At 40.7% G+C, this 144179-nt stretch overlaps 3 protein-coding genes and 1 long non-coding RNA gene across 8 annotated transcripts; 2 read left to right on the top strand and 2 right to left on the bottom strand.

Moving 5' to 3' along the window:
- Nucleotides 1-11920: 11920 nt before the first annotated feature.
- Nucleotides 11921-24552, bottom strand: TMEM64 (transmembrane protein 64). Its single transcript, XM_065830648.2, has 3 exons — nt 23534-24552; nt 17808-17963; nt 11921-14490 (listed from the first exon to the last, which is right to left on the bottom strand). The coding sequence occupies exons 1-3, from the start codon at nt 24296-24298 to the stop codon at nt 14296-14298; spliced, it is 1116 nt and encodes a 371-aa protein (XP_065686720.1). The 5' UTR covers nt 24299-24552; the 3' UTR covers nt 11921-14295.
- Nucleotides 24553-32692: 8140 nt separating this feature from the next.
- Nucleotides 32693-47660, top strand: LOC139827350 (uncharacterized). 2 transcript variants are annotated; one of them, XR_011737872.1, is made up of 4 exons: nt 32693-33103; nt 33624-33802; nt 43377-43561; nt 45514-47660. It is a non-coding gene; the product is annotated as an uncharacterized lncRNA (long non-coding RNA). The 2 variants fall into 2 exon arrangements; XR_011737871.1 differs by lacking the exon at nt 45514-47660 and having other exon boundaries at nt 43377-43726.
- A 7068-nt stretch (nt 47661-54728) lies between these two features.
- NECAB1 (N-terminal EF-hand calcium binding protein 1) lies at nt 54729-117393 on the top strand. The gene is made up of 13 exons (XM_065831938.2): nt 54729-54864; nt 59260-59284; nt 71577-71685; nt 84174-84199; nt 86538-86635; nt 94771-94907; nt 95141-95253; nt 98675-98751; nt 109371-109424; nt 110922-111034; nt 113090-113167; nt 114031-114122; nt 117018-117393. The coding sequence occupies exons 1-13, from the start codon at nt 54823-54825 to the stop codon at nt 117044-117046; spliced, it is 993 nt and encodes a 330-aa protein (XP_065688010.1). The 5' UTR covers nt 54729-54822; the 3' UTR covers nt 117047-117393.
- A 1080-nt stretch (nt 117394-118473) lies between these two features.
- C2H8orf88 (chromosome 2 C8orf88 homolog) lies at nt 118474-132984 on the bottom strand. Of its 4 annotated transcripts, XM_065832394.2 has the most exons (7): nt 132721-132984; nt 131585-131638; nt 129586-129678; nt 128739-128809; nt 124675-124759; nt 123244-123350; nt 118474-118754 (listed from the first exon to the last, which is right to left on the bottom strand). In XM_065832394.2, the coding sequence occupies exons 3-7, from the start codon at nt 129662-129664 to the stop codon at nt 118716-118718; spliced, it is 381 nt and encodes a 126-aa protein (XP_065688466.1). In that variant the 5' UTR covers nt 129665-129678; nt 131585-131638; nt 132721-132984; the 3' UTR covers nt 118474-118715. The 4 variants fall into 4 exon arrangements, with proteins under 4 accessions (XP_065688466.1, XP_065688465.1, XP_065688464.1 ...); XM_065832393.2 differs by lacking the exon at nt 131585-131638 and having other exon boundaries at nt 132787-132983; XM_065832392.2 differs by lacking the exon at nt 131585-131638 and having other exon boundaries at nt 132721-132982.
- Between the last annotated feature and the right edge of the window lie 11195 nt (nt 132985-144179).

Here is a 144179-nt window from a genome sequence, read left to right as displayed (position 1 = left end):
TTCAATTACCTTTACTCACCAGTCTTAGTCCCCAAGCCAGCTGACAGACATCAGCTGTCCATATGGTATCCTCATGTAGCACAAACCGTATTGAGTGTGAAATCAAATGAGACATTATTACAGCAACATTGCCAGCATGCCATTCAAACTCTCTGCAGTAGGAAGGCACGCTGAATATTTCATTTATAGCTAGCATCTCCTTCTGGAGGCAACACAAGGTATTTCTGCAGGATTTCAGTGCTGCATAGCTGTAGACAAGTGATGAAATACCATGTACAAACACATGGCCAAATCACAGTCACATTGGACTAAACATGGTTTTCCCCATCCTTTTACTTGAGTTCAACCTCCTGCTATTAAAAGCAATTTTGTCATATGATAACTTCTAACACCAATCCCTCCCTTACTCAGGAGCAGAGAAGGTTCCTTGCACACTGAAGGACCGAAACTTAAATACAATCCTTATTCCTCCAGGGAGAATTTTCTATATATTCTGAGGAACTGCAGATCCTCAAATCCCCATCATCTAGCGAGTTACATATACCTGGTTACTACTCTTTATAATTCTCAGTGTCTGGACTCCTGCAGCTACACCTACCCAAAGTGGGTCTGTAGTTGCTTGCACTACGAGCAAGCCCACACTGTCACAACCATGCAACAGAAGCACATAAGCAGCCAAAAACAATCTCTGTTTACAGATGAGGAACAAAAGCTGAGAGACGCTTTCCTCAAAGCACAGGAGAGGCAACCTCAAATTTCCTACTTTCAGTGCAGCATTATTACCATGGGTCTGCCCTTCTTTCCGCAGCAGGACAGGCTTCTTGTAAATAAACACATCTTAGTTTTGCCTAGAGCTGAATTTTTGAAGCCCACAAAGTCAGGAGACTCTTTGGGATATAAAGAGTTAGTCAGCAAGAGGAAAAGCATCCAAGTGTGGCTTTAATGTGAGAGTTACCATGAGGGTGGTGGTACGACTCGCGTGTGATTACGATGGTGATGCTGCAGCCCACAGCTGCTGCAGAAGGAAATTGTGCTTGTTTCTTGTCTAACACACTCTACCAGGCAGTGTATACACACCATAAGCTCTTTTGTAGGTGATTTGACCATGCTTCACTCCGGATTTGCCTTTTTTCAATGCATTTATCAAAGCATGCTCTTTGTCTGCAGAGGAAGTAGTCTGTATTCCAAAAGGACAACTGGGGGATCACGAATTGGCCAAAGGCTGGCATTGAGATGTTCAGCCTGAAGGGAGAAGGGACTGTAATACCCAGCAACAGAAAACTGGTAACTCTCCTGAGACTGGGAGAGTTTTCTCTCAATCTCTCCACAGCTGGAGAAGAATCTCCTTGCCAGTCAGATGTTTCCTCCATTTTGGATTCATCTGCCTCAGCTTGACTGAGGTCTGCAGGCTCATATGTGCCATGCACTAATGGAAACGGTCCTTCTAGGAGTACAACTTCACTCCCATAAAGCAAGCAATATACTGGTTTTCCAAATACAAAATTTAAGAAGTGACAGGGAGCGATCTCGAGCATTCACTCTCTCAGCTACGTTGCTGAATTACCATAGCAGTCCCCAGCAGGGTTCCTGGGTGAACCATTGCTCTACAAAGAAGCTTCCAAGCTGAGTTTGGGAGTTAGCACGGCTGGGGAATTCATCCAGTTTGGGCAACTCCACCCTGTTTAAGAGGACAAGAGGGTTTAGCTGTATGGACATGGACTGTTCCATGATGCTATGTCTCACTGACAGTGAACAGTCCCAAATACGATTTCTTAGTATAGTCACAGCTTAGCTCTCTCTTTATTATGGCTTGTCAGCCTACTTGTCAAACTGTACAGCTCCTCTTCAGATAGCTGCAGTGGAAATAAATCATTAGTGGAAGAGATCAAAGGGAAGAAAAGAAACTCCTGCAGTGATTCCCCTTGCCTCTTGCACACACCACAGACCACAAGGCTACCAAGATCAATACTAATTTGATTTCCTCCACAAAACCGTTTGGGAAGAGGTGCTCAGGAAGATTACAAACTGTGGACCAGAACTCCCCCTCCTGACCACACTAATCAGTCTCTCCCATTAATTAGCCAAACTTGGTTATCAACATGAGGAAGCTCCTAATAAAACCCAGAGGGTTAGTTTTAATTCTAAAGAGAAATAACTACTGATTTGCACACAAATAGGTCAAGATAGCAGAGAGAATATAAAGCAGTTTTCTATCCCAAAGCATGACTCGAAGAAAAATCATGGTCGGTCTTGCATCAATTTTTTTTTTTGGGGGATACATATGGTAGCTGACCTTTGCCCTTTCTTCTGCTGCAAGTGAAAAACCAGGCAGACAGCTTTACAAAGGCAAAATAAATTGTGAAAGGAGAAGCAGCTCCACTGAAGAGACGGGAATAAGACCTGCTACCATGGGAGTTTAGAAGATTCCTAATCCTCAGAAAAACTTCCTCCCTAAAAAAAAATAAAATTAAATAAATAAAATCTTTAACAGATATTGACCTGGTCAATACAAAGAATCCATTTTGAGAGTAGGAAATGGTGGAAGGGAGAAAGATGTTCAAAATGAGCACTGTACAAAAAGCTGCCTGTCTGCATTCATATAGCCTACTTACCTAAAAACTGCCTTATATTTTTAGTGAACAGTGGGGTTTTTTTAAATCGTTCTGACCTAGACTGCAACATACTGTTCTACAAGACGTACACAGTGAGACAAGCTTTCTGCAGCTCACAATGAAACAAACCTTTTCATTATTCCTCATGCATTTTTTGTCCACTGAATATTATTCTGATTATTAGAGGAATGGTATTTAGATTGTGAAATGATTAAAAATATTTCATTTAATGTAGTATTTAACACAATACTTCAGGGGATATTCCGATGCTTTACTAAGCCGTTGTTCTGCAAAGATGCATGGATTTACCTTACTGTACAGACCTCTCTGCTGGGATCGGACCTTAATTCTGATAAGTCCAAACTGACATTTTCCAGAAATGCTGCTTGGAACTTCATCCATATATTCGAAAGGGAGGAGGAATGAAGGGAGAGACAGCTTGTTCTTTTCTATTATTCTTTTTTAATTAATCATTGACTAAATATTTGTTGAATTTATTTATCTTCAAAGATGAATGTAGAAAGAACACTTTAATCAGTGTTCCTGTATCTTGTTAGATAAATAAGATCGAAAACCTTTGAACACATGAAGACACTTGGAAAATTAGGGCTTTTTTTTGGTTATGCAGAACAAGGGGAAGATATCAGATACAGAAGGGAGCTCTCTCTCATCCCTCCAGTTTTGAATATTTAGCATACTGCTATTTCATCGAAGCATCTTCTTAAGCCTTCAAAGTAGGAGCTAGAGATTCAATGCATTCATATGTGAAAGTACTGATAAAATAACCTTAAATTCATATAAGATTCAGTTATATTTAAACTATAAAATACAACTGGCTTTGCTTTTAACTGTTCCAGTTCCAGTCTCTTACAATGAGATAATCCAGCTAGCTCCAGAGTAGGCACCATCTGTATTTTAATTTATTATTAAATCCCCAAACTGTTAAGCATACATCAGAGGACACAAATCTAAATATATCACAGAGTTCTTGGAATCCATATGAAGTTAATATTGTAAGAATATTGGGAGAAGATAATAAAGCTTGCTTATTGCTTATTGCTATGACTTCAACAGCAAAATTTCCGCCTTTCCAAATAGCAGCTGAAGATCGACCATGCACGCTGCAGATTATTGAAAGAAATTATATCCAAATAGAACAAAACTTTATCCCAAGTCAATGTAGAAATCAGTCTTTTAACAACTAATGGTATCACCTTCAACAATGAGTGCTTCCCTTCACCTGCTGTGAATCAGAAACAGAAATACAAATGTGTTGGGGGTTAAAACCAGGATACTACTGAATGCAGTTGCAAGCCTGATTTGGCAGCATTTCTTCCTGATGTTCAGTTCATCCCTGCAAAGACAAATGCAGTTGTCACAGAATCACTTCCAGGGGCCACACTTTCAGGTTGATTTTGCAAGGACAGAAATTTGAGAAGAGATGTTTTACTTGCAGGCTGTGCGCACAGACATGGCATCCCACAGAACCCCTTGTGCAAAATTGTTTTACAGATTAAAATTGCTTTTGTCAGATCAACAAAAGATATGTTTTGAAGTCCAAAATGCCCATGTGCCTGAGATCACAAGGCTGTGAGCCTACTTAATCTGCAGTCTCATATATTCATATATATATGTGGATGTGTGTGTGTGTGAACAACTGATTTCCTCTTTGTTCCACATCTCCTCTCTCTTCCTGTACATAGCACAAAGAGTACAAGCAAAATGTGTCAGCACTACCTTCTTCAGGATCATCTCAGACATATGCTGAGAGATCTTTAGAGCAAAGCAAAACCATATATAGCAAGCAACCCTTTTGCTTTGCATTATGCTGCAGCGCCAGCTCACAATCCCCACGATTTGGGTTGTGCAATTTAAGATGCTAGTAGTGAGCAGGTCTGGTTCACTGTACAGTGTTTCGGTATAGTCACAGCCTTCACTTGTGATTTATGTTAAATTCAGTGTACTTCTGAGCTTGTTCTGCAGTCTGCATTTAAATGATGACATCTAGGTAGATTAAGGTTTGGCAAGATTTCAAGATAAGTATATCAAATTTTAATTCTTTTGTTCCAAACTAGAGGCAAGCATGCCTGAGGCAACTCAGGAAGAGACAGTCCCTCTCCAAGAGGCATGATGTCTTTATTGCAGCATCTTGATTCAACATGAATGAAGATTCCTGAGAGCTGCTGAGCTCAAAAATCAGTGGGAATCAGGATCAGAGAACTGCTGCTTTGCAGAAGATACCAGAGCACTCCCATTCTGATCCTTCTGTGCCTCACTGAATGCTGGGCAAGACAGAGTGATAGAGATGATGGCAGGTCCGAAGGCAAAGACACCAAACACCCCTCAGAAGCACTGGGAAACATCAGAAATGTTCAGTGCAATTGAGTAAACAAGCGCTTTGGTGACCCTTTGGCCTTCACACATCCTCTAGGCACCACGGTACTTTAGAAAAAACAGTTTCTGTATATCTAATACTTACTACACAAAACAGGACTTACAGTGTTGAGATGTTAAAAAAAATTATTTCCTTTTGTGTTGGTAGCATTACTGTTGTCCTGCTATGGTTAAAATACCCACTATCCTTAAACAATAGAAAAGATCATGCAGTTAGGAAATAATACAGGATGTAGATATTTCATTTAAGCAATTAAATACACTTCAAAAATTCAAGCTTTGGGGACATGTCAAAGTAGCTACTCCATAAAATGGTAAAAATGCATATTCAGCAGCAGGGTAAAAACAAAATTAATCTGAGATGTCACTTGGGATTTCATATTTTTCTTTGTTGTCTAGCTGTAACTTTGCCAGGTCAGTGTTTGGAGATGCCTTTCTCTTCATCCATGATCTTCTCGCACAAATAATTGGCTTGCAATGTAAATATGCAAAGATCACACATTTCATTATAACCGCAAAGGGGCAACAAATTCAAGGAACTGTGCATTTCTTTGACCCCCGGGGATGTGTGTATGAACATGACCTTTTGCACTTCTGCTGTCTGCCCAGCCAAGTTTCCCCATCGCCGTACCAGCCCCTCGGCACCAGCACCTTCTGCGTGTTCCAGCCGGGCTCTTGCAGGGCAGGGCACGGCAGGAGCAGAGTGGCAGAAGTGCCTCTGAAGGACCCGTGGCTCCCGGCTCCCATTCAGCTGCTGTCTTTGACCATCTGACAGAGCAGCAAGAGAAGACGGAGCCAGACTCTTCTCAGAGGTGCCGAGTGACAGGAGGAGAGGCAATGGACGCGAACAAGACATTCTGACCAAGTATGAGGAAGAGTTCTTTCACCATAAAGTTGGTCAAAGTCTTGACCAGGTCACCCAGGCTTGTGGATCCTCCACCCTTGAACATATTCAAGCTTCAACTAGACACAGCCCTCAGGCAACCTGATCTAACTGGAGGTGATCTGAGCAGGGGTTGGACTGGTTGACATCCCTTCCAGTCTTCATTACTCTATAATGCTATGACCTGGAGACAAATAGCTTTTCAGAAGAGGTTCAGCTGATCAATATGATCTTACCTGTTTGAGACACAAGCTCACAACTTGGATAAGACTATGCCTAAATATTAGGTGAAATAGTATTTTTAGTAGAAAACTCAGCTCTTACTTGGGCAAATGCAGTCACACATTATACCTGTACAGGGCTTCCATCAAAGATACCTGAAACAGTATAAATATCATCAAGGATAATGACATCCATTATCAGAAAATACAGGTGCATCTCCCAACTTCCCTTTATTCAAATTCCAAGCTGGTAAGAGGTGTTGATAAAATGGAGAGACTATTTGCTGAGGCTCATGCCATGTTATTGCACCTATATATACATTTGGCTGATTCTGAGACACAGAAGTGGCCCATACGCAGCCAGCATGGAGCACAGGAAGATGATACCAGGTACTTCTGCACTTCATGCAACTCCAAAAAAAAGAAACCTCAAGGACTTTTCCCCAAGAAAATACAATCCACATGATACAAATCTATCTATGCTTCACTGCATGCCTACCTTTCCTTTACTGTTTACCAGAGCAGATATAATGAAGAAAAGTACATTTGTACCAACATACCTGCCACTTATAAAAGCAAATTTCTGCCTTGCCTCAAGGTTAATATTCAGTATTCATTGAGTCTGCATTTTCTGCATTGTTAATACATTCTTCTGTGATTCCCTCTCCTTTTTCTACTTGGATTTTAACAAGTGAAAAGGATTTAAAGTTAATAAAAAAAAAAATACATTTAATCCATTCTCTAAGGAATGACTCATTGAAAAGGGGAGAATAAGCCTAATTATAGCTGTCAGGATTTTTACCTCCTGGTAAGTATACTAATACTCTTGCACTAATTGCTACTTTTCCCCTTCTCCTTTAAGTTTTCAGTTCCAGTTTCAAACTGCTTCTTTACAGAAACATTTTAAAAACTCTTTTCCCCAGTGCAGATGTCAGGGGCTCTGGGGAGTCCAGGGTTCTTCCTCCAGACCTCACAATTTTCCCACCTTAAAGCTTGTTTGAAAGAAACAGCAGCACTGTCTGAAGCACATTCATGTAAAGCAACATCATTTGCAAGGAGACAGAATGTCTTTAATCAGACTGACTGATGTAGCCGAAAAAAATACAGATTCCTCAGCCGAAAGGAGCCAGCCACAGAAAAAGACCTGTTCAGTGCTGGACCTGCACATGTGCATAGCAGAGTCTTCTGTTTGCAAATTAAACAATAACCATGCAACATCTGGTAAACCACTGGGGCTGACATGAGGGCAGGAGGTAAGAGACATGCTATATTCAGTAAAATACAGTTCAACTTGCTGTACTAAAATCCAACAAATAACTGTACTCTTGCCAAACCAGGACAAGACACATACTGCATTACAATCAGCACAGCCTTCCCACAAAATGCAAGAGACACCACACAAAATGCTTGTGTAGTACCAATTCATGTGACACTGGAGCTGCACACACCTGTGCAGTTATTGTTACCACAGTTGTGAAACCCTAAAATTCTGTGCAGCATTAAGACGACTGAAAAGCATTGATTCAGTACAGTGTAAGCTGCAAGGACAAAACCCTTCATGGCTACCACAGCACTGCACCCTCCAAGCTCAGCAGCTGGAGAACTTCAGCACAGGAGTCACTGAGTGCGGAAGAAATTACTACAGCTGGCTGAACAGAAAACATCATTTTCCATCTCAATTTGCATCTGCAGGAGAATAGGTAGGATATTAGTTTTAACGATACAAATGTTACTAATCCAGAAGGCTTTTTTGGGTGGTGGTGGTGGTGATTTTGTTGTTGTTGGGTAGGTTTTTGAGGGGTTGTTGTTGTTTGGTTTGGTTTTGTTTGTTTGCTTGGATTTTTGGTTTGTTTTGTGTGTTCGCTTTTGTTTTGTTTATTGTTTTTGTTGGTGGCGCTTTTTTTTTTTTGAGCATAGGGATAGGAAACTACTCAGAAATGGTCTTGAGAACAACAAATCATTGAGCAACCTCTGGCTTCAGCTCAGCAACCCCTGGCCCCTGTCTCCCTTGATGGTAGAAAAGCAAATGGCAAGTGCACAGCTCTTCCTCACCCAGCCACCACCAGAGCGAGGCAAAAATGAAGCCTTTCAGGCAGGCAAACCATCTGCCAGCTGCTTCTGCTGCATAAGATATCAAAAGGGCAGCAGCAAATGTTCCTCCTCTGATTACAGCTATCCACTGTTTCTGGTTTGGGCTTTGCTAGCCCAGACTATAGAAGCTAGCCCTAGAGGCAAGGTACATATTCAGCAGCCTTCCAGAAGCCAAGATGCTCCTACTTAGAGCTCTTATTCTGGCTGCTTCCAAGACCCTATTCCCTGTAGCTGTAAGAAAATCTGGAACAGTCATAATAAGTCAAGGTTCAAAAGAATCAGCATTAACTTCATACTGTTGCCATTTCAGCTTTATTTGCTTCCAATAGTACCACCCCCGCTCCCAAAAATCCAACAAAAAAACCCCACCCCTCTACCATCTGGGTGCTTCATCACATACTGAAGCAGAATTGTTACTCCCTCACAAAAATCAGTCAGAGAATTCATCCCTCACCACCTACCATTTCTCACATTATATGGAGAATATTTGTGATTTTAAGCAATGAGGTTTCTAAGGCAGAGAGTGAAAAATTGCTGTTAGAATAGTCCATCACCACAGGCCTTTCTTTCCTTCCTTCCTTCCTCCCTCCCACCCACAACCAACCTTTCAGGGAGCCAGTTATAGCTCACTGGGAACAGAGGGAAACACCTCATGTTCAGCTAATCCAGCTCACACACGTTGCCCTACAGAAGCTCATTCCTGGGTTGTGCCCTTGCACAACCACCCCTTGGGACATAAAGGTTTGCACCCCAGCTGATCTGGCCTGCAACTGGGATAAACCAAAATATTCTAACATGAGAAGCGTCAGCGAAATTTGTCAGAAGACTATTTCAGTATTCAAGAGGTCCAAAAGTCAAAGCATGCTAAAAATCTCTGGAAGAGAAAAAGCTGACCTACCTCTCAGTGAGGTTGCCCAGCTGCCCTCCTGCAGAAACATGCTGAAGCTGTCAGTTAAGAAAAGCAAGGCCCTTAGATATGTTCACAGCTCTGGCAACATTATGGTTAACTTAACCTCCTCAAACTGTGTTCACTATTGCTCAGGCAATTATTTCTTCCCCTTCAGCTTGAAAGACTTGTAGCTCCCTAGATTCTCCCTCCTGTGCGTGAGGAGGAGTGGGAAGCAACGCACTGGGCCAGCACAGCTTGCCATCAGTGGCTTCATAGATTATATGATTAAAAGAAGACTTGCCATGCTGACCAGAAGATACAGGTTTTACATCCTCTTCACCAAAGCAGGCACCTAATTACCTTGACTCACCTAAATTTACGTGCACTAAATCTTGGCAACATTCTCATCTCCCAAAAAGGATGACACCCAGTATTCAAGTGTCAGGCTCAGGACAGAACAAATCCTTTTTCTGCTATCTTGCTAGTAACTTTTTTCCTAAAACAAAAGAAACAAAAACCCCTGCATATAAATCTATTTTGCTAATTCCTCTCACAATGTATCTCAAATCCCAAATAATTAGAAGGAAAGTGAGAGGACTTAGCGCACTCACCACAGCAAATCTCGCCCAGCTAATTTTCCAAACAAATCAAGAATCCAGACTGAACCAACTACACATTAGTCACATTGGTAGCAAGTAGGGCTTAACTCACATTAATAGACACAAATCTTGATTAAAATGTAATTTTAAACTTAGCAATATAAGAGAATAATCTACCGAAAAAGGAAAGCGATGGAATTGAAAACAGAGTCAGTTATTTCTTGCTACTTGCCACTAACAGATTAATATAAATTAAAAATCAATACAGCAGGAGTGCAAGACAAATGTAAATGCCTGGGAAGGGAGGGTGTGCATTAGACTCATCATCCCTGTGCTGCCAGGCACATCACTGTAATTCCATGGGAGTGCGGAGGACAGAGATGAGCCACTTTACCCAACAGAGGCAGAATTTGCATCAGCTTCCCCTTTGCACTCGATTTCCTGTTCCCTCATGCCCAAACCATCACCTTCTTCTATAGAAAGGACTGGTACCAACTTTGAATTTATTATAGCAAGGAAGCCCGTCACAGAGCTACCCATTTACTTCTGTCATTAAGAATGACCACAGAGCGAATGGGAACACATTTATAGTATCTTGTCTCAAGCGTCATATCCTCGATTATTTACAAGGCCACTGATGACTCCAGTAATCTTGGTCGGTCAAAATTCAAACCATACCAGCCCGGGGTGGAAAGTTGAAAATGAATGTAAAGGATCTGGTGCACAACACTAACCAGACACCACATAAAAGCCATTTTTCCATTCTTCAAACTTGACCTCCGCAAAGCTCGTTTAAGTTATTGTGCAAAAATCAGTAAGAAAATAGTATAAAAAGGTTTTGGACAAAAAGCAGTTTTCCTCATAGGTGGTTAGTATAAAGTTAAATTTGGACAAATTTACTACATAGTTGCACTAACCACAAGAAGGAGGAAGGATAGCTGGTGCCCCACAGCTGAGATTCCTTTTTCTATATGACCTGCAATTTAGGTGTTTCATATACAAAAACCATAAGTTTCAACATCATAGCAACTCAGAAAATATTCATGAAGGTGACTTGCCACATATTATTTAAACTGGATTCATACCCTTTTGTTTTTAAATTGCACTAGGTAGGGAGACTATCTAAAAAAAAAAAACCAAACAAAAAATCACATCACTTTTACCACTTTTACATTCAAAAATATGAATCCTCTCTCAGTTCAGCAGCACATTTCTCACAAGTACATGTATGCTTATTCTTCTAACAAAAAGGCAGCTGCGAATATCTAGTCTTCAAAGCATTCGACAGAATTAAGCACATATATAAATTAAAAAATAAAGAAATCAAATGTCCTTCCCTCGTCAGTAAATCTCAACCCATGGAATTCATCCTTAAATCCTAACATGTTACTCCTTTAATGCAGACAACTATCTTCACAAGCATGTGGAAAGACGACACTCCAGTGCACCTTCTTTCGAACTACTTCGTAGCAACCTAAACACTTAATACTGTCCTGGTTTTGTTAAAAAACAAGTTTCTCTTTTAGTGAATTTGTCTGTCAGCTAAAGCTTCATATTAGCTGCATTTTCCTGGAGAGCCAGATACGTGTTTTGGTAAACCTAGCAATGGAATGCAAACTTATTGATAAGCATGGATGGACATCTCGTGAGAGGGGCAACGAGAAACCGGTGACCAAGAAACTGACCAACTGTGTATAACATTCCATTCACATGAATACTTCATATAAAAGTGGGAGATCATGAGGATCTCATCCCTTTTTTTCTGCTTATGGCCGACATTAGGAGAGGACCTTGCTGGTCGTCCCTGCGAACTGAGGCCTAGTGACAGACTGAATCCAGCTCCGGTTGGCTGCAGAGTCCAATCCAGGACTTTGGATGCCGGCTCTGCAGTTGCTGAGACTTTCCAGATTGGTTTTGTATAATTCGTATTATTTTCTCTATTCTTATTAGTGTTGTTTGTCCGTCTCAACCACAACATAGACTTTCCAGATTGGTTTTGTATATTTTGTATTATTTTCTCTATTCTTATTAGTAGCATTAGTAAAACATCTTTAACTTTTCCAACTCTCTTCTCTCTGTCCTTCTTTCCCTCCCGATCGCCTGTCCTGAGTGGGAAGGGGGGAGAGGGAGGGGCAAAACAGGGGAAGTGGGGGGGAAGAGGAGGTTAACAATACATCTGCCAGGGTTTGATTGTCACCCCACAATCTAAACCCTCGACAAATACATATTCCTTTAAAGAAACTTGAGTGAATTTATTGTATAAAATTATGATTGGCATGGTACAGAAAAGTTCCTTTTAATGCACATTTCCCATTAATTTGTACACAAATATTACAAGTATCAAGCAAAATGCAAAAGTCTTAAGAACTAATTCCATACTACAAAAGTGTTCACATAGTGAAGTTACTCTGGTTACAAAATGTTGTGGAAATAAAAGCACTTCAAAATACATATTTGGGAAATGTTCTCAAATAATCAACACAACTTTTAGTTAAAAAAAAAAATGCAAAGAAATACCCTCTTCAAAACACTTTTGTCAATTTGGCAAGATGGAACAAAGTTCAGGTAAGTTCATTTACTGAAGGATTGATCTTTCCAAGAAACAAAATACACAACAAACCTTTAGTTAAGAAAGGGCTCAATTATACTATGATGACAAATAACGCCATCAAAAACTTATCTGGCTCTCTTGTTGTCACACAGGAGCTGTCAGAGGCAGAGATGTGTAAATGAACACTTCCACGTATATACAGATTGCCTTTTCAAAAACAACGAACCAGCCAAAAATAAAATAAAACCCCAAAACAGCAAGAAGGAGACAATCTGAACTTCGTTGTTTCATCTAACTAGTTCAGCTCCTTATGTCACAAGGCCCAAGAACAGCAGTTTGCAAAGGATAGGTTTTTAAAGAACAAAATTGAACTTGCACTACCAAGGAGCATGTAGATGTCAAGTTACATGAGTCCTGTACATCCTCTCAGTAAGACTGCTGGAGGCTCCCAAATTTCTGCTTCCCAATGACCTTGAAGACCCGCTATTCTAAGCAAGACAACAATGCTTGAACCCAACAAACAGCCTTACAAAAAGGAGGCACAGGCATACTGTTAGAAAATAACACAAACTCTTGAAGACTGAAAGCATCCTTAAAAACTTACAGAAAATAACTAGAAATTAAGCAATACATGACATTATTTTTGTATCGGATGAGGTGCACGGGTTTAAGCAATTGAATACTGGTGCATATATCTACATGAAACTCACACATACAGGACATCAGGTTCAGGTATTATTGTTGTTTTCCTTTGACACACACACGAGTTACTATGGGTTACTCCATCTATTCAAGCGCAGTGAAAAACAGCCCACACCACATGTAAGAGGAGCATTTTCCAATACAGTGTTGCCTTGCAAAAATGGAGTCAGAATTCCTGAGTCTCAGAGACACTACTGTCCTCCTACATTACTGGATTATTTACTTTTCCAAGGAGAACCTCTAGTTTTCATTTCTTCACTCTGACGAAATTTATAATAGATTGCGTCTTTTAAAAAATGTAAAACTTTTAGAAAAAACATGCCAACCAATGTGTATTTTTAAAGCTTTTTAAAGGGAGAGAGTATTCACTTACAAAATAAAGGCCACCTTCATGTAAGACTGGTACTGCCAGTATCCCATCGTTTTGTTTAAAGGAGAGATCTAGTTCCCTGTTCTGGAAACCTTACTACATGCTGTCATCTGAGTTGAAAAACTCCAACCTTTTAACAATTAAAAATATTATAAATAGGACCAACATGGAAAAGCCCTTTGTTACAATCACCAAGGTGGTAAAATCAATGCAAAGGTGAAGTCATGAAGTCTGTTTCGAATAGTCACTGCAATCTATTATAACTTCTGTATTTTCTCTTTTACTTTGCATATTACACAGTGTAACTTAAAATGTTATTTAAGAGCACTTCAGTCCCACAATGTAGGATTTAAGCTTGTATGAGTACATACACATGGCTCTGCAACATTTTTAATGACTTAAAAAAATACATTCAACCAAAACTTTATATAGGGTTCTCTTTTTTTAAAATAAAAAATGAAGGAAAAGCCAAATGGTCCCATCATTAGCTAAATAATACACTCCAAGTTCTGGAAGCAATTCCAAAGCAAAAGCACATTCAAGAATAACATACATTGAATTGCATACTTTCTCATTCATCTTTATCAGTAATAAAATTCTACTGCATATAATTATTCAGCCTTATAAATAACACTAAGCAGAAAAATATTTACCTCTGTGCTACTTTTCTCAGTTTATAGAAGCATTTCTCAGTTTTTTAGGAGCAAAGGAAAAAAATCTAAAGTGCAGACTACAGGCCATGACAGGCATAATAAATGACCAAAGGTGCAGCCAAATTTGCATTTACCTCTTCAGTTACTTCACCATCTTTCTTTTCTTGCTAGGAGTCACTCCACATGCAATTGCAGAGCTGGTCAGTTGATCTGTGCCACAGTACAACCTGTAACCACTTGTGATTTTTTTTAAAAAACTAGTTGAATTGTCCATAGATATTTCTAGCAATACTTTAGGTTCACAAAACCTTACTTTATTAAGACTTGAAATCACACTATATTGACACCTCCTCCAGAGAACGCTACTGTCCTTTTGTTGCAGTATGTGGCTGAACCACTGATGCTTGGCTGACTGTCTTTCACAAGCGACGTCTTCATTTCCATTTCACACGCTACAATAGCTGCATTCAGTTCCACTTGAGCTCGGTGAACGACATAAAACATGAGTCCTATGCTTATGACAATCTGCAAATGAAACAACAGAGGGCTTTAGGCTATATAAACTGTAAGCAGGAATACAAAGAAACTGTTCTGAATAAAACAAAAAGTCATCGATGCAAAGATTCTTGAAGGCATCTGTTGACTCAATGCTTCACAGGCAAGACACTAGAAGGGAGACGAACTTAACCAATGAGTGGCTCTAAGCCTCAGTACACCAACAAAGTAACGGGAGTATCAGAACACAGATGTTACATAGAACTTAAATATTATATGAACTGAAAATATATTTTCTTTCTTTCCATAGCCACCTACATACCTGTTAGAAAGCAAACCATTCCCTTCCTCTCTTAGCAAAAAAAGCGTTTCCCCAAAGGAACGATCTGGTGTATTTCTGTAAGTCTAAATGGGTGTTCTCCCTGTACCAAGTGAGTAATAGGCTGAAATTGTGCTGGGCATCTGCAACTTGCAAAACAGCAGAGACAGAGGATGATGCAGAGTAAAAGAAATAAAACTTCTTGTCCTTGCCCCTCTGGTGTGGAAGACAGCAGAACGCAGCAGTGTCACCGTGTTTCATGGATATCAGGACTAAACAGGACAGAATCAGAGTTTCTGTGCGACTTAGAGTAGGTCCATGTGGGAAGAACTTGGTTTCTGGAGGCTTGGCGAGGGGATAGGATGTTGGTGGTGTGCGGGTTTTTTGTTTTAAGGGGGAAATATTGTAAAACACTAGGGGTTTAGTTCAGGTTCTGGCTCTGAATTCTGTTGCTAAGAATTTTTACACTTTCACCACAAAAATTATTAGGAATAAACCTGGACAGCTTTTGCCTGGAAATTACTCATTCAATGACACTGGTGTGCACTGCACCCCCCAGAGGTGCCCCTTGGTTTCAGTAAAACACCGGTTAAGTTTTCAGCTGAGATCCTCCTTAACAAAAAATAAATCTTCAAATAAAAATCAAGTTGTCTCACAGAGAGTCCTTTTGAAGTCAGTAAATTATTCTGCCTTTTTTAAGAATGTTTTATGAAATTAGCTGGAATCTGAAGCTTCCTTTAAAAAAAAGTCAAAAAGGTTATATTGTTTACAACAGAATCTAAAGTTTTGAGTCCAAAATCTGAACTTCATTATTAATTGGTAGGGCTATGTTTTCTTTAAGGATTACCACTTACACTATCTGTCAGCATGGCCCAAAAGATGATAGAATATTGCCTAGTAAGATGATTCACAAGTATGGTCACAGGATAATTGCAGCTGGAAGGCATCCTGGTGCTCTCTATCCCAAGCTGCTGCCCAGAGCAGGGTTGGCTGCAAGATCAGACCAGGTTGCTCAGGACTTTTGTCCAGCCAGGTCTTGAAAACTTCCAGGGATAGAGATTTCACTGCCTCTCTGGGCAACCTGCTCCACTGCTTGACTATCCTTGTGCTGAAAAAGATGTTCCTCACTAATTCAAGTTATACATTTCAAAAGCTGTACAACGTGAAAGTCAGAAAGAGACTAAGGACAGCAAGTTCAGAATATATAGGAAAAATCCTGTTCTAAAAGCTTACCCAAATATTTAAATTTGACCAGTTTTAGAAATATTACTATCAGCAGCCTAATTCCATAGATGAGTACTTTTATAAAGTATACATGTACAGACAACCATGAAATGTGAAGGATTTTTAGAGCTATTTACTAAATCAAAGCCCAGCGAGGCAAAATGCTTGAGACAAAGTGAGAGAACATAAGTAATTCTTCCAATAACAGGCTCCCCTTGACTTAGTCAAGTCTCAAGGACTGCTCTCAAGGAGGTGAGCGCTCCTATTCAAATATTCAGCCTCTCCAGGTAGTGCTTACCTCAGTGACAGTTACGTTACAACACACATAACCCGCAAAGTAGAGTCAATGTAATTAAAAAAAAAAAAAAAAAAAGTGGAGGAAAAAAAGCAAAAGACCACTAAGAACTGCTACCCTGGAAGTAACATTTCACAAAGAAAATGAAAGCTGATCAAGTAACCATTTATCTTCTCTCTGGTCTATTTACTCCACATTTACAAAGACACTTTTAATACTCATAAACCTGTTCTCTGAAGCCTATAAATTATATGTTCCATTTAAAAACAGACAATTTGGAAGGGGGGTTAAAATGGTCCTAGACTTAGTTTTGTATCTTACCATTGTTAAACAGCAGCTTTACAATTGTAAAAACTGAGGAAGATAAATGACTGCAGCATCAACTGAAAGTCTGCAACCACAGTAACTGCTGTTCAAACACAGCCTGAAGTAAAGGTACTGTCAGAGGAGGTTTTACTATATAATCTGATTCTGAAAAAGTCATGACTTCTATGCTTGTAATGGTCTCAGACTTTAGGCTATTCCCAAGTTTTTCTGACACATCATTTCATCGCCTAAGCTCATGTAAAGGTATTATATATTTCTCATTAATTTACTTACTTGCGAGATTAGAATATTCTGATCTAGGCATTAGAAAAATGGTATTTTTACAGCACCTTTCATCCTGAATACCTATGTAAAATTGGTAGCATTCAATGCCAATAGTGAAGACCACACAGGTGCTGGGTCTAAGCAGCCTAAGCACACTACTTAGAGCTGGTGGCACAAGGGCTTTTGTGTGGGGGCGGTTTGTCAAGACAAATTCATCAGGAGATTACCACAGAGGGCAAGAGAAGAAAACTTGACAAAACCGTGGCAGAAAAAGAAAACACTGAGTAATTTCTGCTTTGGGTCACGTGAGGCAAGAGAGGATTAAACATTTTTGAAAGAAGAAAGCAAAAAAAGAAAACAGTACACTGGAAACCCATTTCTCTGGGTACCAGCAGTCAATAAGCCTGCAATAAAAAAAAAAAAAAAAAATCATCAGCTCAGTTTTACACAATCTCTACTAAAAATACCACTTCTAAAACCTGCTACTTTTCAATACTACATGCCATACTTTCTTGGCTCTCACTCTGTAAGAGGTCAGCTGCTTCAGACTAGGGAGCTGTTACAACAACAGAGAGCAGCCCTTAACTCTTGAGACACGTGTCACCTCAAAACTCTTTTCACACTGGAGGCAGTGGAGTCTGAAATAGAAATCAGCAACGCTTAATCTCTCTGCATATCATACGGGTCCCTATGGGTATGCAGTTTCCAAAGCGAAGATTCCGTGACTTGAATAGACAAAGTTACAGAAAGGAAACTTGCCTACTGGTACAGTAGATGAGCAAGAAATTAGGGGGATAAAGATATAAAACTCAAGCACAAGAATGTAAGAGTTTTCAAGAGTAATTGCTTACCCAAGCAGTCATAAGGAGACTGACGTTGCTGTTACCAAAGTCTATGAAAGCAATCGTTTCAACTCACCTGTAAACTGAATATAAAATAGCCACTAATACTTTGTTCTGCAATCACATCCTCCATGGTGCGCAAGGTAGTGCCCAGGTAGGAGTTCAGGAGCTGAGTAGGCAGCAGCCCAACTGAAGAGGCCATCAGGTAGTTGGGTAGCGACAAATCTGTAATCTGAGTAAAAGACAGCATAAGAAATGGAGCACAGTTCCAACACAATTTATGTGCACAACCAACCAGATTGCCACAAACCTTCATGCAAAATAATGAAAGAATTTCATACATTCCTTCACTGAAACTTTCCACTGTGCGTGAAGCTAAGATAACACAATAAAACAGTATGTGGCTAGTTTTCATCTGACCTTTTTAAAGTTAGTAGGTTTTATTTAATTCCACCTTAAACTGCATAACATCTCTGTGCAAAAGTCATTAAGTAAGGATGTAATTACACTGTTCATCGTAGAAGTTTATTTCTTCATGGAGAATGGAGCCCTATAATTTATGAGATTTTGCTCATAGGAAGAAATTACTTTATCAAATGTGAAGGTCTGAAGCAAAAAATCTATTTACTTTGCTTTTTACATGTATGGTGACTAATAAAAAGAGGTAACTGTCCAAAATGTCACTGTATTAAACATTATCTAGGTAAACAGAATGGCAGATACAACTTGCCTCTGCAAGGGAAGTTATATACTTGTTAAGAGACATATATCTAGCAGTGATCCCTAGCAGCGATATCTATCTGTATCTATCAGTGACATACACAGATATCATTTAGATTCTCTACAAAAGATATCACACTTTATTAGTGAAAAAGAACAGTACAGGCAGCTATAGCTGTTGTCAGTTCCTCTGGGAAAAAAATAATAATACTTGAAGATATTTCCCTCTCTTCACTGGGAAACTTCTGTTCTGAGTAAGTATGTGGACAGTTTACATGGGAACAAAGTACACAGTACTAGCTAAATTAGTATCAGAAACCACTGGGAAATACTAAATTCAAGAGCCAAGAGGCCAAAAAATACTTACATAAGAAAAACAAAAACAGGAGGAAGCCATGGGTTAAAAATTAGTATGAAAAGTGTGATTTTGAAACAGGCAGTCTAAGAAATTTTCCATACAATTCAGTTGATCGCACAGTAATAAAACAAGTTCTAATTAAGAACAGCCCCTAACACTTGGAGTCTACATGGAAATTATTGACCTTGACAGTTTTGTACAATGTCGAAGACAAGGGAATAGCAGCAAAGTCACTCATTTCATCATGCTATTCTTAAAATAAACTTTGGTTACTATGAAAGTCACAGTGCTGAATTCTTGGAGCTCTAAGCACCATCAGTGGAAAGTTTCTGGGCAGAAGGAAGGGCAATGGAGGAAGAGAATGCAATGAAGCATAAAGGTTAAGAATAATTCATTGGAACAAGATCCAATAAGCCAATTCCGAACTTCACACTGCAAATTATACTTCCCACAGACCGAAATACATACCAGCAACACAAATAATACATTTCCCTCTACACAAGATTAATTTAGATTTATAATGAAAAAGTACTACATAATTATGTCAGAACCTCACATCTGATGGATGCTTTGAAAATACTTTTTTTTTAAAACGTTAGAACAATTTGGGCCATGTAATAAGAATGCACAACTGAAACTTTCCATATTGCCAAGGGAATGAAGGAGCTGCTATTAGAAGTCTCTGAAAAACTAACACTGAGGCAAGATTTGCTAAGTAGGACACTGTCATTAAATCTAATGGAGCTGGGAAACTTCCCAAAGATTGTTTTAACACTCCTGGGCACCTCTTTCATTTCTGTATACATATTAAGGACACTTTGGTTGCAAAGCAACACATCTGCATGGCTGGATCTGTCATGAACCAACTGGACCTCCTCGGTCATGAGGGCAACTGTTTCCAAATAAAGGGGAGGCTGTCAGTGGACATGATGGACTGAGACATATGCTTCCCACTAAAATGGAAGTTAATGAGAGGAGGGGAAAAAAATTGCAGGTGCCCTTTTAACTCCTGGTTTGCAGAGTTTAGACCTACAGTAGCAGCTCTTCCCCTAAAATGCATAGGAAGTGGACAGCATCCCTGCGAAATTTAGCTGTGTCTTCCCTTATGTGAGACTTCACCTGCCAGACTGGGGTCTGCGGGGCCAAGCTGCCAAACAGTGGCTACCAGGACTTTCTAGGGAAAGCTCAAGCCAGCAAAAATTAACAGTGAAATCCCAATGCAAGCATGGATGCAATTGTTATAGCCCATATCAATGTCATAGCCCATACAAAATTAAGAACTACCTAAGCACTCTGCTAACAGGAGTGCTGGCTAGAAATTCTCCCACTAAACCTTGAACAGGCTTTGTCCAGTAAAACTTTTGTGTACTCTCTGCAGCCGGCACCTTTGGTTCAGTCCTGTCAGAGAACAAACGCTTGTGTCAGCACTTTGTTGGGGGCTCCCATGCCTTCGGGGATTGCAGCAGACTTCTTTCCGCTCAACTTACAAAACCCCATGTTTCAGATCAGTAGGCTTAGCAACTGAGAGCAAAGGACAATTCTGATGCTCTTTATTTACTCAAAACAAACAAAACACACACAAACAACAAAATCCACAAACAAACAAAAAACACACACCAAAAAAACCCACAACAAACATCAAACAATGTAGGGAATAAAAACCAAACCAAGACAAAAAAGAGCTAGCAACTTTCCAACAAGCAGAACAAGCAGCCTACATGTTCCTGCAAAGCCGGTATCATTTCCTGAACTCCCGAACTCTGATTTCACTGTGTGCATTTCTGGAACCAAAGATGCACCCTTGGTTACATAATTTCTTCTATACAGTATTCCTCTCGGAGGAGAGAGAGGATAAATTAATTCTGATCTAAGCTACACCTAGCACTACAAATGAGTTTGCACAAATCTAGGACCACGTACCCAGTAGTGGGAAGGAGGTGATAACCTACATACCAGGCCTCCTTACAGGTCTGCCTTCAAAACACTCAAGATCTGCCAGGGGAGAGGGCTGTGTGTGGGCAAACACTTCCATAAGAGCCATCAGGCCACCCCAGCAGCACAGAAGCAGCAATTAAGCAAAACCCACTCAAAGAGAAATACAAACATGCTTTCAGTTGATTAGTTTCTAGGTCTTCCAGAAAGACAAGTAAATACATCATCCACCGCTCCTACTATCATTGCTGTCCCCAAGAGCAACAGAATGACCTTCAGAAGCAAGATGTTCATGACTGTCTGGTGAGAAACTACAAAATTCGTGTTCATTTTCTTCTTGTGCTGTTTCAAATAATAGGACCCCATCGCTAATCAAACGCTAGGAAGCTTCTCCTTCCTTCTCTACACTCTCCTGCAATTCAGCCTCCCCAAAACCCTCAGCAGATGGTACCTGCCACTCACTGAACCAGTGCTTTAGAAACCCATTAATCCCAGCCCTGCAGATGACCCTTCTCATCTCAGGGTTATGTCTTGCTCTGGATCTCATCTGTCACTTCCTCCCCTCATTTAAATATTTTCAGTACCTCCACTTTACTTATAAATATGCACATAGAAAACACACATAAACCAGACTGTTGGAAAATTAAAGATGTGCAGGTTTTCTTAACTTCCCTGTTCTTTCCCCTACAATGAAGAGTGATCCTTTTCAAATTCATTGCTGAAATTTCTAGTACAGGGAATGGATAGATGCTTAGGGCACCTCAAATGTCCTCCTCACATTTTAAATGTAAGCAGAGCATTAAATTTTCAAATAAGTTTGATTTCAAGGAAAAGACAGCTCAGCCTGTGTAGGTAGAATGGTGTGTTCCACACATAGCTCAAACTGGACTCACAGTGAGAAACTGCCTTGAATTCCCAGGTTAGCATGAAACATTTTTATTTTTCAGTAATCTAGGCGTTTGTACTAAACATTCCTGGTTAAAAGCTGAACACACCGTGCTTTATTTGACTATGCTGCAAAGTAATAAATCCAAAGTAATAAATGCAACCCAAACTAATTTTAACAGGCAACATCCAAGTTATGTCACATACTCAAGAACCTGATTCCATCTCATTTCCTATCTGTTATTTTAACATTGAAATCTTCCAGTTGGAAAGAAAACTACGTAGTTTGCAGTACTTAAAGAATACAAAACGGTGATTTACAGCACTATTTAAATATTGCACTGGCCTGAGTACTCTGCTGAATCATGTTTACAACAGAACAGTGATGCCAGGAAGGAAATAATTTTAATTCGCTAATTCTCTGGTCAGTTCTTCAGCTCCAATATTATTCCATAACATCTGCTGGCTACTCCAAGCAACACCTAGAAGTTGTGAGCAACTGAATCAGAGTAACTCTCCCCACTTTGGGAGGGTCACACTGTGGCAGAAGCTTCATCTGCTGCACCAGGACCTTGTGGTCCAGAGGGACTTTGCTCCCCCCCTGCATGGGTCTAAGCTTCTCAGTCCTGCAGCAATACAGATAAATAAATAAAACAGCTGAGGTTCTTTCATTGGTAACAAGGAAATTGTTAAGGGATCTAATTAAAAAGAAATTACAAGTTGCTACAGCTCATACGGACAGAGTTTGCAGCTCTTGAGATGAATGCCCTAGCACACAGTTTTATATACAGCAATTTTACATACTTGATGTGGGTGCTCACCCCTAAAAATTGTGTGGATTAATTTTTTCTTAAATAACAAATCTGGTATTCAGTGACCAACTCATTTCAACCAGATGATTCTGTCAAAATTAAGCAAGCACTTCAGAAGAGTTACAGGATCAGGACTGCAGATGGGTAAGGAAAGTGTGCTGTAAGGAAGTGGCAGATCAAAACACCTGTTTAGATGGTCTCTAACATTAAAGAACATATGAGTTACTGTTAAACAGTTAAAATATTTCACAATCTGGTTTGCTTTGTTTTGATTTCATGGAGCTAGCAGATACAACTGAGGCAAAACACACAGCCAAAGCCAGACCCTTCAGATAAAGCACTCAGGAAGATATGAGGGTCTGAAATTGTCATCATCAGCATGATGGTACTCAAAAAAGATACCTTTATTTAAATAATTATTCTTAAAGAATGTACCAATCTCCATCTAAACGTAGAAAGAAAAGCAAGAATCACCCTTTTCTAAACTCAAGTTCAAAAGAACTCCCAGTACCGCACTGGTGTACAAGTACCTTTTCAGGTCTGAGCCTACATCTAACTGTGCTCTGGCCAAAATACATGACCTCTCTCATGTGCATGGACTTAACACCCTGTCTGGATTTGCCAGATATACACTACAAACATCAACCAAACTGAGCAAGAATTTGAATCCGTCCACTTCTTTCTTTCCAATATGATTATTTATATTAAGTAGTTAAGGGAGATCTGTTTAGACTGCTTAAAAAATACTTTTCCTCCCACTTGAATCACTTTAAAAACACAGGCACTTTAAAAGTGCTGAGTTCTCTGCAGATTTTTGTACACACCACCTCAGTACTTCTTTCCTAACAGCAGAATAGACTTGAACACAATGCCACCAAACAAGGTGCCTTGAAAACCTGCCTGCTCTCTCTCCGCAAGCACAGAAGAACCACGAGCAAAAGCAGGCAAGGGGGTTGTTTTTACTGGTGAGAAAGAAACAGAAGTTCCTTCCCGGGAAAGGGGGCAACCTCCACCAGTGACACTGGCCACCATGCTGCCAGCCACCCTTCCAGCCACAGCTTCCTCCATGGCCACGCAGCCCGGGCTGGGACTCACCGCAAAGACGGCGTTCTGCAGCCCGAAGGGGATCGGCGTCAGCCGCGCCAGAGCTACCACCTTGAGGCCGCTGCCGCCTTCCACGACACGGACGACGGCGCTGAGGGTCTCGCTGCCCTGGATCCTGGCCCTCGCCCAGCGCGCCAGCAGCCGCTTGCAGGCCACGTGCGCTATAAAGGTGCCGACGAGGACGCCGAGCACCATCAGCCCCATGCCCAGCAAGAAGCCGTAGAGGTAGCCAGCAGCCACGTTGAGCAGGATGTAGCCCCAGCTGCAGGGGAAGGACACGACGATGAAGCCCACGGTGAAGAGCAGCACGCCGGCCAGGCTGTCCAGGCTTTCAGCCCAGAGCAGCAGGTCCCGCAAGTATTGGCGCACCAGGGCCAAGGAGGCGAAGCAGAGCGCTGCCAGGACGCACACGCTGAGGCAGCTCTTGCACCAGCAGGTGCCCAGGAGACAGCAGGAGCAGCGCCAGCCCCGGGCCTCGGCCAGCCCGGGCCCGCCGCCGCCCGCCTCGGGCAGCTGGCAGAGCAGAAGCTCCGCCGGCGGCAGCCCGCCCTGCTCCGCGTAGGGCCCCAGCAGCAGCCCGCCCGCCCCCGCCGCCTCCGCCGGAACGAAGCCGACGAGGTTCCCGCCGCCACCTCCCGCCGCCGACCCGGCAGCTCGGGACAGCCAGCGGCCCACGTCCTGCCGGACCCGCTGCGCCGCCGCCTGCTTCACGGCCCGGGAGAGGTGCTGTAGCGCCGCCGCCCCCGCGCCCCACATCCCCCCGCCCCGCCGCCCAGCTCTAGCGCCGCCGAGCCGCACAGCCCCGTCGCTCCCCGCCTCCCCACGCAGCCTGCGGGCAGGGGCGGCCGCTCCCTCATCGCCCCGCCATGCCCCGGCTGCCGGCGGCGAAGCCCAGCCGAGAGCCGGGCGGGGGCGGGGAAGCGGCAGCGGGGAGGGCGGGGAGCTGGGGCCGCGCTTCGCCGCCGCCGGCGCGGGGCCGACGGGCGGAGGGGCCGCGGGGGCCTCCGCGCTGCCTCCCTCCTCGGCCGCGCCGCCGGGGCTGCGGCGTTAGGCGGCGGCGCCGCACTCTCCGTCCCGGCAGTGGCAGCAGCAGCGGCGGCCCTGGCGAAGTGCGAGTCCCGGGGGGCGGCAGCGGCGGCGGCAGCAGAAACCGCGGCAGCGGGGCTCCATTTCCCGGCGCGCTGGGCTCCCGCTCGCCTCCGGGAAGCTGCTTCTCGGAGCGGCGGTGCCGATGTGGCAACCCAAGCGCCGCTCGCAGCGGAGGGGAAGGAGGCGCGGCTCCGGCGACACCAGCGCCTGCCCCGCTGCGGGGCTCGGCGGCAGCGCCCCGGCCGAGCCCGCCCCCCGCTCTGCCCCGCCCCGGAGCGCCGCGCCGGGCGGGCTGTGCCCCAGCGGGGCCGCGGGCCTCCTGCCCTGCCTGCGCCTCGGGCTGCCGGTGCCTGGGGCCGGCGCTCACGCCTCCGTCCGCAGTCGCCCACGGCCGCTTTCCTGCCAATTACTCAGAAGCCTCATTGGAGGCAGACCCGTAAGCGCTGGTATTCGGAAGGACCGTGCTGAAAAACTGGTTATTTTCTGACAGAGGAGCTCGTGGTTGAGGCGTCTCTGACTAAAGAGTTGTTCTCGGGCTCCCGTGATACGTCGGCTGCTCTCCCTTCCGTACATGGAGGATTTGTTTCACAACCACCCTGGTTTTCTGTGCACAAAGCAGACAAACCTCTCCCAGCCTCTCCTCTTCGGGTCGAGGGGCAACAACCAAGGTCCCCGGTCCCGGGGGTGCTGCGTGGTGCCTGCAGCATCTCCGCACCAGGACAGCTCAGCTCAGCTAACTCCACAGCCCATCTGCCTGTCAACTGGACATGCTTTCAGTTGGCTTGAGCTCAGATTTTGAGCCATTGCTAAAATGAAACAGCCCGAAGGAAAGAAACAGCCTGAATACACAGCGAGGGCAAGTTTCAGAGAGGTGTTTACTCAGGAGCCTTGCTGAGGCCCATAGTCTTTGTAGGCTGCTGTTCCTCTGGCATTGCTAGTGACGGCAGCAGTATGGTGCTGGTTTTGTTTTCTTTACAACACTTAAATGTACCTGCTCCAGTGGAGTTATATTCCTCTGCTGGGGAATTTGCAAGTGTATATAAAATGAGAACGTGTGTGGGAGTTGTAAAGGTTAAAGAGTGATTGGGAAAAAAAACCCTAGGTCTCAAAATGAAGAACCTGTCTTGAAGAATGTACTGCAGACATGTTCACTTGCAAAATGTGCTGTCAGAAACGATATAAACTGGGCAATCCAACAAATCAGTCTGAGAAAGTGGCATATGTCTCTGAGATCCACAGCAGAATAAAACAATCCTGGGAATAGAACTCTGGAGTATAACAGGGAAATTGCAAATAAACGTCTCCAGCATAATCTGCTTTCTTGCTGTTACCTGTATCTAAATTTGAGCATTTGATTTTGTGTGTGCTCTTTATTTGCGATGCAAACACAAGCAGGGCATACATCCATAATAAGAATAATAACGGCAAGAAAGCGCTGTGTTATGGCTTGTAAAGGATGATGGGCGTACTTGTACATTCAGTAAGCCATTTCAGCAAACTGGGGAAGGCAAAATATTAATTTCTGTTTTTATACTAAGAGCACATACATCTTTGATATGGATTGAGCTTGTGTATATTTTTGTTCAGTACAGTTGTTTTTGTAGAATATGAAAAAGCCTGAGTGGAAATGTTGATCAGAGTTACACGCTTTACAGTGCCCCTACATTTCTGCATTTAAAGTGCATAACCTTGTGCTCAAGGCTGGAATGAATCTCCTGCTGCTGCTCCTAAAAGCTACAGGGTTCTGCATTTATAATCACAGAAAACATACTTGAGAAGGGACCACAAAAGGGTCTGAGGAACATAATGGTCTATCCAAGTGACAGTCCTGACATTACACTCCAACCTATAAAAATATTTTAACTAGTTATTTAGGAAAGATGCTTCTCCAGTCCCTACAGAATATAAAGGCTAAAACTCCTTGACCTCATCCATCACCTGCCTCCTTAAAATAGCTAATCCTGGCATTGTACAGATCCTTGGAGTAGTGGCTCAGGAAGAAAAAACAACACGCAATCAGATTTTGAGTGACACAGAGCATAGTCACGGAGCAGGAGCTGAAGCATCTTTGGATAAACATCCAAGCCAGGCTGCAGGAATTCGGCAGGGCACCACCGGAGTGGGGAACCTCTCCCGCACGCAGAGCGGACACAGCTACAGAGCTGAGTGGCAGCTTCAGCCGGCTCCTGCCAGTCTTCCCAGCCCGCTCTTACCATCCAAAGGGGAAACAAAACCTCACACACCCTTGCAAATTTGCCAACTGCCGGACAAAATGTTCTGCTTTCCAGACTTACTAGTCAGTGAACCAAGATACTCCAGTTCTGTGAATGATACAGTTGCAATGGTCCAATGATACAGGCAAGGCAAGATAGGTAAGGAAAGGCAGTTATCTTTTAATAGACCAATCACTACATTTAGTAAAACAGGTGAGCTCTTGAACACACACCTCCTGGACAAATACTTTGTGCTCCAAAAGATAAAGCTTTATTTTTTTTTTCTCCCAAGTTAGTTGAGTTAGTGAGTAATTTCCAACAAATGTTGTCTAACCTGTTCCTTAAATAAGCACTGCTGGCCTGGGTAGCTTCAGAAATTATTTGAAGTAATAGGAATAAAAATGACAGGTTTAGTGCATATGGGTTTAAATGATTGCATCAACTAAAACTGGTCCTACACTTCCTCAGGCTAAGTTATTTAGATTTTCGTTAAACTCATCTATCATTTGATCTGACTTCTTACCTGTCTTTATATTTTATTTTGGTGTTTGTCAGCAAATCAATTTAAAACTGAGAGGCACAGAGGAACAGCCAGAGGACTGTTCTGCTTCAGTAAAAGACATTTCTATAGAAAGATGCTGTCATGATGATATAGATTGTACTGGCTATTGAAGAATTTTTGCCATGCGGGTGTTTTGTTTTCCAGGCTGGTGTTGTAGGTCCAGGATATTTTCTTGATATGACGCAAGCAACTGAGAAATGCTATTTTGCATTTTGCAACTCTGCTTCTCCTGTCTGATTTTTTATCTCAAGGAATATTAGCATGCAAACACACCCAACTCAATGTGTGAGTCATCTTATTGCAATGAAAGACATGACTCATTTAGGCCCGTGCGACTGGTCCACACTGAACAGGAGTCCTGAAGCTGAAGAGTAGGATACATTCAGCCATGAATCAGGAACCAAAATTATTCTGAGTTGCAAGCTCCTGAAAACTTGCCATAGTTATTTCTGAATTGTTCTTTGGGAGGGAGAAGCACAACGTTTTGGAGAACATGATATTAAGGACCATTACTCCAGTGTACTTCTAAATGCCTATGCTGTTTAATTCTGTCAGCATTAATTTGAAGGCCCTTTGGTGGGGATTGCAGTGTCGACTACTTTATGTCAGGATCAACCATTCTTTGGCCACAGCAGGCTGATTTTGTCACCAGAAATGCCTCCATCTTATTAGCAGTTCTCCTTGTCCTACGTTCCTTCACATCCACATGAAGTAGGATGCATACACTTTGGTCATGCAGGGAAATAGGCTTTCTAAATAAGAGATACAGCCATAAAATTAAATGCCTATAAAATTCAATAAATGTATCAATAAAGAGTACTACTTTTTAAGTCTTAGGATGGAAATCCAGTCTATGTTCTTTTGCAGCTTGATTGATTAGGTGTTTACGTATAGGACTAGAAACTATTTATAGTCTTAGCCTCCCAGCTAACTGCCATACAGTCACATTAAAAACACTCAATAATTTTATATACTATCAAAACCTCATTCTATTCAGAAAATTAACGTTTCCTTTCATACATGTTTGTACATAAAATACATGGTTCATACCAAACAGATTTTGTTACAACTATATGTAGGACATGAACAAAAATTAAATCCATCAAGCAATGTGCTGAAATATTTACATTGAAGGGAAGATTCTGAGACATTACTCTAGTATTAGTTGTTATATAAATAGTGACACACCTAAACCAAGTCCATTTCAGTAGAACTGTGAGGATTTATGATGACTTACATGTTATTCCTTAGAGTGTCCTAGCCCAGAAGGAGCAAACGAGAAATCTAAACCATCCTTTTGTGTAAGGCAAAACCACAGCCATATACTTGGTATACCTATAGCTGCGTTCAGCTGTTTCAGTAATGGAAAACTTAAGCTAGTTCATCTTAAAGACTCACATGGGATTCTTCCTTGCAAACGGATATCCTTAGGTTGACAGAAGAAACTTCCGCCACTTTTTCATCCCATGAAATGACTGCTTTGTTGCCAAAAGACCCCATTAGTCCCAGGCTGTCGGTGTAATGCAGAATAATTGGCCTGAAGTCTGGAAGTACCGAAATTGCTCGTGAGGACTAGGCTAGCATTGTCAGCCTTAGGAAATGGTAAGCTACACAAGACCAAGCTTATTACATTCATAATGTGCATTCATAATGCACAGTGCAAACATTAGATGCACCTCAAAATGCTAACCGTGTAATTCCTTACTTCTACCAGGGCCGCAAACTAGGAATCTACATTTTGATGCAACAGAATACTTGAGGCAGGTCTTGGGAGCACTAGCATTCAGACAGTGTGCTTTCAAAATGAGTTTGGGGTATTATGAAAAAAGGTACAAAGCATGTCTAAGGAACAGGAAACGGTCTCAGTAAAGTAATTTATTGATGTTGTTTACACACAGAGTCTTCTCCACTTAAAAGTGTTTAAAAGGAGTGGATTTAAAGATATGCCATGCTCAGGGCACTTTTCATGGGAGAGTTTTAGAAAAATGGAGATGATAGAATATCCTTAGTGTCATGTTTTCATCAGTGTCATGTTTACATCTGTGTCTTTTAGCAATATACTTTGATATTCTTCAACAATCTATCACATTCCTTTTGATACATCTGCAGTCCTAAATGTAAAAGCTATATCTATCTCCTTTTATATATACAAACCTTTCAAGTATACTAGACTAAGTTGCAAAGTGAAGAAAAATTCACTGCATTTTCACAATTTCCATGGCAAGTCCTAACGGATTATGGATTGCAGATCAGTTTCTCCTAATATTTTTGGATCAGTGATTTTTGTGAAAGTATTTAACATTAAAGGTTAATTCAAAATCCAAGCAGCACAGTAATATTTGACTGAGTTTTACTATTGAGCTTTATCAAGCAGCTTTAAGGTTAGCTTAAAGTCAGCACTGAAGCAGAGCATTGTGTTTGAGTTTGGGGGTTGGATAAACAAACATGTATTTAAGTTCGCTGGTATAAACCAGGCCACTGATCTCATTTACAGCAGTCTAAGATCAGAAAGAAGCTCATGTATTTATTTTTTCATGTGGTCTTCATTTATAATTAGCTTTTACTTAGCGGCGTTTTAGCAGTCCTTTCCCATCTTTGTTGTTATTCCTTTATCTGAGAAACCACAATGTGGTAACTGCCAGCAGGCATTGAACATAGCAGGGTTTTATGCCTCTGTAGAAGAGTGAGGACTGAAAAAATCCCGGCTTCTAAAATCAATGGCAGAACCCTTGTCTGAGCCTTAATACTGTATCAGGCACTGTTGCTGCAACAAAGCACAATTATATCGGTCTACATGTTTACAGTCCTTGTTGTAGTATATCTCCTAAATTATTTATTTTTCTTGGTTTCCAGCCAGACTAACTGATGCATTACTAACCTCCTCTGAGGGAACATTCACATTTTACATTAAACACCTGTGAAAACATGGTTTGAAACCTAATTTTCCTCCCATTCTAATTGTTATGGCCCTAACCCCAGGCAAAAGTGCATCTTAGCTAGAAGCCCCAGAAGTCAGAGTTGGGTAGGCAGCCTGACCCTCCTCTGAGAGGCAGATTATGATTGAGTGTAGAAAACCATTCCCAGTTTCTTCTTAATGGTCTCACCTCTTACGTGCTGAGACTGTGAAATGGAAACTCCACTTCTTGTCTGCTTTTTCTAGGCGCTGGTGTCTGCGCTGCTACTCCTGCAGCTGAGATCAGGGACACAATGTGGTTGCAAGAGCAGCAATCCATTAGGTTTGCAATAAAGATTTTGCCGAAGGCTTGGAGTGTCTTCTTTTTCTTTTGAAGGATTCAGTAGCCCTGAGCAGGCTTAGCGGGCACTTGGGAACTCATAAGAGGTGCTCCACATCATACAGCTTAGGAGATAAACATAGAATACAAACAAAATGATCAGACGGGATAGTGAGGGCTGACAGGACTTAGAGAATGTAAGTGTTGATAGGAAAGCACGTGTTCTTTTCAGTCCCATTGCCCCTCTCCCCTAGTCTCAAGAGGTGCTGTAAACATAAAAATGCCTTTTAGTACTACTTAAATAGAGTTATACAGGCGAAGGTACGAGACACAGGGTAGGGGACAGGGTCTGTGCATGAAGGAGCCTGTACCCTCCACCCCCAAACCTTTTCTGCGCCTGAGGGCAGCTTTTCTATAACAAGGGGGAGCCTCTAATGCTTTAAGAGACAGCCTTGCACACAGTAAATAAGATTAGTGTGTTTGGTAAATATGAATCCTGTGTGCAGAGCAGATCTCTACAGGGCACACTGCTTGGGCAAGTAAGAGTCCAGGTGCATGGCAATTCGGTCTTCTGAAAACAAACATTCACAAATTGCACCTCTTACCAGGTTCAACAGAGCCAGGATAGCTGTGTTAAAACCATTTAGACATGTTGAAACTCTTTATTGACTTTGAGACTGACTTAAACTGCTCATACATTGATACCCAAAAGCATGTGTTTAAACTAAAGTTATTTAGTAAACCTGGTTTAAATGATATTGTTAGATAAAATCAGAAAAAGGTTTCCAAACCTGATCTTGCAAAGACATAGCAACACATGGGTTTTAGTCATATAAGCAGATACTTTGGTCTGCCCCCTTTTGACTGTATCTTGGGCAAAATTGTGTTTTCTGCAGCCAGTAAAACCCAAAGGAATATTGGGAGATGGTTACATACAGCAGTATTAAAGACACAGAAAAGTTATACATGTCACTGATAGACATCTTAAGGCAAAGACATCCACAAAGTCTGAAAGCATCCAGAGATTTCCATTGCTGTGCTCTACAGCTCATCTCTTCTTTAGTGCAGATATTTACCTGGATTTAGAGTTTGTGAAGGTGGGTGGTTGGGGTTTTGAGCCATCTGTACCACTGCTGCTCAGTCTTCATTATAACAGTTCCAACTTCAACAGTTTTCACTGGGCTAGAATGATTTTTTCAACTGTCAGGCTCGCCTGTGGTTTGCAACCTCAAAACACTACATAAGCATTTTGTGTTGGATTTATTGCTTCCATCTGTCCCTTGAAGCATTTAAAATTACCTTTATAAAATACGCATACATTAAATCAAACACATTGTACATTTGAATGAATCTGCTTTAAAGTGCTTTCCAAGACATCAGGCAAAACAGAAAATCTGCAAACCCAGCTGTAAACATATAACCACATCGGCAGCATATCAAAGATATACCAGGAAGATGTTCTCAGCCACAAAATACAGTCTTTCCTCGTTATTCCTTCCAAAGTAACACACCTGGTTATGTGAACCATTGTAGCAACTTAGGTAGAGAATTTCTTCTTCATTAAAAAGCATCTCGAAAGCTTTCTCCAACATTGAACCTGCTGTCTTTATAAAACCCCTATGTAGTGTTTGTTTACTTGCTTGTTTACTTCTTATGATCAGAAATAAGGCAGAAGGGTTAAGTTAGACACAAAGGGAATTAGAGCCAAATCTGGGATGTGAAATAAATTTTTTTCTCTTATTATACCAATTCAGATTTTTGTGAGTTCTTTTTCCCCTCTTGAAAAATTTAAAGAAGATTGTGGGGTTTTTATAAAGCAAGTTTGTACAATGGGAAAAGTTCTCAAAAATTGCTTCATGTTTTTCACAGTTTCTTTAGCATATTCTGAAATCACAGTTTCAGTATAGTTTGTATGTATCCCCTCAGGAAATAACATGTTTTATTAATATACAGACATCTCGTACAGCTCCAGGAAAGCGTTATCTTTTGTCATTCTGTACAGCCCCACTAAACATTGTCCTTTATTCCCTGTTTCCAGTCCATAGTAGTGGGAGGTTCACCTCTGTTTTTCTTCTTCTTCTGTCTCCGTTCTGGCATTCTGCCTGTGGCCATGGCACAGCAGGCGTATATTATTTCTCAAAGCAGTTAGACCCGTTACTTCAGGCATGCATATCTCTTCAAATTAACTTCTCCAGGCCCCTGAGCAGCTGCTGCTGCTTTCTCACTTCACTGCCAGATGGGTAGCAGGCACCAGTTCTGAGGCAGGACCAGCTGAGATGCCATTCCATCCTCAGAGCAGCAGCAGCGCTGGTAAATTCCCTACTGGAAACTGGAGAAGATAAGAAGCTATATTTTTTCATTAAAATTTACTTTCATTCTTCTTTATGTGTATTATTAATAATTGCCTATAAGACAGGACTAATTTGGTACCAAAGGAAATACTGAAGAGCTGTTACATGAACAGGTATGTATAATTTTTTCATGGGTTCTGAATGCAACTCCACACCATTCCAGCACAAAATTTGCCTTAATCTGAAGTATTCCTAATTTTCTTTTTCGCATGTTAAGGCCTTCCAGATTAGTCTCACATCTAGAAAGACATACTAGAGTATTAATTTTTTTTTTTGCTGTGAAATAGTTACATTATCCTTCAGTGCAAAAAGAAGACCAAGTTACACTGCTAAGCCCAACATATTTCATTATTTCATTATATTCTCAAGCACACTGTATGGTTTATAGGAACTAATGTGCTATTTGTTAGTTATGGGTGGAGTAAGACCATAGCACACTCTATTATGAGCCTCTCCATTCCACAATAGCTTATTGCAATCATAAAAAAGAGGCTGTGGTGCCTTTTTTTATTGACCTATGATATTATAGACATTTTCTGTAGCATATCTTTTGATCCAAGATGCTTAAAGAGAACTGCTTGCAAAAGCCTTTACTTCCTCACAAAGTAGATGTTGTGAACTGTTTTCTTCTAGATCGCCTTCATCGATTGCATTGGAGACACATGCTCCAGTAATGACAGAGATACAAATTCACTCTAGTGTGAATTCATGGGCAAACTGAACTTACTGTCCCTCAGGACTTGTATGGCCTTCAGGAGCACCGACATCAAATGTGCAGATACCCCAAACTGTGAAGACCCAGTTCAATACAGGTAATATCATTTATTTTGCTAATATCAAGTAAATTTATGTTACAAATGCAAACTACTTGTCTGGCTCATGCATGGATAATTTGCTAATAGAGGCTGACAAGTATTGGGGAGGATCATGTCTTTCTTATGTGCATCCATGGCATTAAACTGGTCTTGGAGTTTTTTGTTTTGTACATTTGTTTTGCAATAGCTATTATTATTTTTCCTGGATTTTTTTTTCTTTCTTTCTCGCATGGAGGTAGAAATGAATTATAATGAAACAGTTCCTTGAAGAAATTGGAAGACTGGCAAGAAAACTGGATGTGAGGTGTTAAGCTCCTTTTGAGAGCAGAAATCAAGTATCTTGGGTCTGTGTAAGACCTTCAGTCTTTATGATTTCTCTCTCTTGTTTGCCTGTTACTCCATCCTTTAAAATTTGTCATGAACTTTAAACTTTCAGCCCTTCGGATGTTTCATGTTATTTCGATACCTGCGACTCCTCCACTTGAGCATTTGGCCAAAACTTGCTGGGCAGAAAGCAAACTACATTTCTTAGGCAATAACTTTGGTGATGACTTCAGGATTAAGACAACTAATCACAAACTTGGTGTGTAGTGATAAAGTCAATCCCAATAGCTTCCCAAGAGGTACAGGAAGGTTTTTGCAAAGTTATCCTTTACAGACATGCCAAGTACAGGAACAACTAATTGCACTGGCATTTGAAATCCATGAAGCATTTATTTATTTCTTCTTGTATTGATTTTTTATTAGCATTTTATTTAGCTAAGTTTTAGCAGCCTTTTCCTATCTTTGTTGTTATTCCTTTATCTCAGAAACCACCAATGTAATCCAGTTGCTCAGGCCTGATTTTCCCTTGGTAAACCCATGCTGACTGCTCCAAATCAACTTCCTCATCAGAAGACTTTGTTTGCACTGTTTATCTTTTATATAACATTCAGCAAATATTTAATCAGAGTATGCTTTTATTGCTGCTATGCCTTTCTCAACACATAATCGATGTTACAATACGTATACCGTGAGCACTGAATGTCACCAATGAACACAAGCAGGGGTGGATCTAACCCTGATCCAGACATGGGCACTGTGCTGTGTGTGAGCCTTCACGCTGTGTGTCTGAATCCATGTGCCACATTGGAAGAGGCTAAAGAAAGACAGACAGGGAGAAGAAGAAGGTTAAAGGCCCCATTGCCTGTCTCTGCTCCTTCTGCCATCTTGTCTCTTCCAGTAAATCCTAACTGCAGGGTATTGTCCTCTCAATAAGAACTATTTCTGCAAACAGATAAACTGAAGGAGAGAGATTAATACAAACTCTACACAACAAGCAGTTTACATACCTGAGCACTCGATCTGATGCAATAGAGCATTGCAATAGATAAGTTGTCCTCTTTGAGGTCAGAGGTTTTGCACAAGCAGAAAAGCAGGGAAACACACAAGCAGTTGGGCCTACCTGGTCTTTGGTGTAACAGAGGCAATAAAGTACTTGTAAGTCTGCTGCAACCAATTACAAAGTTTCTAATTATGAAGGATTATTTAGGATTTTCCCCAAGGAGTTCTTTTTAAAGAGTACTGGAGATTATCTCTGAAGACCTCTTCTAACCTGTTGCAGTTAAAAGCATTCCAGCTTCTCAGATGTGCCGCTCAAGGGAGCCCTTTCTATTTTATTGGAATCCACTAGAGAAAAATAAGCAACAGCCGAATCATAAAAAGGTTGGGTTTTATTACTTCACATTACAGCAATTTGCTGTTGCTAACCTCGTTGGAAAATTGCAGGGAACTGAAGATGAGTGGATGAGCACTGGGGAGTAGAATTGATTGATGGTGGGGAAATAATGAGAAGTCCCAGGGAAGCACATGGCAGAGAGAAACTTCAGCAAAAGGAGAGCTTTAAAGAGAAGCATTCTATTTTTCTTTTTCTTTTTTTTAATTATACACTTTGATCTTCACAACTTTGACTAAGCTGTTTTCAGAGCATAGAAGGCCCTTATTCCTGCATGGAAGTGGAAAGGCTGTGCTTCCCACCACTGTAAACAGTGGTAGGAGTCACAGTTTACCCAGAGCTCCTAAGAAAGTAAGTTCACATATGTAGCCTGTATTTCCTTCTGACAATGTAAAACCAACTGGTTTTAAGCTGTTTGTTAAGAAAAGTCTAGAATAGGTCACCTGTGCTTGGAGAAAGCAGATGTATATCATCTACAACTGGACAATAAACTGCTCCTCTGCATGCCAGCATTTAGAGCAGAGCAAAGCACATGTAAAAAGCCCCAAAATATTTCCCCACCTGTTTCCTGCCTTCGCAGAGCCTGTAATAGTCTCTGTGGTTTGAAAGCAAAACCGAAGATGGAAGCTTTGATTTCAGAGCAGCACAACATGTTCAGTGTGGCTACAGGGTCTGCTGTGCCCGTGGTCCTGCAGGAGAGCAAAAAGGTTTCCCTGCCATCATGAGACATTTGCAGATTTAAAATGTCTGTGGCAAAGATCACCACTTTGTGGTCTAGAACAGCATCTTTGCTTTACCATGAGCAGAAAAGAAGGAGGATCTGGTCAGCCGGGGGAACAAACTACAGAGCCAAGGGATTTCTCCTTTCTCAGAGCTCAAGCAAGACAAAAACATGGCAAGGGATGACAAAGACACTTCATCCCTAGATCTCAGAGAGGGAAGGACAAGCATGCTGGAGCATTAGAAGAGGGAAGCCAGCCAGCCTGTAGCCAACCTTTGCTTTCAGGGGAACTCAGGAAGTGGGTGAACTTTCTGTTTCTTCCTCACTGCTGACGTATACAAGGCAGTACTGCATCAAGACGAAATAGTCCTGTTTCAGTGCAGAGCAGACCAAAATTACTACTATACCGAGGTGACTTAAACTTACAGTTGAGTCTTATGCCTTCTCAAGAGACTGCACACAGGAGCTCTGTTGAAGGGTTTTTCAGAAGCCACATGTCTTGGATGCTGCAAGTCCCTTGGCAACACCGCTGTCAACAAATAAACACAAAGTCACTTGACGGTGTACACAAAACTCTCTACTATGACAGCACATCCTAACACTGAAATATATCCCCCAAGATATGGAGATAACTTTTCTTTTAAAACTTGGTTGGAGGCTGCAAGGCCGCTTTAGCAGTTCTGCAAGACAGCCTGTCCTGCTCATGCAGCTCTAGAAAGGGGAAGCAATTGTAAAGGGATTATTCCCAGGGTTTACCTCAGACATCACTTTTCAGCCTAACTATGTAACTAAAAAAAAAAAAAAAAGAAAACAAAAAGTGCATCGTAATTAAGATGTTAATTATGTAATGAGACAGGCTAAAAATAAAACAGGAAATTATTCTTCCATTTTTACTTCCAGAGCTTTTATTAGCTAACCAACACAGGCCAGCTCCTGCAAAAGCACTTGTTTAACAATTGGACAAAAATCAAAAGATAAATTTGAAGGCCATCTCCTTGGCAGCTCTCATGACAGACTGTCTTCAGCATTCAGTAAGATTCCTTTAAAAATATTAAAAAGTCATTCTATCTAAAGATTTCACGTACCTTTTAGCAGAGACTCAAAGTGAAACTCATCTGCCTAGAGCTGATGTGACCCTGCAATAATTTATAATGGCTGCCCTCATCTAACGTTCAGAATATCAGCATGCCAATCAGAGTTCCCTGGAGGGCACATTATTAATCTTTTAAAAAAAGTCTTGGGTTTAGCTGTATTATATATGATATGTCAAGGACTCATCCTCTATGGATCTCCCGCAGCCCAGCAACAGGGGGTCTTCTGAGACTGCAAAAGTGTTCACTGTGATTTGCTTTACCACATGGTAGGAAGGAGAGGGAAATGTTATTAACCATACAGAAAGAAGAGTAAATTACTCCAGTTACAGTGGCTTCCATATGACAAACCCTGAGCCAGTTTCAGGCATGCAATCGGATGCTTAAGCTTCAGTGGATGGAGAAACACTCACGCTCCTCTTTCTGAAGTTCAGTCACTCCCTGAATTAGGCCAAGTTCCCTTGTAGGAAAAGCTCCAGGAAACAGCAGCTCTAATTGCATTGCCCAGAGAGATATTGACCATGGTGAGCAGAGAGAACCATGAAAGAGACCTTTATACAAACCCTTAGTCTCTTGCCTATCTCTAGAGAATTTTTAGAAAGTTTACCTGTTCTAGGTATTATAGGTTATACAGCTTTATACAGCCATCTTTAGTGCTGGGGATTGAAAAAAAATAGGAATATTGAGAGGAAAGAGCAGTGAGAGAAAGAGCAGTGAAATATAGCACATCCAAAAGAAGATGTGCTTGTGTTTGATTTAGATTCTGTTGCCATTTACATTTAAAATAATCTCATTAGTTCAGGTTATTCAGTACCTGGAATGTTCTCTTTACTGCTTGCCAAAAATAACCTATTACGCCTCATTCTTTGTGATAAAGGACACCCGAAGGGGAAGCCATGAAGAAAAAGGCAGGAGAGTAGGCTCTGAGAAATACTCAAAATACTCAGCAGTGGGTTCGTATGCATTCCTAAGTTCACCTGAGGCCTACAAGAAACCAGGATTTCTGGCCTATGAACATGAGAGACTTCAGGAACCGCTCAGCTGGGAATCATGGGCAGAACAGGTCTCACAGGAGTGCCAAGTGGTGGAGGTGCCTGGACCCTTGTTGTATCCCTAGCAAGGGAGAAAATAAATATTTCTGCAATTTTGCTACTTATTAAGTATAAAATTCTAAGTGAAACAGTGTGTCTTGATGCTGTTTCCCAGCTCACAGAAGATGTTTCCATGCATAGTTCTGTTCAGATATACTGCTATGCCAACAAATGTGCATCAAATGCCTTTCCACTGCTGCTTTTTTCTCAGAACCTCTGCCAAATGTTACAATCAAATTTTTTTCAGTATTTACAGACAGTTTGAGAGTCTCTAAACTGTAGTTCCTGCAATATACACACAAAAGCAAAAGAAAGAGAGGAATAAAAATCTCTTGCCTACTTTGATGGGAAAATTGTCTGTGCAACAAGAAAGTGTAAGTTCTTTTATTCTTTTAGGTTTCAACAGCTGCCATACTCATACTCTGCTAAACTCCAGTATTGCAAAAATGCAACAACTTCACTGCAAGAGTTTTTGCTGATGAATTGGAGTGCTGCCCATCTAGTTCTGAAGCTGGCTTTTCCAAACCAGTGTGTGCAACCCGTTTTGTATCTGGATATAGAGATTCTTGCAGCCCCAACCTGACTCCATCTTCTGCATATAATGATCCTTCCTCATATTCTCTTCCTTATCTGATCAAGAATCACTTTAATCTTTCAAACTAAAGATGGAAATGTTAATTAGCACTAGTCAGATTAATATACATGTTATAGTTACACAAAGGTCTTGCCAGTGGAACCTGGGAAAGGAAGAAGGAAGGAAGTAGTGGGCGGAGAGGAGAGGGTTTATTTGTGGAAACCACTTTATAAGTACCAAGGACACCTCTGGTTGCTCTTTCCAAAGTAAAAAACCAGAGCAAAGACTTGCATACGGACCTGTCAGCCTGGCTGATACCAGTACACTTGCCAAATAATTGGGCCGTCTTGGGAAAGTCTTTCACTAAGTAATACTCTCCAGTATACTGTTGTTTTCTCATGTGAGTTACTCAGTAGGGTGAGCAGAAGGAAAGGGTCATTGAGTGAAGGAGGGAGAAAGTCTCCAAGAACAGGGAGAATCAAAGGCTGTTGCACACTGTCCAAGTGCAAAAACTCTTTTGCTGCAAGGAGCACACAAAGCTCAACTGTTTATTTCCAAATAACTGTCTTATTCTGGCTGGATATTAACAGAAATAATGGTAGAAGAGTTGTGGGGCAATGAAGCAGAGCAGAGCTGTGGCACCCAGACAAGACAATTTCAGACTTATGCAGAGAAGAGGGGAGGCTTGCGTTGGCATGGAGTTAACAAAAGATGGTGAGGTGATGTGAGCAGAGTAATAGGAAAACATTATCCCAACAATTCTGTTCCCACTAACACCATACATGCTATATAATATATAATATATGATAATGAATAGTCAGTCACTATCTTGATAATAAAAGATAACTGTCTTATCCTGTGGCTCTAATGTAAATGGAGATGTGCTAACACAACTGAAATTTGTGCAAGTGTCATCAGAGACCAGTCATACCCTTCTGTAAGGGTCTGCTTGAATTTGCTTATTTTGGAAACAAAGCAAAGCTTTAACTTCATTTATTAAAACTGTATAGGCAGCAGAACTAGCCAGTATTTTACTGTGGCTCATGACCTATTAGTAAAGTTCCCAGAATCAGCAGATTTCCAGATGCAGAAGTTTTAACTGGTGACAATACAAGGGACAGAAGTGACTTGTGGGTTGTGAGATTAAAATTAACACAGCATAGTTGTGTTCAGTCGTCACTTACGATAGTACAGATCTAGATTAACATCAGTATTAAATTTTAATCAGCAAGAGAATGAGAGATTAAAAGCCCTTGACTTTTTCTGGAAAGACCCAGAACAAAAAAAAAAGTTAATATTACCTTTCCCATGAGATTTTACATCAGCAGGCGTGATGGGAGAATGTGGCTACTAATTCACCAGCCTTAGAATTAATTTCTAAACTTTATTATTGTCTCCACTGAGATCCTTCAAATTACTTTTGCTATAACATCATTCCAATTACTTCAAGCTGTGCAGCAATCAGAATTTGCAGGAAAATTCTGACTCTCTGAAAGTTGTGCTCATTCTGAATGCGAACAAAATCAACTTTTTATAGTTTCTTAAAACACAAGTTTGTGGAGAAGATGCCATTTCAGGAAATTTGAAATGCATTACCCTAAGATAATCAACTGGCAAAGAGCATTGAGGTTCAAACATAACAATTATTATTTTTTTTTCTGAGAAGGATCAAAATTAATCACATTGACATTGTTAAAATGCTTTTCAATTCTTTTCATCATAGAATTACATTAAAAGCAACACATTTTTTCAGATGGTTCAGTTTTAATTAAGCTCCATTTCCCAAAGGAGAAATTTTCTTACAGTAAATTTCTTACCTTTTTATTTTATCCATTGTTTTATATGCTCTGTTCATCTGAAACTCAACTGTACAAATGCTGAAGACACTTGTACCGTCAACACTACCACATTTTCTAGGTATGAGTCTCTTACTCCATCTGCCAGTACAAAAGTGTATTACAACATAGATGTTACAGCTCTATATGTGGTACTTTATGTACTTGTTTAAGGGTTAAATATTGACACCAAACCAGACCAGTAAATGCTGCAAATCTGCAGTGTACCCTTTAAATCTAGTTTTGTACGTTTGAAGTGAGTGCAGGCTAAATAAAGCCCTTCTGCTTTTTAAGAGGTAATCAGAGAGAAATGGGTAGATTAGGAAAAGAAGCTTAGCTAAATAAATTAGAAGGGAGGAAAAAGACCTGAAGTTGCAAAATACACAGAAAGTATCTCAATTAACAGGAAAAAGCTTTTTAAATAAGGGATGTACTTGGAGTGTGGTGAAAAAATTAATTGGTTCTCTTTAGTTTAATATGGAATTAGAGAGAGGATGGAATCGCATTGCAGACCTGTTGTGTAATTTCCTTGTCTGTTCTTACAAATGATGTGGATGGAGATTTGCTTTAGCTGGACGTCCATTTTCCCAAAGAATAGGAAAAGAACTAAGAGATAATGCTCAGCTGTAGGTGCAGGCAGAACACAGCAGGGCCAAAGGAGTCAAAGCAAAAGATTTGTGGGTGGGAAACTGTCAGAGGCAATCACTGACAAATATTTGCTAGGCTGGTTTTGATAGATTCAGAGCCAACATCTGTTCTGAAGAACAGGAAAGAAACAAGTGTAAAACAAATACCAACAGAAGAATCAAGGCTTATTTGCCAGAGATTACAGGCATTACCAAGCACACATGTGGAACTCTGACCTTTGGCAAGAAGATGTGATTAGGCAAGAGTACACACGTTGCAGCCAGTGTGGCTTTCCCACGAGAAGCAGCAGTAGCTGAAGTCCTCTGAGGTTGTAAGAGGAGACCCACACCTTCTGTCAGTACGTGTGTCACCTGCAAAACAAGTAACACACGTTGTCCTCAGGAGGAGGAGAAGCTGCTCACCCTCTCTGCAGCGCTGGCACGTCACCAAGTCAGGGAGATGAGTAAGATCTGGCCACAGCCTCTCCAGCAAGACCAGGGTCTTCATCTTCTGCAGCCGCATCTTAGCCCTTACTTTAGATAGTCCAGAGTTAGTGGAGGAGTCATTCCCAGACTCCCAAGGGGAGTAATGATGTTCTGTTACTAACGGCTGCTTTAATGGCTTAAAAATGTCTTGATATCACTTACTTCCTCTTCAAGTGAGATACACCTGATAAGTACTTATGTTTACTCTTCAACTGCCCATATATTCTTCATTGTTGACAACATAAAGCAAGAAGGGGTGGTAAATCTTAACTGTTAGTTAAGGCTATGCGGAAAGTCTGCCTCAAGTGGCCAGTTTATTTCCACATGCAAGAGCCAAGGAGCACAGCGCAGACAGTTTTAGTGTGAGCTACAGAATGTGAAAGGGTAGTTTATATAACTCATCCACCAGCTATCCTTAATCCAGTGTATGTGTTCCTCTGGTATGTGCCACCTCCCAGGCAGACCCCTGTTTTCCACATGTGTCTGCTGAGCAGATAGGCAGGATGGTCAGTACCAGGATGATCAGGACCAGGATGGTCAGGACCAAGATGGCCCATACAACACTTTGCACAGTGCAAAGCAATGTAGTGTGTGGGAAGGAAGCTGGCACGCGGATGACATGAGTGTGGAGGCAGCTGAAGGGAGAGACTCCTCTGGACCAAGGCCCTGGAGCTGAGGGTCTTGTCTGCTATAGATAAAAGAGAGATCAGCTGGGATTCTACAAATGTTAAATAAATAAAAGGGAAAAAATACAGCTGCTGTACATCTCCATAAACTCTCTCACACATACAAGGGTTTCAGGCATTAAATCCCCTCTCAGACAAGAAACTGGAATTGTCTAAGAATATTCACATTGACAAATCAAGTGCTGATTAAAGACAGATGGGGAGAGGATTAAATCTGACACTTTTGTAAATTTTCATGCATTGTATCCATCATAGATTTTCTTTTTATATTCACCAGAATTAAAGCTTCCCTCTCGTAATCTTATCTGACAATTCAATCACTTTCTACCTTGAGAAGCAGAATGAGGAACCAACAGCTTTGAGTTATTAAAGGTGATCTGGTTAAACACACAAGGAGAGCGGAGCATCCAACAGACTGTGGCAGCTCTGCAAACAGTGCGCGCACGTGTCGTCATATGGCCAACGGGGAGGGTGCTCTCTCTGTAAGCACTTTCCCTGCTTTAATTTGTGGTTTGTAGAAGCTGTTTGATAGTCCGTTAGTAGTTATCTCAGGTCACCATCCTGTTAACTGCTTTCATGGTCTAATCAAACACATCACAAATTACTACTAACCCTTGTTCACGCCCAAATTCTTATCTGTGAGGAAGGCTTAGTGTGAGCAACGCTCTTTGTGCAGATGGAGTTTGTACATCTACACATTGTTTTCCACAGCTCTGATTTAACCTGTTCGTATCCTTTCAATTGTAGAAATTTAAATGCAAAACGGAGGAAAAGAAAAGAATACAAGATGGGAACCAGATGTGACTGATAAACCTCTTTCCATGCACCACAGCTCCCTAAAGACTAAAACAAAATATAATTGCTGAATGTCATGCAGAGGGGAATAGAAGACTAGATTTGCACAGCTTTGAATCTCTTGCTTTAATGATGTGGTAGGTACAATTCAAAATTTCTAAAGCATTCAGTTTCAGAAACTCACTGGGAATGACAAAGCAAATAAAACAAAGTAGTTATGCTATTGAAAGCACCTTCATGCTGTTCCATCAGCTTACAATTCTGATTTTCATTTAAGTATAATAAGCTCAAAATGAGTTAAAATTAATGTGGACACTATGTTTATACTTCAAATTATAAATAAGAGATTTATAAACTCTGTTTTCTAAAAAGGTAATATAAACTTCCTGTTCCTTTTACATTTTAAGGGAGAGTGATCTGAGTATTTGTCAATGTCATTTTAATGTATTACAACTTTTGTCAAATGCATTATTCACAAGTGTGTGTGATGATTTGCTTGTTTAGTTCCAAGCAAACACTTTAATGTGTAAGGTTGGAAAGATTATTCAAATGTTATTATCCTATTCATCCAACTCTGGTTGAGAACCAGAAGAAGGCATGTTTGCTGAAACACGCTATTCTAGCACTTTAATTAGGAGAGACTGGAGAAAATTCCCTAAGGGTTTTGGTTACACAATATTAAGCTGTGGTATAAAAAATAAAATCTAAATTAACGGAGGAGCACTCCCTCTGTGGCAGATTAGAGTTCAGACATGAACTGCATGCCTGCGGCCTGGGTCATTTTGCTCAAAAGATGAGAACAGTTTAGGTTTAGTATGCTTTTTACAGAAAAATTGCAAAAGATAAGAAGAGAAAAATAGCAGATTTCTGAGATTGAAGTTAACAGTAGGCTATTTAAAACAAAAATCTGAGAGCCATATGCTATTTAGAGACTTGATAGTGGGACTCATTGAAGGCCAAGGGGCACGGATGGCTCTGACCCCACTGCTGCTTCTGTCCTGGCTTCTCCAGTGCAGATGTGAGCACAGCAGTTCCTAAAGCTGGAGCCTGAGCTGTACCTGATCTGTAGATTAGTGGAGTTCAGCAAGCCCAGCTGTTAATCTGCTTTTCAGGAACGTGATATGTATAGTTATTTATGCTCACATTGATACTCATTAATGTAAAAGCAAATGTGAAGGGAACAAAAGGAAACCATTAAAGTAGAATGAAAAGCGAGACTCGTGGGAACTCTGATTTCCAATTAGAAACACTGCACATCTATTACAATTTTAGCTCACAGAGGTTAATAGAAAATGAGATCAAAGGCAGCATGTGTTTACCAATGGTAGATCATGCCAGACTAAGCTTCTTTGATGTGCAAACACATCTGAATAGGAAATGCAGATCTCATCTATCTGAACTTCAGGAAAATACTTGATGTGCTGCCACTTGGGACCATATCTGTTAGATGAATGAGAAAGGAACTCATAAAAGAACTGTAGAAGTGCCTGAGATTTGGAATGGGGCAGATGACAATCTGATTCTGCTGGAAGGAAAATGACTATGCTGGAATTAGGTTAGCAGTAGAGATCCTCGAGGATTTGTGGTGGGTTTAGTCATCTTCTGTAACAGTACTTACTCTGTTTCTCCTCCCAGCGAGGGTTCCCGAGGTTTTTTTTTTTGTTTTCTTTGTTTATTTTTAACCAGATGCCCCAGGGCTGCTCAGCAAACAAATGCAACTCTGCCCTGGACCCCAAGCCGTGTCACTCAGCTGGGGGGAGCCTGTGTCACAAGCCCTTTCCCTTCCTTCTGGGCAAGTTCTCACCTGGGCTGCAAGTGTTTACTCCAGGGGACCTTTGATACCGCACAAGCGCAGAGATGGTGGTGCCTCCCATTTCCCTTGAGCATGGGAGGCACTTTCAGAAGAGCTCTGCAGGGCCACACAAACACCACAAAAACTTTTGGACCGAAGACCAGTTGATAGCACTGCCAGGTCATCTTTCAGCTGCTAAAGAAAATAGGTTCCTGTGTTGGGTGGAAGCAAACGATGAACATAGAGCAATAGCTTTCATTCGTAGCCTTGAAATGTTATTTTTAATTGAAATTGCAGATGTGACAAAGCAGAAGACTGCTGTATCATTCAGGAGGAACCAGAGGACCTTAGGGCATGGAGTCACAGCAGTGTGATGAGCTTCCATCAAATATGTTGTAAGACCATGCCCTTTGAACCTACAATAAGATTTGTGCTACAGACTGGGAGTTTGTTATTCAGGGAGATGATGGAGCAGGGGTTTATTTTCAAAGCAGCAAAGGTACCTAAAAGGTATTGTTTGAGCTACTTCTAGCAAAAAAAAGGAAACTTATGATGACATTTTCCTTGTGAGCTCTTTCTGGAAGATGGCATAAAACTCTTGTCCTTTGCTTTGGAAAAGAGAAGCAAACATGAACCAGTGCAGAAAAGGCAGGCATGATGAGGGAACTAACAGATTCTCTTAATGAGAGAAACACTAAAGAGTTTAACTTAGTCTAGCAAAATCAAGGCTGAAAGAAGGAGCAATTGTTCTGTGTAAAGCTATCAAGACCAAACCTCAGGGAAGGAAAAGGCGTTTTAGCTGACACAGCACAACATAGGAATAAACTGGCCATTAATATTTTGGGGCTGGAAAACAGGAAAAAAAAAAAGTTAACTATCAGGGAACAGGGTTGTTTCCGAAAAAGGCAAATAAAACCAGATGCAATTTTAGGACAGCAGCCAATCAGCAAATGGAAGGGCCACCTTGAACACTGCCATCCTGCAGCATGGAAAAGAAACCATAAGACATTTCTAATTTGGAGCTGGACATAGAGAAGCCCAAGGGATACTAATTGCATGGCCGTAAGTAAAACCACCTCTTCTCTCACTAGGAGAGACTGCTATCTAAGCAGAGGCTATTAACACTGGGATTGAAAGGCTGGTTGTATATCAACAAAAGCTGTTTCTTTGCTCTGGAGTTATAAGTGAAACTGGAATCAACTCTCTTTAGCTCTTGTAGACTTACCTGCTGTTGCTCCTCAAAACAAAGAAAGGCAACAAGAGCAAGAAGCCCACGATATGTAACTGCTTAAGAGTGGCTGGACTATTGCTTGTGGGGGGATTTCATCTGTGTTGCGTTGCCTGCGGCTGATGACAAGTTGCTACACTTCTGATTAATTTCCAAGCTACAAAACACTACAAGCGTTGTGCAGACCACAAGATGGCACAGCTGTAGTGGCTATATAGAACTGGATAAGGAAAACCGGCATCAACAGATCAAAAATAAAAATTAACATAGTATTTAATATCAGTTAGAGATGGGGGAAATGAGCAAAAAATGTCCTGTTCTGGTGACAAAGCTCTTCTTTCTAATGAAGTGTTCTCTGGGCCTATAAGCAACAGACAATGCTGAAATCTTTTCAATAATCAACTGCTTATATATTTAATAACGAACAAAAGAAACAACAAAAAAATTCAAAGCAGAAAGAACTTTTGAACAAGGAACAAGTTTTGTCTGAGATGTAATAGAATCCTGTGACTTTAGATTATTTTCAGGCAAGTGTTACAATGATTATGGAATAGTCTTTTAGTGCTTTTTTTTTTTTTAAGCTGAAAGATTCTTTAATAACAACAAATTCTGTACCACAGACAATTCCATTTACAACCACTTTCAATTTTTGAATAGCAAAGGAATTTGAGAATAATCCTTAATTAGTTTTCGGATACCAATGACCTTTTGGTAACAGTCTTTTTATGAAGCAAGGCAATGAATGCACTCCCTGAGTCAATGTTAGTAATATTGATTTATGGAATTCAGATTCACTGCTCCAAATGACCCAGAAAGTATTATGGAAATTTACCCCAATAACTACTCTGGCAGTGTATCACAAGGAACTGGACAATATAGCTTTATTTTCTCCAGGATATTTGCTTTTATTATCCCTTAACTACTGAGGAGATGGTTTGAGGTAAAGAGAAGCAGACATATATTGAGGAGTGTGCAGGGAAGCGGAATTTTATTATGTTTATGTTGTGCGTTTTTTTAACAAAAATGATATGATTTCTGTCATTCACCAGTGACTTTTGCCAATTGTCGCGCAGCTGTTCAGCATCCAGCATAACAGAGTGATGATCCATGATTAAGATTTCTAGGAGTGTCTGCAATAAAAATATTAACTTTCCATCTGTTTATGTCCTGCCATATTCATCAAGAATTTTCACAGATTGATATATGTCCATCAGAAATATCTGTATGTAGTCATCTAATCAATATCCAAAAAGGAATAAAATAATAACTTTATTAGTCAAGTCCTCCTGTAGAAAATCAGAATTCCTGATTAGCATCCGAGTGAAAAACTGGCATTTCCAAATTTGCTACATTTCATCCAGGGAAACTATTCTCTGACTTGGAGAGTGAGGAGATTCACAAAAGCCTGCATTTTTTAAAATGAGATCTGAAACTCTGATTAGCAAGTTTTTCATTTGGGTTGACATCTTCCTCATTTGAAGTGGGAAATGCCTGTGTCTGTTCTTGCTGTGCTTGGTGTGATACTTATTAATCCAAGGAATGTCTGAGTAAGTAAGAATTTAAGTCATTGATATTCACTAATAATCATGAACTTGATTTTCGAAACAACCTAAGGGATTTGAACACAAAATGTTCTTCCCCCTCTAATTCTTCCCATATCTCTGTCATTATCATCCCCTGCCGTATTGTGTCTACTTTAGGGCTCAATCCACCAAATACTGAATGCAGTTCCAAGATGCCCCTAATGATGTGGGGGGCTGAGTCTTCAGATTAAAATCTTTCCCAGGGAAAGAATGCACACTTAGAGCTCTCTAGGAAAAGAAAAGGAAACATAGAAGAGGAGACAAGAAGGAAAAGGAGAGAACAAGTGGTGATCGATTCCTACAACTCTCGTGGTAACTGAAATGAAATGAGTCAACTTCTTATCTCCTGCTGTCAGATCCTCTACTCACACCAGCAGTGTGGCTTCAGGAGGCTCTCCAGAGTTCAAAAGGCTGACGCCAATGAATACAATTATTCTTTTGTTGCCTTAATATAAATCAGCACAGAAACAGACCTAAGAAGAATAACTGTCTATTTATTTTTTAACTGAGAGTAATAAAGGGTCTTTAAGAGAGAGGATAAATGTCCCATATAGAAAACTCAGTCTTGCAAGTCTCATTAATTTTAATGCGTTTTGTACAATCAGTCCCTGAATGCTAAAAAATGCCTCTCATAGTGAAACACATACAATGTCCCTTTTTTTTTAATTGCATCCTTTGATGACTAAGTTTGTGTATTTTGGCCTTCATAGAGAATACGCATCCTAAAATGCTGTTTACAGTTCCCTGTTACTATTGCAGTGAGTGAGCACATTCTGAGATCATATGTCTATCTGTAGAATTTTGTTTTCCTGCCCTGTCTGTCTGTACTGATGAGGTTCCCCCTGATCCTTCCCTTCTCCAGATTGAGCAGTCCCAGCTCGCTCAGCCTCGCCAGGCCAGATGTGGCCCAGTCGCTAGTGATGCACCACAGGGAATGATACTGGGACCAGTACTGTGTAACATCCTCATCACTGACAAGGATGATGGGACAGGGTGCATCCCCAGCAAGTCTGCAGATAATTCAGGGATCCAGGGCCTCCTAGGCACTCCAGTGCTACTAGATTATTTGTCTAGGACTCTAGAGAAAGTCTGCAATGTGGCCAGGATTTTAACTTTGTTGTCTTGGGGCTGGGCGAGCATCGCAGTGTTAAACCAGCCTTCACAGGCCTGGCTCCGGGATAACAACAACATCAGTGGGATGTGTTTGCCCAAATCACTTACTGCTCAGTCTCAAATCCCATCTGTAAGTAGAACTTCACTGGGAATATTTTATGCAGAATTTCTCCAAAGAAGAACAATATTCAGAAGGAGGCCAAAACTTTGACTTTCAGTACTGGAAATTATCTCAATTTCTAGTACAGAGTTGTCTTTGGATAGAAATTTCTCCAAAGCTGCACTCTGTTTGAATTATAGGTTTTGGTTCTGTCATTTAGCAGAACTGATTTTTTTACTTCAAGTAGGCACCTATTAATTATATTCATTATTGATCAATTAATTGTATTAATTATTGCTAAAATCAGTAACAGAGAACATCACATCCTAATTCCCCCTTCCTTTTTTGCATTTTGTTGCACTGTTCTCCTTAGCCTGGGACTGAACATGGTAACACCTGGGGAGTAAACAGAGTGCTTGTCACTTCAGGCTCTGGTCATATAAAGTTGCTAGAGATTTGTTTTGAAATAAGATGATTCCATATCTGCTTTTTTGCAAGAATTCGGTCCTCCCAAGAAATTTTCTGCAAGTAAAATGGAGTATCAGCTATAATTGTAACAGTATGATTGCAAACATCAGTCTAAAAGACCTTGAAGAGCTCTTGGCATTACTTCAGGTAAGGCCCAGACGTGCCACCAGCACTGCCCATGGCGGGGAGAGGGGTTGCCCGCAGCAGACTCTGTGAGTGTGGCTGTAAGTGACGAAACTGCTGAGCTGGAATAAGGCAGGTGGCTGTTTCTGAGAGCAGAATTTCAACAACTGCAAGAGGTTTTCAAACTGAAAAGCAAAGAAAAGAGCTGCCATCGTCACATCAGACACCATTTCATAGGAGCAGGAGCAGCCTGGGAATGGGAGACAGAAAATTCTTCATTTCACAAAAGTATTGGAATAATACAATTTTTCTAAAAAATTCCCTGCTGCATATGAAGGATGATGACCTACACCTAGGAAAAGATTTGAACACCTAAAGCAGAACTCAGGTGCCGAAGCTCTGCCAAACCCCAAAACCATAACTCCACGTCATAAGTCTCAGTCTCCCCCATTGCAATACTCTCTTGTGTGCATATGCACTTACTTCTGGCCCAGTTGTGATGCAGAAAGCCTTTGGCATTTTCCTCAGTGGCAGTCCTCAAACAGTTTTTAAAACAAAACTTGTTACTCTTAGGTTGGCATTGGTGGGATAGTACATACGCAGGGAAGAAACAGGAAACAGTGATTATTTACACACCCTGACAAGCCTCAAGCATTTGAATAAATTAACCAGGGTCCTAAAATTACTCTGTAGTCAATGGCTTCTTCAGAGCAAATCTAGACCAGGACCCTAAAGACAGGACTTAACTCTTTGGTGGAGCCTCACTCCCGTCTTCAGATGTATGGAAAACTGTCCTTTCAGTTTTACAAATATTTGACAAATAATTAGTGACTAAAGTTTTGCAATAAAAATAACCTTATAATCTCCATTCTGAAAAGGAGCTGTGGCATATGGACTGCTCAGGATCATTGTTTATATCTGAGTCTGACAGGTACTGTGAACTTGACCTCTTTGAGTTTGGATTAAATGTGAAATTATTTTTAGCTGCAGACTAACAATAGCAGTTTCCGTCTACCTTTTTTTTGGGGGGGGGGGAATATTGCAAACACAAAGAATGAAAGTGCTTCTCTACTGTGCTGTTGCATTGTTACACTTCTGATTTCTCTGTCATGTTTTGATCTCTTCCTTTATTCTTTTTCTTAGATCTGACTAAATGTCTGACTTCACCATCCAGCCACCCAGCAGGCTTTTTCTCAACATGAGCCGTAGTCTCTGCTTGATGCCCCATTACAGTCATTTTTATTGCGCTACTTGCTTCCAAATGCTCCTGCAGGGCTGACCACAAACAAAATGTGCATAGGAGAGTTTGTGTGATATATTAATTATCATTACACATCTCATGCATTTCACATGGCCCTAAAAAGTTGTTCTAAAAGCTACAAAATTGCCTCACTCTACATGCGTGAAAAAAAAGTGTGCTACGTCCTGCAAGGAACAACCAATATTCCAGGTACAATGATGTGCATATAGTTTACTTAGCCACTTTTAATGCACTGCTGTGCATTACTGGCCCAGAACTGTTTGATCTTTACTATGTTTATCTTTATAATGATACTGTTATATCTCAAGAGTTTTATGATCCTCCAACAGATGGAAAAGGGGCAGGGAAAGAGACAGCTGGTCTAAAGTCTTCCTGAGATCCCAGGCCTGGCATTTCCCACTGACTGGGAACACTCTGTCAAAGGCACCAAACTATTAAGAAGAATTAGGCTTGGGAACATACATGAAAACTGGATTGAATGAGTAGATCTTTGGCGATTTTTTTTCCAAATACTTGTAGGAAGTACATACAAATAAACAAAAAGAACAAAATAATGTTCTGGTGCAAGCTGTATGGTTTCCTCCTGCAGGAGCTCTTACCAGCGTGGAAGCCAGCATCTCCCTGAATTCCTCATGTGTTTTTATGGCTTTACCTTTCTTTTCCTGGTGTTTTAGAAAAGAGCTCCAATGCGCACAGACTGCATCCAGGTTCACCTGTTGATGAACATCCTACATCCCAGTTGCCTACACTGGATTGCTGCTGGAGTGCACTGTGACTCCAGGGAAACCTGTGTCTGGGTTTCTTTTCCACCTGAGTGGAGGGAAAGGGGGAGGGGAGCAAGGGGCATGAGGGAGGACTCAAGTCTTGTATCAGGAGGGATCAGGATGAGGATAAAGTGAATTCCCAGAGATGGCAACTTTGAGGTGTTTTTCATCCGATGAACTAGAGGTAGCCGGGTACTCCTGCAAAAGTGGTTGACCTGACACTTTTCATCACTGCTTTTGAGATTCAGTACATGTATCCTTGCTTGTATCCTTCAGTACATCTATCCTTGCTGCCACTGGCACAGATACAACATGGAAGGGGACTCGCTTTTCCATCCTCACAATCCCATTCCTGGAAACACTGAGCTGTAAACATACTGGCTGCTTAGCTAGGGTCAGGTTAGTCCATGCACAAGACACAAAAGGAAAAGGAAGGTGATCTCTAGCATCCTCTGTTACTGTTTCTATAACAAACCATGGCCACACACATACTAACCCTAAAATTTATCTGTTGTTACAGCTTAGCAATCTAGAAAAGTCACAAGGAATCTGTTACAGGGGGCAGCTCCTGAGTACTCAAACTGGAGCATGTTTTAGGGTTGGCCTACAAAGCACCAGACCAGATGTTCAAACCAAGATGAAAGTACATGTTTTGAGAGCTGAAGAGAGACATGTTATTATGCTAACTCAACTCTTTTCATAGGTACCAATCCACTCCTACAGTCAAAAAAAGGACCATAAAGCAGATCAATTTCCTCAGCCAAGAGCAAACAGCACTTTTCACCACAGACTCATGGGGTACCCAAGCGTGGAAGCTGTTCTTCTGCTGGAAAGGTTATATTTCGACACAAGCTTTATATAGTGCTTTTCCTGTCATTTAGAGGCAACACGCGTAGCTAACCATCATGGAATGATTTAGAAACTTGATTAGACAGCTAGGAAGCTTGCATTTCCTCAGTAAAAAGGAAGCTTTGTTGTCTGTCTCAGCACTGATGGCCCTTGTAGCACAGCCCACTGCACAGTGAGTGTAAGGTAGCGCTGGCTGCCAGTTTTCCCTTGTTTGTTTTTCCCAGATAAAAGGGCAAAATCATTAAATACTGACTGAACACTTCATTTCACATGAGCAAAGATATTGGTACAGCAGGCTGCTTTCTAAATAAAAGTTTAATGATGTGACACAAAGCAAGAAAAAGAGCAAGCACTTTTAGGTTCATCCTCATCCACACGCAAAACAACTTTATTTCTTGCAGCAGATGATGAGCACCACAGTTCTGTGGCTGCAGAAGTGAGGGTATCACTGAGTGCCGACCTCTGCTGACCTCACCTGGGAATTTCACAAAAGCATCATCCTCCCTTGAAGGCAGCAGATATCGTACCCGTACTCTCACATCACGGGGAACCACGCAGCCACATCCCGCTCTCCTCCGCCTCACAGCCTCTTGCTCAGAGGAAGAGGGAAAACACTGAATGATGAGGGAAGATGGTAAAATTCAGGGCTTGCATCCTGTTCAGGTTGTGAAAATTGAGATATTACTTCAGAAAATTTGAAAGTGGTATAAAAAAGTATCACCAGTAAGTTACACACACTGTTTGCTCATCTGAACCTGAAAACTAAAGAGTCTCTAAAAATGATCACTTAAATAGTACAGTCATATTTCTATGTCATGCAAAGGTGGTTTGCAAGTAACTTTTTTAATAATGGAAATAATTCTTCCTAGTACAATACAAGGCTTATGACCTATTTTTGCTTCTTATGTTTTAAATTTTGCTCTAAAAATATCAGGATTACACTTTTTTTTTTCTTACTGTTTTTAGGGAAGATTTCTCTAGACAAAGTTAAAATATTCACAGGGAATGTTAAGATAATCAATGGGGAAAGATAATGGTTCTTCAACAAACATATTTTTCTTCCAAGATAATAGTTGATCAATAAAGTTAAATATGTAATTATTATTGTTGCTGTTAGTATAACAGTTAACAAAAACAAGTCCCTGTATAGTCTAAGGAAGCTTTTCCTTATTTCCACTCACCCTCCTGGCTCTTGAGACAACCTTTGGATTGTTTTCTTCTTTTGTCTCTCTGGAAAGAAATACATTCAAATACTTTCATCATAAAAATCAGATTAAATAAAAATCTTTTAGTATTATTAAAAAGCTAAAATAACCTGAGATGATTTTTCCATCTCTTTTTCAAACCATCTTTAAAAATTTCTCACCCTGTGAAATTCCTTATCTTTCCTATTGGAGACTTCTCTCTCCTCTCTCTCAGGTTTTCTGAAACGTGGAAAGGAAAGCAAAAGAAGCAGGAGCACCCACTCACAGCAAGTCATGCCACAGCCGTGGCTTTTCATACATTAAGGTGTTTTAAAGGAAAAACTTCCCTCTAACATTTGTCCTGGAGGATAGTATCGTCTATAATAATTTATAGCAATATATAATGTATAATATAGAATATATTATAATTTGCAGAGCACAGTTTACCATGGTGTCTGCACCAGCCATGTGGAAGTATGGTTACACCCTATCACCCCTCCGCACCGCTGGGACTTCAAAGCGGGTCTCGGGTCTTATGGTTCAAGAAAGGTCTCCCCCAAGTAACCGTACTGAAGGGCAAAGCAACCAAAATGGTGATGAAAACTTGACCTGGCAGCCTGCGAGAACCAAGTTTCTTTCGTGGAGAGAAAGCAAGCCTCGCCGCGAACACACGGTAAGATGCAACAAAGCGGCTGCAGAGCAGGACGGGACAAACTTCCCCAGTACCCTCGGGGGTGAGAAGCAGCCCCACCAGCCTCTCCTCCCGCCTCCTCTGGGCGGCTTTTCCCGAGGCAGGCGAGGCGGGGCGTGCGGCTCGGCCCCCCGGCACAGCCGCCAGCCCGGGGCCGGTGGAGCCGTCGGTCCGCCCCCGCCATCCCCACCGCCTTCCCCGGCCCCGCAGCTCCGGGCGGGGTCGGCGGCTGCGGCGGGCGGATGGCGGCGGAGCCGGGAGCGGGGCTGCGCATCTTCCGCGACGTGAGTACTGGCATCCGCGAAAAGAACCCTCCCGCCAGCAAAGGCAGACACTGCAAGCGGGTGGGAGGCGGGCGAAGGGGGAGGGGGGCGTTTGTTTTGTTGTGTTTTTTTGTTTGTTTGTTTGTTTGCTTTTTGGAGCCGTGATTTTCTCTCTGAGATGAAAGGGGTGAAGCCCAGCGAGGCTGTGAGTCTTTCCTTTTCCTCTTCCCCTTCCCCTTTCTTTTTATTTTTTTTTTTTAATTGTTTTTACCATTAAAATGTTAATGAGGGGAATGAGTTTGCTTCCGATGGCGTGCATGTATGAGGAGACCAGGTTAGCAATTGGGGATGCTTATTGGGGGCGCTGACTGATAACGCTGTCACTTTTCAAAAGACACTGCTTGGATTTTTTTATATATATAGATATATAGATATATATTATAGATATATATATATATATTTTTTTTTTTTTTTTTTTTTTCTTCTTCTGGCTTTTTCCCTGAAGAGTGGCTGGGTCGGTGTGCAGAGTGACCCTGAGCCCTTCAGCTCGGTAAGGGAGAGCCCAGCGAGGTGCCCTCCTGTGCACTTGGCCATCCCACCCCTCAGGGCTGCTGTGCTGGACCATCGCCAAGGGCTCAGCATCTCACAAGATGCAGTTGTAAAGTTTTTTGTCTAAGCTTGCCTAGCACAGAGCACTTATTGATCCAAGGCAAGTTCTGGATAAAAAGCAAACTCCTGCTCAGAGATCTCCAAAATACCCTCTGTCTTGATGAGACCTACAGATCTTCAGACTAACTCTACTACCAACTCTGATTTACTGCAGACCAACTCTTGTAACGGGGCTAGTCCACCGTATCAGCTGGAAATGACATGTTCTGTATTAAAGCTTGTATTAAGGACTCACTATCTAAATATTTTCTCTAATGTGCCCACGTAAACTTCCCCAATATTTTCTCAAAATAATTTGAATCAGCCTCCAGTGAAAGCCATATCTGTTCTTCTTCTGATTGCTCTAGGCTCCGTGAGAAATCACTTAAATTAGACTCTCTGTTAACTTTTATAATATCCATTCAAGTGTACAATGAAAAATGCAGCTTTTTGGTCTTGCAAATTTCTCTTCTAAGGGAAACCATACAATTACACGTATACCATACAAAGACAGAGGAGAAACCCAGGTTGTCAGGAAAGAGATAAGACATTCAAATCGAGCCAGCTCTCCAGTTTAACTCAGCACACTGGGTTGGGAAACCACAGATGGTCAGAATATCTGATCAACTGAAAATTTTTCATTTCACCCACTGTGAAAAATTTATTTCAAATGAAAATTATTGGTTTAATTTTCAGCAATTTCTTAAACAAGTATCGGGTTCATATTTGTAGAAAAGCAGGTACCATTCACAAAACTGGTGAAAGGGGGGGAGAGGGGCTTCTGCCATATTTCTGCTCTTGAATTTGGAGGAAAACCTTACATTCAAACCTAGTCTCTGCCTGATTCAAAGCAGGGACTGGACCCTTGGGGTCCTTCCTGCTGTGGGAGTACACTCATGTCGTAACTGTTTGGGGGTGTGCAGCTCTCTGATAACCCCCCAGTGAAGTTCCTCCACCTTGTGTAAGCACTAACTGCATATTAGACCAGGCAGCAAGAGACTGGCTGTAAGGCAACAGAGAAAGGGCAGGCACTGAGGTCTCAGTCCCACTGGGAGCTGGGCAGAGATCTAATGAGAGCAACACCTGATTTGTAATGCAACTTCTTCCTGCTTTTGAGTCAAAGTCCCTATCAAGTGTCCAAAGGATTTTAACATTTCTGCAAGGTTTAAAAAAAATAATTGATCTAAAATTAAAATAGTGATGATTAATAATTTTTTAAAGATAAATTACTTATGCAGAAACTTTTGCCACCTTTGACTCATATTTATGGGGCACTTATAATTGATGGAAACTCCACTGCCAAGGCTAAGCAGCCGGTGCGGCTGCTCCACACAGAATTCTTGCACAAGGTGTGGGCTGCGTCACCTGCTGTGGCTGCAACACACGGTGTGGCTCTGCGTGGCCCCCTGCTACTCATGGCACAAGTCGTCAGCCATCTGTTAATATTGCTTGGGTCCAAGCTGGGCATATTTACCACCTCGCTGAAGCACACATTGCTCTTTCCCTTCAGAGGTGCTGGCACATGTGCCACAGTGGGCAGCTCAGCTGTGCCCTTGCAAGATGAGTGGGACATGCATCTCCCTGGGGGCACCCACTGCTCCCTTTTGTCAAGTGTAACTGGGCCTTTAGATCTCAGAGCATCATGTTTATCCACCCTCCCCAAATTTCACAGATCTCTCTGCTTCCAGCTGAAACTCTGCAAAAACCTTTCAGCACGCTGGCTTTGCCCTCTCTGTTAACATACAGTCACCAACTCCAGGGCAGCACCAAGTCTTATAGGCAGCATGGTGACAGGTACCTTGATAAGCAGACTGTCTTTTCCTTCAGGTGACACAGAAAGAAAACAAGGCTACTTGCCAATGAGGTAGAAGAAAGACCAAAAACAGTTACCCAAAAAAAACAGCCAAACCTGCCAGGAATCTGGGGCTGTATTTTACCTGTCTTTCCTTGGTCTGCATTTAGTCTTTTAGTTCTCATTAGGAGAAAATTTCCAATTTAAGAGTAAAAATTTAAAACACCTAAACAGGCCAATCCTCACACTGAAAAATGAGTTGCAATGTATGATCTATTTGGATATATAGGGAGGGAAGATGATATTTTACCAAGTTTATTTCATACCTTATGTTCTGTAAACTTGTTAGAATGCAAAGTTCAGCTTAGAGACTGTCAGTGAAGTCCTGGTTATAAGTCACAATTTTGTTAGTTCCCTGCCAACCCCACCCAACTGAATACAGCCATGAAGATGCTCTAACAGAGCTTGGCACCTGGATCCTTGCGTTTCTCATTTGGTTTCACTTCTAGGAGCAGAGCAGTTACGGCATGTGCTGGAGAAACCGTTGAAATACTACTGGCAGTTTGTCAAACGAGATAATATCTCCATTGCCTTCAGTTCTCAAAAATATTTGTGCCCATTTTGAAACTACTGATATTCATAGCAGCAATAGAAACTATATTTGGGAGATTTGCTTTCTTCCCTTCTCTAAATTTGTTTGTAGCATTGCCCAGATGACTCCCTGTTGCAGCTCAGGCTGACGTAGTGATGGGGACTACAACTGGAAATGTAGCAGGATCACCAGGTGGCCATTGCATATATCTGATATGTCATGTGATAACCCATGGCTGGCACCTTGTCTGTGCCACCACAAAACCACGTCGTCCTGAGAGCAAGGAGCTAGCAAAGAAACTGGAGGATATCTTCTCTGTCACTTCCACTCCTTGACGCTGATCCCTTCTCCAAAGCGTGGATGAATGTGGTGGTCCCTGTGGTGCGACTGCAGCTGTGACAGGCGGACACGCCAGTGTGTCACTGGCGGTAAGACAGGGCCGGTGCCTCTGCCTACAGCCCTGGATGTGTTGGTGCTGTGTCCCCCACTGATGGCAGGGCTGGGCCTGGAAGGCTCTGTCACCTCTTCTCACAGGAGGCGTTCTCCAGGATATTTTCCTCAGACTTTGCATGAGGTGTTACAGACTCTTGCTTATGTATTCAAGTAGCTTCTCCAGCAGGTGCCGTTTACAGTGGGGAGACAAGGCAGACCTGCATACCCTGAGGATAAGCTGGGGTCATGTACAGTTTTCATAGCACAGAAAGGATCTACAGTAGACACCCCCACCCTGCCCTTGCCTTCCCAGCTTATAAACCTCTATGCCTTCTCTCTTCTTTCTTCTGTATCTGCTTTCTACTTGTTGTCAGAGCAATCCTCAGATTTGCTCCCACACATCTGATCTTGCTGCCTCCTACACTCAGTCTGATCCTTTCATGACGCCCAGCTCCTCTCCTGACTTATCCCTTTGCTTCCTCCCCTCATGCAAACCCTGAGCCTTTCTCACCATCTTAGGTGCTCAGTGCATCCTCCCAGGTAACATTCTTGCTCTGCTTCTTTAAACCACATCTTTCAACCTCAAATCCAGTATCATGGTAGCCATATGGTATCAGGTTTTGTGCCAAAACATCGTCCTTATAAGCCATACACAAACTAGAAAATAAAGCTGGTTCTTATTATGCTGTTGGTTTTCTGTGCATGCAGCACAGGAGGAGTTAAAGCAATACTCAGGGAAGGATGAAGACACACTAAGGGCTTTTCAATTTTATACAGCCTTGTGAAAATATGATGTAGAGCTCAAACTACAAATGCCCAGTAAATACAGCACTGTGTGCTGTTAACCCATACCAAACAATAAACAAACAAACAAAAACCCCAAACTAACAAACAAAAAGCCCCACCACCAACAACAAAAAAGTGATTCTGTTCTCTCTCTCTTTTCATTTAGATATTAAGAAGAGCAGACAAGAATGGTAAGGCCGATCACATGTCTTCCCCCTCCCTTTGGAAAAAAAAATCCATCACTGATTTAGCATTTTAAGTCATGCTTTAAACATCCAAAAGGAAAACCAGCCATCCCTCATGCCATTTTATGTTTTCTACACATTCAATGTTATGTATTTTGTTGTGCACTCATCCTCCCTATGGGTTCCTTCCTTATGGGCAAATCTTGTGCTTTCACAATTTGGTATGTGTGTTTGATTTGCGCTTTGGGTGCATGTGGGTGTTTTATTAGTGACATTATGTTCACAAGAAGCTTTGAAATACTTGCTGGTAGCTCCATTTTATTACTTTTTAGAAACACCATAGGCCATATCCAGCAACCAGACTTGATTCTTACGTTTTGCAGTTATGTATTTGTTCTGCATGTCAGTAGGTAGAATAAAGCCTTGAATTCAACTCACGGATTTGTAACACAAAAGTCATAACTTTTTATTGTGTTCTTAATTGAAAGTTTTTCCTTCATGCTACTGAGTGATTTTCCTTCCACATTTATTTTTTGCCTTATTTAAATTCAGTAAGTTGGAGCATAGTACTGTGAGGCTTTACAAATACTCCCATTTTGGCCACAGCAGGGAAAGGTCCTTGATGTAAGGACCACAAGTGTGTCCACTGGATTTTTTTGCTGGTATACGTAGTCATGGTCTTGAACCTGACTTTAGTTCCTTTTCCCATCTCAGAATTGCTGCACAATTTTGGACAAGTTACAGTATCACTTTTGTGGCACATACCCCAGCTGAGAAATTAAGCCACTATCATGTCCCTGTGTCACACAGAATGAGAGATGCAGTGTGCCTGAGGCTGTGAAGAGCTTCTGTTACCATAAAAGTATTTATACATAACTCAGATAACCAGAGTTACGTCTTTCAGGATGAGAAGGAAACACAAGCTCACAATTATTTAGCACTGTAATACTGAAGTATGGGAAGAAAGGAGATGCAACTTCTTGCAGAATCATGGGCCAGACCTTGGTCTTTTTCTGAAAGCACTGAACAGTGTCAAACCCACAGCTCAGACAGGTTTAATCCTGACAAGCAATTCCCACTCAGTCTTCAGAAAACAGTTATTGTGCAGGTGTGACAGTGTACTCTCAGATATCTGAAGGCAAAGGGATACCATTGAGAAAATCAAAGATGATAATAACTTTCAAGGAAGAACTACTGGACATAAGGGGGCTTCCATACACTTTGATGTTATAATATAACTGAGTCTACTGAATAACAGTTTACTGTTGCTGAGATGGCAATCCCACCCCACAGCCCACCTCTGACCACTATTCCTGACCCAGCTTATGTGCGGCAACTGGCACTTCCCACAAAACCATGGCAGGCTCCTTCAAAGAGCGCAGGGCCCACAAAATCCATCACTGAGAGGTTGTTGTTATATCTCTCAGTCAGCTTGCCAGTGGCTTGCAAGGGCAGTGATGGTGCAAGCTGAATCCAGAGGTAAGGGCTGGGATGGGAGGAGAATGACCTTCCCCTTCAGCAGTGCCCTTCCAGCTTAGTTACATGCCAACCACAGCCAAGCTCCCCTGCAGACGTACTTGCAGTGTTTGGAATAGATGTTTATGTGTCTGCCGTGAAGATTGATGTTGTCCTCTTTACCACAGAGCCAAAACGAGCCCCCGCAGCTTCATGTCCCTGTCCTGGACTTGAACTCATGCTCTGTCCCAGCCCTGGTGGATCCACAGCAGTTTCGTGGTCAGGAAGTCTTCCAGTCCTCATGGGGGTTACTCCACAGTTTATTACTGATACTTTGCTATTAAAATAGGGGAAACAACTCACTTGCTTGTTCCAGAGCAATATGAAGCCACATTGGCCCTAGAGACTTTGGTCACTGGAGTTCATACTATATATATGGATCCTTTACAACATGTTATTGCGAGGAAAGTGGCTAAGTTCAGTCACTTTAGTTCTATTAATTTAAATCCATGAACTTGAAATTATTTCAGCTCTAATGTGCTTAATTGTGTTTGCTCAACCATCAGCTGCCTGTGGGACTTCCACTTTGCTAAGAGAGCATTGCACAGTCTCATGCAACATTAATAAGTAGCAGATCTGTTTTAAGGCTGGGAAGTTAAGTATCTTCTCAGAAGGGTTATTGGATATGTGAACACTTACCTAACATGTTTAAACTGTTGTCAACAGCAATTATTAGCTGACTAGGATACTTGGACTTTTAGTGTCACCTTTCTGTGCTACAGGAAACCAAATGTTGGCTTACAATAACAAATACCACATTACTGTCCGCGGCACGCTCCAGTTAACCCATGCACTTTCAATAGGACTCTCTCAGAGCTGCCATATTCATTCTCTGTGAGATTAAAATTCCACCCAAAAAATTATAATAAAAAACCTCGCTAGATGCTTGACAGCAAGAAAAAAATACATCCAAAAAAGTGGATCAAGCTAATGAATAAGAATATTATAGAATTATAGAATCATGAAATAGTTTGGGTTGGAAGGGGCCTTCAAAGGTCACCTAGTCCAACCCCCCTGCAATGAGCAGGGACATCTTCAGCTAGATCAGGTTGCTCAGAGCCCCCTCCAGACTGTCCTTGAATATTTCCAGGGATGGGGCATCTACCACCTCTCTTAACAACCTGTGCCAGTATTTTTGCACCCTCATTGTAAAAATTTCTTCCTCATTCTTCCTTCTATCTCCATTAAAGGTGACAGCATTCTTACTGTGATTGTAGGGACTGTGGGCTTTCATGTTAGCCTTCCACAACACGGAAAGACAACTATTCTTGCAAAGACAATATAAAATAAGAGATCAAAAGAGTCAAGAAATCATGCTGAATTGCTGCCACTCAAAAATGCTAAAATGATTTATGACTGCTAGGTTTAACTGAGAAACTTCTTGAACAACCATTCGCCTATTTGAAAGAAGCCATGCAAATCTTGTTTTTTTGGGGGTGGTGGCTTCTTTCTTTGCCACCACAGTCACATACATCATTCTGTCACCCTCCTGTTTCTGGAAACATCAGTTGTGCATAGCTCCCACAGGAGCATCAGCTTCATAAGCTCTACCTATAGTTCTTACTTCATGGCTGAGGAGATCCACTCTATTATGGAGCAGGTCCACACTCCTGCTGTAACTGGAAAGGTCGTGTGATTTTCTTAGAAGGCAAACAAAGCATAGGGAAGGAACATCACATTTCTAAGAAATACATGGTTCCTAATATTCACAAAAGCAACAGAAAACCCTAAGGGAAAAGAAGGCAATTTCTTAAAGGTGATATGTTGCACATTGACCTTTTTGGAAATGAGAAGTTTCAGGCTTGCATGTCAAAATGAAGTTTTGGCCAGGTTTACTTTACAAAACTCCACACATTCAAATGAAACCTAATTTGGGAAGAAAAAAAAAAAGGGCAAAAAATCCCAACAACTAAAAGGAAAGCTCTTCATTTATTTCATTCCTTTTGCTATTTAAAACAAAATCAAACTCATTAAGTTCCTCTCAAAAAGTAAAATCTTGTCCGTAGCCAGCAGGGTCAAGAAATACGGAAAACTGGAAAAGCCAAATGCAGTCTTTCCTAATCAAGTCAATTTTTTACCTCACTCATCTCACAGGTGACAGTGGTTGCCCCACACACATGTGACTGCAGTACCTATAGGTGCTTATCTTCCTGCATGACGTGTTTATCTTACTTTCTTATATGCTAAGAGGGACATGGAGTACCCCATGGGCCTTGCAGAGATTTGCAAACAAGTGAAACAATATCATTTGTTGGTAAATGTCACCCTGGGGCCTCGCCTGACCATGCAGCTTTGACATGTGCCCTGGTAGTGTAGCCACATGATATAATTTCCCCCTGTTATCACAGGAATGGAAATTCAAATATAGACTATGTTGCAGAAATCCAATCATAGTCTGACTGTCAAACTGGAGAAGAAAAAATTGTAATAATCTACTGAGAATGCAACTCTTGATCTTGCAAGAGTAACTGTTTTCCTTCAGCTGAGGGAACGTGCTTCAGCCCTGATGGTTCAACACTGACCAGAATCAGGGAGTTGCACAAAATAACTGGAGAGCAGTGTTCTGCCTTTGCCTGCATCAAGGTGGGGAACATTTCTCTTCCCATACTCCTGGGGAAGAAGCGGGCTGCTCTTCTCTTTTAGCAGAGCCTTTCTACTTTATCATCTCCATGTGCTTCAGATCTGTTATCTTCTGATGGTGGAAACAAATTATTCCAAGCCTGGTGACTTGGCTCTGGGCTTGCCCGCCTGTGGGCTGCTGAGTGTATGCGTCAGCACAAGAGCCACCCTTTAATGCATGAACCTTCTCTCCTGCTCTGGGGACATGGCATGTCCTAGCATTTAAAACTCTGCTTAGCACTTTTCAGCATGGAAATAGCCATCCAGTCAAACCTGGAGGGAGCAGGGAGTGACTCCCAGCCATGTCCTCCAGAAGAAGGATCTTCCAGCTGTCTCTCTTCTCCACAAGTTTAGAACTGGTATTTGATTATGGCCTTGTTCCAAACTTAGAGCTTCTGCTCTAATATGGCAGGTTTAGAAAAGATTGTTTGTATATAGATGCTGTCATTGATTTGCAAATACAAGTCAGCTGTTATGAAAAAGCACTGGGTATAACTATACCTCAAACATCATTAAAGCCCCTAAGAGGAAGATACTTGAGAACAACATAGGTTAATAGTGGCTATAGAAACAGAGACTTAAAAAACAAACCAACCAACCAACCAACCAACCAACCAACCAAACAAACAAACAAAAAACAAACAAAAAAACCCCACCAAACCTTAACTGTATTAACCATAAAACCCACAGTAAACAGTATGCAGCAGGCAGTCAAGAATGACTGCAACCAAATGAGGGAAAAACTGAAAATTGACCAAACGAGAGAAAAAGCTCCAGAAATGGCCAAACCTGAATGACAAACACCCAGAACAGACTAGCAGCAAAATGTTTTCAATGCCAAAACCAGCACATTTATGTCTGGTTTAATTTTTTCTGACATTTCAAACAAGCAGTCACTGAAGGCCTTTTCTTCCCCTCTAAAAATAGATAATTTGTAATGTTCTTGAACTAGAATATGTAAAATGAAAAATACAGTCAGATGAGACCAATCTTCTCATTCTGTCACATGTCTTCATTCAGCACCCTCTGATGTCCATGCTACAGCACAGGGATATCAATCAGACTTTTAAATGTAGAATTCTAAAAATGAATAAGAAAGCATGATAATACATGCAGTAGCAAAATTGCCGTTGATTGCAGTGATTTGGGGATTTCAGCCTAGCTCTAAAACCATGGGAACATTAGCCTGACAAAAAATTGTGGGTTACAAATAAAAGATATTTTAAAATAAGGCAAGTGCAGCAGTAGCATCCTATCACTTCCACCAGGGTCAGTGACCAAAACACTGACATACACATTTGACATACACATTTGAGGCACCCAAAAAGATTTCCACAGAGGAAACATAAAGCCATGGAGTTACATCCACATGATGATCAAGAGGAAATCTCACAATGCTCACTCTGAAGTCAGTTTTGCTGTGATCAAAATAGGTGTTTACATATACATTATTTATTGACAGGACCATTGCAGGACAAACACTGACTTTGCAGGTGAGTCTTCTACCAGCTGCGTCTACTCGTGTGTCTCCAGGTGAGCTGTGGTAGGATAACAGCCAGCTCACTACAGCATCCTCAGGCAGTGACTTCTCAGTGGCTCTAGCTTGTAGCCCAGAGTTCAAATTTATGCCATCCCAGAGGACTGAGTGAATGTGCCTGCAAGAGGCAGGGGGAGCACCTCAGGAAGGGGATCTCTGGAATCGCCCTAAGTGAACCGTTACAGTTGGCCTGGGAGCTCTCTGAAGATTGCCGCTTAGCGTATTAAACTTCATTTCAAGGAAAATGTTGGAGTTACACCAAAGCAAGGCATGCCAAGTCCCTGATTTCAGCATTTTTTCCTATGTCAGTATCTCCTAATCGGGGGCCACAACATCCTGATGTTTCATGAGGTCTTCAGCTGTCCCCAGCAGCGATGCTTGGTGGCAGCTGCAGCAGCATATGGGCTCTCCCCTCCATACACAGGGACTGGCCAAGAATGTCACAGCAAGGACAGGGTGGCCAGTTCTTGTATGCCCTTCCTTGAAAGAAACAGCTAGGTGCAGGAATCCCTTGGGGAAGCTATCTGCACCATGTTACCCAGCAGCACCAGGTTTGAGCTGCCCATAGTGGCTGCATTTGATCTATACATTTACTGGATTACTTTACCCAACATATATTCTGAATAGGAGCCAGACACAAATCTTCTGAACTGCAGCGTGGCTGATTTGAGCTCCCAGATTTTTCAATCAGTATTGGTAAAATGGCTTTGTAAGGCAAAACCCTTGCTGCACAACCTCCAGGAACTCTTGCCACACTGCTGTTTGCTTCCTGAGCATCTGGCTCCACTGCAGACACCATCCTGGCTCCTCTTTCAGAGCCCAGGCTCTGCCTGGGCTGGGATTCCCCATCCCACCTCCCTGGATCCTTTAGGTGCTGCAGGGCTGGACTCTGCACTCCAGATTCCAAATGTCATTATTTCTATAAAGATAAAATGCCTATTTTTAAACCTAAGCCTTCTCCCTATTAGGCTAGTCCCCTTGGGACCACTTGGTTATGTGTGCTAAGTTTTTCCAGCATATAGCTGGAGTAATGGCTCAAAATCACTATTTCTGATTATGTTAATACTTCATACAGACCACAGTCAATGAAAGCTTAGTGCATTTGCTCAGAATCTTTAAAGCTTCAGCCTATGTCTTTGCTTTTTCTTGTGCAACCCCTCATGCCTGGGACCTACTGGATATTATCAGCATACTCTTTGGCACACTGAAAATTATTATTTTGGCAGCTGTTCCTTGGTCTGATTCCAGCTTATGTGCTGTGTGCCAATAAATCAATTTTTTTTCAACTTTTTGCATCTTGTTCAGTCCGTCCATGTCTGTTGTCGTGTGTGTGTGTGTCCCACTACCTCATTTTCTCTGTGTATGAGGCAATATCTTTTAGCACTCAAGTGCCCTGATCCAAATCTTTTACAGCAGGTATAGACTGTCAGTCCCTTCCAAAAAGGCAAGTCACACAGCAGGTCCCCAGGAGTGGGTGAGCTGGGAGCAGGACCCATGTTTACACAGCCTTCCCACTGTGGGACTGTGGCCTGAGTGAGGTGCTTTAAGGCTTTAACTTCTTCAAAGGCAGCCAGGTTTCAAAAATCCATAATGGGCTGTCACAACTCCCACAAGGGATTTAGGAAGTCAGCTCCCATTGAGAACTCTTAGGACCTGGATGGGTTTGTTTTTTGGCCCTTGTCTTTCCCATGGCCAAAGTGACAGATCCATTTTGAGCACTGTCATTTCTTAGTCCCTGTTGTACCCTCCTGGGGCACAAATACTTTCTGCCACAGGGGATTGTTCTATTTGCTGGTTTCACTTCTTGTTAGCTCTTCTCCTTTTGCTAATTTTTGCCCTATAAGGGCAGAGGACTGTGCTCATGGAGCCCCAGACCCTAAATAACCCAACTGTGCTGGCAGTGTGCATGCTGTCAACCTGGAGGCAGGCTGGGCACCACCTGGTTGGGTAGGACAGTGCCATAGGCTCTGCTTTCCAAATCTCATCCCACCAAGGTGAACCCCAGGATGAGCTTTAGGCCAGTGGGGTTTTTCTTTCCCGTTGCCATAAACTCTTCCATGTGGCTCCTCCAATTGCCATAAGCCCTAGGGCTGCCATTTGGCCACAGAAGCTCCATGTGATGTGACTCCTGCTGTAAAAAGACTGCTTTGGTGTCCTCTGAGGAGCCCACAGGCATGTTTAGCTGCTGGGAAAGGCTCCCAGTCCTAACAAGAAGCCCAAAATAGGTGGGAGTGGAAGCTGTTTTGTTGCCCTCCGGCATTTACTGGCATCTCTGCAAGACATCCTGCTCCTCTGCATCACCGTAACTTCTTTCCCTGCCTGCAGACTCACTACTTGCCACCATCTTTGGATATGTAGACTCCGAATATATACATGCCCTTGTTCATTATTTGCTTGATACCTTTTTCCATTACTGAAGTCATCTTTCAGTGCAAAAAGAGAGTATGTGTGTGCCTTTCCTTCATCAGATATGCTGTTGTCTATTGAAGTCATAAACTATCCAAACTGTGTCCTGGAGATTACTCATGTTTCTGGAATGGACTGGCTGGGGGATATCACTTGGTTCTATTTTACACATAAAAATATCTGTTCAGTAGAGAGGTGTATTTTACTTAAATAAATGTAAGAATGTAATTGTAACCCAAAGGAAGACTCTTCTAAAACACCATGTAAATATATTTCTAAACTTGCAACCACTACACAGGGAGATTCATTTTATTGTTTATTATTTTGTCTGCCAGTCAGGAGTGTTTTGGCTCCAAGGAGGACAGGCAACTGTGCCTGTTTTTGAAGACATTCTGGTTTTGAAATATGTCAGAGAAGATACACAAAAGCATGCAAGGCTTGCCCAACAGCTTCTTTGAGATAAGGTTGCCAAGGCAAACGCTGCTGCAGGTTGATTCATCTGAGGGATGCATGGCTTCAGAAAAGTTTGTCTTTTATGAATCATCCACCCCCTGTTACTTTGCCAGTGACATGGATTGAAGCGTCAATGATAGAGGTTTCCACTCAGCTGCTCTGAAACACTTAAACCAGACAGTATTTATCTGGGCACTTGGAGGACAGTGAAGTGTGCCCCAGGGACGTGAGGCTGAGGATGTGTTATGCAAACTGTAAAATAAAGCCTGTTATTGATGCTTGAAGAAAAACCTGGTTAGGCATATGTGTCTGCAATTAAACAGCACGAGGAACACTAGTTAGGGGTTGGGTCTGAGCTTCATCTGAGCACTGAGGAAGTGTAGGGGTGGCCTGGGCCACTGGCACCTGAGTCCCCAGCTGCACTAGCAAAACGGTTATACAAAATCAGAGAAATGCTCTGGAGAACAATAGCTTTTTTTTCAGTAAATGCAACCATATAAAGTCCGTAAGTAACCAAATAGGTTCAAACCTCCTTGGGTTTTGCCAGCAACAAGCTCAGTGATGTGTCAGTCAATGTCATTGACATTCAAAATGTTACTGGGAATAAACAGCAAGGAAGCAAAACGCAATGTCTGCTCTTGGATTATAAAATATAAACAGAATAGTTAAAGTGTCCAATCTGGCTGTTGGCAGATCATCGATTTTCTGGATTGATGTAAAGCCAATGATCCTGAAGAACAGAGATAAACAGACAGATGTTTCAGGTTTTGTGTCATACCCAGGCTGTTTTGTGAGTAAACGAGCTTCTTGAGTATGTGTATAACTTGCATGCAGATCACACTTCCCAGCAAAGGCTAAAGCTACATAGGCAGTTTGATTAAACAATCAATTTTATCTGTATGAGCCAAAGGAAGCATAGCTGTGTAAAGAAGCTCCTTTCAACACGGTCAATATTTGATATTCCTTCTCTGTAACCAGTGCCAAATGGCAGATGTATTTAGATTCTTAATTAGGTAATCATGGCAGTTCTGCCAAAGAAAATTGCCTACCTTCAACCCAGTATTGTGCCATTTTGGTTTTTACTTCTTGTATATCCTGACATTTTATTTTGATAATAATAATAATAATCTCCAGCTACAATCTGTCTTTTCATATTAAATGTTTCAAAATGTTTTTGCTGAATCACACATTCAATTTGTCCAACTTTGAAAACTCTTGAAGATTATGTATTTGAAGCCATATAAATTATGAAATAAGAGCAAGTAAAAGAGTGAGGAACCTCCTCAGCTCTGTTTTTCAAATCTGTATGCTCTAGTAAAACATGTAGTTACAGGATTCAGATACTGCCTTTATAACAGATTTTTCACCACTCTGAAATATGGCAGCAATATGTTGTGTATTTATCTTGTGCTTAGGACATCTTAGTCTTACCCTGTACAGTTGTTTAGTGCCCTGTCAGTGTTTCAGTATGTTAATGAAGGAAGAGAAAAAGCCATGTGTACTTAAATTTAGTGCTACCCAAAACGGAGTTACAAAGTCTTAAGCTCTGAAAATATTCTCTATGCTTCATGCAAAGGCTCCAATAATTTAGCTAAATTATTACTTAACTACTATTTAACTATTCCAGCTTCTTCTAAGTAGAAGTAAGAGATGGATATTATTTCTCTGGCTTTTGTTTGCTGATTGTCAATCTTGCATTTGAAACTCATTCAGATACACTAGTCAGTGAGGAACAATTTGCCATAACTGTTTTCATGGAGTTATGGTTTTGCCTCATCCTGACCCACACACTTCTTCTGAGGTCATGCCTGTACACCAAAGAAAAGAGGACAGCTGTTCTTCAGGACAGAAGCAAGTGTTAGCTGTTGCTGAGGGATCCCTGGCAAAATCTCAAGGACTTGTGTTGGACCAGCTTTCCATTTGTAAACTTCTTTAACTTTTTTAACACTGGTTGGTTTCTTGTATCACCTTCTACACAACGTCATTCAAAGCTCTGTCCAGGATCTAGTTCATTTCAGCAACCAGAATTATCTTGCATTTCTTCCTTTAATTGATCCCTTGATGATTTATTCTGATGATCAGAGGCCAGAATTAAGAGAGTTTAGTGCTCTTTGCAACTCAGAGTCCTACTTTCAAAACCAGACAACGACCTAAGTCAGCCACTGCTGTCACTGCTGTCACAGCCATCCTGTGGATGGGACAGGCTGTCCAAACTGTGACACATTTTATCAATTTCTGACATCACTAATCCAAACAAAATGAAACAGAACACATAGAAAATCTGCAGTATAGCACCTTCTCTGGGATTTTCAGACATGCATGAGCTGAGATACAAATACAATCACTACTTCAAGAAAATGCTGTAGTATTTATTGAAATACCCCTTAGAAAGCACTCAGAGTTGTGCAGTTCAATGTGACAAAAGGAGGGTGGAGTCTCAATTTGAAGTGGTAACATCCTGAAAATACCAGATGCATTAATCTCTGCCCAACACATCTCAGCTCAAGGATTCTGCCTCATATAGTCAAGGGCTTGCTACAATTAAAGCTAAATTAAGAAACAGGTGAAACCAACTCAATTAATGTATTAGAGATTGTAATAAGGACTCTCTCCTCTTGAATTAATGTGCATCCCATTACTGTTCTTCTAAATGCTATCATATGGTACTTCCCCTCCTTCTGAGTCCCATTAGTCCTGTAGACACTTCTTAACTACATGAGCATGTTATTGATGATGGTCAGGGTGCATGTGGTGATGATTGGTTTTGTCCCAAACAAAAGAGAAGAGCAAATACTTAGAAAATAAAAAGTCAAAGTCTTCATAGTTGGGCTTCACTGTATATTGCATGACCTATTCAAACTCCATCTGAAAATCCATTTGAGGATTTTGATTGACATCTGATGTATGTCCAAAACAGTTTTCTCATTCCTAAATTTTGGTCTAATTCTAGACAAATTACATGTTTGCAAATAGAAATTTATTATTTTCTACGGTAAGAAAATTAGTTGAAATTCTTTCCACTGGAGGAAGACACAAAGCTGTCTTCCTAGTTCATGAAAACTGAACTGTTAAAAATTTATTTTGTAATTTCACACCAAACATAGGGCTTTTTGAGAAAGATATATTTTATAAAGAAAGAGACAATCAAAATGCTGCAAACCAGTGCAGTGTATTGATTAGTGTCCTTAGAAGTGAGCTGCTATTGAGTTGCGCACTTGAGTCTGTCTCCCATGAGGAGGTAGGGAGCAGAGGAAAGAATGGGGAGGAAAAGAAAAGGAAAATAAGAAGATAGCTTTATACAGCTGAAGAAATTTTCATTCAACCAATGTGTTCCTTTGACAAATGTTTGGGTTTGCATTTCCCTGGATTTTCTCTGGCCCTCTCAGTCTCAGATCTTCCATGCAGAGGTAAGAACATGGGCAGGGGAAGCATGGGGCATGACAGGGAGAAGCTGCTGTGAATGGGGTCAGTGCACAGTTGGGGTTGTACTGATGTGTTTGTTGGTAGAGACTTACCCAATCCAAACTATCTTTGCTTGAAAGATGAGAATGAGGAAGAATACCAGGGTTGCCAGGCAAACTGAGAACTCTGATACAACAGCTGATGCACTTAACATCATGTTCTTTATGTGTCTTGATCAAGTATGCGAAGTTTCTACATTTAGTGTGAAGAGCGGGGTTTTTAAATGGTTTCCTCTTCTACTGCATGAAGTAAACAAGCAAAACCATAAATGAAACTAAGGCACTTTCCATTTCTTCATTGTTACAGATGATGGAAAACTGTCCTTTGATGAATTCAAAGCTTACTTTGCTGATGGAGTCCTGAGTGGAGAAGAACTGCATGAACTTTTTCACACAATTGATACACACAACACTGAGTAAGTGTCCCCTTCTTACAATCAGAAGCTAGACTGTGTCAAATGTCTCTAAAGTGTAAAAGTGAAGACTTTCTAAACCTTCTAGAAATACCTGAACGTTCCAACAAATGTGATTGGGGTACCGAGAACACAGGGTGGAAATGGGATGCCTTCTGTGTTGCCCACCTATGACAGTAATGCATCTGTGGCTTCCTTGAGGCTTGAATATAAGCTCCTCAATTCTTGACATCTCTTCACTTGATTCACTACCTGAGATGGATACTTGGAGGAGATGTTGAGCAGGTAAAAAAAGTAAATGAGGGTGCGAAGAACCTCATATATTGCTTTCCACACAGCCAAACTTGTGCCATTGCATTTTCTCTTAAGGTAACTTTTCCTTATCTACAGTGATTAAGGTGGATTGAAAACTGGATGAATGGCCAGGCCCAGAGAGTGATGATCAGTGGCATGAAGTCTAGCTGGAGGCCAGTAACTAATGTTGCACCCCAGAGGTCAGTACTGGGTCCAGTCCTGCTCTGATCTCACGTTGCTGTAAATCAGGCATAGCCTCCCCAGAATCATCAGATTTAAGCCATCACAAAATGGAAGTGTGGAATTGGACTTCTAATCCCAAGGCCATCCTAAAGCATCCAGTAAACCATCCTGTGTTGAATACTCTTGGTACTAGGATGCAACAGAGATACAGGTTTCCCAGATATATCAGTCTCCTTAACAGACATCACAGGAGAAGCAGCAATATAAACAGGTTATCTCTTATCATAAGAAATGAAGAGTAGGCAGTCATCATTTCCCTAATTTCCCATATTTCGCTAATTTGTCAAAAGTACTTATGTGCTATAAATTCAAAGAAGAAGGTTGCAGAAATGCTGCTAAATAAATAAGTACTGAGTACAGAAGAAATAAGTATAACATTTTATTTTCCTCAGGTTTCTTAAAATCAGTGGCAAAGACTGAGGAACAAATAAGATCTTCAACAGATACAATGCATGCAGTCTACCTAATCCTAGCAAAATGAGTCACACATTTCGTAGAACACCATGGGAATTGGCTTAGCAGATTAAGGGCCTTCACACAAATTTTTAACCCAGAGTCAAATACTCATTTCAGAGCCAAGGACTCATTCATACAGCTTTGGACTTCCTTGTATGTACCATATATCTGCCTCGGAGTGGTTTTATTTTACCATGATTCCATTTGTCTGCATGTGTCAGAGAGCGTCCTAATAAAGGAAATATCCTTGATGACTATGTAAGATTTCTAAAACAAATAGATAGGGGTTCTAAAGCTATTTTTCTTTAATTTTTATTTGTAAACTTTTTTTAAAAATTTGTAAAATATTTTTATTTGTAAAATTTTTATTATTTGTAAATATTTTTCTCTTTAACACAGAATATCTGGACCTGAAAAATATGTAGAAAAGTGAAAATAACATTGCAGTTTCATTTCTGGGAGATAGGCACATCTGAAGAATAGGTGAGACTTTGCTGAATGCCACAGTTACTAACTGAGAACTGGTAATGAAACTGGCACAGCAGCCATCTGAGATAGATAATTTTCACTGTCCAGAAAAACTCTTGTCAAAAAGCAGGGCACAAAAGTCGCAGAGAATATGTACTGTGAAGGAGCATATTTTTGTGTATTTAAGGGAACTGAACAGATAGAAGACAAAGAAAACCTACTAAATTACCTTTATCAATCAGAAGATAGGGTGCTTTCTTCTGACTGGTTGACATTTGTTATAGAGTAAAACCTTCATATAGATAATAAGAAAACACGCTTAAAGCTTACATTTAAAACAGCAACAAGAAGCCTTTTTGAGTGTTTTTTCGTGAAGTCTTTAACCCATAAATGGTTTAGTGCCTGACTTTGCAGCTGAAAGCATTCTACACTGCTTGATGTTTAACAGATGCAAATACATTTTAAAGGCTTTCCCCTAGCACCTTTGAAAGCTTTTGAGAACCATGTCATCAGGCAGGCAGCAAGATGGAGCATGCCAAATATCAGATGGATATAGCAAAGAAAGACAGCTTGGACAGTATAATGTAAATTCCTTGTTAGTGTAACTTTCCAGCAAAAATCACATCAAGCAGACATAATAAGGAGGCAAAAACTTTACTCACTGGCATTTGCTGAAAAGGGCAGGTTATGTAAACTGTCTCAAATTAACCAGCTGGCTAAGAAAAGTAGAAAAATATTCACTGAACCCTGGTAAGTTTTGTAATGTAAGCATTAGGAGAATATGTGCATATCAAACAATCCCCAAACTACCTATTTTGTCATGTTTTCACTTGCAAATTACCCAGGGGAATGAAATTAAAATCATGGTTTGTGCCTATAATTCCCAAGTAGCTTATGGCTGTCTTTTATTGAGGGAGGGTGAGAAATTCTACTCAGTTGTGTATATAGCAGGAGAAGATTTGCACAGATTATTTTGTCTCTCTTATCCATTTAAAATACAGACTGTAGTTCTCTATCTCAGAAATAAGCACTGAGATTACACAGTGGTTTACACAATGCATAAATGCCTTCAACATATGGCAAGGGAAGCATGTCAGGATCCACTACACCATTTATTGGAGTAGCTCGAGATTTCATACCAAGGTTGTCACAAGAACAGACTTCAAGTTGTTTTCACCTGCGTTAAATCTTCTACCTCTGTCAGCATTGAAAACCTCACTGTCCATGTACATGAGTCTTTGTATCTCAAAACCTGAAGATGAAGCAGGAGAGGTGGCCCTGAGGTGATTTCCGTGAGCCACAAGCTCAGGAAATCTGAATTCCCTTCTCAGCTCTGCTGCAGCAGTCTTTTAAAAAATATTCAAAGCATAAAAGACACTGACTCGACACTTTCAAGGGAACTAAATTAACCAGGTATTAAAAACCCTGCAGGATGGGTCCTAATGTCAGTATTGTTGAAGAGACATGTAGATTATTAACTTTTAAAAAGACCAATCTAAGCTAATGTAACATACCTGTAACAGAACAGAAGACTGCTAAAATTAGCAATTATCATTTTCAAGGTGATAGCAGGGGCAAATCACAGTGGGTTTAACTTCCCAGTAATTAAGGTTGTGTCTGCCTGACTATGGTCTCTGCACCTTGTAGGCAAGTGTTACCTTCTTACAAAGTAAAAAGAAACAATTGGTACTGCAGTGACCATAATCACCAGGAAAACAGATGAGCAGGAATCAGTTACCACTGGATAAAGTTTCCAAAAGATAGGTGCAATAGGAGCTAATTGTGCCAGGATTAATTTATATTTAAAATTTCTCTAGATCCCAAAGTACATGCTATTCATCCAGGATAGAACATTGCTTTTACTGAAAATTTGTATTAGCTAAGGATCTTTCCTCAGTAGATCTTTTTGACATATATTTTGCAATTTATAAATATGCTTATGTGTAGACTGATTCATTTTTTCTTTCTATTTCATAAAATGTACATTATCTTTCTACAACATTTACAACATTAAATAAATACTAGTAAAGACATATCCTACTAATTGATTGCTTGATTATTTTTAAAATTACATTCCTTTTTTCCTTTTGATACAGCCTGAAACAAAAATATAAATTAATATACATCAGGTAAAAAGTAAATTAATAATGATGCTATCACTATCTAGACAACCAGATTATGTGAAGTAGTGTGTTCATGCAAAAAGGAAGTATTTTTTCTCATAGTTTGGTACTGCTATGATGTTTTACCTTTAGTGAAGGTGTTTTAATACATGAATTGTATTTGTAAGAGCTGGCAATCAAAATGATAAATTGCTAAAAGTTAAAAGTTGTGGAGGAGTCTTCTGTCCACTGAACCATAAGCCAATACAATAATTAGTTTTAAGGTCAACTACTGGATACACAGAGTTACACAGAAATTCCCCCCATGGGGAGAATAGAACAGACGTTCACAAGAAACAAGAGGACATGGCACCAATGGGCCACTGTGGTGACCCAGTGAATGTCAGTCTCCCAATTTTTAATCAAGGCAGGGAGATAATACCAAGAATTACATTATATTTTAAATTAATTTTAATGTTTTTCAGTGAAAGAAGCAACTTTTGATTATTCAGAGATACTGTGCTTCAAAAGCAACATAAAGAAACAGTAGACTGCTTTGATTAGATCAGCACAAGGTGACTGCTTTGGAGGGCGGTAGTTAAATATTCTTCCTTAAATGCAGTTTCTGGTATTGTCATTACCTCAGATTGAAGCTGAAAGCCAACTAGGCATTTGACTTCCACTGGGTCTTTCCAGGATCTCATACAACTTTTGAGAAATCCCTGTGCAACCACTTTCCATCAAATAGTATAAAGAGGCTGTTATGGAGGGTCCCCACTGAGATACCCTCACCTCACTCTGCCAGTGTAAGATAAGGCTTTGTGTGGATGCAGCAGGGATTAGGTCTGGGCTGTTACAACTGGGTCTCCAGGTTCTCCTTTCCTAGTAGGCAGCACTTGGCACTTTCATCTACTGCAAAGCAGTGTCTTGTATTTAAAGACCCTTAAAAAAATGAAAGCATAGGCAAGGAATCAAGGGAAGCAATTATTAAAGAGTTAAGATTAAGTTTCAACCTAGAGTTGTGCAATGGTCCTGCTCCCCTTATTCATAATGGTTTAAGTGTTTTGCAGATAGCCCAAAAATAGACATACTATAAGCACCTGGGCAACATCTTAAGCTCTGTTGAAAGTATCAAGAGGACAAGGTAGATCCCCACAGTGTGTTGGGTGGGAGTCAAGCCACCCCAGCACAAATTAGATCAACATGAAGGCATGGCTGTGAGCAGGGAAGGAGCAAGAGGAAGAGCTCATCTTTCCCCCCTGACTTGACAGATATTTGACATGGCATCTGTGTTACACACATGTAATGTCACAGTTGGCAGCTTGTCAGTGCTTGTCCTGAGCCCTCAAAAAAACCTCAATGCACTCTATGTGAAAGCTGAATTAATGTTTTCAGAGCTTTGTGAGGGTGAAAGAAGCCCAGTGTGGTTTCATGGTCCTCTGTGTCCTCTCCCCAGCCTCATCTCCAAGCCACATAGTGCTCAGTGAGGCTCTGCAGGGCTGGTGGGAGCAATGGGAAGGGTGTTGAAGGCAAATGCAGGTGATGCAAAAGCACAATAAGTCTTTCCTAGAGCTGACAAGAAGAATGACAACACACGTGGAGGATGTGGTCTGCAGGTTATAGCTAAAGTAATTGTGAACCTGAAGACTCACATGCTCTGCTGTCTTGGAGCATCCTCATTATTAACTCCTTGATCAAGTGTATGTGAAACACTCATTTTGGTTGGGTAGCAATTTGTACTACCATGACACAAGTGTAAATCACTAGACAGAGCTCGAGGCAAAGGCTATCAGTGACTGATGCTCAAAGCCATCTGGAGATAAGAGAGGCGAGCTGGTGATGTTAACTACAAGAAACACTTTATGTTTTCAAAAATTTCAGGCTTTTACAAAGCAATATCTGTGAAGTTTAAGGCTGAAGAGAGGAGTAGAATTGTCTCACAGCCTTAAGTATTGTGTTTCTTAACATATTCTCCCAGGCACTATTTTTAGGAGCAGTTTGGAGCACAGAAGTGTTTTACAGATTAAATAGGAAGAAGAATCATTGAATGTGACTGGCTTTTTCTGACTTCCAACTTGAAAAATAATGAAACTTGAACTTGAAAACACCGTTGTGGTGTTATTTCCATTGCTATTTCATTTCTTGGCCCTTTTAAATCACTAAATCATAATGTGTATGCCAAACCCGAATCTGAAGATCACCTTCCTCCCATATTTGCATCTAATCAGGAACAAAAGTGGTGTTTTTATTGTTAACTTGGCATTTCAAGTACTTGAACAATGTGCACTACCTAGTTTGTATCTTAACATTTCTTTGAGCTCTCACCTGGTTTCTAAATCCAATGTGGGCACATGTTCAGTGCACCTGTCTGGCGGTTGTAATACTGCTGAAGAAACTATTAAAACTCCCAATTATCCCAACTCAGGAAACTCTAACTTGTGGCGTCAGCGTTTTCTAAACAATTAATATATTGCATAACCTGGACTTCATATCTGCCTTTACTGAATGCTTAGCAGCTTGTATGAAAGACAGTATTGCAGCACAGTTCAGCTTCAGAGGGAGCAGTTCTGCAGAAATATAGCTATTTTGTTTAGATATGTTATTGCCTGAATAATTATACTCAAAGTAGAGAAAAGTATCGGTAGCACAGATCTTTTTCTCCATGGAGAGAAGTATGCAAGAAAAGTTAGAAATTCGTGGCTTATGGGGTAAATGCTTTTATAGCTCCTTTTCTTGGTAAATCTGCCCCTGCTTAATTTTAATGTCAACTCTGATGAGCCCATGTTTCAGCAGATCATGAATCCTTGACATGGTTAGCGGCTTAGTGAATAGGTTTTAGCAGTCATTGCAGATGTAAACCTCCCTTTTACTCTCATATTTCTCTCTTCCCTCACTTCACTCGTAACTTTCATGGAAATTGTTTTTCCATAACAATATCCTCAGGGAAAAGGTGTCAGAAGATAATGAGAAGATTTGGCAAAGTTACAAACTAAGAGATATACAGAGGATCTCGAGGGGATTCAATCTGCAGCGCTGCTGGAGAGATGGTGCGATAAATGCTTCACTGATTACTGACTCATATGAGTCAGTGGGGAATCAGATTTGTTTTTCTCACTTTTCTCATTGGTAAAATGACGCCCTCAACCAGGACCTTAGTTACAAGGTAGGAGGGATGCTAGAACTATTGAGGCAGACCTTGAGTACAGGCAGCCTCCCAAAGGCAAGGATGTCACATTAAGCCTTTGCCTGTGGCACAAACTAAAGAGGATTAACTATGCACAGACCAGAGATGAATTTGGTGAGGACCTGAGAGCCTTGGCCACCTGTAAAGCCAAGCTTATGGTGGGCATTTGGGAGAGTCTGTCATGCTGCATGTACCACACACGTAGGGATGGGACTTGGCAGTATGGACAGACATCTACACTTTCATGTGTATGTTTTGGCAGAGGGTCAAGGGCCCACGATAGTCAATGAAGTCACCTAAGAAGTCACTGCTCACACAACCTTCAGCACTGTTCCCCAGGAATAAGGCCTTTAAGGTGCTCCTACCTGAAACACCAGCCCTAGGTGGACAGAATGACACCGGAGAAGCAGCTGGGACATGGGTGGTGGCAGAAAGGCTAGAGTACCTGAAACAACACTAGGTGCCTATCTTATATATCCAATTACTCAGGGTCCTGCTTGCTAGTCCACAAAAAACCCCCCAACTCCATTAAATACACTGGGGTTCATTTGCCTGGCAAGGGAGATTAGACACCCAGCACACATATGGACATCTACATTTAGGACTCAGCCCCAAAGCGAACCCGCCTCCTTCCCACCTGCCCAGATCTTCATTAGCAGAGCCCTAGTTCCTCACTTGAGTCAAAAGAGAAACGCTGAGATCACTTGCCCTAATAGCGAACTCCAAAAGATGTTGATTTCATGCCTGAGAGCAAGAGATTGGTTGGCATTATCTTTGCAATAGTGAGAACCCATCCGACTCCATTAGCCTGCAATCCAGTATTGTGCACTGCAACTAAAATGAAACGCATCTTATACGGGACCACAGTGTTTCCTTCAGTAGTCTGCTTGTGAAGATAATAATGACAAATCTGCAGTAGTTTAACAGCCATCTAAGGATGGTAATTATGTATGCCTTGGATGGTTTTCTTTTGTTTCAGCTGGAAGGCATGTTTTAGTCTCACGCTATTGCTGATTTATCGCAGTTTAATACAAGTACAGAGGAAAAAATAATTAACTTCTAAGTACAATGGAGAAAAAAAATATTAAAATCAGCATGAGATACAGACAGGCTCTTGAATTAGGTGAACTGCAGGTGAGTGAAAAGTGGTTTTTCTGAAAAGGAATTACTGAATGCAAAAAAATGCAGGGGGAAAATAACACATTGGGTTTTGTCCGTTTTTTAAAACTAGATCTTTTAGAATAAATGAGAATTTCAGGTACATGATGCAGCACTGCCATCAGAAAGGTGTCTTTGCTAGTATGTAAGAGATGTAATCGCAGCTTTTGGCTTTAACTCTCAGACTTTTCAAGACAATAGCTACAGAAATCAGTTTGGAAATGAAGTACAGAGAAAGGGCAAGATACAGGTCAGAATGAGCTGATTATACACTTTAGTATTTCATGAGTGAACACAACAAGTTCACTGAGAATGATTTACACACTCCTGATGCTAACAGATTCTCTGGTCACACAGACAGGCTGCAAATAGAGTTGCTTGGAAATTTTCCATATGAATGGTTATTTTTAATGGGAAATTCAGCTTTCTGCAGAAAAAAAATGAGAATCACACTGTGAAAATCAAATGGTAATGAGTAGTTTCAATTGCATTGACCTCAACGATGCTGCCCTAGAATGTTTCATTTTTTCAGAAGGTATTAATAATATAGGCTTCCTAGCAGTGAGCTCATTGCTAATGGTAGGTGTAGTCTGAGGACATAGTCCCTTCCATAATCTGGGTTTCCCAGAAAACCTCTGCAGTTTTGTTATCTCTATCAATATGTGCATTTCCAAGGAGTTTAATAAACCAAAATAAACATTTTAATTTGTGTAACAATAATTAATTTAATCTCAGTTTCAAAAAAGTCAATTTACCTTTGCACAGTCTAAGTAACACTTAATCTGTTCAGTCTCAAATCATGTTTCTACTTAATGATAGGAGATACCACCCTCAAATTTTCCTCCCTAAAACCAGATTTAGCAGAGATATGCACATGGGACCCAAAAAAGAGTTGGTTTAAGCCTCTGAAATAAATCCTTCTCATATGTGAGAATGAGGAAAGATCTGAAGAAGAAAGCATTATCCTTTTCTAGATATGATAGTCCTGGCAATGAATTTCCTAAATTAGGTTGATTCATAAAGTCTCTCATAAACAGGGTGTTTCAAAAATGTGGACCAAATGTCAAAGCAGTATATTTCATGATGGTAACATGTTACAATTACATAAAAATTTATGAATGGTTTAATGAGTTATGAAGTTGTAGAAATCTTTTAATAAATGCTCTGTGTTCCCTCCACCTGCTGTACAGACAACACGGAGACAATAGTTGAATTACATCACAATAGTCGCTAATGGTGGCACAAAAACATGGTCTTTGATGTCTCCTCACAAGAAAAAGCTGCAGGCTGTCATGTCTGGGGATCATGGAGGCCAAGAATGTAGTGTCGAATCTTGGGGTCCCGTGTGATCTATCCAATGTTGAGGCAGTGGGTCCATCTTTTTGAAATGCCCTGTAGTATTGAATTCTTCAATAAAATAACTGCTTTAGATGACAGAATCCATCCTTTATATATGATTCCTCTATTGAAGAGATGTCATTACCTCTTCTTGTGGTCCAGGGAATATACGCGGATCTTCTGCTGGTACCTTTGCCTAGAGGTGCCTTTTGTCCCAGAGAATGGTGTCAGGTCAGCGATGGGGCTGTGGATTGGTGGATTCACACCAATGGATGGGTGGAATAGCTTTAACCTTCCCTCCTTCCTGGCTGGCCCCAGCCCACAGCTGACTGTGGTGCGCAGAACAAGAGCGTGATCACAGCTGCTTTGCACTCCTATGTTTTGGGCCACTTCCAGAGGTACCACAAATAGGCACTTTCACCACAATCTGCACAAGTGAATTTGCTGTCACTGAGCAACAGGTCTGATCAACTTTGCAGTGATCAGCACTGCTCAGTGGGATAGTTGTAACAATCCTTTAAAAACAGCTCACGTTATTAGTAGGGAACATTTTAGAAACAAAGTCAGACATGTAGAGGGACCGCATTTAATAGTCAGAAAGCAAATTGAGAGCTGATGTTTAAAAAATGATCGTGCTGACATGGTGTGAATGCATTTGACTGCACTGTGTGCTTTGGGTGCTTATCAGGAGTGGAGCTGTGGTACCTGGATATGAGTCATCCACCAAATATTGCAAATAACATGTTCAGCATTGCCAGATTACAGGTCTAATCCAAAGCGTCCTTGGCATACGTACCCACTGAAATGATGAAGAGGTGCCCACTATAGACCTGAGTATTGAATTGCAGAAACAGCCCTCTGGTGTGCACATCACTCCTGCACTATTAAATATATTCCAAACGTCTTTAGTTGCTGCTGTAACATCCAGCAGGGAGCTCAGTATTGTTTGTATACAGAAAAAGAATTTCTAGCTTTGTTCACGACTGTGTTTGAAGGAGCATATTATTACTGAAAGAATGAGATAATCACTGACACAAAATTATAGTTTTACTGCCTAGAACAGCATCCCCTTCAAATAGAAGGCCAAGAACAATGGAGCCTCAAAGGGTATTTATAATAGAGAAGGAAATACGATGAGTACACTAGACTGAAATCCACGCTTTTTATGTCATTTCTATGCTCTGTCACAGGCTTCCTGAAAGCTGCTGCACAAATCACTTTGGACAACAATTTTCTTGTTCTTCAGGTGCCCAATTCTAACTGAAAATGAATTCAGCACCCAAATGCTTTTCCATTTTACTCATAGTCCATTTGCAGCTGCATCACTTCTGTCAATAGGACTAACAGCAATGTTCTGATGACAGAAATGCTGAACGCCTCTGAGCCCCTCCCTCCCTGCATTGCTACAGCACTGCTGAGGATACTGCAGAACAAGGACCAGAATGGATTTTAACATGACATTTGAAAAGAGAACATTAATTTGACTGGCTAACAATATGAAAGACTGTTTTAAACACAGTTATTAGGCTGTACGTTAAGAAATGCAGAAATGTCTTTTACAAAGAGAAGGCAGATGACATGAAGGGGCACAAAATGCAGGGACAAAGAACAAAGAGTAGGCATCATAACAGCAAACTCCTGTCATTTAACATCATCATATTCTGTCACTGCTTTTTGATTCAGTCAATTTTCCAGCTTTCAGGGTTTCGGTTTGCATTCAAGGTGTGAACATCTGGACTGTTCCAAAAATTACTGCTGAACTGCAGAAGTGATTGGTCAGACATGACTGATCATTGGTACCATAGTGATCTGTGGTGAACAGCCTTAGGGAGTTGCAGGCACTTTTTCCCTTCACATGGTTTGTTGACCGAAGAGTTAAGTGTCTCTGCTTCAGCAACAGTTCTTACAGACTATGAATTTCATTATACCTGCCACCAAGGTCACTGGAAAACATCAGATGCAAGTTTCATTTGCAGCCATCCAACTTGGCCTATTCAAAGCTAAGGTCACCTTTAGTTAATAAAGGTTTGGGAAAATCTCATTTACATCATCAATTAAAAGCAATCATAAGTTTTAATAGCCCTGAGTATGCAAGTTTGTGACAACCCAGGATCCTGCAATTTCTGTCTGTTTTTCTCTCTGAGTAAATAAAAGCCAGATGTATGGAAGTTAGCACGGGTGAAAGTGACTTTAAGATAATACTGTGTCATCACTTTATTAAGAGGTCAATAAGAAAATCCCATTAAAAAGATAAGTGAAAAAAATCCTAAGTGCAATCAGCCATTCAATATTCACCCCTCAGCAAAATTCAAAAAGGACACACATGCTTTTAAGTTTCTTTAATAATCAGTTTCTTCTTCTCCTTGGAAGAAAGTCAATATGCTAACTTTGAGAATTGAGCCATAGGTCAAATGTTTCTTCTCTTGACTATTAAAGGCTCAGAAAATATTGCTTAAGAGTTAATCAAGATGAAATCTGAAGTGAACAGTTTTGAATTGTATAGAATACTTGCGTACATTCATGTATTTACGTAATGTTGGCATGGGAATGTGGTAATACAGCTATACTTTTCACATCACTAGTTTTGCTGAAGTTAGTACTAGTGAAACGGTTTCACATGGCCAAAAAGTCTTAGAAGTTAGGTATGCTGACAGGCTATGTCTAGTTTTATCTTCCTACTGTACTGTGTCTCCCATGAAGGACTACTGGCCAGCCACGATCACAAACATGAGAGAGTTATTGCATTTTCCCTCATGTAGCATGGAGAGCTGAGCTCTCTCAGCCATGCTGTCCAGCATCACAGCCACAGAAGAGGAGTACAGGCAGAAAAGTGGGGAAAAAACCCAATTTCTGGTGTTTCGATGGAGTTCTGCCAGCACTGGGAACAAATGTGTAAAGCCTGAGGAGCAGTAACTCTGCACCATGATGCACAAAGGCTGCATGAGGAACTTCAAAGATGGTTGTTGGTGAGGAGGAAGGAAGGTGCCAGTGGAAATATGACTGGGGAAGGAGGACACACCTGCAGCCAGCTCCAGAAAGGCTGCAGCACAGCTACAGCCACTGGCTTAGGACAAGCCTCCCTAAGCAGCAGAGCAAGACCAGCCAGGGCCAGGCATTCGCATATCCTGCTACAGCCCAGACAAGGGAGCTTCATGACCCAGTCAGGCTAATATTTTAGTTCTACTGTTTACCAATCCAACAAAAACCAATATTGAGCTCACTAACCTTCTATATTCTTTGCTTTCCAGCAATCTTGACACAGAAGAGCTCTGTGGTAAGTTCCTTTTTGGTCAAGAACATATTCTGTCTCTGTGGTAGCCTTGCACAAGTGAATACGCCATGTGATTTTGTTGATGATGTTTTTGTTTGGTTGGTGGGAATTTTTTTGTTTGTTTAGTCTTTGGAGCTCAAATACAAAGTAAATTTCATTGAAATTACTCCTGAGAAAACGTAGATGGCTTATAATCTTTTCAGACTCTGTCATCCATCACATGCAGAAATTACTTGGAAAATATTTTTCCTAATCAGTACTTCTCTGAGCTTCAAAATTTGTTCTGATGTAAAGATAACTTATTTTCCTTTCCTGTGAGATATATTTTTCTAGTTAATTCATCACTTTGAGAGGTACCAGTGTTTTAGCAAATTTGAAAGAGATTGTCATATTAGTACCCCAGTGGAGAAAAATTCATTACTTTCTTTCAACATGAGCCAGTGAAAACAGCAGTTTAACAAGTTTTATCATTCTTCATCAAAAAAAGCTCCTACAAGACCTAGAATATGGCCCAGTGACTCATTCCTATAACCATTTCTGGGCTGTGAGTCTTTTCCCTAAATCACTGCATCTTACAGCACCTTATTTCTGCTTCCAGCAGAAAACAATTCACGGAAAATTTCTGCAAGTCCTCCCACAAAATGTCAAAAAAAGTTATGCTTGAGGTAGAGATGGTAGCCTGATTAATTTTCCAATAGTCAAGAATGTTGAAGACCTATAAAAGCTGAAAATACTGCCAAGTTGAACACCAGCTCACTCACCCACAGAGTAACTCTAGCCATGGCCAAGAACCCACTGAAAGACACCTCAGCCTCTGGCTTACAAATAGATGACAAGAGACTCAGCTGAAGTGAATTGGGCTCTGGTGACTTCTGCTCATTGAGAATCTGGCCAAAATTATGTAAAACTGGCCAAGGAAGACAGGTGTTTTTGTTCTACAACGGATTTACTGCTGTTGGTGTTGCACTGGAGACCTACAAGTTTGCTTAGCACCTGAGTCCCCCAACCACCTCAGGCTGCCCAGAGGACTTGGTGGGGGGGGTCTCAGCCTCTATTTACTGTCTGTTTTGATTAAATATTGGCTGCTTCAGCTGTCTTAAATCTTTCATAGATTGCCACTAGGGTGTTTCTCATCTGTCATACTGGTACAGAGTTCATTTAACGTATGTTTAAGCTAGTGATTATACAGCTCTTTTTGAGTTATCTCAGTTCTCAGAAATGAAGCTTCACTTCCAGGATACTAATTCACAGTACATTTTCATTCTCAATAATTTCATTCAACCTCTCAGCAATAACGGGTTATGTCACAGGGCTCCTTAAACCTTATGCTTCCATTATTCCCCTGAGAAACTCATGCTGGCATCTTAAAAGCCTCAAAGTATTGCTATTTATTATTCTAAAAAGCTTCTATCTAATCTAGTTCTTCCTGTCTGCTATTTAGATGTTGTTTTTCATGCTCTTCCAGGTGATCTGCTATTTCAATGCCTTGTCTAAGACAGTCTCTAGCTTTAACATAATTCTTGTTCTATATTTTTTCCTTCCTGTGGCTCCTTTTATTGTATTTTGCTGCACTGAACAAATGGGAACTCTGGTCATGGTTTGCTTCCTCCTCTTGCTGCAATCCCTCTGACTGAATTATGCCCCTTGATTTTACATCAGATCTTTCTGTTAACATGTCCTTTCTTTGAGCAGCTATGCAAGGACATCCTGCAACTTATGCTATCACCATGATTTTTGTTAAAAGTATTTTGCATGGATAATATTTGTTGTAAACATAATCGTAGTACCTGGGACTAGAAGCTTATCTGAGCAACTCATGGTTTCTTTGCTTCTCAGAGAGAAACAACTGGTCTCAGCTGACCCCAACCCACAACAGCCCCCACTTATCTCCTCTAAGGGCTTTGCCAGAATTATTCATTTTTTTTGTCAACGTAATCAGATTTACTACATGCACAGGAAAACTTCATTTTGTGCTAGTAACTGTAAAGCAGACTATTAAACTGAAAATCCAGTTAGGAAAGAAAAGATAGATATTTTGAAAATAGGTCTGTTTCAGCTCTCAACTTATATTTTATTTTTGGTCAATTTAACAACATATTTATTGGAAGAAAATGTTTTGAAATACTGATTTTGTTATTTTAAGTACTCCAGGACTGATTTTGATGGAAATAGTACAAAATTTTAAAATAAAATTGTACTTTTTGTTGTAACTCTTGCTAATTTTGTGTATTTAACTAGATAATAATACCATAACTGAATTCAGACTTGATAAAATTTCTATTTAATGAAACTATATTTTTCAGATCATTAATATGTGACATGGATTTTCTTCTTATTTTAGAATATTTTTCCCAGCACTTAGGAGAGTATGGAAATGTTCTGTCTGTCTTGGAAGACTTAAACATAACTGTACTGAAGGCAATGGACAAAACAAAGAAAGTAAGTAAAAATTGTGACATTTTCTTTACATTGTATGCTTTGTGTATGTGAACATGTGTCCAATATTTTTCTTATCTAGATAAAGTTAGTTATTTGCATTTAAGTTCTTCCACATAATACATGTTTGTAGCAAAAGTCCAGTAGTAAAAGGCTTGTCAAAATGGTTGAGTATCAAAGCCATAACGTTCTGTCTGCAAAGTATTACAGTTTGGATATAATCAAAATTGTCTTTGAGAATGATCTGAAGAATGTTCTGCATATCGTCACACCAAGAGAGGGTTTCATGCCCCATGCCAAATGTGGGTAAGTATTATCAGCATATCAATACTTGAAAATAGACCAAATTTGAAAAAATATTCCAAGTTTTCGAAGTAGAAAACATATTAGTAAAATATGCTAATGACTTAAACTATATTAATGGTCTCTTCTCCCAAGTAGCAAGTGATAGGACAAGAGGAAATGGCCTCAGGTTGCACCAGGGGAGGTTTAGATTGGATATTAGGAAAAAATTCTTCACTGAAAGGGTTGTCAGGCATTGGAACAGGCTGCCCAGGGACATGGTGGAGTCACCATGCCTGGAGGTGTTTAAAAAACGTGTAGATGCAAGAGTGCAGTACTCACACATTCTACATAAACTGCCAAAATTAAAGCCTGAAAGTTTAGCTTATTTATTTAGAGCTTGAGCCAATAAACTGAATGTCTGTCTGTTCATGCTGTGCGTCTTCCACTCATAATGAAGTGAATGTGCACTGACTCACTCCCTCACTGGGCTGCACACTGAAAAGCAACAGATTAGTTTATTCTAGTTATGCATACTTAAGGAAAAAATAACCATGTGCATGAACTACTGCTAAAGGGCAGGACATGTCATCTGGTAACTACAGGAAGTAAACAGAACACAGCATTTAAGAATTACTTCAGAAGTTAATTACAGAGGAAGAGCCCCAGTAGACTAATCAGAGTTGTAAGAAGTAAGCATTGGCCTGACTAGAAAGTGCATAAGAAAATCTGGAATACTAATAAATGTTTCATTTGTCTGCTTGAAGAACACATTAAAACAAAACCAAACCACACTATTTCTTTGATTTTTGTTTTCCTGACTGAAGACAGAAGTTAAATGGGTTATGTTTCTTTCAAGAATATCACAATTGACTATTCCTTAGAGGTGGCAGAACTAGAGCAAGGCTAGCAATGGAAAAAATACTTTTAATTCCAATTAGTAGATATACTGTGTGAACAAAATAAAAAAAAATTGTGTCCTTAAATATTCTAAAATGGAGCTCTCAGCCAAGGATATGCCCAGCAACTATGACTTTGTATAGAAATTAATTTCTCAGTTCAAACATGGGATTATTTTCAACAGGAACTGAGTTCTTAGGAAACAGATAAGTTATGTGACCTGACTGCCTGATAAATCCTTGGAATGCAAATAATAAATTTCCGTCTTAAATAGTCTGAGCGTTATTGAAGTCTAAAATCTGGAATATATCCACCTAAAATCAGAGCTGTGAGTGCAGCAAAAGCTAGTTAGCATATTGAGGTAGCATGGATAAATTATGTTAATCATCAGTGACACACACTAGATGTGATGTAGCTCCTAGCTCTAGTTGACTCTCCAGCTCAAACAAGCAGGTGGTCAGAAATGAGTGGTCTGGTTACGAACAGTCACTGGCATGTATGCAGAGCGAGGCTTGGGTTTCCACTCCTAGTAGAGAATAAAACTTGGTCAGTGCCACTTAGTCCCTTGAATAGTCACTGAGTATTGGAAGCATTTATTACTGTCATCCAAGCCATCACCTAGTTGGACAATTCCTACATAGAAAACAAAAAAAAGCCCAGAATTGAAGACCTGCACTTTGAAAGCTACAAAGACATAGTGTATCTACAGCAGCTGGGGCAGTTTCCCATGACCATGACCAAATTTCCAAGGACCAAATTGTCCTATTAAAGACCAAAGCTGAACTCCACTAAGTAGAGCATGGGGCTGATTATGGATCTAGTCCTGAGGGTTGCCGTGAGCCTTCCATCCCCTCTTACTTTTTGTGAATTTGGGAAAGCTCAGTGCTTCTATCAGTCTTCTGCTAAACCTTCTCAGAGTGCATGCCACTACAGGTAGGCAGCTCATTCAGTCTTAAATATCTAGGGGGGTAAAAAAAGGAGCAATTGGTACTTCCTCCATTTTGTTTATCTAGTTAAGAGTCAAATAAACAACAACCACTCGGTCCTTTCTATAGAAAGTCCCTGCTTTCCTACCAGTTCATGTTGCCCGTACTCAGTAGGCACTTTGCACAAGAGGCGGCTGTGGAATTGGAGCCCTAGAAAAATTGTTCCGCTTTGGTTTCCAAGGAAACCCCGGAGAAGGAATATGTGTTGGTCTTCAACAAAAAGCTGAACAGTGGATCAGAACGTCTGCAAAAAATCTAAATACTTAATCTAGAAACCCTCCTTATTCCAGATATAAGTAGCACTAGACATTTTAAAAACCCTAAATGTAAGTTAATGTACTTTTTTTTTGGTTGTGCCTTGATGTAAGTTTGACAATACCAAAGTGCGTGGCATTATTTGACTCATACCTAAATCCAGTACAAAAGTATGCTCCGAATCACTTTTGCACATGAAATAGATTTGACTCTTCATGTTGTCTTGTTTCAGTTTTGAAAATCACATGTATTAATGAACAAATACCTTGGGGTTTGTTTACAGATATTTCCAATCTGTTCAGCCTTTAGTCAGAAAGATCTCTCACCAAGAGCAACTGGAGTTTGCCTTGGCTATGGACTCCTGGGTTTAAATCAAGATCAACAAAATTGTACCCATCACTCCAAATTATTTCCACGTGTGGATATTTTTAATCCAACAAATTAGCAGATAGCTGACTCCTGCAAGTTAATTGCAGCATAATTTCTGTGTACTCTATTGCCCCCTGTAGTTTGAAACGGTGGTCAGCACAGCTTTCCTAAACTGAGCTTTTCTCCAGTCTTCCAGTTCTGTGCTACTGAAAGCGGAAATATCGAGATGGGAGAAAATGTACCAGTGTGTCGGCAGGTTCCAGAAACTTGGAAATGAGCCTTCCTGTCATCACTCTGGGGCCAGATTCCTCCAGCCTGGGCAAACGAAATAGCACCTGGGAAGGCAGGAAGCCCTTGGTGGTGTAGGAACGGTTCATGCTCTGTCGCTTGAAGGGAAGTTGCAAAGCCAAAAATGCAGAGAAATATAGCAAAGAACATATTTCAGCAGGGAAAAGACTGAGTTGCATTTGTAAGAATGATATTTTTAATATAAAAGACACCTCACCAGGGGATGCTGGGGAAGCTACAGCCCTTCTGTTTTGGTGTTCAACTTCTGTGTTTTATCCTCACACAACATATCTGAAGATTTTCAGAAGAACTTAGGGCAATTTGATATTTGATCATTTCTCTCCTTAGGATGGAGAATCTGCATGAGTTGCTTATACAGGAGTGGTGGGGACATGTTATTCATTGGTGTCAGTTGTTCTTGTACCTGCCAGGCTGATATTTTCCTGATCAAAGTACAAGCTCTGAGGTAGTTTTGTTTACCTCACCACTTCTTCATCTTGCACACAGGAAGCATTAAAAATTAAATACTCAGCAAAACTTCACAAACACACTGGAAGGCTTGTTTCCTTAAGCCTTCTTTCACTGACATCTTTTACAGTAAAACACAGAAGCATATTTAATTAAAATATTTAATATTAACTTTTTTATTACCCAAATAAACATAACATTATCAGCAAGATGCATTTGTATTACATTCCATAGCTTGCAGTTACATATAAATAAAATGAAGTGAAATTTTGGAACCTGCAGCACAGAAAATAAAATTCGTCACTGAGTAATGATGTAGATAGATAAAAATAGACCAGGTTTTTTAAGATGCTTGACATTTTGCTTCTATTGACTTGTGAATATTGAAAATCAGAAACTTACAGACTAAAGAGCCTGTCTTCCTCACGCTATCAAGCCATAAAATTATTGCTATTTGTCAACTATTCAGTAAGAAAAAACTTTGCTCTATTGCTTTTATTTCTGGTATTGCAAATGTGACCTGCTGCTGCTGCTGAACTATTCTGTGCTCAGTAAACTAGCAAAAGCTCATTTAATCACCAAAAACATAGTCTTCCTATGAAATGAAGTTGGCAGTATGGAAGTATTCAGGGATTTAAACAGGCATCTGGTGGTACTTTAGAAAACCTGGGGTATTCAAGGGTGTCCAAGATGTGTGCATAAGCCTGACAAATAGCCCACAGGACCTCCAGGAGATCCAGGGACAGGAGGAGACCCTATTCTAGGGCAATGGTTAGAAGCAAGGTGGGTCTCTGTAGGTCACCAGACTCCTGTTTAGGTACTTGAATAGCTCTGAGGGCTCTGAAGGGTTTTTTCCAGTGGAACTGTCTCACAGTGGTGGTTAAATAAATAAATTATTAATAATAATCATCGTATGAATAAGTTATAAAGTGTTACAAAACATAAACTACTATACAGTAAAATAGGAAGGAGAGGCCAAGGGGACCAGGTTTGTTCACCCTGGAGAAGAGGCTGAGAGGAGATTTAATTCTACTGTCTAAAGAAGGGTTATGGAGAAGACAAAAATACAAAGTCTTTTTCAGGGGTGTATAGCAAAAGCATGAGAAGACAGATGGTGTAATGTCCATCCTTGGAGATATTCCGAACTCATCTGACATGTCCCTCCTCAAGCAGCCTGAACCATCTTTGAAGTCGGCCCTGCTCCGAACAGTGGGTTGGACTAGAAGACAGCCAGACACACTTTCCCACTAAGTTTGTGAAGCTCTTGCCTAAGCTCCCACCCATTCTGAGAAATTTCAAAGTTATTTTTTGTCCCAAACCAGTTTAGTTTGCTTGCCTCAAGTAATTGAACACAGGTATCTCCCTCCTTCCCCACCTCAAGGAGCTGCTCTTCTGATAAGTGCACCAGAGTGGTGTCGGGTCCCCCAAGGGGAGGGGATTGGAGCTGGTACCAGGGCTTGAGAAGATCAACAGAGTTGCTGAACCCGTAGTAACTCTGAGATGTGGACTCCCTAAGGAAATACCTAAGCCCTGCCTCCTCTGCCTTTATAAAAGGAGAAACTTTTCTGGATCTTTTAAGACAGCCATAAGCCAGTTTTAAAGACCACGGTGACCTTTTCTACAGGGAAATCACTAATTATGTGTATTTTCAGTTGCATTAATGGAAACTCAAATCTTAGCTGCTCACAAAGGTCACACTTGTCTCTTAATGAGAGAGATGTAGAAAATTACTCACATTCACTCACAATCAGTAAAACTAACAAACAGAACGATATGTTAACACAGGCTTAGTTCATCTGGACTGCCCAAAATGCTGTTCACTATAATGTATATGCTAATGAATGGTAATTTACAGCTAATGAAATTCAAGAAATGGGCCATTTTTCTAGTTTACATGCAGACACTATCAGTGGGTCCCATTACTACTTGGTTGTGCAGTACAAATGCTGGGCATGCCAGTTAAACTGATTCTACCATCATATGCACTTAATAAATTGATAGACATTTTTCTTCATTCAGAATTAACATTTTCTTTCTTCAAGTGAAATCTTGTACCAGTGTACCTTTAATAAAATGCAAATGAAGGCCCTTTTCTGTAGGAAGTAGAGTGGTGAAACAATAACAAAGCATGACTGGTAATTCCTCAGTGCTGAGAGCTGGAGTTGAGGTTTATGTTGAATTTTAATAGACAATCTTTTTCCCTACATGACTTTAATTCTAATAATGCTGACAATTTTTATATACTGAATACCTTCTTCCATGATCCTTGAAGAATTTTAGAAGGACAGGTAGAAGTAGTTGTCTTTCAGCAGGCAGGAGTCAAAGTTGCTCAACATTGCTGTAAGCCCAGAATTGCTAGTGTCAGAAACATCGTTTTAAAAGAAATATTGAGTAACCATTTGCCCAACTGGATGCATTAAGAGAGTTAAGTAGTTCCACATAGAAGATCTGTAAATGCCAATATTTGGGTAAAGACACACATAAGGAAAAGTCTTTGATAATTCTAGACTCCAACAGATGATGTTAGCATCCTGCCTGCCTAGCCCATCTTTACAAAAAAGCTCTGTGTACCTGATAACTCTAAGCTATATTTAAAGACCACAAGGACATTTTCCATAGGGAAGCCTTTAAATAGAGATCTTATGAGACAACAGGACAAGAAAAAAAAAAAAGTCTAAATCCTGGTGCAATGCAGAAATCTGCAGTAGTTCTGATGAAAAACACCATACCATGACTGTGAGCAGGAAGCTATGTAGAGGTGTCTTTAGCATTTAAATTCTGGATACCCAGAATTTTAAACCACTTTGATTATCCCCCTCAAGAACTTCCAACGAACAGTCAGTTCTGTCATGTTTCGTTCACTTATTTCCAAAAAAAAATGGCAAAAGCTGAAAAATAAAAACATACCCTGGATTTCCTTTGCAGGGTTTTATTTAGATGCCCATGCTACACAGATTTGCACATATTGTTCTAACATGCTACAGAGAATCAAAATTTTTGGAAATTAAATGGTCTCTGTCAGGTGCATCAAAGTTTTAAATCAGTTACAATAGACCCAATTTAGAAGAAGAAGAAAAAAAATCAACTTTCCTATTGCATAATAAGTTTTAGTAATCATAAAGGTTGCCATAAATATTATTTATAGGACTGGTATGAATCTCAGGTATTCATTCAAAAGACAAACAATCTCCCATGGATATCTGTTTCTAAAATATATAAATAAGAAAGTATTTGTTGGAGAGTGGCTCATACCTGAATAATCCAAAGACAGAAGAAGTAAATATAGGACTATGAAGCTCCTGGCTACATAAGTAACTTCTAATGATTCATGAGTGGTTTAACATCTGAGACTTCTGCAGCAGAAGTCTTCAAATAAGAACTAATTCAATAACATGTATCTTGAAGAGGTAATTTTTTTCCTAGTAGCTGGTATAGTGCTGTGTTTTGGATTTAGTATGAGAAGAATGTTGATAGCATACTGATGTTTTGGTTGTTACCAAGTGATATTTATACCAAGTCAAGGACTTTTCAGCGAGAAGACTGCAGCTGCCCGAGAAGCTGGGAGAAGCCACAGCTTGGGCAGATGACCCAAGCTGGCCAAAGGGATATTCAGTACCATATGATGTCATGCTCAGTACATATTTTGGGGGAAGAAGATGGAAGGGGGGGTTGGGAGTGATGGTGTTTGTCTTCCAAAGTAACCATTATGCATGATGGAGCCCAGCTTTCCTGGAGATGGTTAAACACCTGCCTGCCCATGGGAAGTGGTGAATTCCTTGTTTTGGTTTGCTTCTGTGTGTGGCTTTTGCTTTACTCATTAAACTGTCTTGATCTTAATCCGTGAGTTTTCTCATTTTGACCCTTCTGATTCTCTCCCCCAGCCCACTTGGGGTACGTGAGCAGCTGTGTGGTGCTTGGTTGTCAGCTGGGGTTAAACTGCAACACCAAGCTCCAACTCCAGCATTTAAATGCATTTCATGTAATTGTGAAATACATAAATTTGTGGTTTCAGAAATAATTAAACACATTAAAGGAACAAAAATCAGTCAAAGACTATTAAATTCAGAAGGCAATCTCTCTGGCACAGGCAGTCCTTCAGCCAAACTGCTGGTGGAGTTTTCCAAACCTGCATCCCTAAGCACATGCCCTGCTTGAAGTCTATTCCCGTAATCACTGTCAGAGACAGGCCAGTGGGCTAGATAAACAGCTTTTCACAAGAGTAGATCTGAATAAAAACTTTAAATTCACTTCTGCAGTTGTCAGTCATTTATTGGCTTTTCAATACTTAAGAAGTGATGCGGTACTGCCACCAACTGAAAGTTAAGAAATGCAAGGGAAAGGGGGTTTTTTTTAGTATAAACTATGTTGTGCCACTGTGTACCTCTCTCAGCCTGGATGGGATCAGTGTCTATAACTGGAAATTCAGAGGTCTTTTCATCCAGAAACATACAGGTTGCTTTGTATGGTTTGTATGCATAAGCACAAAACCATCCAAGCTGCTTCCTTCCTGAATTAAGTCTGAATCTTCTCTCACATACTTCTCACCAAGGAGGCAAATCCTTAGCTTGTTTTTTTTCCTGTAATTTTTAGGACTATCAGGAAGCTTCGGATTTGGAGCAGTTTGTAACTCGCTTTCTTTTGAAGGAAACACTGAACCAGCTTCAGTCCCTCCAGAGCTCCCTGGAGTGTGCCATGGAAACCACGGAGGAGCAGACTCGGCAGGAGAGGTGAGCGAACCTTCTGCCCAGCTGCAGTGACAGGGCTGAGGGGCTGGGTCACGGTGAACCTCCAACACTGTTTTACATTTCACCCAGCAACCTGGAAAATAATTCAGTGGTTTCAATAGGTCTTTCTCCTTTTTTAATTCAAAAGGGAACATGCAAGCACATTTTTTTGAGAACAGGGCTGAAGAGCTCTCCCACAGGTTTTACCTCATGAAGTCTCCTGTGTTTCTATGCAGACAAGGCCCAACAAAACCAGAAGTGCTCTCAATTCAATGGCCAGGAAAACGCTCAGCTCGAAGGCTTCAAAGGAACAACAGCCTGTCACCAAATAGCCCTCTTTTTAGCACAGGTACGCTATTTCACATTTTAAAGATATTTTAAGATACATACATACACACTCATCTAGAGAAAAAAATACATATATCTTCCTCCCAAATGCTTAATTTAGACGTGGTAACTAAGACACTGTACTGACAGAAATCAATCTTCAATATAATATAGAAGATATTAACTGAAACTGTAAAGAAAATAAATACATACGCACAGATCTGAACTGATAAAAAATAAATACATTATTGTGGGCCAAATGGTGATGTTATTTTGGGGCTGTGGGTTGATTCAACATTTCTTAGGTAATATTTGTAGCCTGCAGATAAGAATGAAAAGGTGAAGGCTGTAACTTATACAGAACCAAGTTCTCTGGAGGAAAAAAGAGCTTTCCTTTAATATGATTTAAAAAAAAATCGGAAAGAGCATTTCTACTTTGGAAAATGTGAGGGGGCACTTCAGTAAACAGGATTCTTTAGACACAGTGACATTAAGCATGAGGTTGCAATGAAGACATCTTCAGGCTTAGTGATGTCTTTCGGAATCAAAGCACAAAGATGACTGAAACACCAAAATACATGGTGAGCCAAGCCAACTTCTTGACCGCTCATGCAGATCTGTCTGACTGCTTGCAGCCAAGTGCTTACCTCTTCCTTTTTAACCCTCTTTTGAAGACCCTTCTGTCACTCACATTGATGACTCACTTTCTGCCACTCACCAAATGATGCTATTCATTCAGCTATTCATTCAGCGTAATGATGTGGGATTATGTTTGGTCCCCTGCTGTGAACTGCTGCTGTTTATAAGAAGGAAGGTCACACAGCCTTAATCACAGAACATCCTCGGTTGGAAGGGACCCACAAGGAACATTGAGTCCAACTCCTGTCCCTGCATATGACAAGCCCACAGTTCACACCATGTGTCTGAGGGTGTTGTCCAGTCTCTTCGTGAACACTGTCAGGCTTGGGGCCGTGACACCTCCCTGGGGAGCCTGTTCCAGTGCTCCACCACCCTCTGGGTGAAGAACCTTTTCCTAATGCCCAACCTAAACCTCCCCTGGCACATCTTCCTGCCATTCCCTCGGGTTCTGTCATTGGTCACTAAAGAGAAGAGTTTGGCATCTGCCCCTCCTCCTCCTCTTGTGAGGAAGCTGTAGACCATGATGAGGTCTCCTGTTAGCCTCCTCTTCTCCAAGCTGAACAAACCTTGTTGCTGCACTCCTAATTCACAGAGTTCAGAAGGAATGCATACGTATGCAAGCTGTACCAAATACTCTTACTGTATTAATGTAATTTTAAAGAGCTAAAATCTTTCTCCACAGCTATTCTAACAGCTAGCTAACAGCTGACTGCTTTCCTAGACAAGATCTGTGTCTTGGCACTTGGTCTTCCTCCTTACTGCCTGCTACCCACATGCACAGTAATGCTGAAGGTGTGAATACAAACTCAACACTCAAGCCAGCATTTTTTCAGCCTTTGTATTTGTTCAGGTGAAGTCACACTCTGCCTCCTGTAAATGTCACACCTGTGGTATGTCCCCAGCATGAGGATTTGTCTGGTCAAGACATTGTCCAATGCCACAAGAACTCTTAGCTGAAAAATAAGCAGGTTAATTAATGTGCATATCAAGAGCATGTGTTGAAAAATCTTCCCTTTCGGATAAACAACCTTCCTCTTTCCTTAGAGCAATCACTTATGTACACATTCACATGGTGGGTGATGCCAGGAACTGCTTTCATAATGCTCCTGTCTGTTTCCTTGGGTATTATCCTTTCCACCTAATAGATAATTTTCTCAAGACTTAAGCAAAGCAAAATTTTCCAGAGACTTGAGAGATTGTCAGAGATTCTTGTGCCTTTGTAGAATGACATTCTCTAGTCTCAGCTTTTCTATATGACATTAGGTGATTATATAGCCACAAGTATAACTGCAGTAGAAATGGAGGGCTAGGAAGTCTTCTGACAGGGTCATGCCTTATCTGTATAAAGAGACAAGAAATAATTAACATCCAGTGTCTTTAATCTTTCCTCTCCTGCTGAATTCCATGACTTGGGAGAAAAACAGACACAGGAAATTTATTATGATGAAACATAATCAGTCTTAAGATGGTCAAAATTTGCAATCAGCACAAGCAAAAATTACACAGCTCAAAACCAGAATGTTATTCTAGAAAAATCTAGTATAGGAAGGATCAGTCCTAACAATCATATTGCTGAAATTCACCAAGCATCTAGGAAGGCTGTTTGCTTGGAAAGGTAAAGAAGGATCATTAGCAAGGGACATCCAGTTAATGTTATTAAATCAGCTATAGAGTCCACTGCAAAATTATATACATAACTAATGGACAGACATATGAAAACCCCTAAGCCAGGATAGTGCATATGACTGTAACAAAGCTGAAAACCCCTCAGAATGCAAGTATAAAAACCAGGTGTTTCAGCTAAATGAACCTTTTCTGAACAAAGAGAAAGCCCTTTCTTCCCAATGCATGCAAGACAGTCTACAATTATGTTAGGGAGCTCCTTCATGAATCCCTCAATATCAAGTTCCTCAACATGCCATGCCAAAAAACTAAGTCATTTAGCTGCACATGTACACACAACAAGTCCTTTTCTGCAGTTCCTAAGAATGTATTTTTTGATTTGTGAAGGAACATATACACTCTTAAAGTTTGAATAATCCTGGAATCCTGCTGGAAGCACCATGGCAGGACCCTAAGGAAAGCACCATGCTGACCACAGCAATGTCCTTGGAGTCGGGGCCATACAGCAGGTTTGCTGTCTCTCTGCAGGAGGAAGATCCCATCACCTGGGCTGTATTGGCCATTCCAGGATATTTAAGACAGTCTTGACTGTGTTTCTTTCACCTTCACCAGGGCAAAGAGGAACTGCAGAAAAAACACTGCACATGGTCCCTCCATGGGGTGTATTTGAAAGGAATCCTAGAGACAGGCTTGCTATGTGGTGGAAGAGCTTACTCTTACTTTTATAAAAACTTTCACATAAAGAAGATTAAGAAATGGCAAACTGAGAAAAATATTAAGATAGAAAAAGCTTTAATGCACGCACACATACACTGTCCCCCAGGATGATTTTGCATTTTGAGCAGAAGGTGCTCAGGTTATGAGCTGGTTTCATCTGCAGAGGAGAACTTTCCTTTCTTCAGGTATCAGCACGATTTCAAAAGTGCTGGCATTAATCTAGAATGTAGTTTTCACTCTGTATTTGATTTCTATTCGATCTTAAAAAGAAAGAAAACAATTCATATAGTGCTTTCCTTTAGTTATACCTAAATGAACATTGAACTAGTTGCACTACAATCTTCAAGAAGCAAAATAAATTGTAGGGTAAGCTATTAATGAATATTTTTATAAAATAAATGAATATACTATGTCCCAGCATTTAGTTATATTTTATAAATGTTAATTATTTATATTTTCCAAAGGTTGGATTGAGGAAGACAGCCAGTGGATGACTCAGATAAACAGACTGCAAAAGCTGATTGACAGGCTGGAAAAGAAGGTGTGTGTTTCTTTTCACCTGCTTGTCCTCTCATTTTCAGTAAAGCAATCCTTAAACCACAAATGCTTTCAATGTCACAGTCTTTCCAATCAATGATAAGTGAAACTTCAATATTACCTAAGAGAGCTAACATTCATTAAATACCTACATATTCCTTTCACCATATTCTCTCCTATTTCATGAAAGCATGACACGATTTTCCCAAGCTCCTCTTTCCCCTTCCCATCACCACAGATCCAAAAGTCACATTATTCTATGACTGGAGGATGTTACTGTACTTAGTTATGCTTGTTTTGGGGCACATGGGACAAGCCTCTCTTCACAGTCTGATTTTTCCTCTTCCTCTCCAAACTTTTCAACTAAAGCTTGACAAAAAGTTTTGTTTCTTCCTTCTGCATCAGAGAATACTAATTTCTTAAGACTAAAGCACTTTCCTAATAAGTACAGCTCATCCAAAAGCTGATACAAATCCCATCATTCCGACTGGGAGCTTCAGGAGCCGCTCCAGCTCAGGGACTGCACCGGCCCTAGAGCCCCAAGACCTCCTGCAGTTCCCACGCCAAAGCAGAGCCCTCCGGGAGTCTGACAAATGACCCGTCTGATCCAACGATGCTTCCCAGGGCTTCTAAAAACCCGAGTGACATCTGTCTGTACAGAAAATATCTATTTCTTTTGTTTTCAATCAGGTTTATTGCTACACTAGCTTTTATAAGTAGGTTTATGTCTGTGTGAGGTGATGTTTTTATTTTTGGAGAAGAAAAAAGAGCAGAAGAAAAAGTAAAGTATAAATTCCTGTGCCTTTCTCTACATAAAGTGCCCCTATTGAGGGACAGATGGACAATTTCAGATAGGCGCTAAGGGAGTGGCTGAATTCAGGGGATTTTGGGACCCAGAGTATTTCTTCCTCCTGGTCTAGCAGAGGCGAGGTTTTTGGTTGAAGATCTCTCAGACCCAGGAGCTGCTCCAGTCCCAGTGTGGCTGGTGCTGCCCCTGCCTGCAGGTCAGTGCTCACCACGCGTGAGGTTCTGCATGTATCCCAGAGATGGGGATCCACGCACACCAGCATGGGTGTCTTTGCACCCGCAAACAGACAGGCAGCACCTGCGGAAACACAAAAGTGCAACAGCCTGATCCTGTTCCTTCTTTCCAGCTGATCAGGATGGACATTCCCCTGTGAATGTTGTCATGGGCTTCAAGTTCACCCAGTACTTGTGGCTGGACCCATGACCCTTGCTGAGGCATCAGCTCAGACCTTGGGTCCTGGCAGACAAGTGTCTCTTCCTTGCCCGCTAGTCCAACTTGAGTTCAGTAGAAAATTATATACCTAGAAAATAGTTAAGTAAGGGATTTAACAAGAAGACAGGATAAATGGTGGTCATCTGGCACAGGGCTCAGCAAGACAAGCATGCTGACCTTTCTCTGCCATTGCTCCTTCCCAAATGAACAACCTGTTCCTAATTACTTTTCCCCTTTGGTCCCAGTTTCGGACCAAAATTTGGTATTTCTGTGATCTCAGCCTTATGACTGATTAGCTGCTTTATCAATAGTCACCCCAGCACTGCTGGCCTTGCAAGATTCTGTTCCCAAAATGGAGTCCATTTCTCCCTTTGGTTATCCCTCAGGTCTGACAGTCTCCCGCATCACTTCTCCTTAACCAGCTGTGAAATTCAGCCATTCCTCATGGCACTGTCTGTAACTTCTGTCAGCTCCTCACTCTGCTCCTTGCTATGCTCAGCAGCTACTCATGGTCTGCTCAGTGCATTAAGCCCCTGGCCAGGGCAGCCTCATCCTCCTGCACACAGCAGCTTCCTCCCAGAGGTCATTTCTGCATGGGAAAGCAATTACACAGCAGTTGCCATGCCAGTGACATTTTAGTAGCAACTTGATTTTTTCTGAATAGCTGTAAATCGTATTTTGAAATGTCCAAGCCCATCATTAAATGTAACTCTCTCTTTTAGTCCAGCTTTACTCCCGGTTCTGCTTCAGAAGCAGCAGCTCACTGGCCTCCCACAGTGACCTCCCAATGTGGACTGATGCCAAAAGCAGTTTAGGGAAACTTAACTTTTAAAAGAGTGTTACTGAAAAAAGAAACCTGGCATACACTAATAATGCAGTGCAAACATTACAGGAAGCAGCCAACCATTTTGTAGTACATAAACGTACAACAAGGGTGTTCTAAAATGACCCAATCTGCTACAGATGACAAAGAAACTCAATATGAAAAGGGAAACAGTGGCAGGGCATAGACCTTCCATAATTATCTCCTTATCAATATAAAACTTGATTAATAAAACACAGCAATTAGACAAGCCTAGTTTTGCCAATAGACAGACTATACCCACTTTTGCCTAGCTTTGCATCTCATTGACTTTGTCCTCTAAGGCCCTAGTTCCAATTCAGCAGGTGCCCAGTTCAAGGTGTCGACACAGCAATGTGTTCTTCTCTTTAATCTGTATTATATGTTCTCTCTGAAATCAACACTTCCTTCCTAGGAGCAATCTGGGTCCTAATGTAGGCTACGAAGCCATTGGACTTGTTGACAGTAGTTTACCAACAGTCATTTGCCAACAGGAGGAGTTCTTGCTAAATTAACAGCAAAAGCCACGCTGAAAGACAAAAGGAAGCAATCAGGGAGGGCTGGAGTCGTGCTCGGGCGCTGTGTCCGTGCATGAAGGTTTATGTGTCTCGCTGGGTAGTGCCCAGAGAGTTGGTCTGATCGCACCGCAGAGCTCCAGGAGACATCAATCTGTTTGCTTCTCTCCTACACCAAGCTTTCAAGGCTGGTTTTGACAGTCAAATGGGATTCAAACGTAACATTCCTCCAAGAAGACCTTGGGTAACTCATTTGCCAAAATTCAAGCTTCTTTTCCCAGGGAGGCTGAATTTCCTCCATAGCAATCAAAGGATCAGGTTTTGCAAGGAAGAGTTGCTGTGGTTCCAAGCGTCTTGATTTTGTCGATGCTGCCTTAAAGCAGCAGGCTGTTCTGCCTTTTGCTTTTGGTGATGGAAGTCGGGAATGGCCAGCGCTGTGCTTCGTGTTCGGATGGTTTCATTCTCGTCTTACTGAAACTTAACTTTTGCCGGATGCAACTCCAAGAAAAACGCCTCAGTCTCTTCCAGGGCCCTGCTCTTTAGTCCGCTCTCAACATCACCGGCAAAGAGCTGCTGCTTCTCTTCTGCCCTGGATGTTTGGACATCTCTTTGCTATAGGGACAAGATCCCTTCGATCAAGAGACTGAAGCAGAAGCATCAGAAGTTGACATTCCTCCAAGTTTTCCCCCAGTGCCTCAAGTCCCAAAGCAAAGAGAAGGGCATGGCAATGGTGTCATTTTCTACCTCAGGGATAAAGTTGTGGCAGGAATCATAGTATGGAACATCTTCTACAGGATGCCTATTGCCAGCAAGGTCAGTGCAGGACTGATGTGCTGAACAGTGAGTCTTGCTTAGATTGGGGATTTTCTTGTGGAAAAATCAATCTGCCCATTTAAAATGATGAAAAAGAAATGGAGATGCTCTGTGTGTGTTGGTACGATACTTGCAAGAAACTTGTAGGTTGGTTGTGCTTCAGTTGTTAGCAGTGCAGGTCAGAGCGGCTTCCAATCATCTCCTTCTAAAGAAGTGCTGTTTTGTCTTGAGCTTTCAGACTTTTTTCTAATTTTAGGTGCATGTTTTCTTCTACCTCTCTCAAAATCACTGAATCGTATATGAACTAGTGGCACATCACACTGGTGGATGGTGGGGACATGTTGGCCTTCCACTTAGGGCGGTGTAGTTGTTGAGACTTTGGGATTTTCTTCTTTTCCTGTGCTGACATAGGACGTGAGAATAATGCCTACTTTTTCCAAGGACTTGTCTGCTCCCTAGGCTGAAACCAAACTGCATGGAGGGGGGAATAAGTGTGCTAGGGGAGCAAAAGGAGATTGAGACCTTGCAAGGACCTTGTTACGGTCTACTCAGTGATGGACTCATGATGGTTCATTTACGTTCTTCTCGAAGCACAAAATTAAGGCATCTAAAATGCCAAGGGCTTAGAGTGCAATCAAACAGTGTTACTTTATTATTTTTCCTGTAAAGTGGCACGTGATAACGAGAGAGTAAGAAAAAGGGAAAGGAAAAAGAAACGGGGAAAGAAGGAGGAAAAGATGGGAACGAGGATTGGTTTACCAGCAGATGAGTCCCAAAGGCGTCCCTCTGGTGTCCAGTCCCGTGAAGTCCTGCCGGTCCTCCATCGTGGTTTGGGATCCTCCGGTGGGGAGATCTCAATGATGTCCAGTCAGGAACCATCTTTATACTTCTCCACCCTCCCTCGCTGCCATTGTTTGAGGCCAATCTCCACCTTTGTTTCTCAATTCGGGCTTAACTGCGCAGGCTCGAAAAGTCTGCACCTCTCTTGCCAGCGCTTGTCTGCGCCTGCGTGGCCTGCGTTCAGGGGTATCTCTCTGGTCCATTGGGTGACCTCAGGACCCTTGGCGAGCTTCTGGGCATGCTCTTTTTTGTTGTCCTGTGTTCGAGGGAGCGGGTGGGGGACAAGGTGTGACTGAGGCTGCAGGTAAGAATCCATCTTCTGGACGGCAGCGATTGTCCCTGGGTCAGAGTGACCCGTATAACCATCCCGTTTAGGAGGCGGGGGCTAGCTTGGCTGAAGCAGCAGGCGAACTCCACACAGCAGCCATTGTTAGCAGTAGCCTTCCAGGTCGGAGACACCTGTGCAACACAATGCTTCTCCTCAGGCCTCTCTCTAAGTCATTGTCAGTCTGTTCTTGATGGTGATGTCCAGGCAGATACTGTTCTTTGGACCGACTCTTACAGACCTGGAGCAGATTCTGAGAGTTTGCCGTTCTAGAAAGGTTTGGCTGGTGCAGCAGCTGAGAGGGAATGGCCATGATGGGTCCCCAGAGTGATGCTTTGGGGCCGGTGGCACGTGCGTCTCCCTAACCAGGCAGCAGAATGCACTTCGGGCCCGGTAGAAGGAAGGTGGCAGAGGCAATGCATTGGAGAGCTGGCACGCTAAAACTGGGAGTTGGATGAGGCCACCTCCTTTAGCAAGTGAGTCATGGAACAGCTCAGAAGTTCTGTAAAAGCGCACCTTGAGAGAGCCCTGGTTGTCACAAAAGGGGGAAACGGTAGATTCTATTGCTGCAAACAGACTGTGTGGTTTTGTGAATGTGGCTTCAGCCTTTTTCTTCAAAGTAGGCGCATGCCTACTTAAGAAAACTCATGACGATCATGTTGAAAACAAAGAATCAGTGTGGTGAGGCTGTAGAGCAGCCCTTGGTGTGTCCTGCAAACAAGCTCTGAACGCGGATTGTTGCAGGTGTAGCGGAGCAGGCAGCAGCATCTCTGAGCCAAGCTCTGGGGCACGGGGTCCTGTGTGCTGGGGACAGCTTCCCTCGCCATGCTCTGCTCCCTCCTCCTTCAAGCAGGGGCTGCCCCACGCCGTGCACAGCCAGTCCCAGCCGGCCCGGAGGTGGGTGTCTCCATGGCGACCACCCGGGGTCTGTGATGTGGGCGCCTCGTCATAACCAGAAGCCATTGTGACACGGGGTCGTCATAGCCAGAGGCCATTGTGACATGGGGGTCCCCGCCCTGACCGTGGGGGTATTTAAGGAGCAGCTTCTGAGGAGGCAGCAGCTTCCCACGAGGCAGCAGCTTCTGAGGAGGCAGCAGCTTCCCACGAGGCAGCAGCTCCTCACGAGGCAGCAGCTCCCCTGGGTGCCCGTTGCAGCTCTGCAGCAGGCGAGGCCCAAGATGCCAATTGACAAGGAGGCGAACGCCCACTCCCAGCCCTTCGGGCTGCCCCCCTTGCTCCATAAGCCACAGGGGAGGGATGGTACAGGGCAGGAGGGAGAGGCCGGTGGTTGGATGGGGCCGCAAGCAGCTGCTGCGGTGCCGGGGCTGCCGCCTCCATCCCACGTGTCCTGCTCCTCCTCCTGCCCGCAGGTCAGCCACAGCCCGGGCCAGCCCACCATCCAGAGCACCTGGGTCACCCCCTCGGTCCAGGAGAGCTTCCAGGACCACCATGGAGGTCCCCAGGAGGGGTCTGGCTGGCCTCGCAGCACCAACACCGAGGCAGCAGCAGAGGCAGAGTGCCCGGCACCTGCCCCACAGGGCCCCACAGCCTACGACGTGGCTCTGTGGGACACAGCCCAGCGCATCGTCAGTGAGGCCGTGCGCAGGGCTGTGGCTGAGATCTTGGGAACTGGCCAGGAACCAGAGGAACAGCAGGACCTGGCCCAGCGCATGGATGTGGAGGATGAGACCAGCAAAGAGGGGTGCCAAGGCAGAGACAACTCCATCCACAGCATCTGGATCAACCCCTCGATCCAGGAGCTCCTCCAGGATGCCCCTGCAGGTCCCCAGGAGGACTCTGGCTTGCCCAGCTGCACAGACACGGAGGCGGCAGCAGAAGCAGGGAGCCCGGCACCTGCCCAGCACAGCCCCACAGAGGACGATGCGGCTCTGTCGGACATCGTGGAGTACATCGTCAGTGAGGCCGTGCACAGGGCTGAGGCTGAGATCCAGGGACCTGGCCAGCAACCAGAGGAACAGCAGGACCTGGCCCAATGCATGGATGTTCCAGTGGCAGCACCAGCACCTGCAGCACTTGAAGCCATTGAGGCTCATTTGGCAGGAGAGGATGAGGGACAGCCCAGCACAGCCCCTCTCCTCCCAACCGCAAAGGATCAAGAGGAAAACACGGTTTCTTCAATGTCTGGAGAGCATGGAGGAGAGACCAGCACAGACATCGCCTGCCCAGCGCAGGGCCCAGCTCCACGGCGACGGCCTTCCCGGTTCAGGAGGGCGCTCCGGGCTCTGCGCAGGGCTTTCCGCTGCAGCTGCACCGCAGGACAGCAAGAGGAGTAGAGCCCGGCTGCCAGCGCCACGCGGGTCCCTGGACATGCGGCTGGTCCTGAGCCTGCGCAGCACCCAGAGGGAGCGTCTGAGGGCGGCACGCCAGGGATGGGAGCATGGACGGCAACCGCGGCGTTCACCTGCCCTGAGGACATGGTGCTGCCAGCCTCTGCTCGGCCTTGGATTGTTTTTAGAAATCAATAAAGCCAATTAAAAAAAAAATGACAGTTTTCCCCCTGTGCTCATCTGTTCCTACTCCACCTCGGGACAAAGAAGGCTGCAGGAAATCTCTGTCCTCGGGGTGTCCCGACATTGGTTTCGGGAAGCCCTGGGCTGGTGCTGCCGCAAGCCGGCAGTCTGGCTGGATCCCCCTCAAGCTCCCTTCCCACCTGCCTGTCTCCAATTCGAGTCAAGGACTTGAAACATTTGAGATCTATCGCCGACTTGGCCTGGTTGACCTAATCCATGCACCGTACGGCATCTCCTTCGTCTCACAAGGAACCTCCCCATTGCGGGGGTGTTTTGGAGCACCTCCCTGAGCTGATACAGACAAGACCCTCCAAACCCACACGCGCTGCCTCGCCTCCACCGAGGGTCTTCCAAGTGAGGAAGACCCGGCTGCTCGCTCCCTTGCTGGAAATCTGAGCCATGATCCATCTCTACACAAGGCTCTGATGCACAAGGCTTCCAGCGTCACGAGAGCACGTTCAGGCCTGAGACACCGGGGAGAAGTGCCGCAAACAGTGCTGGTCTTGAGAACAAATGCGCCCGGTCAGAGCTTCATCTCAGATGTGTGCTCCTCCGCCCTGGGTTTCTGGGGTCTAAAAATGGAGGGAGGCTCAGGTAGAAACCCGGTTAGCCAAGAGCTGCAGCAGCTGCTGATCCCTGTGTGGCCCATTGCAAACCAGCCACGGCTGGTCCAATTGTGAGAGGTGAGAAGTTCATCATTTCTGCAGCTTCTCCAGGACCAACTCCTTTGGTTGGTCTTCCCTTACATCTTCTTTCTGGCCTCTGTGAAGTAAAAAGCCCAGATTACTAGGCACACAACTTGGAAATCTTAAAACTTCTAGTTCCATAAAATATCCTAAGTTGTATTTAAAAGGCTGTGAGAATTCTTTTGTATTAACAACATTTCTCCCAATTTTATTAGATTTTACACTTTACAGCAGGAGATCGCTGTGTCCCATGTTTAAACAGCATCTGGCAAAACAGCATCTGGGTCACGACTGGGACAGGCATGTATTGCAAAAAGGATGTCGGTACCTCTTAGCAGTAGGAGATTGTCAGTCCATCTACTCTGTTACAAAGTCAAGTCAAGAAAAGGCAAAGTCAAGAAAAAGCAAAACTGATTACTTGAATGACCAATGACTTCAAACTTAAATGAATTGAGCAGAAATACCAAGTGGTCAGTCAGCACTTCCCACCTGGGATGAGGCTGTTACTTGTGTCATCTCTCAGCAATAACTTCATTTTTAGCCCAGCCCATGTTCCAGGTTAACCCATCACATTCCGCCAAGTGTTACACTTCAGCTGTCTTTCAGCAGCTATACTAAAACTCTTCTTTTTGACTTTCCCTGAAGCAGTTTAGCAGGATCACACAATCACACTGAGAGGCAATTTCACAAGCTACCAGTCATCAGCTGAGCTGAAGTAGGACTGAGAAGGCAGCACAAAACCTCGGCTCTGAGCCACAGTCTTGGTTGGTTTTTATTTCCAGGTTGCACAATAAGTGTCTGGCCAAGCTCTCATCTCCACACTGGGCTCCTTCACTCATGCTCAACACTGAGTCAGTCAATGTATCTCCCTTATGAGGAAAGGCTGAGGGAGCTGGGTCTCTTTAGCTTGGAGAAGACTGAGGGGTGACCTCATTAATATTTATAAATATGTAAAGGGTGAGTGTCACGAGCATGGAGCCAGGCTCTTCTCGGTGACAACCAATGGTAGGACAAGGAGCAGTGGGTACAAACTGGAACACAGGAGGTTCCACTTAAATATGAGAAGAAACTTCCTCACAGTGAGGGTGACAGAGCACTGGAACAGGCTGCCCAGGGAATTTGTGGAGTCTCCTTCTCTGGAGACATTCAAAACCCGCCCGGACACATTCCTGTGTAACCTCATCTAGGTGTTCCTGCTCCAGCAGGGGGATTGCACTAGATGATCTTTTGAGGTCCCTTCTAATCCCTAACATTCTGTGACTCTGTGATGCCCAAGCGCTCGTTCCACACAGCTGAGGACTGTGTGCCAGTGCTCGCATGCTCCGAGGTCACAGCAGGCTGTCTGTGTAGATTTACTTCATGTGTGCAGTCCTGCCATGTCTAATGAGATAATATTACTGAAGAACTCGTATAGATTATTTTTAACTTCTTGAGGGGGGCCAGCAAATCATCCTTTAGTAGTTCATACCGGAAAACTACCTGGTGAATGGTTGGTTTAGTGTTGTCTAACTCTTCTGCTATCTTCTGTCACAGGTGAATTTAACTATGAATTAATCCCATAAGTCATCCTTTCTTTTTTTTTTTTTAATGAAGCTATATATACTGGAAAAACTAGAATTAAGTGTACTTGAGTCATCCCTTTCCTCTCTTTTTCCATACTTTTCTCTAGAAAAAAAAAATGCACTGGAAGGAAGAGCCACAGGAATATGTATTTTCTCTCTGAGTTTTTCTCTGCAGTGACAAATGAGCTAGTAACGCTGGGTCTTTCCTCCCTGCCTCTCCCCCATTTCATGCCCTTCTATGCACATTGTGCAGGAGAGGTTCAGCTGCACAGCGGTTACTGTGCGACTGGTGCTTCGCTCCTGCCGAGCTCTGCCGCTTGTTGCTGGTGCAGGTTCCCTGTTCATTTGAATTCTGCCGGCACACCTCGTTGGCTTCTCAGCGAGTACTGAATTTGTGTTAGCAAACTGCCTGCTACCTGAGGTTAATCAATCCCCACCCAGCTGCAAGTAGATTTTTTTTAATCTTTGTTACACAATAATTGTTTGCAATGAGAAGCAAAGCACCACTAACAGTGCATTTTGCTCCAGCCGCTTGTTGCAAAATTATCCGCTTCTTTTCAGGCGTATGAATATTTTTTAGAATATCCGTATGGCACTGGGTTAGAGGATATTGTGTGTGCCTAGCATGTAACTGATAATTTTGTGTGCATTACTATATGGTGTTTGTATGAATCACTGACTCATGAAGCGTGCAGCCAGTTTCGTGTTAAGCAGGCACACTGCAGCCCCACAGATGCCTCTCCTTGCTGCTGCCCAGTCTGTCCTCAGAAACAAGTGCAGCAGTTCAGAAACCTGACTTGGAGCAGAGTGCACATATTTTTCAATGCTGGAAAACAGTCCCTTGCAACTATCTCCCCCCCACCCCAATAAGTTTCTTCTGCATAAAGGTTTTGGTGTCATAATAGTAGCTGATAGTTCATCTCAGATTACCATCCTTGCTCATCTCTGTAGTCCACCTGACAATTGGAGGTCTCTGTCTTTTCTGAATTAAACCCAACATACATTTGTGAGCAAGCGGATTTGATACAAATGGAAGATTACCTGCTCCGCTTTATAACACAGAACTGCCTATGTTGGATTTAACCATTGAAATGTGCAGGGTTCTGCAAATACTGCAATGCTTGTGTCTGGGTTACAACTAATAAAGAATTATACCTTCTGGAAATGTAACAGAATCTAGCTATTGGAATAGTTTGTTAGAAAGGTAAGAGCAGACTGCAGCTGTATTCTATTCTCTTATATTTCTGTTTTCTTTTCAACTGCCTGAAAGGACCTAAAACTTGAGCCATTTCATGAGGAAGTTTTGGAAGAAAATGCAAAATCTGTAAGTGCTTTTCAAGATTATGATTTTTGACATTTGCTTTTCAATGCCAGGTAGTAAGACAGCAACTTCACCTGATCTCTTCTGTTAAAAAATAATAAATAAAAAAACCACCATCCTCACTTTTTCCCAGTGGTAAGAATCCATTTTAGTCAGCAAAATATATTGTGCAAAACACAACAAAACTTAGAATATATGGGCAAAACGTTTATATTCATTTTTGCATTGTTTTCAAATGATACAGTGAGCCAAAAACTCCACTCATATAGAAGGAAAAGGTGTCATTAATAAGATTTACTGAATTTCGCTTCAGTGTTTGTGTGTATATCTTCTCAGCTCCCCATCACCTGACGCTGCATGCATGCTTTAAATCCTGATTGTACAGTCCCACGACTGCTATAGGAAGCCTTACCAGCAAAGATGGGAGAGAATCTGGTGTTAAGCAGTAACCAATATCACAACTTCCAAAACCAAAACCATAAACAGAAATGAACTTACTTTAATTAAGTTCATGTCCCAAGATCAAGATGGATTTTTCAAATACACTAGCTTTCCTAAATTCAGGGCTTTGAACCTAACAAAACGCCAATCAGATACACATGAAAAAATAACCAAAGTAGATGATCCATCAAATTCCTTATTTCATCACAGGAGTTGTATTACATTTTTTCTTTTTTTAAATGGGATTATACAATATTGCTAGACAGGCTGCTTATGAAGAAGGGATAATCCACAAGATAACAGTATGAATAATCAAGGCAGAAACGAGTCAAAAACTGGTACAAGAGGTGAAGTTGCATTAATTAAGAAGCACGTAGAGTTTCTTCAAATGTTTCATTAGTAAAATTGACAAGCTTGCATTAGATAAATGATAATCATCATAATTTGGGATAAATAGGTCTTCTGTACTGCCATGTGTTTCCATAGTCCTTTTTATAAAGATTACTCATTTTTTGCAGAAAGTTGGAGGAAAAAAACACTCTCTGTTTATCATTTAACATGGGCTACTTTAGGCATCTCATTCAGGTGTGAGTCAGAGCTTTAAAAGGTAAAAGACCACAAGAGCATCTCCATCCAGTGTAACACTGCATCTGGTGCAGACTGTGGCAACATACTCTTATCTCAAACCTTGTGCCCACTTGCACACATGTTCATCCAAGGAAATGTGCTGACTTTTCAAAGATCAAAATTTGCTTTGCAGTCTTCCAAAAAGACTCTCACATCCTGGCTTTGGATGTCTCTTGCTTTCTCTGGAGTGGACACTCATTTTGGGTGTTTCCACTCTGCGCCTCAGCCTGCCTAGACGTAAAAGCCACACTCGAGCATTTCTACTTCTCCACTTCAGAGCACTAAAACAGGGACAGCAAACCTCGAAGGAACTTTTGTGGGTTTTCTTTGATGATTGTGGGTTTTGTATGTTTATAATAGACTTCTCTGAGTTTAAAGTACAAGGAATTCAGAGCATGATACGGCAGTAATATTGTCATGTTTTTGTATCAGCACATAATGATTGTTCAGCGTCAAATGTCTGTGATAGAAGAAGAAATTGAGGAATTCCGGCTTGCTCTGAAGCAGTACGTGGAATCTGCTTCTGCCCAGGGTGGCTGCTTGCAGTAAGTGCAATGTTATTGTCCTTGGGCTGAAGGAAGGAATGTCGTCTCATTTCTTGACTAACTATTAAGTGGAGCTGGATTATTTATGAAGCAAGAATCTGTAACATCTTCCTTCCTGTCTGGTTATGCATGTGTGTAAGACAGAGCTTTTCAAAGACAACTAAAACCAGAAAGACATGTCAAAGCAGGTATGCAGACTTTAACTTGTATCACAATATGACAACACAGGCTCTCCCAAAGATGCTAGACAATCTTTTAAGGTTTCTCAGCTCTGCAGCTCATAAATTCACAGCTTCTGGAAGCTCCTAGGCTGTCACTCTTTATTGGAAAACTCATTTGCAATCCTTCATTTGTGCTTACTTGGCAAGTGCGCAACTTAACAACTTGTTTGCCAGTGCTCTGCTCGGCAGCTTTCAGAATCTTCCCTGTAGGCTGTCACTTTAAAATTTTCATTCATAATACAGAATGGGAAAAATTAAAAAGCAAAATTGTCAATTAAATAGTGTATTTCTGCTTTGCTTCCTTCAGAACTAATAAAACTTTAGAATAAAACAAAAGAATAAAGTTTAGTGAATAAATTTAACATACTGGAGAAAGCTACTACTCTAAACACTACAGAACATTAAGAGATAAGTATTTGTATAATGTGTATACAATACAAGATCTTCCTATATATTCAAAGGCCTCAAAGCTTGCTTATCACATCCCTAATTTATAAACCTTGTTGCTATGAGATTATCACACTTCAGATTCTATCAGTAATTAAGTTGGAAGAAGGGTGACCTTTTTTACAGTAGGTCACTTGTAAAGGCAGAGAGATGAGGAAAATAAAATTATATTGTCTGCCAAGAGTTGGAAAAAACATAGAAAAGAAGCCTCCCCAGCCACCTTCCAAAACTGAACATCCAGCAAAACGCTCTAGTGGCTGCAAACTTGTCAGGGGAAAGAAATTACATGACTTCAGAAAGCAATTTAACAAATGATGGCAAAGTTTCTTTCCCACGTTTACAGACATTTGGTGTATCTGTAATGCCACCTACCGGTTGCTTTTTACTGTAGCTGTCCATGACAGATTTTTTTCCAACAGTTCTTGATATTTTTGCTATTTTACAATGTATTTCCACGTACAGCAGGAGAAAACCAATAAATCACATGACTTATTGCTTATTACAGTATGAGGTACAATCTGAGACCAGTTTGCAAGTACATCAGTAGTAGTAAGATCAGGAATCTCACACTTGGGTACTCACGGAAATACAGATATATACGTTTTGTGCTGTACATCTAAACACCAATTTGAGTACTGAAGTGCATTAAGCACCCTAAATGCTATAAAGCTTTTATGTTCAGGAAAATAAAAGGGATGATTCTGTGCAGATGATCAGCAGTTATTCTGTGGGTCATTTTTCACCCATGATAAATTATTAGCTAAGTACCATAAGTAAATAGTACCCAAGGGTATTATTTAAAAACTGTATCTGCAGCAGACATCAGCCTGTCTGGTTTTATATTTCAGTAATGTTTTCTTTCAAAGCACCTAAACTCTGTTGCTTTGATGCACCTCTCATACAAAAGGATGACTTCTCACAGTGTAATTCTTCAAAGAAACAGCACAAGTTACTCTATAAACTTCCATGAACTGTTCTCAATGTGCAATATGCTGTATTAGCTGATTTTCCCCGAACCACAGTTGTTTGATTAATTTTCTGTTTTATTGATTAGCAATTCTTTAGATAGATGATGCTATTGGAGCGATATGAAAAATCAGTTTCATAGAGAAACTAATCGTAAGCACAGTAATATAAAATATTAATAAATAAAAAGCCATGAAAATACTCTAAAATATTGTTGGTTTGTTTAAAAAGCTCAGATAATTTGCAGTATATGATCACTTATTTGATAAATTTATTATTTGGGTTGTTTTTTTGTTTGGATTGGTTTTGTTGTTCAAAAATCACCGCATTTGGTTCCTACTCATAAGCAATGTGGAATAAGATATGTATGTCCAATACTTTGTCATGTTTGATTAAATTAGTTCTGTCCTGCAATTCTTAGTGTTTCCATACAGAAGCTTCCAAGTGATTCCCGCTTCATTGTTTATGAGTTCTGGAAGAACAGCAATGCCTGGAATAGGTAAGTTTCAGGGGATTTGTTTGTGTGTTTGTTTGTTTGTTTTGGTATTACAGAAAGTTTTGAAGGTCAGAAAGCAATTGTGTAGCAAGACTGAATATAAATTCCTTTAAATACTGCTAATGGATCTCTTGCTAATTATATCACAATCAATATTGCAGGGCAGTACTTCAGATCCTAAAGACTAAAATACACTGAAACATATAAATAAAAATGCCAGAAAGACAAAGCTAACTTGAATAGAACACAAAAAGTCTGAAAGCAAATAGAGAAAGTAATGGCATCAGATGGATGTCAGTTGATCAGAGCCAAAAGACAAGGGAAATGGCAATATTGCTGCAGTTTACTCATAGTGAAAGAAATAAAAGACCATGAGACAGGAGTTGTGTGCCATCCAGCAACACGCTGAAGCATGCAAGCAGTCATGGGGAGCTCCCCCAAAGCTTCCCAAATCCACATCACAAAAACCCATCCAAAAGATTCCACGGGTGTCTCTTTTGGGCCCAAAATAGAAGTTATAATGATTAAAAGGCCTACCAGCTGAATTATAGCTTGCAGCAGGCAGATGCTTAAGAAATTGAGACAAAAATATTTTCCTTAACTACATTTACTATTACTAAAAAAAAAACCACCACACACACACAGAAACCAGCCAACCAACCAAAAGAAAACAAAACAAAAACTAAAAAAATGCACAAAACAAAACAAAAAACAACCACAAGAACTAACCAACAAACCCCTGTGGTCCAGAGCCTTGAAGCACAAAAATCTCTATTACAGTATCAATTGTAAAATTCCTGATGCTCATAAAAAAATTTAGCTGCTTTAAAAAACTTGATCTCTTCTTATTTTTTACAATAATTTAGCCACCTTCAAATGAATTACAGCAAGACATTCCAAAGAAGTAATGTGGACTTCTTGGAAACTCCAGAGCTCATCACAACAATGCTGGTCCCTGGTAAATATCCATTTTTCACAATATTTTGTTTGTTCCATGTGACGAGTTCTACTATATTAGTGTTTTCCATATGTAGGCCCACTCCATAGTATCACCCTTAGTCAGATCTTCTTTAGCAAAGTATGGAGAAGAAGGGGGCTCCAAATGTTTTTCTTTTAAGCACAGAAATGCACACTGCATCAGCAAGAATAATACCCACAGCGCTTTATCTTATATGGTACCAAGATACGCTAGCATATACTATTTAAGAAAACAACACTATTTGTGAATAGTAAAATAGATTAAGATTTTCAGGCAAAAAATTGCTTACTGTGGAGGACTTCAATTTAATCATCTGACACAAATCTTAATTACTAATAATTGATATTTACTAACCAATTATTGCTATGCTATGTTGAAACAGGGAAAAAAAAACAAATTGCTTTGAAAAAGCAAGCTGTTAATGATTCCAAATTACTATTTCTAACACAAACCAGTGAGCCTGCAAAATCTTCTTAAAGAAATTTATAGTTGAGAGTGCAAGATGAAGCAAAGCAAGCGTCACTCCCACATCTACAGAGGGAGGACAGCAACAATTCTATCTTGCGCAACACGAATCTATTACAATGAAACCCCATTTTCCCTTATGTCTGAGTATGGACTAAATTTAAAATAATAAAACCCCACCTAGTAGAAAAAAAAATTAGATGGTTGTATACCTGAGATTTCTCTTTAAATAAACCAGCCAAGACATTTTCAGTCCTCATGAACCTGATCTGAACATGCAATTAGATGCCAGGGATTCTTGCAGTATCAGGAGATTGCACTTAATGAACCAAGAATCCCTTCACATTTTGCATCTTACTGAGAAATTGCTGGATATAAGACAAACTTGGTTGTAGAAAACAACACAGCCTTTTCCCAAACTTATTTGTGTCCAAGAGCTAGACCAGGTATGACCCAGGAGTGTTCCAGGGGTGCTTTACTCACAGGTAAAGTGCAATTAACATAAATAAAATGTAAACATCATTTATCAATGCCCAAATATAGGCATGTCTGAAATGGGATTCCAGATGCTCATTAAAGCATCCACTCTGCCTGCTAAGGAGGATTTCAGTCCGCAGCTCTCTATCCTGGCAGACAGTTGCCATAGAAACCACATTTCTCACTGTGCAGCCTTGCTGGGGTGGGGGTGGGCAATGGGAAGTAATGTATTCACGGTTAGTTTTACAATTTTATTGATATTCTATAATTTAGAAGTCTGTGCAGACATTTGAACTTTTGTTTCATGGAAAGTACTTCCCATTTTTGAGCTATACAAATCATATTTGTATTTAAAAGACAGAAAATGTTCATGAAGTAAAAAATTATGGCTGCAATACTACCAGTACACTTTATGAAAGAATTTTAGACACCGTAAAGTGACACCAGTGTAAAATTAGGAAAAAAACCCCTACCTGTCTGCAACTAGCACAAGGATAGGTTCCATTTTAAAAACAAATTCACCCTAGCTCAGACATATCTACAGTTTTTTACACACCTGGTTAACTAAGAACTGAAACAATTCTAACTCATAATCTGAATCTGAATCTGATTCAAAGATTACAACCCTAAAATCTTCACTCAGCTGATTAATTAAAATTAATAAGGATACCTAAGAATGATTTAGAAAGAGATGGGATTTCAGGAGTGTTAGATCCAATTTTATCTTAAAGCAAATTCATTTGCCATCAGTTAGCAGGAACCACAGCCTATTATGATCACTTGCACAGCTGTTAACTGCCCAAGCCGCTTGGCCAGTCTACCAGGATGCCATGAAATACCTAGTATATCTTCAGTGAATCCCCAGTCTTTATCTAAGATCTGGACTTGAGAATTCTGGAGAACCTTTTACTGAAGAAAATCAAAGTTAGGGGAAAATCATTGAATGCTTATGACACTATAATACATGAAAAAACCTGTTAAATTGGCAGGTTTTTAGTCAAAATTCATTAATCCACTGATGTGTCAGAGACTTCTAGGCTTTCATAGCTCAAATTCCAGTAAGATTCTTAAATATCTTTTTTCAAGATTCTTCTTCAAGAATAACATTTTTCAGAAAAATGCCAAAAGTGGAAGGCTGTATGGACACATTCATAGAAACAAGTTGTGTTCATTAATTTAATTCCCAAACTGTAGTGCAAAACCTGCTGAGCCTTGAACACTCCTCTGCTGAGGGGACTCAGCATCTCAGATACAGTCACAATTCCTTCCTTTCCTTCCTGTCTCTCCATAAATCTTGTTGTTCCTCTCTGCATAAGGTTCAGTTTGAAAAGGGCAAAGGTTAAGGGCTGTGGGGAAGAAGTATAAATGTCTATAATCTGGTGATTACAGATCTTCTTTGACAGAAATTACAAGTCCATCAGTTCTCTTACTTCCAAGGCAAAACACAATTCCTAGAGTTGTATAAAAGGAACAGCACCAGGTTTGAATAATGTCACCAGGACAGAAATCCATTAAAGGCAGCACAACCCCCCAGGGGACACAGCGCTCACCTGAAATACGGACAGACATAGCGGAACAGGAATGAGGATTTATGTGGTTTGCTCTCTGGGATCTGGGCACTTAACTCTGTGCAGTCACACCTATGACACATGAATGCATCTCTGAATGTGATCAAAAAGAGAGAAATTCTTGTGCTAAAGCCACCTCCCCACCAGTTATACTCAGCTCTCCTAGTATTCTAAGTATTCTTCTCATGCCTAGAGAAGTTTTGTCCTTGAAAGTATGCAGCTTTCAAATAAAGTAGTATTAGCTGCATATATAAATGAATTTTTCTTTATGTATGTTACAGCTATTTTATTTAGGATTTTTACAAGAGGTAGAAAAATGCTGCTTGCGATAACAAATAACTAAATAAATTCTCCTCTCTTTCAGCATCGTGGTGGGTCCTCAACAACAACTAGAAGCTGTGGTTCCACGTAATGTTAATGTTGCCTTGTTTTTCATTACAATAACATTCATATTGCAGTGTACAGGTGTGCTGGGTTATGAATTTATGATGTGACTCTGTTGGTTATTATGGATGTGATCCTTTCTATTTTAAAATATGGATAACTGCACATTTATTGCCTTCTCTTATTGTGACTAATTCAGTGAAATGATGCATTCTAAAAGCTGAAATAAGACAATTATGCTGAACTGTTTATTGAGTATATTCAGTCCAAACTGTCACAAAAAAGTGCGTCTTGGGTGGTATGACTAAATATTTGTGAAAAGTTTTAGTCTTATGTTAATAAACAATTGATATTAATGCTGCTGTTTTCTCCTTTTACAGAAGAAATATACATGAACATATATTTTCATAAATAAGTTATGCTTCAAAGAAGCTGTAAGTCATTAATTAGTAGAACAAACATAGGGACAACTCTTTGTGCTAATATAGAACTTCACTCATACAGGAAATGTTTTGCCTATGACAAAACAAGGCAGTACCATTTTCTCTTCATCTGCACATGACCAAGGCATTTCAGCTTCCATTGTATCAATGGAGTTATGAGGCAAAATTAGTTGCCTAAACAAAGGCCCCCAGTAAATGTAGGGTATCCCAACTGTTTTCCAGCTCCTAGCTGAGGACATGAGTTATTTATACATTGTGTGCCATTTTTAGCCTGGAGAAAACGAGGCTGAGGGGAGACACCACTGTCTACAACTACCTGAAAGGAGGTTGTAGCATGGAGGGTGTTGGTCTCTTCTCCCAAGTAGGAAATGATAGGACAAGAGGAAATGCCCTCAAGTTGTGCTAGGGGAGGTTTAGATTGGATATTAGGAAAAATTTCTTTACAGAAAGGGTTGTCAGACATTGGAACAGGTTGCCCAGGGAAGTGGTGAAGTCACCATCTCCAGAGGCATTTAAAAGATGTGACATGGGCTAACATGGTTTAGTGGTGGACTTTGCACTTATGTTTAACGGCTGGACTGGATCTTAAAGTCTTTTCCAACCCAAATGATTCTGTGGTTCTACTCTATTAATGCAATGTGTAGACAGTTTTCTTGTTCTGATTCATGATGAGAGATTTCTCATTTTAGTGAAACTGTTAGTAATGAGAGACTTTGTACCTTGAAAGAAGGTACGTATTCCCTAAATTTTAAGGAACAGAGAATTCAAATTAAGAAAGCAAGCAAGTGACGTTTTGGGGAAAAAAGAAATTAAGCCAGCAGAGTACGTACCCTAAGACATCTGAGATTGGACACAGCCAGTATTTGTTGTTCCATTATTACTGCTAAGGAAAGGAGGTGGGAGCAAGCAAAAAGCCCCAGTCAAGTATTGGTTTAGACTTTATGGTCAGACAAACTATGTGGCTACATAACACAGACAATTCAAGCACAAAATTCTGTCACAGCAAAATGTAATAGTATTTATTTTCACTGTCATTGTATTACCATCTCAGGCATTACAAATTAAAGGTTTGACTGTTAAAGTACTCAGGCAATTACAAGAAGAAACAGGCACTTCCGTAATTTTCATAGGGTCCTACTTTGACCTGTAGGTACCCAAGTACCTTCAAAAATATCAGAGATCTGCATCATATGTAGCTCCTTCATTGATGGATTTCTGATCTTCCAAACAACCTGTCACTTCTTGCCTATGTCCATAGAAGGGTTGCTCTTTTCCTGTAAGACAAACAAACCCTCAAATTACTTCAGTCATAAGAGGTCATTTAAGCCAAGTTTTCATGGGTCTGCTTATAATCCTTCATTAATCAGAGATTTAATCTGAAAGCTTCCTGTCAAACTTTATTAACACAGTAATATCAGTTCAGTTCAAATCATGAGCTGTGTGTATGTAGCCCTGGTCTCCACATCTCAAAAACCTCAATGTCTTTCAGGACAAATGCAACCCACAGGCCACTAACTGTAACAACAGACTTGTACAAGTCACTCTAGGAAGATTTCTGCATTTGAAAATATGACTTTTACACACAGATGGCCATATACTTCAAAAATTCACAACTACAGAAATCTTAAGATGGGTAAGAACCACCTGAACACTCATTTCAGCAAACCGTTGACAACCACCTACTCTTAAATACAAGATCATTGACATGTTGTAGGATTGTCTGTCATTAGGAATTTACTTGGATGCCTCCTTTTGCCCCTTTTAAGCATCATTCGTTTAAATTACCCGTGCATCTCACTGATCCCTCTGGTTTCTATACAGCAAAAGGAGTGACACAGGATCAGTCAACACACTGTAATTTTCCCATGTAACTACAGAATCTGGTGCATGAGGGAAACTGAAGTGCAGAAGAAAGAGGATGAATAATGGAACAGTTGAACACCACTTGCTGTTCTGTTTAAGTAAATTAAGTAGTTTTGCATACTCCATTGAAAACAAGTCCTGAATAATGGTATCATCAGGATACAAACATTCTGCTATCATTTCTGGTACTGCTCTACTAAAAGAGTACTCTCTTTAGATAACTCGTTATCAGGATGCCACAAGCAAAGCTGCACAGAAATCCAGCTCAGCACTTACCTTAGAGATTTCAGGAACAGAAACATTCTGATATTTTCTCCCTATCATTATCAGCTCTGCTACAGGATGTCCTTAATATTAGCCTATCTTTCCCACCGTTCTAGAAAACACAGAGGCTGTGAGAAAGATTTCTTTTTTTCTTTTTAACTATTGGGAACATACAATAAAATCTGATGAGAGAGACACAGCTTTCACAGCCTTCCCAACCCAATTTTGTGTGTGTGTGTGTGTGTTTTTGTTGTTGTTTTGTTGTGGTTTTGTTGTTGTTGGGGTTTTTGTTTGGGTTTTTTTTTGTTCTTTTGTTTTGGTTTTGTTTCTGTTTTTGTTTTTACTGGGAGAGTGACCGAGCACTGCAACAACTTGTGCAACCTCTCCACAGAGAGGCTCTGAAGTCTTTGCCTGTGCAGATACTCAAGATGTGACTGGACATGATCCTGGGCAACTTACACTCATGCTTGGGCACTGGAGTTGGACTAGGTGATCTCAACAGGTCCCTTCCAAACTAAATGATTCTGGGAAAATTCATTAAAAGCTACCAAAAACATGCTTAGGAAAGAAAAACAAACAAGCAAAAACAAACAAACAAACAAATAACCCAAAACAAGGCTGTAGATTATAACTGTCTCATCACTAACAGATTAGAAATACACAGCATCTGGAAAACACTGTTCACACCAAAACTAAAGCTGTTTGTACTTCTTCAAGGCTTTCCACTATTAATCAACTTGTTCTATACTTCAGTGCAGAATGGTTGAACTCTGACAGCCTGTCTCAATAAGCAAGGTGTCACACAAAGAAGGCAATTTAACACGACAGACTGATGTCACTGCACTGCAACAGAAGGGGCCTGAAATCATTGCCTTTTCTGGATAAATTAGTTTTGAGTTTATCTTCACTTTTTCTTTGATTTCAGGTGCCTTCTCAGGTAACATGGCCAAGAATTATGGAATGGTTTTCCTTCAATCTACATTTTGTAAGAAGTATTAAGAAAAATCCATTCCAGGCTCAATCTTTTTATGTGATATTGGGCTCAGACTATTCTCATTTGAGATAAACCCTCTCCTGGACAGAAAAATTGTGTATTCAGTGTCACTGTTTTAAGAGGAGCTATACGCTAATGAGCCCCACATTCTGAACAGAGGACTCTCCTATTTCCATATTGACTAATTAGTCCTGTATTGCACAAAAGTCTCACTAGTAATGCTTTCCAAGAAATGCAGCTAACTCAGAAGAGGAAAATAATACAGGTCTTTGTCCCATAAAAATGTTTGTAGTTACTGGGGTTTTTTCTTCTAATTCTGAAATGTGTTTTGTCACTGCTCATTCTTGACATTCAACATGTATTTTTCACACTAATATATGAGACCTGAAAGTAAGATCCATTAGTTGACAGGCCAAGTCAAGTCTAAGGCATTCCTGGGTAAGACTGTTTCTGTTCTATTCACAGGTTCCTATATTTATATTCCCATACAGAAAAACTTAACATCTTTGAGTGCTTCAATCTTTTTATAGAAAGTGCATTGCTGGGTAGGGTTCAATGTCCCACAAATAAAATATTTATTTCAGTATATGGCAAAGGGATTTCTAACAAGGTTTCTACGTTAACTGAGCTCTTATAACATTTGTGGAAATACCAGTGATTTTTTCCTCTTCCTTGCCAATAAGGAAACTGCTTATTGAAAAGCAAGCTGGTATATCCATGCTGACATACAAAATACATCTTAAGACAGTCCAAAGAACTTATATGTTTAATTATATTAATACTCCTCCAAACTCCTAAAATACTGAAAATTCAATGCCTATACTAAAATTCGACACTAGAGCATAACAGCGGATAGTTTTATACTATATTAACAGCAAAACATTTATTCTAGTCAATTCAGAAAAAAACAGACTATCACTGACCAAGTCGCATACTTACAATGTGGAACTAACTTCTGAAGTATGATTGGTAAGCTAATAATATCACCTTTATTTACTTATGAGACCAGTCTACTTGCAATATCCTTTTCAACACTTTCTCCAAGATCACACAGCAAATTCACCAGCTTTTGCTTTCTTTTAATGTGAACATCCTTTAGCTTCCTACTCAACCTTTCGTACTTTGTGCTTAAGACACCAATAATGATAGCTAGGTGACGCACTGTTATTCTAATACAACATCCTGACTAATAAGGGTTTATAATTTTTTCATCCCCTTTTGCAGCTGAATAAAACCAGAAAACTCACTGCTTTTTTATCTGTATGATAAACTAGCATATGCAGGTGGGGGCTCACATACATATGACTAACACAAAGCAAGGGAAAGATTTTAAGAGCAGGCATCACAAACAGTGAGATACTCTTATTCTAAAGACAAGACTATATATAACTGAATACACATCCTGCAGACATAGATCCTCCAGCCCCAAAACAAACTTTTAAAATACATGCAACCCATCTTGGCTTGCATCAGTTTTTACTATCCTCGTTTCCCTCTACTCAAATTATTTGCAATTTAGCCATGTTGAGGCATTTTAGAGTTTATTCATCCACCAATTCCATTTCTGCAGGATTCCTCCTTTGCCTTTGAACATAACCATGTGAAAGTGTATATATGACCAAATGTGCCTCCCTTAGAAACTCAAGCTACAGGAAGGTGGGGAGGGGGGAGGACAGAATAAGAAATTCAAGAGTTGAAACTTCCCTGGCTACAGGCAGATTTTCAAACAAGTGAAGCTTTCACATTGAGGACAAATGTAACAGAAAGATGTAAAAAGTAAGATGTGGGAAAACTGATTACTGTAATACACTACTTCAAATTTGTTCTTCTAAATGTAAATTTTAAAAGTTTAAAACTGCCTCAAATTGTGGCCAACACAGTAGTCATCTGGACATACTTCTCCAGGATAGAAATCCTATTTCTAGAAGAACTACACCCCAATGGCCTCAAAAGCAGCCTAGTAAGTAGCCTTGATTAGGTATTATAATGTTTCTACCCAAGAACATTTTTCCACTCTTGGTGTGTGGAAGGCAAACCCTTAGCTTTTTTCTCTTAACATACAAAGTATTTGAGTATTTAATCTCAAAGGTTAAAGTGTCACTCACATTCCTTCACATTCACCATTAATTTCTACTCATTTCTCCCAACAACACAGACCAGAGATAATGCTAACACAAACTGCATTCAGCTCATTAACAGTTTTGTAGTGGACACTGATGAATGGACAACTTAAACACTGGCATCAAACTTTCACCAAGCTAGGAATTTATCAATATTGTTCTCTAATATTTTGAAAAGACAGAAATGGAAATCACATAGAACACCAAAGCTAAGTACTGTGGTTTCATAGTAAAAAGCTTTAATACGTTTTCATACTGACTTTAGATTTGGAAACACACCTGATCTTTTTCCTGAAAACAAAGAAAAAACCTTTTTCCTTTGTATAGTACTTGCCATGGTAAAATGCCAAATATCGACTGGGAAAGCTATGTACAAAAGTAACAAAGCTGAACTGCAATCTGTCTTTTGAAGGTTTTATCAATTTGGCAGGCTAGTCTGAAGAAGAAGGTTTCCTATCAAATGGGTTGTCAAAACCTCCATTATGTTTTTATAGCTTCACTTAGTATGAAAAATGCACTTACTGGCTTTTCAAGTACAATTGGATGATCAGGAAGAAACTCTGGCTTCTTCTGAGAGAGAGAAACACTTGAAAGTTTCAAAAGGAAGTCTCTGCTGTATTTGATCCTTTCTGTGAATACATAAAATTACTAAGTTCAGCATTGCTGTTTAAGGTATCAAGGTTGGGAATTCAGAGAATTGATCTGGTTTCTTACAGAAGGGTAAAAATGCTGCATGTGGAATACAAAAAAATCAATACTAAAACCAGCAGTCTGACCTTCCATCAGGACAATTTGTAGTTAATTACAGAGCATTTCACTTTATCAAACTGATTTAGTAAATACTGAGGACTGTTTCAAGCTCATTAGTGTTTGTTGTTTTAATACAAAAGAACACAAAAAGGTAGAGTCCAACCTTATATGAAAGACAGACTCTCTGTATCTTATTCTAATTAACAGGGACACCACAAACTTGTCATGAAAGCCTAGAAGAAAATCTATTTATAATTCACACCAAAATGGCACATGTTTCTACAGGATGAATAACAAAACCCAATTGTCTCTTTTCTTGGAGCGATTACGTTGATGCCTTTCAACGGGTAAAAGCAATTATCAGATCTGTTGCATGTAAAATTGCAAACAGATTAATACCAATGAAGTAGCTGTGAGAGTTCAAAGGTTCAGGTTGGATGGGGCTTTGAGTAACATGATCTAGTTGAAGATGTCCTTGCTCATTGCAGAGGAGTTGGACTAGATGACCTTTGAAGGATCCTTCTAACCCAAACTATTCAATGATTCCATTCTAAGCTACCAAACCATGACAGAAACACTACTATGCTCTATGGGTGTTGAGTGACAGGCACTACAGAAAGAAAACTATGTAGGGCAAACCTTAAGGACAGTGTTTACACAAGAACAAACTGTCCAGGACTAATCATAAAAGAAATTAAGTGATTTCTAACCATCAGAATATACATTTTTCAGAAGTACTGTAGCAAGAGTAGGATAAGGAAGTCAAACTACTAAATTCTTAAATTGATTGCATACAATAGTCTTAAAGATTGTATGCCGTGACTGACCCCTGCAACAGGCTAAAGGACACAACTCAGACCTGTACTTCTATACACATAAGCAATTTACAGAAAACTGAGATTTCGAGTGAAGAAATTTTTTTCATGCTTGAGTTTTGTTGGTCTTTTTTTAAAGACTGGTACACCATTATATGCAAGCAAGTCTACCAGTGAGGGTTTCCCACCTCACCTATGGCCAAGTTCTACACTTTGTGAAGAACAGGAAAGTTTCATATTGCTCTCAAACTGAGGTACAGAAGGAATTCAAACTCTCAAAGCACTGGCTAACCAGAAAAAATAACATGCAGCACACATCTCTTCAAAGTTCAACTGTCCTCCATCCAGAAAATACAATTCTGACACAGACACTCATGCACTATTTTACCTTTTTTGGCTTCTGATTCATGCTGGTTAGGTTGACAGGGCATCATAGTTTGAGTTAAGATCTTCACTTCAGTCATTTCAGATAACTAAAATATGAGGGAAGAGTTAAAATATTTTTGTGATATATTTTACAAAATTAGGTTATAAAACTTGTTTCCTTTAAACTTATTAAAACAAGGATGTTTGTTTCTTAGTTAAAAATAACAGTTGTAACAGTTTCAGTACTCAATTTTGCCTTCGCCCATTACCAAGATTTTGGACAATTAATACCTTGTGTGCACAAAAAAAAAAAAAATAGTTCATTTTTTCTACTCCTTGCAAGTGAATCACCATCTTCTTTATAGTATAACAATAGTTTGAAAAGAAAGTCTTGCACAAATTTAACTGTAGTCAGAACTGTATCTATTTATAACAGTTGATGCACCTCTAACTAGAAAGATGAAGGACCTGAAAAATAACTGCAGAAAACTGAAAATAGGAATAATAGTAATTTAAAATTTGACTCTGTAGAATGTTTGTTACTCTTGACTACATACAATAAAGGAATTAAATGACCTTCAAAGCAGTATAGGTAAGGACATTTGAGACAGCAATCTTTTAGAAAAAAATTTACAGTGCTACTGCTAGTTTTTCTAAAAGAACACAATTACCTCCTCCTTTTCTCTTATCTCGCTGAGAACACAGACAGAAGCTGCTACCCTGGGGAGTAATAAAAGCAGGAAGGACTCTCCTTAAAACTACAAGAGAGATCAGGATTCTCTCACCTAGCAAAAGGTTTCATAAGCATCAATACCCAACATCTACAGTATAATGCCAAGTTCCTTACAGCTGCCAAAGCCCTGAAGTGAGTGTTTTGGAAAGGAGGAAAACAGTTTACTCTCAACAATTTGTCTTGGCTCCCAAAAGGCTCCACAGGTTTCGCTAAGGAATTTTAACCTCATTCTGATACAGATTTGGGGGTGGAGAAGGGTAGGAAGAACTGAAAATTTTGGGGAGCATTTGTCAAAAGCAGACAGAGATGGCAGTTTACACTTTGTGTGGTAACTGCAGCACCAGCTTTCACGGTCTGCTAAGACTAGAAATTATTAATAGCATCTTATCCACCCTGCTTGCACTGCCTTTTTCTGTGGTTGAAATTTAGTTATCTTTTGCTGATTTGTCTATAACTTCTGGGGAAAAACTCTGAAAAATCTAAGGATTTCAGAGAATGAAGTTAACAGAGAGCCACACTGCTAATTCTAACTGCTTTGTGATGTTCAACTAGTCTTCACAAGTCTTGGCTCTTCAAAGGCTCTTTCCAAGTACAAACAAGGATTTAACAGATTCTCAAATCCACAAGAAAGACATGCATGATAAAGCAGAATTTACAGCAATGTGCCAGACAATATCATCACAATACTTTAACACTTCTTTCTGCACCATCTCCCATCACATCATCCTGCCAACTGCTTTACAATACCAAGAGTTCTATTATCCTTGGTTTTAAGTCCAAAACTTGACATCTGAGTATCACCACAATACTCACACATGTTTCTATCTGAAATCCATCCACAAAGAAGGAATCTATCCACAAAGAATATCCCTAGAGCAATGCATGTATTTCTGAAGCTCAACATCATTTTTAAATGGTAGATAAGAAGTAATAAATGAAAACTCATGAAGACTAATGGAGACTTTACAAGTCCCTCTACCTCAAACAGATCTAAGGTAGTGGACTCAACACTCTGCAGATCTTCTGAAAATTCTTTGTATACCATAAAGGAGTAAAAATTATTCTCTGCTTTAAATTATCCAGCTAGGGCACAGTGAGTATTCAGGCACTTTCACTCTGAACACTAGTTTCGTGGAAATTCCCTAGAATACAGGCTAACGTCTTAGATACGAGCACTACCACTGTGTTCATTATTAATAGTAGCTCTTTTGCACTTCCTCCAAGACTTAAGACTACAAGTTTCGCACTCTAAGTTTCTCAGACAGTAGTCTTACTACTATAATTTACAGCTCTTTAGATTACTCAGAGTTGAATCTAACACTGACCAGCACTTTTGATGTGCCATAATGATGATTCTTTTTCCCTGGAAGAAGTCTAATCAGCTTTAAGCATGCATACTAAATATCGCAGAGTAAAACTGTTCAGAGAATTCAGTTGTCAGATTTTTCTTCAGTTCTTTCACTGCTTTAAGAACCTGGTTTGTCAGAGTTGGCTTTTTTTTCTCCATTTCTAAAGCCTATTTTGTTTTTCAAAAATCTATTTATAAGTTAGTGGCAAACACAATTTACTTTACTTTTTAAAATCTTCACCATTCACCAAGCTTTCCAAAAAGTAACCTGTATTTCCTGTATCTTAACTTACATAAACTTCAATATTTATTGTATCTTTAATAGACCACTGCGACATAACACCATGAGAGGTATAAAAATTCTAACAAGTTGGTTTTCCTTTAGCAATACTAAGTGTTATTTCAACAGTTGTTCTTGTTTTTCATCTTACAGTGTGTTTATTGCTGTGATAATTTATCTTCTGTAAAAGGAGGGGGAAGAAAAGGGGATGAGGATAATTAAAGTTTTATGCTTGTACATACAGAGCACTATTACTGTCTTGCCAAAAAGGCAATAAGTTTTAAATCACCTAAAATACAATTTTGAAGAACAGGTTCTTGAAGCAAAATATATTATTCTAAGAATGGGGAGCCAAATCAGGAGCCAAAGAGCAAATGGATAACAAAGCACAGGTTTCTCAGATCTTCACTAATGCTTTTTTAAACACACAGAATATTGGGAAAGATTCATGAAAGAGTGATAAAATAAAACATTGTATCATCAGATTCAGGTCTCTGTATCTTCAGAGCTAGCTACTGAATGTTCCTGCTTAGAAAAATGTTCTGTGAATTTGCTATGCCAGCCTCCAAGCCAATGCTGCCCATCAACTGAAATCAAGTTCAGAGAGTACTAATCAGCTGGTATTTGCACGTACCCATGAAACAGCTGATACTCAAAACCATTAAAAAACCTTCTCAGTATCCTATGCCAAAGGAAAAAAAAATATATATATATATATATACACACACACTAACTTCAAAGAAATGCAGTATCTAGATACATGGAGCCTAATACAGACAAAACTGAGTACCACGGCATTACTGATCACAGACCTGTTCTAAAAAGGAATAGTTGGTTCTTCTAGACACCTTGCTCAAGAGACAAGTCTAACTGTTGATTTCTGTATGTGTGGTCAAGAATAGGTGGTCAACATCTTGATTTTTAAAAAAGTCAAAGATAGCTTCCAGAAGCTTTATACAATAAGAACTATGGGATTATTAGACCAACAATGACAACAAAATAAAAAACTTCCAATACAGTCTGAAGTACATTCAAGTCAGTACCAAGAGAAAAATCAAATTCAGACTACGAAACATTAAACATTCCAGTTGGAAAACCACAAACTTCATTCAACAGCTACAACCAGTTTCAAGTTTGAAAGAGACAATGTACCATGTCTAAAACCAAGTATTTCTGGCAATAAAGCACTAGTGTGTTTCTGTTTTTTGGGGATGCTAAGGCCCATGTATTGCTCAGTCCAGCAGAGTCGATGAAAGAGAAATACAGAATGCACTGGTACTGTTTAAGAATCTAGTTTTGTCAAGTTTGCTGCCTCAAATGAATTCATGCATGTGCTACCTGAGAAAGAAAAAAAAAATCTAATGTTATTCTTTACATATAATAAGCAAAGACTGAATATACGTACTTTAAGTTTAAAATAGCTGTCTTAAATTCAATCAAGACTAAAGAAACATCATACAGACTTTCATAAGACTCTTAAATAAGTAATTCATTATATGTATTTTTCAGCTACTAGTGCATGTAAGTATCAGGGAAAAGCATTGCTGAAACTCATACTTAACACTTCTAACATTGCTGGTTTATAGCATACAGATTCAAGGACTCCCCGCTGGAAATACAGTTAACTTTTCACTTGGTAACATAAGAGATCAGCTGACCTCCAATTTATAGCATTCTAGAATACATTTCATCAACTTTGTTATCTACTGTTTACGCAGTACTCACCCAGTCAACCTTACGCTGCAAACATACTTCACTGTTGCTAGGTAATTCAGTCTCAAAGTTTAACGGAATGGCTGATGCCCGTGAAAATAAGAGAAAACATTAAGAAAATATTTTAAATAGACACCACTTTTTTATTTTTTGATACTTGTCACAAGAACATTACTGAAATCCAACTGCAAATAGATTGTATGGGCATTTATTCACAACTTAAAAGCTCTGAATCATTCTAGCACCATTTTTCCATTTCTTCCACAAATTTCAAACAAGTAAAATTTTAGCATGTCACTTAGCTTGTGTCCACATCATCACTGCTGTCACAGTTTCTCTGATCAACAAGAATTTCTAACGTAACAACAACAGTGTTAATACTGTAATATCTAGAAGGCATACGAAAATTTAAAAACAAAACCAAAATACACACTTGACATAAATACCACATGACTTCTTAGGCTTTTTGTTTGTTTTAAATTTGTATGAAGCCAAGATAAGAACGGTATGGTGCAACATATTGTACTTGCAATAAAGGTTAATAATCGTACTTAATAATCTTAAAGGTTAATAATCTCCAAAGCTTAATAAACTTACAATAAAGCCTAATAATCTGTCAAACTATGTGTATTTTATGTTTTCAGTAGCAGATGCAAACTAACCCAAGAAATGCAAATTTAACAGAAAAGACCAATTTGGCTTTCTGATGCCAGAACTTCAGATGCTAAGCTAGAATACCATCAAAGAGAGTTCTGCATAAACCTAACCTGGTTGAAATTCAGATTTTAGCACAGAGATGGTGTAGTAAGATCAATTGAAGCTTTGGCAAAGCAAACTGTGTGTTATCCATGCTACTCACCTTGTTTAGCAGACAGATGATGCACTGGTCGTGCTGGCTGAAGGGATTTACCAATAAACTTTTTAGGTTCCTTTAACATTTTGTAGCATCACACTTTAAAAAAGCAGCAGAAATCAATACAGAGCATTCAGTTTCACATATGGATATTAAGTGAGCATTCTACACGCAAGGCTAGCAACTCATTAGTTGCATTTGACAAGAAGAAATAACTGTCTTTTAGTATCTGAGGAGGAAAAAGAAGAAAGGCCTAACACAAGTTTTGTTGGGTGACAGAATATGCTGGCTAAAATCTGCATCAAGACAGAATCAGATATGTCCGCTGAAAAAAAGATATTTTTTCCTTTATGCATATCTGTACACTTGGAGAAAGGAGATGGGGACATGTGAGGGAAACAAATCACAGAATCACAGAATGTTAGGGATTGGAAGGGACCTCAGAAGACCATCTAGTCCAATCCCCCTGCTGCAGCAAAAACACCTAGATGAGGCTACACAGGACAGCATCCAGGCATGTTTTGAATGTCTCCAGAATAGACTCCACAACCTCCATGGGCAGCCTGTTCCAGTGTTCTTTCACCCTCACTGTGAAGAAGTTTCTTCTCATATTTAAGTGGAACCTCCTGTGTTCCAGTTTATACCCACTGCTACTCCTCCTATCATTGGTTGTCACCAAGAAGAGCCTGGCTCCATGCTCGTGACACTCACCCTTTACATATTTATAAACATTAACAAGGTCACCCCTCAGTCTCCTCCAAACTAAAGAGACCCAGCCCCCTCAGCCTTCTCTCATAACGGAGATGCTCCACTCCCTTAATCATCTTTGTGACTCTGAGCTGCACTCTCTCTAGCAGTTCCCTGTCCTTCTTGAACTGAGGGGCCCAGAACTGGACACAATATTCCAGATGTGGTCTCACCAGGGCAGAGTAGAGGGGAAGGAGAACCTCTCTCGACCTACTAACCACACCCCTTCTATTACATCCCAGGATGCCACTGGCCTTCCTGGCCACAAGGGCACAGTGCTGGCTCATGGTCATCCTGCTGTCCACCAGGACCCCCAAGTCCCTTTCTTCTACAGTGCTCTCTAACAGGTCGTTCCCCAACCTATACTGGAACCTGGGATTGTTCCTGCCCAGATGCAGGACTCTACACCTGCCCTTGTTATATTTCATTAAATTTCTCCCCTCCCCCCCCCAACTCTCCAGCCTCTCCAACTACTTTCTGACAGTTAATTTAATTCAACAAGGTTTTAATTAATTAACATCAGTATATCCTTTGCAGTCTGCTGGCTGCACAGGAGTTCCTTATATATATATATATCTACATAAACTTGCATAATTGTTTTTTAATATCTACTTCAGTGAATACAGTTTTGCATCTTCCCACTCAGGCTACTATAGAAGCACCAAACACTGTTACAGTGGTGCTGGGCTGACAGATCTCCCACTATAAGTAAACCAACAGTTGTAATATCTTAATTTGTGACATCTATATCTTAATTCTTCTCCTTCCCAAACGTATCTCCTTTGTCAACTGAGAGATTTCATGATTTGAAGGAATTGCAGCTTCTTTTAAAGAAAAAGAATAGCAGAAAAGACAATTGGCACAATAACAATAGTACTGAAATTGTGTTTTCTCTAAGAGACTTTACAAGACAAGGTAAGAGCTGTTGCAACAAAAAATATTCAAAGGAAACTTTAATGACTTCAAGAGTTAAAATTATAAAGATTATTACCCAGTTCCAGTATGGAACAAGAAAAGAGAAGTTAGGATATTTAAAATATGATCCAGTATCACTTCCCACTTCAATTGGTCTTTGCATTATGGAAAAAAAATAATCTATTTACTATATTATAATCTTTTGAACTTGAACACTGAACTTTTACTATATTCAAGTAACAGTTTTCCAACTTAGAAACCAATTGTTAAATGATTACTGTCTGAATTAGAACAGTTGAGCTAAACATAGGGAAAACGTGGTTTGATTCCCTGGTTTTCCTACCTTCTCAACTTAAAAAACCTTTAAAGCTGTAGTGAAAAGCAACAAGGAAAATTCCTGCAGGTGAATGAACTGGGATTACTGACATAGACAATATATTTCACTATGTCCAGATGAGGAATGTTTGTTTAAACCATGTTTATACTACATACATTTCTGCATAAAGGAATATAGTAATGTTACTTGCATCTGAAGATTAAAAAAAGGCAAGTTTTCCCTCATACCCTGACTGCAAATGATAGGCACATATTGTTCTTAAAAACAAGAAAACCTGTTTAAGAGGCTAGCTAGCTTCTAGAATGCAGCACACCTGTACTTTTTAAAGCCTTCTGTCAATGAAAACAAGATAACTTGCGGTGACAACGCATTTTACTGCCCCTCCCTTAATTTCCATGAGGAAGATGCCTAAGAAACCACATATACTCTCAAAGAATGCCGAATAGAGAATACAAGAGGCAAGTTTGGGCACAGGTGAAATCCAGTATAGTGTTGTAACAGCTCTATTTCCTCCTTTAATTTGAGGGAAGAGGCTAGAAAAGATCTCAAGAAGATGTCCAGCCCGACCTTCTGGATTAATACAGTGTTCTAGCTGACTAATACAGTGTTCTAGCTGACTAAGTAAAAAGTTTTAGTTTTAATAGCCAGAAACTAAAAGCTTCCAGGAGAGACGACTGCTGCGGGGCACCTCCTGCACCCCTAGAGTTCCCCTTTACAAAGCCCAAGTTGCCTCTCAGAGTCACCCCAGTCAGTGACCTGACACCAGCCAGCCAGCCCTCTGCTGTGGCAACCAGACCCAGCAGGATTTCTGTATTACTTTGAGTATCTTAACAAGCTAGACATTCACAGCAGACAGCTTACAAGCATACATCAGAAATGTTCTTTGGAAGGCCCTTTCGTGAACATGCGAAAGAGAATTAACACATTTTTTGTGAAAAATGCCCTGATGCTAGCAGGCCCACGAACAACCAGAAACTGACCCTCTGCCCTGCTAGAGGCACAGCGGGGTTTCACTCCAGCCCCTCAGGGTCCACCACAACCCACACAAGCTCCTTCAGCCCCACGGGAGCCACCGCCTCTCGCCCGCTACCGAGCAACCCGCGGCGCCCTGGCCCGGCCGGGCCGCCTGTCCGGCCCCTCACCTCACCGCTCGCTAGCCCCTCCCGCCTGCCTTTGGGCCGAAGGATCGCAGGGCAGCCCCAGCACACCTCTAACCGCCTCCCCGGGCAGCCTCCCCGCTCCCCAACGGGCTCCCCGGCGCCGCTCTCCTCAGCGGCGGGCGGGCCCGGCCTGCGCGCGGCGCCTCACGCCACAGCCGCGTGCTACAGCCGCGTGCCACGCGGGCTTGGTCGCCGCCAGCCGCTTAACGGTCGCGCGGCCGAGCGTCCCTCAGCGGGGCTGCCCCCGCTTCTTCCCCACACCGGCTGCGTTCCGGGGCGGCGGTGCGGGCTCCAAGGGGGCCGTACGAGGCGTGGCGGTTTTTGTCGGCCCCGCCAAGGCAGCGGGAAAGGCGAGACTGAGGTGCTGCCACCAGCTCTCTCAAGTGTCAGGGCTAAGACTGCAAATTAAAGGCGATGTCATTTGTGCAGTAAGCTGTAGTTGATCCTTCCACACTTGCCTTCAAAGTGGTGGCTTTTCAGGTTGCTGAGTGGTTTGTGGTTATGTTTTTTGGGGAGGGTGCTTTTTGGTGTTTGGTTGTGGTTATGTGTGTCTCAATAATGAAGTGTACGTTGCCTCTTTGTGCAGAGAGGAGCTCGGCCACCAGCAGCACCAACAGTTGGAAACCTGCTGGCTGAGGGAGAATCCTGTGGTCTGTATGAGAGGGTGCCTACGGCCAGTGCTCTTCCCTGAGGCATGGGTCCAGTGTCCTTGAGGGTGATTTCTGGTCTCGATTATAATGCCCATGAAGAGTTGACTTCAGGAGTCAGCTTGCATCTGGGTGATTTACTGGCTGAACAGAAAGCACTTCTCCACATACTTTTCCTCCCTACCTTTGTTGGTAGTTAATGAGATTTCCCCACTCCAGTGAAAATTAAGTTTATTTATCGTTAGAACTACTCTGTGCTACAAAGTATAGTCATGTTTTGTCAGGGCCTTACAGTGGAAATTAGGGGAAAAAAAAGTGACTTTTGAACACAGCCATGGGTCCTCCACAAGTAAGCTCGTCCAGAAGGAAAAGAAAAATCCACAGGCCTGGGGAAGCTGTCAAGTGTGGTTTGTGAATCAGAAAACTGACCTTGTCAACCTGCCCAGTTGCACCAACCAGTTACATGGGGATAAGGGACCAGAGAATGGCCACTGGCTTGTCATTTATGTAAGTGATGACGAAGTTGATGTAAGTGATGATGAAGTTGAAATGTATTTCTTCTTACAACACATAATAAAAATAACAATGGATATGCCCCGCTAACTCCCAGAGGAGCAGACTAAAATTCCCTGATGCTAATTTGCTAGATTGCAGGTAGTCACTGTACTTACATTACATCAGTGTGCATTAATGAAAAGTCCTTAACTTTTTTGTTAAATTTTGAGTTGTGGTTTTGTTTTGTTGTTGGCTTGTTTGTTGGGGGGGGGGGTGGGCATGGCTGGTTGGTTGGTTTTGTGAAGGGGTTTTATGTGGTTTTGGTTTTTTGGTTTTGTATTTTGTAGCAGCTACTAACTCTGACTCCAGACGTTCAGAATAGGTAGCTAACATCAAGTATGCAGCTTAGTTATAGAAATAGCAAGTACTTACATAATAGGTGTTCAGTTATTAATATGCAATGTTAAGATTTACAATCCTGATTTGTTATATATAAAGACGTTTTTGTTCCACTAAGCATTGTGGTTCTTCTTTGCTGCATTCTCTGAATTTTATTTTTCTGAAGTCATGTATGCAGAATTGAATACTGTCCCTGAAACAGAAGCTAATATATACGTCATTCTCCTATAGTCTTCTCTTATAACAGATAATCTTCCAGTTAGTTTCCAGAACTGTTCGCTCATAGTGCACCATCACATTCTTTTTGCAGACACTGATGCAATGCATCTGCATACTTGCTAACTCGTTGGAAGTAATTTCTCCCAAGTGAATTAGTTTATACTCGGACATATCATGTTTCTTCTGGCCCATCATCTATTCTCACAAGATTATCATGTAAAACAGCTACTCCCTTATTCATGTCAACCATTTCCCTTAGCAAAATCAGCACTAATTATCAATTATTAATATATAAGTGCACATAAATATTAAATGTCTGCTGCTGCTCCAGAACAGTTACTGACAGGAAAGGCAATGGGGCAACCAAGATAAAGGTACAATTTTCACAGGGCTGTTGTGTTTTTTGAGAGAAGAGTACCAGGTGCTGCAAACCAAATTTGCACAGGATCAACACAATTCTTTTTGTGGTTGACATCCAGAAATGGTGTCATGTACGGTGATGTGAAAGTACATACCCTTCTGGTATTTTTGCAGGTTTGTAGCATCCATATTCTAAGGACGAATTAAACAGCAAAAAACCTCATTCAGATATTTCATAGGGTCTGTAGACTGGGCTGCTGCTTTTAATATGTCAGGGAAGCAGAAGGGGCAGGAGCAGAAATAGGTCAAGCGGAAACAAATGGAGTGTGCCAGGTCTTTAGAAAGCTTGTTGCTCCTGGGCCTGCTGGATAGATGGAAATATTAGGGGTGGTAATGGCTGTTTTTTGCGGCACTGACCATCCCAGCAGGAATAGCTGTTGCTTCACACGCTGCCACCCATGAGCTGGCAATACCAACAGCAGTAGTGAGGCCAGCCATCCAGCAGGCAGAGGGAGCCCTGGACCACGGCCATTTCGCAGATCCCAGCAACCTGCTCTCTTCAACAATTTTGCCTGTGCCTGGAGAGAATCCTCCTTCTGATTGTCGGAAATGAAAACATAAGCTAATGTTTTTTCCTACTTTATCAGTTGTCTCCCGATTTGCCTAGTGCTGGTAATTATCCTACTGGAAATTTCTACTTCATTTGGTGGTGTTTATGTTCTTACATTGCTTGGTGATAATCTAGAGTTCTCTCAGATACTTGATATGTACAATGCTTAATTTCAAGAGCTAATGACATGTCTAGCCAAGAGAGATTTATTATATATAGCAAAATATAAATATTACAGGTTTTGTTGCTGTGGAAGCAAAATGCGTATCTATAGAAAAAACCCACACCCAAAGCAACTGGCTTTTTCTACTTAGCAAACTAATCAGATTTCTTTTTTTTTTTCTTTTTTTTTTTTTTTTTTAGCATTTTGCTTGTGCTCCTAAAGGCTGTAGATTGCAGAAAGCCACACAGTCACAGTTACTTCCTTTACTAGATATGGTTCAGGAAAGCATAAAACATTTATGGAAGACTGTATCAATATTGCACATGTAAAAATGAGCAGTTGCACATCTAAATGAGCGTGTAATTGTAATTGCACATGATTTTACCTTTGCAAGGGATTGGCACTTAATAGCAAAGTAGTGGCTTTGTGCTGAGATGAAAGGACTCTTGGGTCAGCCTGGGCTCAGACTTGTAGATGCACATTTAAAAGGCCAATTTCAGTGTAATTTGTAATTCAGTTGTGCAGCCAAATATAATCAGCCTATTTGCATATGTAATTGTGTTTTATTTAGCAGTACTTTATTTTTCTAAAGCCACTTTCAAAGTAATTTCATCAGAAAGCAAAAAAAAGGCATTATTTCCAATGTTGTATCCTTTTATTAGTTAACAGAACAAACACTGAGAGACAAGAATATACGTGTTAAATTCATATGTGTGCACACAGAATATTTTAGTTGTATGTTGGTAAAGTGGCTACTTCAGCTAAATTAGTGACTTGTCCTGTGACAGCAACATAGGGAAAGAATGCAAAAGCTTTTTTGTCCCCTGCCTGTTCCTGAAGTTGAACTATTTACTATACTGATGTTGTTCTTTCAATGGATTGGAGAATTCAGAATATTAATTGTGTTCTTTCTGACTAGAAAAACTGTTGAAGTAGGAAGCTGTTGCTGTATTTAGCGCTTACCATATGTAACTAAAAAGAGGTTTGAATATGATATTATCAGCATATAATGCTGTACACATTAATGTATGGAAATATATTTTCTTCACAAACAAAACTTCTTTCACTTCTTCCAACTGCCGTGCCTCTTTTGGATTAGGATTTTGTATTTTTATTCAAAATTAATTTTATGGGATCACTAACTATAAGAGATTCTCAACATTTGTCTTCAAAATCTCTGTTTTCTGTGAACGTGGAGAAAAATCTTGACAACATGGCTTAAAGGCACCATACAAGTACCAAAAAAGTCCCAAATGACAAATGAAAATAATTGTATAAATAAGTATATAAAAGACAATAAATTAAACATTTGTTATTTTGCAGGATAACTGCCTTGCTCATCTCTCATCCCTGACAGCAGTAGGGAGTTGGTTACTGGACCTAAACTGAACAGCGCATTCAGGATGTAGGAACTGAATATTCTCAAGAGCCGCAGACACCAAACGTTGACATTTCAACTGACCTTATTCTGTAGGCTCTGAAAAACCACCTGCTTCACGAAGGGGATCCCAGAAGTGACTGTCAGGTGAATTAACAGGCAGAAACAGCCATGGAACCTGTTGGCTCTGTTGTGTCACAGGGGTTTTACCTGGGTAGCAGGGTCTGCTCTCACTGCCTGCACCAGCACAGGTGTTGCACCCTTCTCAGAGTTGCCATTTTGGTTTGGTGGGCTAAACTGTGCCTCTGTTGGAGGAACTGGAATATAAGGGCATGGCACACCTCCCATGCAGAGCCTTATTTTTCTGGGATTGCACTGGGTACTGGAATAAGATGCTGTGGGATAGTTGATCCCTAGAGAAGGAACAAGCTAACAGCTTCATGAACTAACTTTGTATATAAAGGAGGATATCAGGAAGTAATCAAGATACCTACTCTTTGCTTATTTTTTTGTATTAACAAAAGCATAAGAAAAAGAAGTTAGGAAAGATTTGTGGTCCTACATTAATCAATATAAATTCATGCATATCCATCATTATGTAGAACAACAAAGTCTTATAATGTATGTACACATACACTTAATAGTAAACAGATTAAATAAGTCAACCACATACATTTCTTCTGTGTTTTTGTATGTGCACAGGAAAAGAGCCACATTTAATAGTTGATAATATCCTGGAAGAGCCAAGTTTGCTTTGGGAGACTGAAATTCTGAAATTGTGGCCTAATTAATTGATTGCAAGTTTTGCACTTTTATTTCTGGGTTTGGGCCAGAATTTCACCTGTTATTCGTATAGACTCCTTTACTCTGAATTCTAACATGTGATATGTCTATCATAGCTGAATTACAAGACCTAAAAATCTTTGTATATGCTGAAGTGAGTCTCTGACTCTGAAATGAAACTGCGAGAGAAATCAGCTTATCCTCCACTAGAATGCAGAATTTTGCTTTCCAGTATTTCAGTCACGGGAATCGGGTTTAGTTCTTACACTGATTGAGATTGTTGTTATAGATTTTAATACCAGGAATACACAGAGTCTTATGACTAAGACATTGCTACGTTTAGATTCAGACTGAATCAGCATGATTCAGCAAATGCTACCAAAACCTGTACTGATAAAGATACAGTAAAATGGGTATAAAGCAGTTAGGACCAAGGGCATAACAGGAAAAAAAAGACCAAAATTTGGAGCATGACATAAGGAAGCACATTAGCCGTGCAAAAGAGTAGTAATTATAAAAATTACATACATTATGCATTCATGTTTCTCTGGATTGAGATAATAATCTGTTTATGTCATAGCTGTGGGGAAAAAATGTTTACAATTTTGGCTTACATGCCAGATAGGAAATATGATTTCAAGATAATAAAACTGTTAAGTGCTCAGATGTGTGTATATACGTATGAGGGTAAGAATGACCTAAATGAAAATTAATCGTTTGTAAATGAATCCATTGTCATGCACCCTGGAAAAACAGATTTGCTTTGTCACCTTGAATTTATTATTGTAGAATTACTGAATGCAAATTGCCAAATATTGGAACAGAATAATTCTGACCTCATTTAGGTTTTTCTAGGTGTGAGGTATAGCTGATTTATAAGGAATCAGAATAAAGTTTCCTACTGGTATTGTCATTTAAATTTTAATTTATTTCAAAAGGGAGTAATATTTCTATAGCTTTTAAGTCAGTATCTGTCTTAAGTCAGTTCAATGACTTAGGGGTGTCAAACTAATTTTCACTACATTTGGCCATTTGAAGGCAACTGCAAGGCTGATGTGGCCCCTGATGAAAATGAGTTTGACACCCCTGTTCTAAGTGGTTGTGTATATCTAGTAGCTTGTAACAATGAGCTATCAAGGCAGCAGTCAGTATAACTTCAGCACATATCTATCTTTCTGCTTTGCACCTATATGTATACTGCAGGACAGATAATGTGTTATGTAATGTTCAACAGACTTTACAATGGTGGAAAAGGACCGGGAGAACTTGTGCAGCTTCTTTGCAGTTCACACTCCCCATCCTTCTGGAAGCAGGACAAGGAAGAGGCAGCAGAGGAGCCTTAGTCTTGTCCTAAAACCGAGTCTGCAGCATATAGCTAGCTACAGCACAGAGATCATCTGGTTGCTGTGTGTGCTGTTGAAGACAGTCAAAATATAAGTAAGATCATCATTCCATGCTTCACTGTGTGGAACTGCATTCTCTTGCTGTGGAAACTAGCATGAGAGAACCAACATGGTGCACTCAAGTCATCTGAGAAACAGCAGTTAAGAGAAATAGACAAGAAAGCCTCAAAGGTTGTAAATTTAAAAAAAAAAAAAAAAAAGGATTGTTGGCAAGTATTTGACTTTTCATGCTTTTAACTGCCACTACAAATTAAAACAAAGGTTTATGAGAAACCTGAACTTTTCTGGGGTAGTCTCTTTCATAATGTATTAACTGCAGTTTCATGAACAAATATAACTAGATTTTAGATTTATTTAATTTTTAATCCAAAGTTTTTAATTCGGCACAAAAGCACTGAGGGAGTATTCTCAGCCATTCTTTGCAGAAAGCTATTCCTACTCTTCAGAAATCAGTTTCAATGAGAAACAAAGGAGCTTGTTAGCTGCTGCAACCCGCTCTCCATCCCCGCACGACCAGGGCTAGATGTTTTGAAAGTTAAACACGGGTGTCATTATCCCATCCTGAACATTAAGTATGTGCTGCCCTGGGTTGGGAATTTGTTGTTCAGTCCGATGTCACTCCTGGAAATCATCTTCCAAGGACCTCAGTGGTCTCAGTCTCTTACCAGCAATACCATTTTTGCAGGATAAGTAAATCCTAACTTTTGATGTCTTGAATCCAAGCAAAGTTAGCAGTATAGCCATCACTGAAACCATATTATAGATAGTTATACTAAACAGAAAATGTTATATCAGTCTAGTCAAAGAATATTAAAGAGAAAGAAATGGTTATATTCATTAAAGCATATATTCCTCATCAATTTAGAAAATATTGTAGACTTAGAAGGAGGACAGAGATTCCATAAATAATAATGAAATAGGAAACTCAGGATTCAGTTAGCTCACATAAATATCTCATTAAATCAGCTCACACCAAGTCTTTCCTTCAAGCTATTTAAGATTAGGATCTGCTGTTACTTGAAAATTCCATTCAAGCCTTCTAGCTCAGCCAGCCTGTGTGCTTATGAGTGTGAAACTAAAAGCAGATAATCCTAGTAGGGAAGTAAATTGAATTTCACCAATATAAGTATATAAATTGTGAATGTTACCATTTTCTTCTTCCTTTGCCTACTCTCAAAAACAAAATCAGTATTAGTGACAGTCCAATACACCTAATGCTGCATTAAAAATACATGAGCTATTTTGAGCATAACAAGATTATGAATCGTGATCCTGTCTTTTCTGTCAGTTCTAGCAGGTTTTGCTCACCTGGCTGTGCTAGTGCCTGGCTGGTGTTAGAGCCAGGCTGCAGAGAAGGGCAGTGTCACACCCCAGGCAGTGCCACCCTGTCTGTGTGTGACAGAAAACACGGCTTTTCCCACACGCAGTGAAGCATGACATTGGCTTCTCCACACTCTTGACCTGCTCTGTCTTAATGCTAAAAGCACAGGAGAATTCAATAGTTCATTTGACAAAGCCTGAATGACAGGAGGCAACAATATTCTTTGTATAATTCATCAGGTAGGAAACTATGGGAAGCTTTCATCTATCATCTCCCAAAAAGAGATATATCCCAAGCTTTCAGCTTGCATTTCTAAAATAAAAAAGGTGTTTTTTTATAAAGCAAATTGCACTAAAATTTTGTTTTAAACTAAATTGAAACAGAAGGTCTGCAGAGTGGTTTTGTTCTGATTTAATGAAATTTGCTTAAAAATGTATTCAAACAGATTATGTTTTCTGCTTTTTGCTTTAAAACAAAGATGAAGAAAAAAAGTTAGTGTCACTAATTTTACTTCTGTAATCAGGAAGAAGCATTCTTGTTAGGCTTCCTGCCACAGATGTAATACCAGGACTGCATTATTACTACATGATTTCTGTCTTTGCAAAATAAATCACAGTATGTTTGCACATCTGAGGTTTTATTATCAGTAATAGCTGCTACATTATAGTTTTCAAATTTGGGGAGAAAAATACATTTGTAAAGTTGTGTCTTCTTTTAACTATTAACAATCACAAAATGTGTTAATTTGCTGCAAATCTATCACTCAGTGAAGTCTATTGTGAATCACCCCCAATACTGGTGACAGGGCATTTTAAACAAAACTGGAAGTATTTTTAATAGAAATGCAGATTCTATGATTTTTCAGGAAACCTACAGTATCTGTTCTCTTCAGCAAATGTAAATGAGACTTTAGTGTTTTTCTAATGAGAATAACGTTCATTAATTTGGGGACAGTTCTCATGTTAGCTCTGTATAGGACAGTGGGTATACAGTGACGCTTTCAGTGATGAGTGTTTCATCAGCCAGAGCTCTGAGGAAAATCTATGCTGTTTTGTAGCAGGCTTTGATTTTTTTGTTTTGTACTGTGCATGCATTTTGAACGATTTTGCTTAGCTCCTTTAGCTTTCTAGTGTCCAGTTTAGACAATCTAAATATAACATTAAATACAGCAACTTTTTAAGTGACACTTCCATGTTTATAGTTTAAAAAATGCAAAAAAAGTAAGATTGCCCTTGTTTTAATAGTTATTGTTTCTTAGTTATTTTGGCCCTTGGGGGGTGGATTTAACTCTGAAGTTTATACTGGCTCCCCCTTTTCCTAGGACCTGCAGAATGTCCCTGGGTGCTGTCAAGCTCATGGCATTTCTGCCAGGAACTCCAGGGTCCCTTGGTCACATAGCACAGTGCTGATGGAGGGGACCTGTGGGGATGACAAGTGTGCTCTTCACCTCAGAGTGTCACTTGCTTCTACGGGTCTTCCAGCTCCCATTACCTGATACAGGACTGACTGATGCAGACAGTGGTGGTATCAAAGAGTAACTCCAGAAGACCAGCTCATAGCCCAGGTTCTATCCATCCTCATTGTTTTGCTGTGAGGTCAGGTAGGTAATGATCGGGAGTCTCCAAACTTAGCCATATTTCAGCTCCGTTTCACAGGAGAATTGAAAACATGCCTGACATAATGCCAGCTGATCCTGCCAAACTGCTCCAAAGCATGGGCCAGGGACAGCTGGAATTTTCTGGCTGTGTGGTTTTATTTAAGCATAAACAAATAAACAGTTTTCCCCTGCTCTCATTCCTGGAAAAACAGTACTATTTAAACTGAAACTGCACAGAAAATAGGCCTGAGACAGCCACCTGGGATGGAAAATTTTGATCTAAAAGGTTAATGTTTGACATTATAAGCATCAAAACAGAAATGAGACAATTCAAACTCAGAGAATGGAAAACACTAGGCAAGTTAAATAATTCGTACAGCACACTTTCTAGTTCATTGACCTTACCATCAAAATAACAATAGTGTGCATTTATGTTAAAAGGAATGTAAGGTACTGTTTTCTCACTCCTTAGTAAGAGAAGTACATGACCTATCAATAGCACCGTATGCCCTTTCAGCCCTCTCCAACACCAATTAGAGTTAGCTGGGTAATTTTGTTGGCTTTTACTTTGGGAGGGGGTGGAAATCAGAGAATGCCAGTTTGTCAGACTCAGATTTCTGGAGGAAACACTCCTAGGGTGATTGCATTTTCAGTGAAATACAGCCAGAGAACTCTTGTGAAAACCTGCTGCTCTCCATGGGCCCATCTGGTGGGTGTTTGGGGCAGACGGCTGAGGGTGAGAGGCTACAACCTCGTGGAGCTTCCCAGGACACACTTTACACCTTTCCAACTGATATTCAGTAGAAATCCTGTTATTAAACATTCATTTCTTCAAGGTGCTTTATGCTTTATCTCTCCAAAATGGTTAGAAATTATGTTCAGTATGTTGTAAAGGCATCCCTTAAATAGGTAAGAATTCAAGGTATTTCAAAAGTTTAACTTGAGAAACTGGCAGATAATACACACAGTGGTATGTTACAGATAAAAAATTTTAAAAATCCAAAGAAAAATATGATAATCACATTACAAAAAATAAAGAGGACCCAAAATATTCCAGTAATACTACACAGGCAAAATTTAGAGGTAGATAATATAAAAATCAAATTCTATACTTATTTCCTATCTAAGCAACTACACTATTTTTTAGACAAATTGAAAGTATGCCAAGAAAGATGTATTATATATAGGTATCACAGTATCACTAGGTAAGAGACTTAATTAAGTAACAGGGAAAGTTTAGGGATGTTGCTTTGGAAATACTAGAAATTCAGTCTGAGCTTTCTGTGAAGGTAAATGCTGTATGCCATTTGGCCTGGACCCTGAAGCCTGACAGCAACTTCTTTCTCACACAGTTCAACTCCAATCAGTCCTAAAATTCCATCAGCCACATCATTTTCCCTATGAAATACTGCAAGAAAAATAAGAAGCATGCCCTCAGAGGTGTTTTTCTAACCCCAGCCTCTTTGTCCCTCCCTCGTTTTTTTTTATAAATACTAAGCAGCACACTTAAATTCAAGCAAGCTGGAACTATAACCACATCATTACATATTACTATTGAGCTTTGCAAAAGAGCTAGTATTGCATTTATTTTGAAATAAATTGTTGTTTCTCCATTACAAGATACACTGTTACTGGATAAAATACTAATATACATCTGTCCTTATGATCCTAGGCATCTCATCCAGTTTTATGTTTTAGCCATTATTTATAGGCAGCATTCTTAAACCCATTTGACAATCATTTTACTAAGTCATGGCAATGACACCAACTTATCATCTGGATCAGCAATTTCCATTCCATGCTGTCATATCCGTTACTTTCATTCACAAGATTTAATCGAACACACTTCACGCTCATAATCTGTTAAAAAGGAACCATAAAACCAGCAATATAGGTCTGGATGCAAAATCTGTTTAGTTCAATATCTTTTTCTTCCAAAAGCAGTCATAGTGAACGCCTATGGGTGAATATAAGAGCAGGGTAAGTGATACCGGGATACCTCCCTGGTACATGTCTCCAGCTTTCGGTGAAGTGTAACCTGATGAGTTGCTACATAATCAGGCTAA

This window comes from Patagioenas fasciata, chromosome 2 (genome assembly GCF_037038585.1).
Source record: "Patagioenas fasciata isolate bPatFas1 chromosome 2, bPatFas1.hap1, whole genome shotgun sequence".
Classification (NCBI taxonomy): Eukaryota; Metazoa; Chordata; class Aves; order Columbiformes; family Columbidae; genus Patagioenas; species Patagioenas fasciata.
Note: the sequence above shows the minus strand (reverse complement) of the source record. Positions and strands in the feature narration are given on the sequence as shown.

Excerpts from the sequence above, each read along its gene's own strand:
- TMEM64 (XM_065830648.2), bottom strand. The coding sequence starts at position 24,298 with ATGTGGGGCGCGGGGGCGGCGGCGCTACAGCACCTCTCCCGGGCCGTG. Across the intron at positions 17,964-23,533 it reads TGCAGAACGCCGTCTTTGCG|ATTACAGATTTGTCGCTACC; the intron begins GTGAGTCCCAGC and ends TCTTTTACTCAG. Across the intron at positions 14,491-17,807 it reads ATTTTATATTCAGTTTACAG|ATTGTCATAAGCATAGGACT; the intron begins GTGAGTTGAAAC and ends TTTCATTTGCAG.
- NECAB1 (XM_065831938.2), top strand. The coding sequence starts at position 54,823 with ATGGCGGCGGAGCCGGGAGCGGGGCTGCGCATCTTCCGCGAC. Across the intron at positions 84,200-86,537 it reads TGACACAGAAGAGCTCTGTG|AATATTTTTCCCAGCACTTA; the intron begins GTAAGTTCCTTT and ends TTCTTATTTTAG. Across the intron at positions 109,425-110,921 it reads TGGAAGAAAATGCAAAATCT|CACATAATGATTGTTCAGCG; the intron begins GTAAGTGCTTTT and ends TTTTTGTATCAG.
- C2H8orf88 (XM_065832394.2), bottom strand. The coding sequence starts at position 129,664 with ATGTTAAAGGAACCTAAAAAGTTTATTGGTAAATCCCTTCAGCCAGCA. Across the intron at positions 128,810-129,585 it reads TCATCTGTCTGCTAAACAAG|CCATTCCGTTAAACTTTGAG; the intron begins GTGAGTAGCATG and ends CACGGGCATCAG. Across the intron at positions 118,755-123,243 it reads CAATTGTACTTGAAAAGCCA|GAAAAGAGCAACCCTTCTAT; the intron begins GTAAGTGCATTT and ends TTTGTCTTACAG.